This window comes from Bombina bombina, chromosome 4 (genome assembly GCF_027579735.1).
Source record: "Bombina bombina isolate aBomBom1 chromosome 4, aBomBom1.pri, whole genome shotgun sequence".
In the NCBI taxonomy this organism is placed as follows: Eukaryota; Metazoa; Chordata; class Amphibia; order Anura; family Bombinatoridae; genus Bombina; species Bombina bombina.
Window position 1 is genome coordinate 1211885454 of NC_069502.1, and position 144179 is coordinate 1212029632.

A 144179-nucleotide genomic window follows, 5' to 3' on the forward strand; every position below is an offset into this window, starting at 1 on the left:
TTCCAATTTACCTTTATCACCAATTTTGTTTGTTCTCTTGGTATTCTTAGTTGAAAGCTAAACCTAGGAGGTTCATATGCTAATTTCTTAGACCTTGAAGACTGCCTCTAATCTAAATGCATTTTGACCAATAGAGGGCGTTAGTTCATGTGTTTCATAAATAACATTGAGCTGATGCACATGAAAGTACCGACGAGTAAGCACTGATTGGCTAAAATGCAAGTCTGTCAAAAGAACTGAAATAAGGGTTCAGTTTGCAGAAGCGTAGATACAAGGTAATTACAGAGGTAAAAAGTGTATTATTATAACTTTGTTGATTATGCAAAAATGGGGAATGGGTAATAAAGGGACTAGCTCTGGTGTTGACTGTCTCTTTAAACCATTTCTTGGTGCTTTTGGTCATTGTCCTGCTGTAAGACCCATGACCTCTGACGGAGACCCAACTTTCTGACACTGTGCCCCTACATTACACCACAGAATTCTTTGGTAGTCTTCAGATTTCATAATGCCATGCACACAGTCAAGACATCCAGTGCCTGGAGCAGCAAAAACTAAATTTATGCTTACCTGATAAATTGATTTCTTCTATGGTAAGACGAGTCCACGTATTCATCCTTTACTTGTGGGATATTATCCTTCCCTACAGGAAGTGGCAAAGAGCACCACAGCAGAGCTGTCTATATAGCTCCACCCCCCAGTCATTCGACCGAAGGTACAGGAAGAAAAAGGAGAAACTACAAGGTGCAGAGGTGACTGAGTTTAACTCAAAAAAATATAATCTGTCTTAAAATGACAGGGCGGGCCGTGGACTCGTCTTACCATAGAAGAAATCAATTTATCAGGTAAGCATGAATTTAGTTTTCTTCTTTATAGGTAAGACGAGTCCACGGATTGATCCTTTTCTTATGGGATACAATACCAAAGCTACAGGACACAATGAACGGGAGGAACAAGACAGATGGTTAAACAGAAGGTACCACTGCTTGAAGAACTTTTCTCCCAAAAATAGCCTCAGAAGAAGCAAAAGTATCAAATTTGGAAAAGGTATGAAGCGAAGACCAAGTCGCAGCCTTACAAATCTGTTCAACAGAAGCATCATTTTTAAAAGCCCATATGGAAGCCACCGCTCTAGTAGAGTGAGCTGTAATCCTTTCAGGAGGCTGCTGTCCAGCAGTCTTGTTTGCCAAACGGATGATGCTTTTCAGCCAAAAAGAAAGAGAGGTAGCCGTAGCTTTTTGACCTCTTTGGTTGCTTGCAAGTAAAACTTTAAAGCACGAACCACGTCCAAGTTGTGCAACAGACGCTCCTTCTTAGAGGAAGGATTAGGACACAGAGAAGGAACAACAATTTCCTGATTAATATTCTTATTAGTAACAACCTTAGGAAGGAATCCAGGTTTGGTACGGAGAACCACCTTATCAGCATGGAAAACAAGATAAGGCGAGTCGCATTGCAATGCAGATAGTTCAGAAACTCTTCGAGCCGAAGAGATAGCAACTAAAAACAGAACTTTCCAAGATAGAAGCTTAATATCTATCGAATGCATAGGTTCAAACGGAACCCCTTGAAGAACTTTAAGAACTAAATTCAAACTCCATGGCGGAGCAACAGGTTTAAACACAGGTTTGATTCTAACTAAAGCCTGACAGAACGACTGAATGTCTGGAACATCTGCCAGACGTTTGTGCAGTAGAATTGATAAAGCAGATATCTGTCCCTTTAAGGAACTAGCTGATAGCCCCTTCTCCAATCCTTCTTGGAGAAAGGACAAAATCCTAGGAAATCTGATCTTACTCCATGAGTAGCCTTTGGATTCGCACCAATAAAGATATTTACGCCATATCTTATGATAAATTTTCCTGGTGACAGGCTTTCGAGCCTGAATCAAGGTATCTATGACCGACTCAGAGAACCCCCACTTGGATAGGATCAAGCGTTCAATCTCCAAGCAGTCAGTCGCAGAGAAACTAGATTTGGATGCTGGAACGGACCTTGAATCAGAAGGTGCTGTCTCAGTGGCAGAGTCCATGGTGGAAGAGATGACATGTCCACCAGGTCTGCATACCAAGTCCTGCGTGGCCACGCAGGTGCTATCAAAATCACTGAAGCTCTCTCCTGTTTGATTCTGGCAATCAAATGAGGAAGGAGAGGAAATGGTGGAAACACATAAGCCAGGTTGAACGACCAGGGCACTGCTAGAGCATCTATCAGTACTGCCTGAGGATCCCTTGACCTGGAACCGTATCGAGGAATTTTGACATTCTGACGAGACGCCATCAGATCCAATTCTGGTGTGCCCCATTGCTGAATCAATTGTGCAAACACCTCCGGATGGAGTTCCCACTCCCCCGGGTGAAAAGTCTGACGACTTAGAAAATCCGCTTCCTAGTTTTCCACTCCTGGGATATAGATTGCTGATAGATGGCAAGAGTGAGTCTCTGCCCATTGAATTATTTTGGTAACCTCTATCATCGCTAGAGAACTCTTTGTTCCCCCCCTGATGATTGATATATGCTACAGTCGTGATATTGTCCGACTGGAATCTTATGAATCTGCCGACGCCAGCTGAAGCCACGCATGAAGCGCGTTGAATATCGCTCTCAGTTCTAGAATATTTATTGGGAGGAGAGCCTCCTCCTGAGTCCACAATCCCTGTGCTTTCAGGGAGTTCCAGACTGCACCCCAGCCCAATAGGCTGGCGTCCGTCGTCACTATGACCCACGCTGGCCTGCGGAAACACATTCCCTTGGACAGATGATCCTGTGACAACCACCAAAGAAGAGAGTCTCTGGTCTCTTGATCCAGATTTATCTGAGGAGATAAATCTGCATAAACCCCATTCCACTGCTTGAGCATGCAAAGTTGCAGTGGTCTGAGATGCAAGCGAGCAAGCGGAACTATGTCCATTGCCGCTACCATTAAACCGATTACCTCCATACACTGAGCCACTGACGGCCGAGGAATGGAATGAAGAGCTCGGCAGATGGATAAAATCTTTGATTTCCTGATCTCCGTCAGAATTTTTTTTATGTCCACCGAATCTATCAGAGTTCCCAGGAATGGAACTCTTGTGAGAGGGATAAGTGAACTCTTTTTTACGTTCACCTTCCACCCGTGAGATCTTAGAAAAGCCAACACGATGTCCGTGTGAGACTTGGCTAGTTGGTAAGTTGACGCCTGGATTAAGATATCGTCCAGATAAGGCGCCACTGCTATGCCCCGCGGCCTTAGAACCGCCAGAAGGGACCCTAGCACCTTTGTGAAAATTCTGGGAGCCGTGGCCAACCCGAAGGGAAGAGCCACAAACTGGTAATGCTTGTCCAGAAAGGTGAACCTCAGGAACTGGTGATAATCTTTGTGGATAGGAATGTGTAGATACGCATCCTTTAAGTTCACAGTGGTCATATATTGACCCTCCTGGATCATTGGCAAAATAGTCCGAATGGTCTCCATCTTGAAGGATGGGACTCTGAGGAATTTTTTTAGGATCTTGAGATCCAAAATTGGTCTGAAAGTTCCCTCTTTTTTGGGAACCACAAACAGATTGGAGTAGAACCCTTGCCCCTGTTCTGTTTCCGGAACTGGGCAGATCACTCTCATGGAATATAGGTCTTCTACACAGCGTAAGAACGCCTCTCTTTTTGTCGGGTTTACAGACAATTGAGAAAGATGGAATCTCCCCCTTGGGGGAGAATCTTTGAAATCTAGAAGATACCCCTGGGTTACTATTTCTAAAGCCCAGGAGTCCTGAACGTCTCTTGCCCAAGCCTGAGCGAAGAGAGAAAGTCTGCCCCCTACTAGATCCGGTCCCGGATCGGGGGCTACCCCTTCATGCTGTCTTGGTGGCAGCAGCAGGCTTCTTGGCCTGTTTACCCTTGTTCCAAGTCTGGTTAGGTCTCCAGACTGACTTGGATTGAGCAAGATTCCCCTCCTGCTTTGCGGCAGAGGAAGAGGGACCACCTTTGAAGTTTCGAAAGGAACGAAAATTATTTTGTTTGGTCCTCATCTTATTCGTCTTATCCTGAGGAAGGGCATGGCCTTTCCCTCCAGTGATGTCTGAAATGATCTCTTTCAGTTCAGGCCCGAATAGGGTCTTACCCTTGAAAGGGATGGCTAAAAGCTTAGCTTTTGATGACACATCAGTAGACCAGGACTTAAGCCATAACGCTCTGCACGCTAAAATGGCAAAACCTGAATTCTTCGCCGCTAATTTAGCCAATTGAAAAGCGGCATCTGTAATGAAATAATTAGCTAGCTTGAGAGCCCTAATTCTATCCAGGATATCCTCTAATGGAGTCTCAACCTGAAGAGCCTCTTCCAGAGCCTCGAACCAAAAGGACGCTGCAGTAGTTACAGGAACAATGCACGCTATAGGTTGGAGAAGAAAAACTTGATGAACAAATATTTTCTTCAGGAGACACTCTAATTTTTTATCCATAGGATCTTTGAAAGCACAACTGTCCTCAATAGGTATAGTTGTGCGCTTAGCCAGGGTAGAAATGGCTCCCTCCACCTTAGGGACCGTCTGCCAGGAGTCCCGCACGGCGTCTGATATGGGAAACATTTTCTTAAAAGTAGGAGGGGGAGCGAACGGAATACCTGGTCTATCCCACTCCTTAGTAACAATTTCCAAAATCCTCTTAGGGACCGGAAAAACATCAGTGTAGGCAGGAACCTCTAGGAATTTGTCCATTTTACACAATTTCTCTGGAACTACAATAGGGTCACAATCATCCAGAGTCGCTAAAATCTCCCTGAGCAATAAGCGGAGGTGTTCTAGTTTAAATTTAAAAGCTGTCATATCTGAATCTGTCTGAGGGAACATATTTTCAGAAATCTCTCCCTCAGCCAGCAAATCCCTCACTTCAGAACATTGTGAGGGTACATCAGATATAGCTAATAAAGCGTCAGAGGGCTCAGCGTTTGTTCTCACACCAGACCTACTGCGCTTCCCCTGCAACCCCGGCAGCTTAGATATCTTGCAGGGTGAAAGAATTAGACGCACTAGAAGTACTTGGCGTTGTGCGGGTGTTAATGGTTGTGACACTTGGGGAGAATTAGATGGCATAACCTGATTCTCTTCTGACTGAGAATCATCCTGCGACATACTTTTAGTAGCTAAAATATGTTCTTTACAATTTATTGACCTTACAGTGCATGAGGGACACATTCTAAGTGGAGGTTCCACAATGGTTTCTAAACATATTGAACATTGACTTTCCTCAATGTCAGACATGTTGAACAGGCTAGTAATGACTACAAACAAGCATGAAAACACTTTATTTAGTGAAAAAAATAACAATCTTAAAAAACGGTACTGCGCCTTTGAGAAGAAAAAAAAAGCATACACGTTCTGCAAAACAGTCTAAACATGCACCAAATTTTTCAAAATATTGTATGTAGACCCACTATAGGTAGTTAAGATTGCACCACAAAATGTTTTAACAATTAACCCCTTAATTTCCAAACCGGATCGAAAATAGGCCCAGATCCGGAAAAAGACCCCTCAGCACCTTGCCACAGCCCTGCTGTGGCCCTACCTGCCCTCAGGGATCGAAAGTGTGGGGTAAACATCTATGTAATTGGCCCCATAAGCAAGTAATGCCCCTCTTTTAGCTCTAGAATTACTGCTTACCCTTATCCTCCTGGGTATAATGTCAGCCTTTCTGAAATACACAGTCTCTCCAGAAAAAATATAACTGAACATACCTCATTGCTGCATAGCATGAAACCGTTCCTCACACTGAAGTTTCCTGTACTCCTCAGCTTCTGTGGGAACAGCAAATGGACCTTAGTTACAAATGCTAAGATCATCATCCTCCAGGCAGCAGTCTTCATCCATCTGCTGCCTGAGAGTAAATAGTACAAACCGGTACCATTTAAAAATAACAAACTCTTGATTGAAGAAATAAAAAAACTAAATTTATGCTTACCTGATAAATTTATTTCTCTTGTGGTGTATCCAGTCCACGGATTCATCCATTACTTGTGGGATATTCTCCTTCCCAACAGGAAGCTGCAAGAGGATCACCCACAGCAGAGCTGTCTATATAGCTCCTCCCCTAACTGCCACTACCAGTCAGTCGACCGAAGACAAGCAAGAGAAAGGAGAAACTATAGGGTGCAGTGGTGACTGTAGTTTAAAAATAAAAAACACCTGCCTTAAAATGACAGGGCGGGCCATGGACTGGATACACCACAAGAGAAATAAATTAATCAGGTAAGTATAAATTTTGTTTTCTCTTGTAAGGTGTATCCAGTCGACGGATTCATCCATTACTTGTGGGATACCAATACCAAAGCTATAGGACACGGATGAAGGGAGGGACAAGGCAGGCGCTTAAACGGAAGGCACCACTGCCTGTAAGACCTTTCTCCAAAAAATAGCCTCCGAAGAAGCAAAAGTATCAAATTTGTAGAATTTAGAAAAAGTATGAAGCGAAGACCAAGTCGCCGCCTTACAAATCTGTTCAACAGAAGCCTCATTTTTAAAAGCCCATGTGGAAGCCACCGCTCTAGTGGAATGAGCTGTAATTCTTTCAGGAGGCTGCTGGCCAGCAGTCTCATAAGCTAAGCGAATTATACTTCTTAACCAAAAGGAAAGAGAAGTTGCTGAAGTCTTTTGGCCTTTCCTCTGTCCAGAGTAGACAACAAACAATGCAGATGTTTGACGAAAATCTTTAGTAGCTTGTAAATAAAACTTTAAAGCACGAACCACGTCAAGATCGTGTAATAGACGTTCCTTTTTTGAAGAAGGATTAGGACACAGTGACTGAACAACAATCTCCTGATTGATATTCTTATTAGATACCACCTTAGGAAGAAACCCAGGTTTGGTACGCAAAACTACCTTATCTGCATGGAAGATCAGATAAGGGGAATCACACTGCAAGGCAGATAACTCTGAAACTCTTCGAGCCGAAGAGATAGCTACCAAAAACAGAACTTTCCAAGATAAAAGCTTGATATCTATGGAATGCAGAGGTTCAAACGGAACCCCTTGAAGAACTTTAAGAACTAAATTTAAACTCCATGGCGGAGCAACAGGTTTAAACACAGGCTTGATTCTATCTAACGCCTGACAAAATGCCTGAACGTCTGGAACATCCGCCAGACGCTTTTGCAAAAGAATAGACAGAGCAGAAATCTGTCCCCTTAAGGAACTAGCTGACAATCCCTTCTCCAATCCTTCTTGGAGAAAAGATAATATCCTGGGAATCCTGACTTTACTCCATGAGTAACCCTTGGATTCACACCAATGAAGATATTTACACCATATCTTATGATAGATTTTCCTGGTGACAGGCTTTTGAGCCTGAATTAAGGTATCAATGACCGATTCGGAGAAACCACGTTTTGATAAAATCAAGCGTTCAATCTCCAAGCAGTCAGACCCAGAGAAATTAGATTTGGATGGTTGAAAGGACCCTGAAGTAGAAGGTCCTGCCTCAGCGGTAGAGTCCATGGTGGAAGGGATGACATGTCCACCAGATCTGCATACCAAGTCCTGCGTGGCCACGCAGGTGCTATCAAAATCACCGAAACTCTCTCCTGCTTGATCTTGGCAATCAGACGAGGGAGCAGAGGAAACGGTGGAAACACATAAGCCAGGTTGAAAGACCAAGGCGCTGCTAGAGCATCTATCAGTGCTGCCTTGGGATCCCTGGACCTGGACCCATAACAAGGAAGCTTGGCGTTCTGACGAGATGCCATGAGATCCAGTTCTGGTTTGCCCCAAAGTTGAATCAACTGTGCAAACACCTCCGGATGGAGTTCCCACTCCCCCGGATAAAAAGTCTGTCGACTTAGAAAATCCACCTCGCAGTTCTCTACTCCTGGGATATGGATAGCTGATAGATGGCAAGAGTGAACCTCTGCCCATAGAATTATTTTTGAAACCTCCAACATTGCTAGGGAACTCCTTGTTCCCCCTTGATGGTTGATGTAGGCTACAGTCGTGATGTTGTCCGACTGAAATCTGATGAACCTGACCGCAGGTAGCTGAGGCCAAGCCTGAAGAGCATTGAATATTGCTCTTAGTTACAGAATGTTTATTGGAAGGAGTGACTCCTCCTAAATCCACAAGCCCTGAGCCTTCAGGGAGTTCCAGACTGCACCCCAGCCCAGAAGGCTGGCATCTGTCGTTACTATTGTCCAATCTGGCCTGCGGAAGGTCATGCCCTTGGACAGATGGACCCAAGATAACCACCAGAGAAGAGAATCCCTGGTCTCTTGATCCAGATTTAGTAGAGGGGACAAATATGTGTAATCCCCATTCCACTGACTGAGCATGCAGAGTTGCAGCAGTCTGAGATGTAGGCAGGCAAACGGCACTATGTCCATTGCCGCTACCATTAAGCCGATTACTTCCATACACTGAGCCACTGAAGGGCGAGAAGTAGAATAAAGAACATGGCAGGAATTTAGAAGTTTTGACAACCTGGCCTCTGTCAGGTAAATCTTCATTTCTACAGAATCTATCAGAGTTCCTAGGAAGGAAACTCTTGTTAGAGGGGATAGAGAACTTTTTTCTTCGTTCACTTTCCACCCATGCGACCTCAGAAATGCCAGAACAATGTCTATATGGGACCTGGCGATTTGAAAATTCGACGTCTGTATTAGAATGTCGTCTAGGTAAGGGGCTACTGCTATACTCCGCAGCGTTAGGACCGCTAGGAGTGACCCCAGAACCTTCGTAAAGATTCTTGGTGCCGTAGATAACCCAAAGGGAAGAGCCACAAACTGGTAATGCCTGTCTAGGAAGGCAAACCTGAGAAACCGATGATGATCTCTGTGTATCGGAAAGTGCAGATAAGCATCCTTTAAGTCCACGGTAGTCATATATTGACCCTCCTGGATCATAGGTAGGATGGTTCGAATAGTCTCCATCTTGAAGGATGGGACCCTGAGAAATTTGTTTAGGATCTTGAGATCTAAGATTGGTCTGAAGGTTCCCTCTTTCTTGGGAACCACAAACAGATTTGAATAGAAGCCTTGCCCCTGTTCCTCCTTTGGAACTGGGTGGATCACTCCCATAACTAGGAGGTCTTGAACACAATGTAAGAATGCCTCTCTCTTTATCTGGTTTGCAGATAATTGTGAGAGATGAAATCTTCCTTTTGGGGAAGAAGCTTTGAAGTCCAGAAGATATCCCTGGGACACAATTTCCAACGCCCAGGGATCCTGGACATCTCTTGCCCAAGCCTGGGTGAAGAGCGAAAGTCTGCCCCCTACTAGATCTGTTACCGGATCGGGGGCTGATCTTTCATGCTGTCTTAGAGGCAGCAGCAGGTTTTTTGGCCTGCTTTCCTTTGTTCCAAGCCTGGTTAGGTCTCCAGACCGGCTTGGACTGGGCGAAATTTCCCTCTTGTTTTGTATTAGAGGAAGTTGAAGCTGCGCCACTCTTGAAGTTTCGAAAGGCACGAAAATTAGGCTGTTTGGTCCTTAATTTGTTGGACCTATCCTGAGGAAGGGCGTGACCTTTTCCTCCAGTAATATCAGAAACGATCTCCTTCAGTCCAGGCCCGAATAGGGTCTGCCCTTTGAAGGGAATGTTGAGAAGCTTAGACTTTGAAGTAACGTCAGCTGACCAGGATTTAAGCCATAGCGCCCTACGCGCCTGAATAGCAAAACCTGAGTTCTTAGCCGTTAGTTTGTTTAAATGAACAACGGCGTCAGAAACAAATGAATTGGCTAGCTTAAGAGCTTTAAGCTTGTCAAGGATATCATCCAATGGGGTTTCTACCTGTAGAGCCTCTTCTAAATACTCAAACCAGAAGGCTGCAGCAGCAGTGACAGGGGCAATGCATGCAAGGGGCTGGAGAATAAAACCTTGTTGAATAAAAATTTTCTTATGGTAACCCTCTAATTTTTTGTACATTGGGTCTAGAAAAGCACAACTGTCCTCGACAGGGATAGTTGTACGCTTCGCTAGAGTAAAGACTGCTCCCTCCACCTTAGGGACCGTTTGCCACAAGTCCAGTGTAGCGGCATCTATGGGAAACATCTTTTTAAAAACAGGAGGGGGAGAGAACGGTACACCTGGTCTATCCCATTCCTTAGTAATAATTTCTGAAAACCTCTTAGGTATTGGAAAAATATCAGTGTAAACAGGCACTGCGTAGTATTTATCCAATTTACACAATTTCTCTGGGACTACAATGGCGTCACAGTCATCCAGAGTTGCTAAAACCTCCCTGAGCAACATGCGGAGGTGTTCAAGCTTAAATTTAAATGTAGACATAACAGAATCAGGTTGAAGTGTTTTCCCTGAGTCAGAAAAATCACCCACAGATAGAAGCTCTCATTCTTCGGCTTCTGCACATTGTGAGGGTATATCGGACATAGCTACTAAAGCGTCAGAGAGCTCTGTATTTTTTCTAGTCCCAGAGCTGTCTCGCTTTCCTTGTAACCCTGGCAGTTTGGGCAATACTTCTGTAAGAGTATGATTCATAACTGCCGCCATGTCTTGTAAAGTATACGCAATGGGCGCGCTAGATGTACTTGGCGCCTCTTGAGCGGGAGTTAAAGGGTCTGACACGTGGGGAGAGTTAGTCGGCATAACTTCCCCCTTGTCAATTTCCTCTGGTGATAAATCTTTTAAAGCCAGAATATGATCTTTATAACTTATAGTAAGATCAGTGCATTTGGTACACATTCTAAGAGGGGGTTCCACAATGGCTTCTAAACATAATGAACAAGGAGTTTCCTCTATGTCAGACATGTTTAACAGACTAGTAATGAGACCAGCAAGCTTTGAAAACACTTTAATTAATGTGAAAAAGCAGAATATAAAAAACGGTACTGTGCCTTTAAGGGAAAAAAAACAAACACAAAAACTGCAAAACAGTGAAAAAAGCAGTTAACTCTATGACATTTTTACAGTGTATATAATGGACTAAAATAGCATTGTACCCACTTGCAAATGGATGATTAACCCCTCAGGTTAAAAAACTAAGCAAAAAAACAGTAAAAACCGATATAACAGTCACAAGCAAACTGCCACAGCTCTACTGTGGCTCCTACCTTCCCATAAAACGACTTTTTTAGCCACAAAAACCCTTTATAGAGGTCCAATATGTCAGGGGACTCCTTCAGGGAAGCTGGATGTCTCAGGATGTAATAAACAACTGCGCAATTAGAGCGCGAAAATAGGCCCCTCCCACTATGCACTCAAAGTCAGAGGGCCTTAAAAAAACTATTTCTAGGAGTAAAATAACAGCCATGTGGAAAACTAGGCCCCAAATAAAGATTTATCACCTCAGTAAAAAACGTTCCTTATATATATAACGTTTTACATACTAAGCCATAATAGAAAGTAATATGAAAATTACCCTTTACTGCAAGCATGATGCCAGTCGTTATTAAATCACTGCAATCAGGCTTACCTTAACTATATCAGGCACTGTCAGCATTTTCTAGTTCTTATCATCCTCTAGAAAAAAATATATACTGAACATACCTCAGGGCAGTTAATACTGCAGGCCGTTCTCCCAGCTGAAGTTTCCCCATACTCTTCAGTTATGTGTGAGAACAGCAGTGGACCTTAGTTACAACCTGCTAAGATCATCAAAAACCTCAGGCAAATTCTTCTTCTAATTTCTGTCTGAGGTAAAAAAACAGTACAACACTGGCACCGTTTAAAAATAACAAACTTTTGATTGAAGATAAACTACACTAATTCACCACATCTCTCTAGCTACTTCCCTTGTCGAGAGCTGCAAGAGAATGACTGGTAGTGGCAGTTAGGGGAGGAGCTATATAGACAGCTCTGCCGTGGGTTATCCTCTTGCAGCTTCCTGTTGGGAAGGAGAATATCCCACAAGTAATGGATGAATCCGTGGACTGGATACACCACAAGAGAAATAAATTTATCAGGTAAGCATAAATTTAGTTTTTTTATTTCTTCAATCAAGTTTGTTATTTTTAAATGGTACCGGTTTGTACTATTTACTCTCAGGCAGCAGATGGATGAAGACTGCTGCCTGGAGGATGATGATCTTAGCATTTGTAACTAAGGTCCATTTGCTGTTCCCACAGAAGCTGAGGAGTACAAGAAACTTCAGTGTGAGGAACGGTTTCATGCTATGCAGCAATGAGGTATGTTCAGTCATATTTTTTCTGGAGAGACTGTGTATTTCAGAAAGGCTGACATTATAAGTAATGGATTTATAAAGACCCAAGATATAAAAAGATTCAATAGCGAGTCAACTAACTTTATATGGAATAACAAAAGACATATGCTATCTATAACCAAACTATCTCTTGGATCTGAGGAAGGTGGCTTATCTTTCCCAGATATTAAAAAACATAATATTGCTATATTGGCTCGATCAGCATTTGACTGGCTAACAGAAGCTAATTATCTTACACACTTTCAAATTGAAAAATACCTATGTAAACCATATGCATTAAAAGCTCTGCTACATTGCCCAGTGTCTCAGCTGCCAAAGGATATTAAAATTATGACTATAATATGCAATACCATTGAAGCCTGGCAAAAATTAAACAAATTATTTAATATTAATTTTGAGATTACCCCATTACTTCCAATACAAGGTAATCCAAAATTTACTCCTGGGTTATCTAACGAAGTTTATAATGTTTGGGCACAGAAAGGCTTATTGAACGTATATCAATGTTTAAATAACCACCTTCAAATAAGAACGTTTGAGGAACTTGCTAGTGTTTTTTTTTTTGTCAAATAAAAATTTCTATGCCTATCTTCAGATTAGACATTTTATCACTGATAGTAAAATATCAAACGCCGATACTGAAGGATGGGGCAAAATTGAACAATATTTCACTTATTATAAGTCTGGCCACCACAGCATTTCTTTATTATACAAGATTATGCTTGCTAAACAGGGCCAATTGAGTATCAATAGCCTTTCTGAAAAATGGAATTTCCATTTTTCTGACATATCTGTAGACACGCTATATGCAGGCTTTAAATGGGTCAAAAAAGCCACCATCTCTACAACTTGGAAAGAATCACATCTAAAGCTAATGAATAATGCATATCTCACACCTAGGAAAATGTCTAAATGGCATACAAAATATGTCCTTAATAGGGGTAATAATTGCTCCAGATGTAATAATGTAAATGCAGACATAGTCCACTGTTTTTGGGACTGCCCTAAAATTAAGCAGTTTTGGCGTAAAGTCGAGTTTTGGATTAATAAGATGATAGAGAACAGAATAAAATTTACATCCAGATATATCTTTTTTCTTGCCCCTAAAGAAAACAATAGAAACAACAGCAACCTTATCAATACAGCGATCATGGTAGGGCGTAATCTTATCCTTAAAAATTGGAAGAGCAATAAGGCTCCGTCGATCTCGTGCTTTCTAAACTCAATAAACTCAATGCTCTCTCAGATAATTTTTGAACAAATGACCATATCACCTTCACATAAGAAAAAGATCACAGCCTTCTTCTTAACATGGTTAAGAGTCATACTATCTTATCCTCGAGATACACAATTTTCCCTCACTAGCCTGCGCAGAACTTTGAAACCTTAATCTTGTTAGGGGTATTCCCACCTGAATGTTACTGAGTTTTGGAGTAGCTTGGTTAAGAGATGAGATTATAGGGGATGGATAGACCACCTTGAGTGGGGTGACGGGGATTGGGGGGGGGGGGGGCTGGATGCAGAGAGAGCAATGAGACAGAGGGACGGGTGCTTCCTTTTTCTTTTTTTTCTTTTTCTCTTTTCTCTTTTTCTTTCTTTGTGTATGAATGAAATTGCCTTCCCTCTCAATAGGGATAAGGCAAATGACTCTTAAAATCCAAAGGATAACGAGCACGAGAGCAATCTTTCTAGACATAATTAGAATTGTATAAAGTATACGAGAATTTATTTGTTTTCTTGTTTTTTCTCTTGTTATTGCAAGTGTACTTGTTTCCTTTCAATAAAAATGTGATTGAAAAAAAAAACACATAAGTAATGAATGAATCCGTGGACTGGATACACCTTACAAGAGAAACTAATATTTCATCACCTCTTTCACTTTACCCTTCCTAGTACAAGAGTAGGCAAAGAGAATGACTGGGGGTGGAGCTAAGGGAGGAGCTATATAGACAGCTCTGCTGTGGTGCTCTTTGCCACTTCCTGTAGGGAAGGATAATATCCCACAAGTAAAGGATAAATCCATGTGTTACGGTTACCCTTAGTCTCGCTGAGAGATGGACCGCTTAGTAGCCTGGATCCCTATTGCTAAAGAGGGGAGAAACTGCTTTCCATAGTATTCTATATGAGTCTCGCAAATATAGAATAATCTCCCTTAGCTGCAGTACAGCTAGGATACCCTTCTGCCCACAAAAACGAGTCAACGCTGCGATTGAGGGTCAAACAAGAACTCAGGACTGGGATGCCCAGCCTGCTTTTTATTAAGGTTACATGCACACAGGGCAGTCCCAGGGGGAGAGGGGGGGAAGCACAAAATCCCCCATCACACATTTAGATAGAGAGCACTGTCCTTTGACAGGCCACAATAGGATTACAGTACTTAAGATAACAAGTTTACAAGTTCATCTTATCAATTAGCAGTCTGGCTCCAGAGGTGATTAGACAATAGTTTCTAAAAGCTGAAAAAAAAAAAGAGTTAACTCTTTATGAAATGATACTTGTTACGGTTTTCTTGGAGCCCTTCTTAGGCGCTGGCTTGCTGGTTCAGGCATTGCTGCTGGGAAATAAGCTCTTCACAACAAAATAACTAATGCTTCTGTAACAGTGCTCCCTTTCTGTGGAACACTCTGGCAGACACGGTCTGACCCCTTTTCGGGGCAGACTAAGGCTGTCCAGACCGCTGGTTATGCGGGGCTGAGGTCGGTTTGTCTGGACAACCCGTCGGCGTTGCCATTCTGTTTCCCAGGTCTGTAAGTAATGGTGAAATTGAAGGGTTGCAACGATAAGCTCCAACGTAATAGCCTGCCGTTATCTCCAGAGACCCGGTTCAGTCACACCAACGGGTTATGGTCGGTGACCAGAGTGAACTCCTGACCATATAAATAGGGAGTCAATTTCTTTAATGCCCACACCAAAGCCAAACCACTCCTTTTCGACCGCTGCATAGCTGACTTCGCGGGGCAGGAGCTTCCGGCTGATGTAGGCAACTGGATGCTCCCCTCCATCTTCGCCTGCTTGGCTGAGGACGGCTCCCAGCCCGAACATGGAAGCATCTGTATGGACGATAAAACGTTTGTTAAGGGCTGGGGCCGCCAAGACAGGAGCGTTAATTAGAGCATTTTTGAGAGCCTGGAAAGCCGTTTCACAGTGGGGAGACCACAGGACCTGTCGAGGTAAGTTCTTCTTGGTCAAGTCAGTCAGGGGTTTGGCAAGTGTGCTGTAGTCTGGTACGAACCGTCTATAGTACCCTGCCGTGCCCAGGAAGGCTAGGACCTGAGTCTTAGTGATGGGGGTGGGCCAATTGGTGGACAGCTTCTATTTTGGCCGGCTCTGGTCGCTGCTTTCCACACCCCACCCGGTGACCCAGGTACTGTACCTCGGCCATCCCAAAGTGGCATTTTTCTGGCTTCAGAGTCAGGCCAGCAGCCCGGATCTGATCCAGAACCATTCCCACATGAGCTAAGTGGTCCTCCCAGGACTCACTGTGGATCGCTATGTCGTCCAGGTAGGCGCAAGCAAAACTCTGGAAGCCATCCAGGAGCCTATCCACCAAGCGCTGGAATCTAGCTGGGGCATTCTTCATCCCAAACGGCATTACCCTAAACTGATATAAGCCGAATGGAGTGACGAATGCCGACTTGGGGATAGCCTCCGGGGCCAGGGGAATCTGCCAGTAACCTTTGCAGAGGTCAATAGTGGTCAGGTAATTTCCCCTGGCTATACGATCGAGTAGCTCGTCTACCCTGGGCATAGGGTAAGCGTCCGTCACGGTCTTTTCATTGAGCCTCCGATAGTCTACGCAGAACCGGGTGGTCCCATCTTTCTTGGGCACCAAGACAACTGGGGAGGCCCAGGGACTATCGGAGGGCTCAATTACCCTGAGCTGGAGCATCTCATCGATCTCCTTCTTCATTCCTGTCCTAACTGCTTCAGGGATTCGGTACGGAGCCTGGCGCAAGGGAGCTTGTCCCGGAGTATCTACCTGGTGGGTGGTTAAAGTAGTGTACCCTGGCTTCGGGGAGAAGGTGAGGTGTTTGGACTGGAGGAGTTGGTTGAGCTGCTCCCTTTCAGTGGGGCTAAGTCGGTCCCCTATCTGAACCTGCGCCACTATACCTGTGGGGAGGCTCTTTTCTAATAGGTCTGGAATGGGTAAACTGTCGGGGTCTTCCTGAGGGGAACAACATACGGCCGTCACGTTCTCTGGTCGCTCAAAATATTCCTTGAGCATGTTTACATGGAATGTCTTTCTAAGATTGTTGTCGTGGCAGCTAGCTATCACAAAAGTGGTGTCTCCCCTTTTCTCTACGATCTGGTAGGGACCCTGCCAGGACGCCTGCAATTTGTCTGTCTTCACCGGCTTAAGTACTAACACCTTTTGTCCTATGGTGAAGATTCTCTTTCGGGCCCCCCGATCGTACCATACTTTCTGTCTTCTCTGGGCCAACTGGAGATTAGCCCGCACGGATTTGGCTAATTGCTCCATTCGGTCCCTGAGTTCCAGCACGTATGGCACAATTGGGACACCGTCAGCCTCCATCTCTCCCTCCCAGTGCTCCCGGATCAGGTTTAGGGGTCCCCGTACCTTTCTTCCGTAGAGCAACTCGAAGGGAGAGAACCCTGTCGTTTCCTGGGGCACCTCCCGATAAGCAAATAGGAGGTGCGGCAGGAAGCGTTCCCAGTCTCGGTATTCCTGAGTGAACGTCTTGAGCATTTGCTTGAGGGTCCCATTGAACCTCTCACACAGCCCGTTCGTCTGGGGGTGGTATGGGGAGCTCAGGAGGGACTTAATTTTGCAAACCTGCCAGAGTTGTTGGGTCAATTCAGCCGTAAATTGGGTGCCTCTGTCGGATAGGATTTCTTTTGGAAATCCTACCCGGGAGAACACCTGTACTAGTGCATTCGCTACCGTATCCGCTTGTATGTTGGATAGGGCGACAGCCTCTGGGTACCTGGTAGCGTAGTCCACTACGGTAAGAATGTATCGCTTACCGGAGGGACTAGGGGTAGCCAGTGGTCCCACTAGGTCAATAGCAACCCGGCTGAAGGGTTCCTCTACAATGGGCATATTTACTAGCTGGGCTTTAGGGTGATCGCCTCGCCTTCCTACCCGTTGACACACATCGCAGGTGTTACAGTAAGTTCTAACGTCAGCGTGCACCCCTGGCCAAAAGAACGTGTGAGTAATGCGGTGTAGGGTACGGGTAACGGCTAGGTGGCCTGCTAAGGGGATGTCGTGGCCTATTTTGAGGATTTCTTGACGGTATTTGTAGGGCACTACCAGCTGTCGCCTACGCTGTCCCCTTTTCTCTGTCCAGCGGTATAGTTTCCCTTTTTCCCATAAGAATGTTTCGTTATCTGCCCCGCCCCCTCCGGTCTCTGCTCGTTCCCGGGAATTTTGTAAGGTCGGGTCAGTCTTAGACTCTGCCTCGAAAGCATCTGGGGTGTCCCAGGGTATGGGGCCTAACCTGTCAGGCAAGGTCGGGGGTAGGTCTTACCTGTGTCTCCCGCACTGGTGAGAGCTCTCGCTCCGTCCGGGCTTGGGCCCGTGTAGTCACTGGGTCCGCCTCGTTGTTGCATACTGGAGCATAGGCAGAAGTCATGGGGCCCAAATCGTTGCCCAGTAGTACTTCGGCAGGTAAATTATCCATTAGGCCCACGTTCACAGCCCCCTTTCCCGCTCCCCAATCAAGATGCACTTTAGCTGTTGGAATTTTGTACACATCCCCCCCCGCCACTCTAACGGCCACAGTCTGTCCGGATCGCTTGTGCTCTGGCACCAAATGACTCTGTACCAGCGTGATAGTAGCCCCTGTGTCTCGCAATCCCTCGGTAGATCGCCCCTCGAGCCATACCCTCTGCCGATGGTGCTGGCGGTTATCTGAGGCAGCATATACAGGGTCTGCCTCGTGAAGCGGCCCCACATATCGGAATTCAGCACGAGGGGGTGCACGGTAAACCTCTCTGGGTTCGACCCGTGCTGGAGCTCGGTAGTTCATGGGTTCGTGAAGACGGGAGTCATAATGTTCATCGGCCAATTTGGCTGCTTCTTCTAAGGTAGAAGGCCGCCTGTCTCGCAGCCATTCCTTCCCTTGCTGTTCCATGCCATTATAAAAATGTTCTAAGAGAAACAATTGTAAAATTTCCTCCCCAGTCACCGCTTTACTTCCGCTCAGCCAGTGATTTGCCGCTCTCCGCATTCGGTGCGCCCATTCCATATGGGTATCGTTAGGCTTCTTTTCCGTGCCCCGAAACTGTCGGCGATACGTGTCCGGAGTTACAGCGTACCGTCGCAACAGTGTCTCCTTAACTAGCTCATACTGTGTCACTTCCTCAGCACCCAGAGTACGAAAGGCTTCCAGGGCTCGCCCGGATAGTTTCCCAGACAATATCGTGGGCCACTCTCTGTTGGGAATCTGGTGCAGGGCACATTGCCTTTCGAAGTCCGCCAAATATTCATCAATCCCTGTCTCGCTCTCTAGGAAGGGTCGAAATGCCACATAGGGTATCTTGGGCCTCCCAGCATTTTCGACAGGGATGATTACCTGCGGGGCTTCAGCATTGCGGTGTGCGTTCGCTAGGTTGAGTTTGTGGGCTCGAGTCTCTCGTATATCCTCGTCCGCCTCCGCCATCAACTGCTGTACCAATTCCATGGAGGGGTTCGGCCCGTATAATGAGAGCCTTTCCCGAACAATCCTGGTTTTTTCGTCACTAATCGTGGTCGGTGTTTCCGCCATTGTGAAGCTCTGATCCAGTTCGGTCAATTCTGCGATCAGCTCTCTCCTCGGCCGGTTGCTGGCGTACCCCCCTCTGCTTTCAAGTAAATCTTTTAGGGTTGTACGCTTCAATTTTTCGTAAGCGCTCTCCATCCGTTCTGTACCTCTCCTAGGAAATCCAGGAAAATCCCGCCGCTGCCGCCAAATGTTACGGTTACCCTTAGTCTCGCTGAGAGATGGACCGCTTAGTAGCCTGGATCCCTATTGCTAAAGAGGGGAGAAACTGCTTTCCATAGTATTCTATATGAGTCTCGCAAATATAGAATAATCTCCCTTAGCTGCAGTACAGCTAGGATACCCTTCTGCCCACAAAAACGAGTCAACGCTGCGATTGAGGGTCAAACAAGAACTCAGGACTGGGATGCCCAGCCTGCTTTTTATTAAGGTTACATGCACACAGGGCACTCCCAGGGGGAGAGGGGGGGAAGCACAAAATCCCCCATCACACATTTAGATAGAGAGCACTGTCCTTTGACAGGCCACAATAGGATTACAGTACTTAAGATAACAAGTTTACAAGTTCATCTTATCAATTAGCAGTCTTGCTCCAGAGGTGATTAGACAATAGTTTCTAAAAGCTGAAAAAAAAAAGAGTTAACTCTTTATGAAATGATACTTGTTACGGTTTTCTTGGAGCCCTTCTTAGGCGCTGGCTTGCTGGTTCAGGCATTGCTGCTGGGAAATAAGCTCTTCACAACAAAATAACTAATGCTTCTGTAACACCATGGACTCGTCTTACCTATATAGAAGAAACATCAGTAAACCTCCACCATGTTTGACTATAGGGACTGTATTCTTTTCTTTAAATGCCTCATTTATTTGTCTGAAAACAGTAGAATGATGGGCTTTACCAAAAAGCTGTAATTTTGTTTCATCTGTCCACAGCAGATTCTCCCCAAAAGGATTTTGGCTTCCTCAGGTAAGTTTTGGCAAACTCCAACCTGGCTTTTTTATATTTCTGTGTCAGCAGTGGGGTCCTCCTGGGTCTCCTACCATAGCGTCCCTTTACATTCAGATGGCGACGTATAGTGTGAGCTGACACATTTGTACCCTGTGCCTGAAGGTCAGCTTGAGCTTGTCTGGAAGTTGATCGAGGTCCTTTATCCACCATTTGAACAATCCTTTGTTGCAATTTTTGATCATTTTTTCTCTTTTGTCCACGACCAGGGAGATGAGCTACAGTGCCATGGACTGTAAACTTCTTGACAATGTTGTGCACAGTGGACACAGGAACATTAAAGGGACAGTCAAGTCCAAAAAAAACTTTAATGATTCAAATAGGGCATGTAATTTTAAACAACTTTCCAATTAACTTTTATCACCAATTTTGCTTTGTACTCATGGTATTCTTAGTTGAAAGCTAAACCTAGGAGGTTCATAAGCTAAATTTCTTAGACCTTTAAGGCTGCCTCTAATCTGAGGCCATTTTGACAGTTTTTCACCACTAGATGGCATAAGTTTGTGTGTTTCAAATAGATAGATTTACTTCTATTATCTAATTTGTTTTATTATCTTGATATTCTTTGCTGAAAAGCATATCTAGATTGGTTGTTGCCCATAGAAGCCTCGTGTGATTGGCTCACCATGTGCATTGCTTTTTCTTCAACTAAGGATATCTAAAAAATGAAGCAAAATAAATAATAGAAGTAAATTGTAATGTTTAAATTTCTATTCTCTATCTGAATCATGAAAGAAAGATTTTGGGTTTAGTGGCCCTTTAAGTTACCTAGGATTGAGCACTGATTGGCTAAAATGCAAGTCTGTCAAAAGAACTGAAATAAGGGGGCAGTCTGCAAAGGCTTAGATACAAGGTAATCACAGAGGTAAAAGTATATTAATATAACTGTGTTGGTTATGCAAAACTGGGGAATGGGTAATAAAGGGATTATCTATCTTTTTAAACAACAAAAATTCTGGTGTTGACTGTCCCTTTAAGATCTCTGGAGATGGACTTGTAACCTTGAGATTGTCCATGCTTTCCCACAATTTTTGCTCTTAAACCCTCAGACAATTCTTTGTTGCCTTTCTCTTCTCCATGCTCAGCGTGGCACACAGAGACACACAACAGAAAGGTTAAGTCACTTTGTCACCATTTTAACTGGTTGCCGGTGTGATTTCTATATTGTCAGCACCTGTTAATTGATACAGGTGAGTTTAATTACAAAGGACAGGAGCATCACAAACTTGGAATGCAATTATTATTATTATTTCTTACAATTTTGAGAAGGTGCCAATAAATGTGTCAGATTTGGCTTTTTCTCTCCCCACATTTTACCAACAAAAGAAATAAACATGAGAATGCCTAAACATTTGTAATTGCAACAATTTTCTGGGCGAAGTGATGCATTAGCTGACAGAAATGCAGGGGTGCCAATATTTTTGTCCATGACTACATTTGTACCTGTTTTTCCTGTAATTTAACTGAAAACTGTAGTCTTTCCTTACCTGCCAGAGAGCGTGGAGTGCATTCCATGGGATCCAAAACCCTGACCCTCATACATGCTGCAAAGCTATGGGTTACTAAGTGCACAGTCATTGCTGTGACTAATAAAACAAACAACAATCAAGTACATTTTCAAAGGGTATGTTCCAGGACTGCAAAACAATATAACTGTGCTGATAAAATGGAGACGTGCCAAGAGATGTGCGTGTTTTGGAATCAATTTGAGATGAGATAAAGCAATATACAAAGCTGAGTGTGAATACAGAAATCTGCTGTAAACCATAAGCGCTTGATCAGCTGGTGATGCCCCTGCCTATAGTAACACAGCCTGTGTGCACCTCTGAAGCTTGCTTATGCATTGCACTACCCGAGCTGGAGCAGCAGTACTTGTGAGAAAAGGCCAGCATCATTTGTTAGCCTCCAGTCTTAAAGGGACATGCAACCCACATTGTTTCTTTCATGATTCAAATAAACCAGCAATTTGAAACAACTTTCCAGTGTACTTCTATTATCTAATTTGTTGAAAAGAATACCTAGGTAGACTCAGGAGCTGCCGATTGGTGGCTGCACATATATGTTTCATGTTATAGGCTCACCCATGGGCACATCTGTTTCTCCAACAAAAGATAGCAAGAGAATGAAGCCAATTAAATAGAAGTAAATAGTAAAGTTCTTTACAATTAATCATACAATTGTAGGTTTCATGTCCCTTTAAGTTCTGAAATGATGACACTAAAGTGTAAGTACTGGAAGTGCCACAACTCCCATTCCTCTTGTGTGCCTGAGCAAGTGCTGGGGATACAGGGGGATGAGATCTTCCTGCAGTATGGGGTGACAGGTGACAATTACTGATAAGACAGACGTGGCAAGTGCTCCCCCCGTGACCATTAGCTGTTCACAGATGGAAAGATCACGTGTAGGGAATAGGTGAGACATTAACGGGTCACTAAAGTCAAAATTAAACTTTCATTTTTCAGATAGGCTTTCCAATTTACTTCCATTAGCAAATTTTGCACAGTATTTTTAAATGCTCCTACTAAGCATGAACAATAGTCTGATTGGCTGATGGCTGTGACATGATATATGGAGGCCAGCAAATAGAAAGCAAATCTACTTATTTGAAATTCAGAATAAGTCTTATTGCATTGTATTTTTATTATGCAATTCTACTGTATTTAACCCCTTAACGTCAAGGGTCATACAGGGTACGTCTTACACAAACTGGTCTTTAAAGACCAGCTACGTACTCTGTACGACCTAGCTGTTTAAAGCGTCTGGAAGCGATCCTGATCACTTCCAGCCGCTTTCAAGGTATTCCCGTGATGTCTCGATATTGAGGCATCATGGCAATACCTTTTCTGGCACACCTATGCAGAGAGGGCCACTCTGTGGCCCTCTCTGCATCGGCCAGCGATGGTGCCGATCGTTGGTGGGTGGGAGCAGCTGCAGGGAGGAGGGTGGGCGGCCTATCGCTGGGAATCTTCTTCCGGATTAGTCCCCGGTGCGTGCGGGAGCGTGCACGGGAGCGGGGCTGCATGTGCGCCCCGCTATCTAAATCATGATCTCAGTAAACGGTCCGGTTGTGGTGGGAGCGGGTGATGGGGGGTCAAATCTGCGAGAGGGGGGTATTGAGGGGGGGCCAGCTACACTACAGAATTTTTTTTTTTTAAAAACAATGCACAAAATTTGAAAAGTGGGTACTGCCAGTACCCAAAATGGCACCAAATAGTGAGAGGGGGAAGATTAGAGCGCTGTGTGTGTGTGTGTGTGTGTGTGTGTGGGGGGGGGGGGGGTGTCAGGGAGGTTGGGTGCTATGGGGGGATCCTACACAGAAGCATATGTAAATATGCTGGAATTTTTAAAAAAAAAATATTAAAAAAAGATAGCTTTTATTTTAGTACTGGCAGACATTCTGCCAGTACTTAAGATGGCGGGGACAATTGTGGGGTGGGGAGGGAAGAGAACTGTTTGGGAGGGATAAGGGGGTGGGATGTGTCAGGTGGGAGGCTGATCTCTACACTAAAGCTAAAATTAATCATGCAAGCTCCCTACAAGCTACCTAATTAACCCCTTCACTGCTAGCCATAATACACGTGTGATGCGCAGCGGCATTTCGTGGCCTTGTAATTACCAAAAAGCAACTCCAAAGCCATATATGTCTGCTATTTCTGAACAAAGGGGATCCCAGAGAAGCATTTACAACCATGTGTGCCATAAGTGCACAAGCTGTTTGTAAATAATTTCAGTGAGAAACCTAAAATTGTGAAATATTTTTTTTTTTTTTAATTTGATCGCATTTGGCGTTGAAATGGTGGCATGAAATATACCAAGATGGGCCTTGATCAATACTTGAGGTTGTCTACTACACTACACTACACTAAAATTAACCCTAGAAGTTCCCTACATGCTCCCTAATTAACCTCTTCACTGCTGGGCATAATACACGTGTGGTGCGCAGTGGTATTTATTTATCGGCCTTCTAATTACCGAAAGCAACGCCAAAGCCATATATATCTGCTATTTCTGAACAAAGGGGATCCCAGAGAAGCATTTACAACCATATATGCCATAATTGCACAAGTTGTTTGTAAATAATTTCAGTGACAAACCTAAAGTTTGTGAAAAAATTTGTGAAAAAGTGAAAAAAATTTTTATTTGATCGCATTTGGCGGTGAAATCGTGGCATGAAATATACCAAAATGGGCCTAGATTAATACTTTGGGATGTCTTCTAAAAAAAAAAATATATACATGTCAAGGGATATTCAAGAATTCCTGAAAGATATAAGTGTTCCAATATAACTAGCGCTAATTTTGAAAAAAAAACAGAATTTATGCTTACCTGATAAATTACTTTCTCCAACGGTGTGTCCGGTCCACGGCGTCATCCATTACTTGTGGGAAATGTTCTCCCCCACAGGGAAAGGCAAGGAGAGCACACAGCAAGAGCCGTCCACACAGCTCCCCCTCTGGCTCCGCCCCCCAGTCATTCGACCGACGGTTAGGAGAAAAAGGAGAAACTATAGGGTGCCGTGGTGACTGTAGTTTATAAAGAAAAAAAATTTCAACCTGATTAAAAAAACCAGGGCGGGCCGTGGACCGGACACACCGTTGGAGAAAGTAATTTATCAGGTAAGCATAAATTCTGTTTTCTCCAACATTGGTGTGTCCGGTCCACGGCGTCATCCATTACTTGTGGGAACCAATACCAAAGCTTTAGGACACGGATGAAGGGAGGGAGCAAATCAGGTTACCTAAACGGAAGGCACAACGGCTTGCAAAACCTTTCTCCCAAAAACAGCCTCCAAAGAAGCAAAAATATCAAATTTGTAGAATTTGGCAAAAGTGTGCAGAGAAGACCAAGTCGCTGCCTTACATATCTGGTCAACAGAAGCCTCGTTCTTATAGGCCCATGTGGAAGCCACAGCCCTAGTAGAGTGAGCTGTGATACGGTCAGGAGGCTGCCGTCCGGCAGTCTCATAAGCCAAGCGGATAATGCTTTTCAGCCAGAAAGAGAGAGAGGTAGCAGTAGCTTTTTGACCTCTCCTCTTACCAGAGTAAACGACAAACAAGGATGAGGTTTGTCTAAAATCTTTTGTTGCTTCTAAATAGAACTTTAAAGCACGAACAACATCTAAATTGTGTAATAAAACGTTCCTTCTTTGAAACTGGATTCGGACACAAAGAAGGAACAACTATTTCCTGGTTGATGTTCTCGTTGGAAACAACTTTTGGAAAAAAACAGGCTTAGTACGCAAAACAACCTTATCTGAATGGAACACCAGATAGGGTGGATCACACTGCAAAGCAGATAATTCAGAAACTCTTCTAGCAGAAGAAATAGCAACCAAAAACAGAACTTTCCAAGATAGTAACTTAATATCTATGGAATGTAAAGGTTCAAACGGAACCCCTTGAAGAACTGAAAGAACTAAATTTAGACTCCAAGGAGGAGTCATGGGTCTATAAACAGGCTTGATTCTAACCAAAGCCTGAACAAAAGCTTGTACATCTGGCAAAGCTGCCAGTCGTTTGTGCAACAAGACGTATAATGCAGAAATCTGTCCTTTTAGAGAACTAGCCGACAATCCTTTATCCAAACCTTCTTGGAGAAAGGAGAGAATCTTTGGAATTTTAATCTTACTCCAGGAGAATCCTTTGGATTCACACCAACAAAACATAATTTATGTAAGAACTTACCTGATAAATTCATTTCTTTCATATTAGCAAGAGTCCATGAGCTAGTGACGTATGGGATATACATTCCTACCAGGAGGGGCAAAGTTTCCCAAACCTCAAAATGCCTATAAATACACCCCTCACCACACCCACAATTCAGTTTAACGAATAGCCAAGAAGTGGGGTGATAAAAAAGTGCGAAAGCATATAAAATAAGGAATTGGAATAATTGTGCTTTATACAAAAATCATAACCACCACAAAAAAAGGGTGGGCCTCATGGACTCTTGCTAATATGAAAGAAATTAATTTATCAGGTAAGTTCTTACATAAATTATGTTTTCTTTCATGTAATTAGCAAGAGTCCATGAGCTAGTGACGTATGGGATAATGATTACCCAAGATGTGGATCTTTCCACGCAAGAGTCACTAGAGAGGGAGGGATAAAATAAAGACAGCCAATTCCTGCTGAAAATAATCCACACCCAAAATAAAGTTTAATGAAAAACATAAGCAGAAGATTCAAACTGAAAACCGCTGCCTGAAGTACTTTTCTACCAAAAACTGCTTCAGAAGAAGAAAATACATCAAAATGGTAGAATTTAGTAAAAGTATGCAAAGAGGACCAAGTTGCTGCTTTGCAAATCTGATCAATCGAAGCTTCATTCCTAAACGCCCAGGAAGTAGAAACTGACCTAGTAGAATGAGCTGTAATCCTTTGAGGCGGAGTTTTACCCGACTCAACATAGGCAAGATGAATTAAAGATTTCAACCAAGATGCCAAAGAAATGGCAGAAGCTTTCTGGCCTTTTCTAGAACCGGAAAAGATAACAAATAAACTAGAAGTCTTTCGGAAAGACTTAGTAGCTTCAACATAATATTTCAAAGCTCTAACAACATCCAAAGAATGTAACGATTTCTCCTTAGAATTCTTAGGATTAGGACATAATGAAGGAACCACAATTTCTCTACTAATGTTGTTGGAATTCACAACTTTAGGTAAAAATTCAAAAGAAGTTCGCAACACTGCCTTATCCTGATGAAAAATCAGAAAAGGAGACTCACAAGAAAGAGCAGATAATTCAGAAACTCTTCTGGCAGAAGAGATTGCCAAAAGGAACAAACTTTCCAAGAAAGTAATTTAATGTCCAATGAATGCATAGGTTCAAACGGAGGAGCTTGAAGAGCCCCCAGAACCAAATTCAAACTCCAAGGAGGAGAAATTGACTTAATGACAGGTTTTATACGAACCAAAGCTTGTACAAAACAATGAATATCAGGAAGATTAGCAATCTTTCTGTGAAAAAGAACAGAAAGAGCAGAGATTTGTCCTTTCAAAGAACTTGCGGATAAACCTTTATCTAAACCATCCTGAAGAAACTGTAAAATTCTTGGAATTCTAAAAGAATGCCAAGAAAAATGATGAGAAAGACACCAAGAAATATGTCTTCCAGACTCTATAATATATCTCTCTGGATACAGATTTACGAGCCTGTAACATAGTATTAATCACAGAGTCAGAGAAACCTCTTTGACCAAGAATCAAGCGTTCAATCTCCATACCTTTAAATTTAAGGATTTGAGATCCTGATGGAAAAAAGGACCTTGCGACAGAAGGTCTGGTCGTAGCGGAAGAGTCCACGGATGACAAGAGGCCATCCGGACAAGATCCGCATACCAAAACCTGTGAGGCCATGCCGGAGCTACCAGCAGAACAAACGAGCATTCCTTCAGAATCTTGGAGATTACTCTTGGAAGAAGAACTAGAGGCGGAAAGATATAAGCAGGATGATACTTCCAAGGAAGTGATAATGCATCCACTGCTTCCGCCTGAGGATCCCGGGATCTGGACAGATACCTGGGAAGTTTCTTGTTTAGATGAGACACCATCAGATCTATTTCTGGAAGCTCCCACATTTGAACAATCTGAAGAAATACCTCTGGGTGAAGAGACCATTCGCCCGGATGCAACGTTTGGCGACTGAGATAATCCGCTTCCCAATTGTCTATACCTGGGATATGAACCGTAGAGATTAGACAGGAGCTGGATTCCGCCCAAACCAGAATTCGAGATACTTCTTTCATAGCCAGAGGACTGTGAGTCCCTCCTTGATGATTGATGTATGCCACAGTTGTGACATTGTCTGTCTGAAAACAAATGAACGATTCTCTCTTCAGAAGAGGCCAAGACTGAAGAGCTCTGAAAATTGCACGGAGTTCCAAAATATTGATCGGTAATCTCACATCCTGAGATTCCCAAACTCCTTGTGCCGTCAGAGATCCCCACACAGCTCCCCAACCTGTGAGACTTGCATCTGTTGAAATTACAGTCCAGGTCGGAAGCACAAAAGAAGCCCCCTGAATTAAACGATGGTGATCTGTCCACCACGTTAGAGAGTGTCGTACAATCGGTTTTAAAGATATTAATTGAGATATCTTTGTGTAATCCCTGCACCATTGATTCAGCATACAGAGCTGAAGAGGGTCGCATGTGAAAACGAGCAAAGGGGATCGCGTCCGATGCAGCAGTCATAAGACCTAGAATTTCCATGCATAAGGCTACCGAAGGGAATGATTGTGACTGAAGGTTTCGACAAGCTGAAATCAATTTTAGACGTCTCTTGTCTGTTAAAGACAGAGTCATGGACACTGAATCTATCTGGAAACCCAGAAAGCTTACCCTTGTCTGAGGAATCAATTAACTTTTTGGTGAATTGATCCTCCAACCATGATCTTGAAGAAACAACACAAGTCGATTCGTATGAGATTCTGCTAAATGTAAAGACTGAGCAAGTACCAAGATATCGTCCAAATAAGGAAATACCACAATACCCTGTTCTCTGATTACAGACAGAAGGGCACCGAGAACCTTTGTAAAAATTCTTGGAGCTGTAGCTAGGCCAAACGGCAGAGCCACAAACTGGTAATGTTTGTCCAGAAAAGAGAATCTCAGGAACTGATAATGATCTGGATGAATCGGAATATGCAGATAAGCATCCTGTAAATCTATTGTGGACATATAATGCCCTTGTTGAACAAAAGGCAGGATAGTCCTTACAGTTACCATTTTGAATGTTGGTATCCTTACATAACGATTCAATATTTTTAGATCCAGAACTGGTCTGAAGGAATTCTCCTTCTTTGGTACAATGAAGAGATTTGAATAAAACCCCATCCCCTGTTCCAGAACTGGAACTGGCATAATTACAACTCTAGATCTGAAACACAATTCAGAAATGCTTGAGCTTTCACTGGATTTACTGGGACACGGGAAAGAAAAAATCTCTTTGCAGGAGGTCTCATCTTGAAACCAATTCTGTACCCTTCTGAAACAATGTTCTGAATCCAAAGATTGTGAACAGAATTGATCCAAATTTCTTTGAAAAAACGTAACCTGCCCCCTACCAGCTGAGCTGGAATGAGGGCCGCACCTTCATGTGGACTTAGAAGCAGGCTTTGCCTTTCTAGAAGGCTTGGATTTATTCCAGACTGGAGATGGTTTCCAAACTGAAACTGCTCCTGAGGATGAAGGATCAGGCTTTTGTTCCTTGTTGAAACGAAAGGAACAAAAACGATTATTAGCCCTGTTTTTACCCTTAGATTTTTTATCCTGTGGTAAAAAAGTTCCTTTCCCACCAGTAACAGTTGAGATAATAGAATCCAACTGAGAACCAAATAATTTGTTACCCTGGAAAGAAATGGAAAGTAGAGTTGATTTAGAAGCCATATCAGCATTCCAAGTTTTAAGCCATAAAGCTCTTCTAGCTAAAATAGCAAGAGACATAAACCTGACATCAACTCTGATAATATCAAAAATGGCATTACAGATAAAATTATTAGCATGCTGAAGAAGAATAATATGAGAATCATGATCTGTTACTTGTTGCGCTAAAGTCTCCAACCAAAAAGTTGAAGCTGCAGCAACATCAGCCAATGATATAGCAGGTCTAAGAAGATTACCTGAACACAGATAAGCTTTTCTTAGAAAGGATTCAATTTTCCTATCTAAAGGATCCTTAAACGAAGTACCATCTGACGTAGGAATAGTAGTACGTTTAGCAAGGGTAGAAATAGCCCCATCAACTTTAGGGATTTTGTCCCAAAATTCTAATCTGTCAGACGGCACAGGATATAATTGCTTAAAACGTTTAGAAGGAGTAAATGAATTACCCAATTTATCCCATTCTCTGGAAATTACTTCAGAATAGCATTAGGAACAGGAAAAACTTCTGGAATAACCACAGGAGATTTAAATACCTTATCTAAACATTTAGAATTAGTATCAAGAGGACCAGACTCCTCTATTTCTAAAGCAATTAGTACTTCTTTAAGTAAAGAACGAATAAATTCCATTTTAAATAAATATGAAGATTTATCAGCATCAATCTCTGAGACAGAATCCTCTGAACCAGAAGAGTCATCAGAATCAGAATGATGATGTTCATTTACAAATTCATCTGTAGAGAGAGAAGTTTTAAAAGATTTTTTATGTTTACTAGAAGGAGAAATAACAGACATAGCCTTCTTGATGGATTCAGAAACAAAATCTCTTATGTTATCAGGAACATTCTGCACCTTAGATGTTGAAGGAACTGCAACAGGCAATGGTACATTACTAAAGGAAATATCAGCTTTAACAAGTTTGTCATGACAATTAATACAAACAACAGCCGGAGGAATAGATACCAAAAGTTTACAGCAGATACACTTAGCTTTGGTAGTTCCAGCACTAGACAGCGATTTTCCTGAAGTATCTTCTGACTCAGATGCAACGTGAGACATCTTGCAATATGTAAGAGAAAAAACAACATATAAAGCAAAATTGATCAAATTCCTTAAATGACAGTTTCAGGAATGGGAAAAAATGCCAATAAACAAGCTTCTAGAAACCAGAAGCAAAGAAAAAATGAGACTGAAATAATGTGGAGACAAAAGCGACGCCCATATTTTTTAGCGCCAAATAAGACGCCCACATTATTTGGCGCCTAAATGCTTTTTGGCGCCAAAAATGACGCCACATCCGGAACGCCGACATTTTAGGCGCAAAAGGACGTCAAAAATGACGCAACTTCCGGCGACACGTATGACGCCGGAAACAGAAAAGATTTTTTGCGCCAAAAAAAGTCAGCGCCAAGAATGACGCAATAAAATGAAGCATTTTCAGCCCCCGCGAGCCTAACAGCCCACAGGGGAAAAAAGAGTCAAATTTTAAGGTAAGAAAAAAGATTGATTCAAATGCATTATCCCAAATATGAAACTGACTGTCTGAAAATAAGGAATGTTGAACATCCTGAGTCAAGGCAAATAAATGTTTGAATACATATATTTAGAACTTTATAAATAAAGTGCCCAACCATAGCTTAGAGTGTCACAGAAAATAAGATTTACTTACCCCAGGACACTCATCTACATGTTTGTAGAAAAGCCAAACCAGTACTGAAACGAAAATCAGCAGAGGTAATGGTATATAAATAAGAGTATATCGTCGATCTGAAAAGGGAGGTAAGAGATGAATCTCTACGACCGATAACAGAGAACCTATGAAATAGACCCCGTAGAAGGAGATCACTGCATTCAAATAGGCAATACTCTCCTCACATCCCTCTGACATTCACTGCACGCTGAGAGGAAAACCGGGCTCCAACTTGCTGCGGAGCGCATATCAACGTAGAATCTAGCACAAACTTACTTCACCACCTCCATAGGAGGCAAAATTTGTAAAACTGAATTGTGGGTGTGGTGAGGGGTGTATTTATAGGCATTTTGAGGTTTGGGAAACTTTGCCCCTCCTGGTAGGAATGTATATCCCATACGTCACTAGCTCATGGACTCTTGCTAATTACATGAAATAAATATATTTTTTCCATATTTTATGGTAAATCCTTCTAGTCACAGGTTTTCTGGCTTGGACCAGAGTATCAATCACAGAATTTGAAAACCCACGCTTGGATAAAATCAAGCGTTCAATTTCCAAGCAGTCAGCTGCAGAGAAACTAGATTGGGATGTTCGAATGGACCTTGTACTAGAAGGTCCTGTCTCAAAGGTAGCTTCCATGGTGGAGCCGATGACATATTCACCAGGTCTGCATACTAAGTCCTGCGTGGCCACGCAGGAGCTATCAGAATCACCGAGGCCTTCTCCTGTTTGATCCTGGCTATGAGCCTGGGGAGGAGAGGAAACGGTGGAAACACATATGCTAGGTTGAATGACCAAGGCGCCACTAATGCATCCACTAGAGTCGCCTTGGGATCCCTGGATCTGGACCCGTAGCAAGGAATCTTGAAGTTCTGACGGGACGCCATTAGATCCATGTCTGGAATGCCCCATAATTGGGTTAACTGAGCAAAGACCTCCGGGATGGAGTTCCCACTCCACCGGATGGAAAGTCTGACGACTCAAATAGTCCGCCTCCCAGTTGTCTACTCCTGGGATGTGAATAGCAGATAGATGGCAGGAGTGATTCTCTGCCCATTGGATTATCTTGGTTACTTCCTTCATCGCTAGGGAACTCTTTGTTCCCCCCTGATGATTGATGTACGCAACAGTCGTTATGTTGTCCGACTGAAATCTTATGAACCTGGCTTCCGCTAGCTGAGGCCAAGCCAGGAGCGCATTGAATATAGCTCTAGTTCCAAAATGTTTATCGGGAGAAGCGACTCTTCCCGCGACCCATAGGCCCTGAGCTTTCAGAGAGTCCCAGACCGCGCCCCACCCCAAGAGGCTGGCGTCGGTCGTGACGATGACCCACTCCGGTCTGCGGAAACTCATTCCCTGAGACAGGTGATCCTGGGTCAACCACCTGAGAAGTGAGTCCCTGGTTACCTGGTCTACTTGAATTTGGGGAGACAAGTCTGTATAGTCCCCATTCCACTGATTGATCATGCACAGCTGTAATGGTCTTAGATGAATTCGAGCAAAAGGAACCACATCCATTGCTGCGACCATTAGTCCTATTACTTCCATGCATTGAGCTATGGAGGGTTGAGGAATAGAGTGAAGAACTCGACAAGCTTTTAGAAGCTTTGTCTTTGTGACGTCTGTGAGAAAGATCTTCATTTCCACAGAATCTATTATTGTTCCCAGAAAAGGAACCCTTGTGGACGGTGACAGTGAACTTTTTTCTATGTTCACTTTCCACCCGTGAGATCTGAGAAAAGCCAACACAATGTCTGTATGAGCCCTCGCTTTGGAAAGAGACAACGCTTGGATTAGGATGTCGTCTAGATAAGGTGCTACAGCGATGCCCCTCGGTCTTAGGACCGCTAGAAGGGACCCTAGCACCTTTGTGAAAATTTGTCCAGAAAGGCGAACCTCAGGAACTGATGATGAGATTTGTGGATTGGGATATGCAGATACGCATCCTTCAGATCCACGGTAGTCAAAAATTGACCCTGCTGGATTGTTGGTAAGATTGTCCGAATGGTTTCCATCTTGAAGGATGGAACTCTGAGGAACTTGTTTAATATCTTTAAATCCAGAATTGGCCTGAAAGTTCCCTCTTTTTTGGGAACCACAAACAGGTTTGAGTAAAACCCTAGACCTTGTTCCCCAGAGGGGACTGGGTTTATCACTCCCATCTTTGATAGGTCTCTTACACAATGTAAGAATGCCTGTTTCTTTATCTGGTCTGAAGATAAGCGAGACAGGTGGAACCTTCCCTTTGGAGGAAGTCCCTTGAATTCTAACAGGTATCCCTTGGAAACTATCTCTAGTGCCCAGGGATCCAGAACATCTCTTGCCCAAGCCTGAGCGAAGAGAGATAGTCTGCCCCCTACCAGATCCGGTCCCGGATCGGGGGCTACCCCTTCATGCTGTCTTGGTAGCAGCAGCAGGTTTCTTGGTTTGTTTACCCTTGTTCCAGCCTTGCATGGGCTTCCAAGCGGGTTTGGGCTGGGCCGCGTTACCTTCTTGTCTAGCGGCAGTGGAGTTATTAGCCGGTCCGTTCCTGAAATTGCAAAAGGAACGAATATTAGACTTGTTCTTAGCCTTAAAAGGCCTATCCTGTGGGAGGGCATGGCCCTTACCCCCAGTGATGTCTGAAATAATTTCCTTCAATTCCGGCCCAAAAAGGGTCTTACCCTTGAAAGGAATATTCAGTAACTTAGTCTTGGACGACACGTCTGCCGACCATGATTTTAGCCAAAGCGCCCTCCGCGCTACTATAGCAAAACCTGAGTTTTTCGCCGCCAATTTAGCTAACTTTAATGCGTGAATTCTGTCCATGACTTCTTCATAGGAAGTCTCTTTCTGGAGGGACCTTTCTAGTTCTTCTAACCAAAAGGATGCCGCTGAAGTGACAGTAATAACACACGTAGCTGGTTGAAGGATGAACCCTTGCTGAACAAAAATCTTTTTAAGCAATCCTTCCAATTTTTTATCCATAGGATCTTTGAAAGCGCAGCTGTCCTCTATAGGAATAGTTGTGCGCTTCGCTAGTGTTGAAACAGCTCCCTCAACCTTCGGGACCGTTTGCCATGCGTCCCTTCTAGGGTCTACTATGGGAAACATTTTCTTAAATATAGGAGGTGGGGCAAAGGGTACACCTGGCTTCTCCCACTCCTTTTCCACTATGTTCGCTACCCTCTTAGGTATTGGAAAAGCGTCGTCGTGCACTGGGACCTCTAAAAATTTGTCCAATTTGCACAACTTCTCTGGTACTACCATGGAATCACAGTCATCCAGAGTAGCTAATACCTCCTTAAGCAAAGCGCGGAGATGTTCTAGCTTAAACTTAAATGCCACTAGATCAGGTTCTGCCTGTTGAGAAATTTGTCCTGAGTCTGAAATTTCACCCTCAGACAGCCCTTCCCTCACAGCCAATTCCGATTGATGTGAGGGTAAAATAGATAAGGCATCGTCAGCGTCTGATTGTTCATCCCTTTTTATCTGTATTTAAAACTGAACAATCACGCTTTCTCTGAAAAACTGGCAGTTTGGATAAAAGATTTGCTATAGAATTATCCACTACTGCTGATAATTGTTGCATAGAAATAAGCACTGGCGCACTAGGTGTCGCCTGCGCGGGCAAAGCTGGTGTAGACACAGAAGGAGAGGATGTAGAGCTATCCCCACTACCTTCATTAGATAAATCATCTTGGGCAACATTATGAAAAATAACAGAGCTGTCCTGATTTTGTTTGGACGCTATGGCGCAATTATCACAAACACTCGAAGGGGGAACCACATTTGTCTCTATACACACAGAACATAGGTTATCTGATGGAACAGACATGTTAAACAGATTTAGGCAGGCAAACAATGCAATAAAAACGATTTTAAACAAAAACGTTACTGTCTCTTTAAATAATAAAATGACACATTTATTTCTGAATGTTCAAAAAACTATGAAGGCAATATCCGATTTTTCTGAAATTTGGACCCCAGTGTCTTAATGCTTAGAAAGTATTGCACAGCAAATATGGAGACTCTAGCTCTTAAAACAAGCAAACTGGAGCTAATTGTTGGATTTAACCATTTTTACACACCACAATCCCAGCTACAGCCTTGCTGCAGCTTTTTACCTTCCTTAGGGGTCACCATTCACAGAAAAAAGCCTTTTGGAGTCACTTTCTGAACCACAGGACCCTCTCACATGAATCTGCATGCACTGTCTTGAAATTCAACTGCACAGCTGAAGTGCCAAAATGAGGCTTCCTCCCTCAGCACACTAGAGTGAAGGGGCCTTCCTGACTAGATTTAGGTGTCTAAAACAAGCCAGATCAATAAAAAAACGTTCCCAAGTGTATGTGAGCTTATAAAATATTTCAAATGGTATAATATTGTAATAAAAACCAATCGATTTAGCCCCTAACAGTGTCTACCAGCATAAAAAACAAAAAGGGGAAGCCTGTTATCTTTTTTGCTGAGGTGAAAGAAAAATGGCTTACCGTTTCCCCTGAGGGGAAAAATGACTCATCTAGCATTAGCCTGTGTTGTTAGAAGGAGACTAGTCATACCTGAAGCAGATGAGTCTGCAAACTGTTACCCCCAACTGAAGTTCTCTTGTTTCAACAGTCCTGCGTGGTAACAGTAATGGATTTTAGTTACTTGTGCTAAAATCATAGCCCTCTTAAACAGAAATCTTCATCACTTTTCTGTTATAGAGTAAATAGTACAAGCCAGCACTATTTTAAAATAACAAACTCTTGATAGAAGAATAAAAAACTACAACTAACACCACAAACTCCTCGCCATCCCCGTGGTAGATGCTACTTGTTCAGAGCGGCAAGGAGAATGACTGGGGGGCGTAGCCAGAGGGGGAGCTGTGTGGACGGCTCTTGCTGTGTGCTCTCCTTGCCTTTCCCTGTGGGGAAGAACATTTCCCACAAGTAATGGATGACGCCGTGGACCGGACACACCAATGTTGGAGAAAAGTGGTTTGGAAATAGCAAAGTGCTACTTGTACTTATTGCCCTATAACTTGCAAAAAAAGCAAAGATCATGTAAACATTGGGTATTTCTAAACTCAGGACAAAATTTAGAAACTATTTAGCATGGGTGTTTTTTGGTGGTTGTAGATGTGTAACAGATTTTGGGAGTCAAAGTTAGAAAAAGTGTGTTATTTTACATTTTTTCCTCATATTTTATAATTTTTTTATAGTAAATTATAAGATATGATGAAAATAATGGTATCTTTAGAAAGTCCATTTAATGGCGAGAACAATGGTATATAATATGTGTGGGTACAGTAAATGAGTAAGAAGAAAATTACAGCTAAACACAAACACTGCAGAAATGTAAAAATAGCCCTGATCCTTAAGGAAAAGAAATTGAAAAATGGCCTTGGTCCTTAAGGGGTTAAAAGTACTTTAAGTGATGACCTCTGTTCTACCTGTTTAATACAGAAGTGTGTTGAGCTGAAGGGGGGTTTCTAGGACAGAACTAGGACTTCCTGGTCTACAATTGTATCACAGCTTTCATGTAGGTGTTTGTAGAACCTGTTTTAATTTAAAGGGCTCTCCTTGTTTTATTTTACTCATCCAACAGTACAACCACTGGGGCAGAAGGAATTTTGGATAGATTTAGTAAAAGGTTAAAGAGACATGAAACAACTTTTTACTTTTATGATTCAGACAGAGATTACATTTTTTTTAAAAATCCTCTTTACTACTATTTTCACATTTGCTTTGTTCTCTTGATACTCTTGTTTGAAGAGATACCTAGGTCAGTACCGTGCACATACATGGAACACTAAGTAGGAAAAAAAACATAATTTATGTAAGAACTTACCTGATAAATTCATTTCTTTCATATTAGCAAGAGTCCATGAGCTAGTGACGTATGGGATATACATTCCTACCAGGAGGGGCAAAGTTTCCCAAACCTTAAAATGCCTATAAATACACCCCTCACCACACCCACAATTCAGTTTAACGAATAGCCAAGAAGTGGGGTGATAAGAAAAAAGTGCGAAAGCATATAAAATAAGGAATTGGAATAATTGTGCTTTATACAAAAAAATCATAACCACCACAAAAAAGGGCGGGCCTCATGGACTCTTGCTAATATGAAAGAAATGAATTTATCAGGTAAGTTCTTACATAAATTATGTTTTCTTTCATGTAATTAGCAAGAGTCCATGAGCTAGTGACGTATGGGATAATGACTACCCAAGATGTGGATCTTTCCACACAAGAGTCACTAGAGAGGGAGGGATAAAATAAAGACAGCCAATTCCTGCTGAAAATAATCCACACCCAAAATAAAGTTTAATGAAAAACATAAGCAGAAGATTCAAACTGAAACCGCTGCCTGAAGTACTTTTCTACCAAAAACTGCTTCAGAAGAAGAAAATACAACAAAATGGTAGAATTTGTTAAAAGTATGCAAAGAGGACCAAGTTGCCGCTTTGCAAATCTGATCAACCGAAGCTTCATTCCTAAACGCCCAGGAAGTAGAAACTGAACTAGTAGAATGAGCTGTAATCCTATGAGGCGGAGTCTTACCCGACTCAACATAGGCAAGATGAATTAAAGATTTCAACCAAGATGCCAAAGAAATGGCAGAAGTTTTCTGGCCTTTCTAAAACCGGAAAAGATAACAAATAAACTAGAAGTCTTTCGGAAAGACTTAGTAGCTTCAACATAATATTTCAAAGCTCTAATAACATCCAAAGAATGCAACGATTTCTCCTTAGAATTCTTAGGATTAGGACATAATGAAGGAACCACAATGTCTCTACTAATGTTGTTGGAATTCACAACTTAGGTAAAAATTCAAAAGAAGTTCGCAACACCGCCTTATCCTGATGAAAAATCAGAAAAGGAGACTCACAAGAAAGAGCAGATAATTCAAAAACTCTTCTGGCAGAAGAGATGGCCAAAAGGAACAAAACTTTCCAAGAAAGTAATTTAATATCCAATGAATGCATAGGTTCAAATGGAGGAGCTTGAAGAGCCCCCAGAACCAAATTCAAACTCCAAGGAGGAGAAATTGACTTAATGACAGGCTTTATACGAACCAAAGCTTGTACAAAACAATGAATATCAGGAAGAATAGCAATCTTTCTGTGAAAAAGAACAGAAAGAGCAGAGATTTGACCTTTCAAGGAACTTGCGGACAAACCCTTATCTAAACCATCCTGAAGAAACTGGAATATTCTCGGTATTCTAAAAGAATGCCACGAAAAAAGATGAGAAAGACACCAAGAAATACAAGTCTTCCAGACTCTATAATATATCTCTCTGGATACAGATTTACGAGCCTGTAACATAGTATTAATCACAGAGTCAGAGAAACCTCTTTGACCAAGAATCAAGCGTTCAATCTCCATACCTTTAAATTTAAGGATTTCAGATCCTGATGGAAAAAAGGACCTTGAGACACAAGGTCTGGTCTTAACGGAAGAGTCCACGGTTGGCAAGAGGCCATCCGGACAAGATCCGCATACCAAAACCTGTGAGGCCATGCCGGAGCTACCAGCAGAACAAACAAGCATTCCTTCAGAATCTTGGAGATTACTCTTGGAAGAAGAACTAGAGGCGGAAAGATATAGGCAGGATGATACTTCCAAGGAAGAGATAATGCATCCACTGCCTCCGCCTGAGGATCCCGGGATCTGGACAGATACCTGGGAAGTTTCTTGTTTAGATGAGAAGCCATCAGATCTATTTCTGGAAGTTCCCACATTTGAACAATCTGAAGAAATACCTCTGGGTGAAGAGACCATTCGCCCGGATGCAACGTTTGGCGACTGAGATAATCCGCTTTCCAATTGTCCATACCTGGGATATGAACCGCAGAGATTAGACAGGAGCTGGATTCCGCCCAAACCAAAATTCGAGATACTTCTTTCATAGCCAGAGGACTGTGAATCCCTCCTTGATGATTGATGTATGCCACAGTTGTGACATTGTCTATCTGAAAACAAATGAACAACTCTCTCTTCAGAAGAGGCCAAAACTGAAGAGCTCTGAAAATTGCACGGAGTTCCAAAATATTGATCGGAAATCTCACCTCCTGAGATTCCCAAACCCCTTGTGCCGTCAGATACCCCCACACAGCTCCCCAACCTGTAAGACTTGCATCTGTTGAGATTATAGTCCAGGTCGGACGAACAAAGAAGCCCCTTGAACTAAACGATGGTGATCTGTCCACCATGTCAGAGAGTGTCGTAAAATCGGTTTAAAGATATTAATAGAGATATCTTTGAGTAATCCCTGCACCATTGGTTCAGCATACAGAGCTGAAGAGGTCGCATGTGAAAACGAGCAAAGGAGATCGCATCTGATGCGGCAGTCCTAAGACCCAACATTTCCATGCATAAGGCTACCAAAGGGAATGATTGTGACTGAAGGTTTTGACAAGCTGATATCAATGATAAACTTCTCCTGACTGACAAGGACAGAGTCATAGACACTGAATTTATCTAGAACCCAAAAAAGGTTACCCTTGTCTGAGGAATCAATGAACTGATTGGTAAATTGATCCTCCAACCATGAACTTGAAGAAACAACACAAGTCGATTCGTATGAGATTCTTCGAAAATGAGAAGACTGAGCAAGTACCAAGATATCGTCCAAATAAGGAAATACCAAAACCCTATTCTCTGATTACAGAAAGAAGGGCACCGAGAACCTTTGAAAAAAATTCTTGGAACTGAGGCTAGGCCAAACGGTAGAGCCACAAAACTGGTAATGCTTGTCTAAAAAGAGAATCTCAGACACTAAAAGTGATCTGGATGAATCGGAATATGCAGATACACATCCTGTAAATCTATTGTAGACATATAATGCCCTTGCTAAACAAAAGGCAGGATAGTCCTACAGTAACCATCTTGAATGTTGGTATCCTAACATAACGATTCAATAATGATAGATCCGGAACTGGTCTGAAGGAATTGACCTTCTTTGGTACAATGAAGAGATAAAATAAAACCCCAGCCCCTGTTCCAGAACTGGAACTGGCATAAATACTCCAGCCAACTCTAGATCTGAAACACATTTCAGAAATGCTGAGCCTTTGCTGTGTTAACTGGGACACGGGAAAGAAAAGAATCTCTTAGCAGGAGGCCTTAACTTGAAGCCAATTCTGTACCTTTCTGAAACCAGAGATTAAAAACGGAATTGATCCAAATTTCTTTGAAGAAAACGTAATCTGCCCCATACCAGCTGAGCTGGAATAAGGGCCGCACCTTCATAGGTACTTAGGAGCTGGCTATAGGTTTCTATAAGGCTTGGATATATTCCAAACTGAAAATAGTTTCCAAACTGATACCGCTCCTGAGGATGAAGGATCAGGCTTTTGTTCCTTGTTGTGAGGAAAAGGAACGAAAATGATTATTTACCCTGGAAAGAAAGGGAAAGCAAAGTTGACTTAGAATACATGTCAGCATTCCAAGTTTAATCCATAAAGCTTTTCTAGCTAAAATAGCTAGAGACATATACCTGACATCAACTCTAATGATATCAAAAGATGGTATCACCAATAAAATTATTAGCATATTATAGAATAATAATAATGCTATAAAATTATGATCTGTTACTTGTTGCGCTAAAGCTTCTAACCAAAAAGTTGAAGCTGCAGCAACATCCGCTAAAAATATAGCAGGTCTAAGAAGATTACCTGAACATAAGGAAGCTTTTCTTAGAAAGGATTCAATTTTCCTATCTAAAGGATCCTTAAATTAAGTACTATCTGCCGTAGGAATAGTAGTACATTAGCAGGAGTAGAGACAGCCCCATAACCTTAGGGATTTTTGTCCCAAAAAACTCTAATCTGTCAGATGGCACAGGATATAATTTGCTTAAACGTCTAGAAGGAGTAAATAAATTACCCAAATTATTCCATTCCCTGGAAATTACTTCAGAAATAGCATCAGGGAGATAAAACACTTCTGGAATAACTACAGGAGATTTAAAAACCTTATTTAAATGTTTACATTTAGTATCAAGAGGACCAGAATCCTCTATTTCTAATGCAAATAACACTTCTTTAAGTAAAGAACGAATAAATTCCATCTTGAACAAATACAAAGATTTATCAGCATCAACCTCTGAGACAGAAACTTCTGAACCAGAAGAACCATTATCAGTATCAGAATGATGATGTTCATTTAAAAATTCATCTGAAAAAAGAGAAGTTTTAAAAGACTTTTATGCATACTAGAAGGAGAAATAACAGACATAGCCTTCTTAATGGATTTAAAAATAAAATCTCTTATGTTATCAGGAACACTCTGAAAATTAGATGTTGACGGAACAGCAACAGGTAATGTAACAGTACTAAAGGAAATTTTATCTGCATTAATAAGTTTGACATGACATGCAATACAAATAACAGCTGGAGAAACAGATACCAAAAGTTTATAGCAGATACACTTAGCTTGGTAGCTCCAGCACTGTGCAGTGATTTTCCTGTAGTATCTTCTGACTCAGTTGCAACGTGGAACATCTTGCAATATGTAAAAGAAAAAACAACATATAAAGCAAAATTGATCAAATTCCTTAAATGACAGTTTCAGGAATGGGAAAAAAATGCCAGTGAACAAGCTTCTAGCAACCAGAAGCAATAAATAATGAGACTTAAATAATGTGGAGACAAAAATGACGCCCATCTTTTTTAGCGCCAAAAAAGACGCCCACATTATTTGGCGCCTAAATGCTTTTGGCGCCAAAAATGACGCCACATCCGGAACGCCGACATTTTTGACGCAAAAAAAATGTCAAAAAATGACGCAACTTCCGGCGACACGTATGACGCCGGAAACAGAAAAAAATTTTTGCGCCAAAAAAGTCCGCGCCAAGAATGACGCAATAAAATGAAGCATTTTCTGCCCCCGCGAGCCTAACAGCCCACAGGGAAAAAGTCAAATTTTTTAAGGTAAGAAAAAATGATTGAAACAAATGCATTTATCCCAAATATGAAACTGACTGTCTGAAAAATAAGGAAAGTTGAACATTCTGAGTCAAGGCAAATAAATGTTTGAATACATATATTTAGAACTTTATAAATAAAGTGCCCAACCATAGCTTAGAGTGTCACAGAAAATAAGATTTACTTACCCCAGGACACTCATCTACATGTTTGTAGAAAGCCAAACCAGTACTGAAACGAGAATCAGCAGAGGTAATGGTATATATAAGAGTATATCGTCGATCTGAAAAGGGAGGTAAGAGATGAATCTCTACGACCGATAACAGAGAACCTATGAAATAGACCCCGTAGAAGGAGATCACTGCATTCAAATAGGCAATACTCTCCTCACATCCCTCTGACATTCACTGCACGCTGAGAGGAAAACCGGGCTCCAACTTGCTGCGGAGCGCATATCAACGTAGAATCTAGCACAAACTTACTTCACCACCTCCATCGGAGGCAAAGTTTGTAAAACTGAATTGTGGGTGTGGTGAGGGGTGTATTTATAGGCATTTTAAGGTTTGGGAAACTTTGCCCCTCCTGGTAGGAATGTATATCCCATACGTCACTAGCTCATGGACTCTTGCTAATTACATGAAAGAAAGTGTTGCCATCAAGTGCCCTTGCAAATGGATAACATTCTTGCAAAACTACTGCAATATAGTTCCCCAGACATGTGCACGCTCCTGAGCTTACAACCCTGATTTCCATTAAAAAAAGATATCAAGAGAACAAAGACAATTTGAAAATAGAAGTAAATTACAAAGTTGTTAAATACTGTATGCGCTACCTGAATCATGAAAAACGTTTTGGGTTTCAGGTAATCCCAGAAAAGACTGTAGGTGCTGGCGATACCAGTGTCAGACCTGAGGTTTAATACAGATCAGGTGAAATCCCTATAATACCCACAGATCTCATATGACCTAAGGAAGCACCAGCTGTCAACTAATATCACTGTTATAACTAAATGCCAAACCACAGTCTTCCCCAAAGCCACACTATGTAAATGTGTCCAAAAAGACACTGCCAGAAGCACAAAGGGCACATCGGAGGTGGCGGGTACTTTGATGAGGCATTTAATAAGTGACTCTCACATCGGGTCAACCACAAGGAAGTCGTGTCCACGGGATCAGGAGTCGTATAACATGGATTTGCCCCAGGAAACTAATAAACAGGTTTCTATCCTAAAAACAACCCACAATGCACTAGGAATGTTAGAAGACAAACACAGTAAACTGAAAAAGGAGAAGCATTTAATGGAAAAGCTCTGATGACATTTTAATATAGATATGTAACATATCCACATCTTAGGCTAATACTCTGCAATGCTAAACAAAAAGTCATAAATTACAAAGAAGTGAGCTCTGAAGAATCATCAGTGCCCCCTGCAGGCACCCGTGCCCAGGTCAGTGCTTTAGGTAAAGTGGTCTCCTCCCAAGTTGAACATTGTTCTTAAGGATGGGATCTCCTACTGGCATCCGTACTTTGCACCACTTTAGTCCCTTCTTCAGTATGGGCTTCACCGAGGACACTGACCATCGGGTTAGGTATCTACAAGAAAAGAACACAGAATAAAGACTTTAAAAACAAAATTTATGCTTACCTGATAAATTATTTTCTTTCGGAATGATGGTCCATAGTCCTCCATAAAATATGTGATATATTTACTGCCACTAGGAGGAGGTGAAGAACCCATACAAGAGTTTAAAATTCCTCCTACCTCTATTCAGTAGAACATATAGCTGAGCAGAGAAAAGGAAACACATAGGTAGGAAAGACAAAGCAGAGTCTGTAGAGGTGTCTAGAATGGTCACTCAAAAGTTCTCTTGGAAAAAGAACAAACCGAGGAAACAGGTAAGCTAGATTAAATTGCCATGGACATACCAAGGAGTCAATCATGTGAGCCTTTGGATATCTTAATCTTGGCACAATACCTTGGAAGATTGTAAATTAAATGGGAGACCTTCAAATCTATGTCCGGTAGACCCCATTTGATTATTAATTGATCAAAGATGTCCTGGATGGGTGACTGACTGCTGAGATAATCCAATTCCAATTGTTCACTACACGAATGTGAGCTACTGACAGGGAACATTAATTCCTCTCTGCCCAGGACAGAAATCCTGTCACCTGCATAGCCATGAGATTGTGGGTACCCCCTTGATGATTTATGAAGGCCACCACCATGATATTGTCCGGCAACAAATAAACCCTTTATGTTTTAAGAGGAGGCAGGACTGAAAAACCTGAAGAATCGCCAAGTGTTCCAGAATGTTGATTGGTAACCTCGCCTCCAGAGGGGACCAAACTCCTTGCACTTTTCTAGAATTTCAGACCACACCCCAGCCTCAAAGACGGTCATCCATCATCACAATAGCCCAAAATGGGCATAGAAAAGACACCTTAAGAGTCAAAGAAGGACCTTGAATCCACCAAGAGAGAGATGTCTGACGGTTAAGTCCAGAGCAATCTGCCGTTTCAGATAATTCTTTGACCACTGATTGTGCTTAGACAGTTGAAGGGATCTAAAGTGGAAGTGGGCAAAGGAAACAATGTCCGAAGCCACAACCATAAGACCCACTACCTCCATGCATAGAGCTACTGATGGAAATGAAGCCTGTTGTAGGAACAGGCAGGCCTTCTGAAGCTTTATTCTACGTGGCTACATTAGGAATAGATGTATTAGGACAAAATCTAAGACGACTCCTAGAAAGGACAACCTTGTAGCTGGAGAGTTCTTTGGAACATTAATTCTCCAACCGTAGTCTTGGAGAAAATATTGTAACCTTTGTGTAAGAGCAATAGCTAGAGGCAGGGAAAAAGCCTGCACTAGGATAACATCCAGATAAGGGGCTGTTTAGGTCCCATAAGCTCTGAGCACCACCAACAATGCTCCTAGCACCTTTATAAAGATTGAGGAGCATTATTCAGACCTAATGGAAGGATGACAACTGGTAGTGTTTGTCTAGGAATGCAAACCTTAGTAATTGATGGTGAGCCTTGTGGGTAGAGATGTGCAGGTATGCATCCTTAAAGGGACATTAAACCCACATTTTTTCTTTCATGATTTAGAAAAAGCATACAATTTTAAACAACTTTCTAATGTACTTCTATTATCTAATTTGCTTCATTCTCTTGATATACTTGGCTGAAAAGCATATCTAGATAGGCTCAGTAGCTGTTGATTGGTTGCTGCAGATAGATGCCTTGTGTGATTGGCTCACCCATGTGCATTGCTATTTCTTTAACAAAGGATATCTAAAGAATGAAGCTAACTAGATAATAGAAGTACATTGGAATGTTGTTTAAAATTGTATTATCTATCTGAACAATGAAAGAAATTTTTGGGGTTTAGTGTCCCTTTAAGGTCTATAATTAGACATGAATTGACACTGTTGGATTAAGGGTAAAAGTGTGCTAATTGTTTCCATCTTGAAGAAAGGTAGCTTTAGGATTTTGTTTAGGGTTTTCAAGTCTAAGATGGTCTGAAAGTCCTTTCCTTCTTAGGAGTAAAAACCTTGACCTAGTTCTGAGCCAGGTACAGAGACAAAAATTCCATGTCCTCCAGGTCCTGGATCACATTAGAAAAAGAGGCAGCTACCTTCCCAGAATTTCTGGATAACTCAAGTAGCCAACTTAGCTAACCCCTAAGCCATCATGGTAAATTTCCCAAAAGGAGATCCAGGTCTGCTGGTCAATTAGTAGGACTCCGGATTTCTTGAAGGACAAAGGAATAAATCCGGACTATTTATTTCCTGATGAATTCTGAAATACATAAACTTATGCATAAAGTAATACAAAGTTTATAAATCTGCACATGAAATAAGTATCAGCATGTACTATACATCTGCCTATACTAAACAATACCGTACATAGTTAGCATGTAATCTGGCCTGACCCCATAGACAAGCACTACATATAGATAAACAGATACTTGTAAATCAATGTCCAGAATAAGCAGAGACTGCATATACTTAAACTTTTACAGTGAGCACACTATGTACATTGCTGATGAAAAATATTCATGATCAATGTTCAGTATCTGCATAAAAAAGACCTACGTGCATAGAAATAAACTACAAATTTAGGGCCAGATTATAAATTGAGCACAAAATATCGCTATTCGCTAAAAGCGATATTTGCAATCCACTTTGTAATACCAGCGCATGCAAATGTTAAATGGAAGCATTGCACTCACAAGAGCGCGCTACCATAGGCTCCAATGGGAGCCTCGTTCTCATGCCGTGAGACACTGCATGAGAACTAGTGCAGCGAAGGGGGTAAGTTGTGCATTGATGGGCAGCAAATGTAAATATGTATATGCTTACATACGTATATTTGTTGTGTATATACATTACACATTTTAACACAAATATATATGTATATAAGCATATACATATATATTTACTGGGAACACACAGTTCCCTTAGACCCCAATGTAAAGGCAATTTTCAGTACTGTTTTGTTTTTTTCTAACACCCCACAGCTGCCGACTTAAGCGCCCAAAAGCTGCTAAGATAATTTAGCGCTCCACTTGTAATCTAGCCCATAATAGGTAGAAAAGAGATATTAACAGATATTCCAATACAACTGCATTTAGAATTAATCATGCAGAGTAATATGAATGAAAGGTATGTACATACAGAAGCATATAGTATAATATTGCGCACACTAAAATAGTATAGAAAGGGCTCAAAAAAAGTCCTAAGCTACTAGCCAGGACAAAATGTCACTCGCCCCTTCCAATCCCACACCACACCCACTTCTTCACTCCCTCTATGCATGTTTAGCCATTATGAATCTCTCCCTTCTTACTCAATCTCTCTTTTTTCCTCGTATCCCATATCTTCTCTTTACACTCTTTCCCCTCTCTCATATCTCTTCACTTTTTTCTCTCCACTCTCTCTCAGAAGTAACAGTCTAAGCACTAATGGAGTCCATACAGTCCTAGAGGAATAACATATCATAGCCCTTTCATGGATATATAATAGTTTTAGCACATAGCCCAAAATGTGTGTTTGTCAGTGCTGCAAAAGTAGTGTACATTCTGAAAATACAATGTGCCAACTTTGCTACTTACAATACGCCACCAGACTTCAGACTCAACATTCACTAACTAACTTGCACTTGCCAAAGGCTAGTGGAGGTTTTAAGCCCTGGTATAGAACATATGTCTACAAATCTACATAGACAAAGTTATGCGTATTATGTGCGCTGCTACTCATGCAAGTTTACATAGATTTGCAAATAATAATGTACATAAAAGTACATGACGTACACTACTGCAATGAACATTCCAAAGAGCATAGAACGTACAACAGTATAGAGAAAGCAGACATAAAAACAACAACTGTTTACATCCACTTGAAATGCAGTAATTGCTTCATGGACCTATATATAGGTATTGAGATCACAATATATAATAATGGGACCATATGTCGATATGTTCAGTATAATACATATTTGCACATATTATAGTAAGTTGTATACACTGTAGACTACATAAGAACCTGCCTGAGGTGTACAACTGCCTAAAGGTCTTTGGAAAAAAAAACTGCATATAGGACGTTATTAATCATGAACACTTAGGAATAAGAGATTACCCCTCTGATAACTAGGATACATAAAGCATATAGAACCTTATACGCAGAGAGTTTAACAAGAGTATGAAACTCAATAGTAGCTGCTAAATATTCTGCCATAGGCTTGTGCAAGCTATTTTTAAACTCAGGGGAAAAGTCAGTAGTAGCCCCCTGAGTAACATACACAGGAAAAAAATTCCTTAGAGGAAATAGAAGGTTCCAGCTGATTTGTACACAATTGACAAAGAGTTGGTTGACCTGGCACCCTGGAACAAATTTGCCAAATAAACAAAATAATGTACAGAGAGGGTTATCACTAGATCACTCCTCTAAAAAGTGTTGACCTTGATATTAGTGGGGACAGATTCAGTTTGTTCCATAGTGTGTAATAGCAGAGTATGCAGATACACCAAACATACACATACACAAGATCCCTCTACACTAAGCCCAATAACCCCTCTGACACCTTTATTGAAACTGTAGTGAAAGCACACTAAATGCCTCAAGCTCCAGACTGTACCCCAAGTAACCCCCCTAGCAGCTCCTTTATGAGTGCTATTAATGGCCTCAATCTTACCTGGCGGTGTCCCTGATAAGGATAGAACAAACCAAGACCTGAAAAAAAATAAAAAGACTAAGTCCCCTGGCTATGCTGTGTCAGAGTACCTATGTGCTATGGTAAGTCACTTACCTGACATAGTACTCCTTCACCGGCTTACCAGGCATGTAGCTGCAGCAGTATCCAATAGAGAGCCCATCCAATGCAGGTACCAGTACCGCAAAAGATATCTGTAGGAAATACCTGTATCCCACAGGGGGAGGCTAAGGGCAAGTCCCTGTGATGCCTGAGGGTAGATATGGCTGAAATCTCATAGGGAGATACTGTGCACATAACAGGGTATTCATATGTCCCTGTATCATTCAGCTGCTGTGAAGTCTCTCTTCTATCTTATTTGTGAATGATAAGTCCCAGGAATTAAGGGTCTCACATTGGTCTGAGCTCCAAAATATAAATCTATAAGCAAGTAGCTGGAACACCTCTATTCTCAACCACTATGAGGCCAAGAATAGAACTGAATATAGATGGGAGGTGAGAGGGATTTTAAGCTCTTGTATGGGTTCTTGACCTCTTACTAGTGGCGGGAAATATATCCTATATGTTATGGGGGGCTATGGACAATCATCATTTTATATTTTTTCTGAAACTTATATTGCAGAGAAGAATAGGAAAGCGAAGGGGAATAACTAATTTGAACCTTCCAGCCAAGATCATTGCTGCTGATAAAGGAAAAACTCTGTGCAGAATGGTATTTTGCTATTATACTTTGTATGGGTGAAATATATATACTAAAACTGGTACAATCGTTACAATAGGCTTTCAAGGATTTCCTCCAACTACACAAAGCACAAATGGCTTGAAGCAAGTGGCTTCTATGTGCTTTTCTACTGGATATTATGTTTGCTAAAAGAGAAAACATTTCTCTATAAAGGGGTACTAAAGTGATGACTAATTTGTTTCTTCATCTCTAGCTGTTTCTCTATACGGTACCTAATGAACTTGCAGGCAGTAACTGAAATAAAACCATATTATCAGACTGGAAGCCCTGAACCTGGTGTTCCACCATGCAGACGCGAAGCACAGATACCGGCGTCCCACCCTGCTGATGGAGGGGCGCAGATACTGGTGCCCCTCTCTGCTGACGTGGGGGCTCAGATACCGGCACCCCACCCTGCTGATGCAGGGCGCAAATACCGGTGCCCCACCCTGCAGATGCGAGATGCAGATACGGTGCTCCTTGCTGCTAACGCATTGTGCAGAAACCGGTGCCCCATCTTGCTGAAAGATACAGGCATCCGCACTGATCACACCAAGTGAGGATACTTGTGACATACTGCTCACACCAGACATATATACTGGCACCCCCACCACTTACATTAGTTATAGGTACTGGGACACACACACAGGGCATTTACACTGGGAGTCTACCAGGCACAAAGGGAGTTGGGTCTCACCTGTTCAGATGGAACTTTGGCTTTGGGACATGTCCCTCGGGCAGCCGGGGCCTGTGATTTGGTAGGAGACCTGGGGATAGATAACACGGTCAGTCTCAAATTACAAACAAAAGATCTGTCTGCACAAAACAGTAAATATTCATGTTTCTGTGCTAAGCACGCAGTGGACCAATGAAACAAGATGCTTGGCTACAACATTTTTTAACTTTTCTGTGCACTTCTAATGTATTTTCTAAACGTCAGATACATCTTTTTCACAAAACATATTTAGTAACATTTAAAGGGACATGAAGCCCAAAATTTTCCTTTCAAGATTCAAACAGAGCATAAAATTTGAATCAACTTTCCAGTTTACCTCTTATCAAAATGTGTTGTATTCTTCTTTGTAGTAGGAGCAGCAATGCACTGTTGGGAGCTAGCTGAACATATCCAGTGAGCCAAGAGGCATAGGCTAATAGGCAGCTAGATTCCAACAGCGTATTGTTGCTCCTGAGACTTGTAGTAGACGTGCTGTCACCTTTAGATGAATACGGATTTGTATAAATGTATGCAGATGTGTCAGAAACACAAATAACCAAATTAAACAGTGAACGAAACAAAGAACAAACGTGACAAATCAGTTTGTTTGTTCTGCACCATGATAAATGGGCAGGAAAGTGAGGAGAGGTGGAACAAGCCAATATTATTTGGCTAATCATCTCCTTTTGCAATGATGTACAGGGGATCTGACCATTCATGTGTACAACAGCCCCTGTCCATTCCTGCCCTAGTATTACCAATGACTGATGTTAGGGACAGCTAGACAGGCACTAAATGATGATTGTTTTAGTCATATAGGCTTGTCCAATCGAGTCTCTTAACCTAGCATGAGGTGGGAGACTAGGGGAAGCTCAGCCATTTTCAATTACTTTGATTTGAGCTTTTGGAAAGTGCAATTGTGTGTGACTTCTGTACGTCTGTGAGCTAGTCATTGGTTTAAGTACACCCAGGAATAGCTACTGTGTTGTTCCAGTGCTTGGTAGTACTATTCACTTGTGAGAGATAGGAGACAGTGTACGGTTTTTGTTTTTTAATATTTTTCCTTCTTCAGAGTCTGTATTGTGTGCTGCTGGGTGTGCAGATCAGATTCAGAAGAAGAATTAATTTTTTTCTTACTGCAGAGCATTAACTACATTGTAATATTTATATTCTTATTCTCTGCCAACAGCAGGGATTTGTTCATTTTTTTTGTTTTAACCCCAAATGTGAGAACCCGCTTTAACGTGTACTTTTTATAGCTTGGGATCCTGCCTGTGCTCTGTAGGTTTGGTCTAGCATAGCATTCCTTCCATTTTGTTATACAAATAGTTTTTTAGAGGCTTATTGCTATTTGAAGTATTTTTTATTGCAGTTGGGGGTATAACTGATATTGAGTGGGCTCCTGACTTGCTCTAGGATAGGCAACGCTTTGTCCACTACATTTTTAGTGGTCTTAGTGCACATATTTATTCATAATTACATTAAGAAAAAAAACAAACAAAAAAAAAAAACAGAATTTATGCTTACCTGATAAATTACTTTCTCCAACGGTGTGTCCGGTCCACGGCGTCATCCATAACTTGTGGGAATATTCTCTTCCCCAACAGGAAATGGCAAAGAGCACAGCAAAAGCTGTCCATATAGCCCCTCCCAGGCTCCGCCCCCCCAGTCATTAGACCGACGGTTAGGAGAAAAAAATGAGAAACTATAGGGTGCCGTGGTGACTGTAGTGTATAGAGAAAGAAATTTTTCAAACCTGATTAAAAAACCAGGGCGGGCCGTGGACCGGACACACCGTTGGAGAAAGTAATTTATCAGGTAAGCATAAATTCTGTTTTCTCCAACATTGGTGTGTCCGGTCCACAGCGTCATCCATAACTTGTGGGAACCAATACCAAAGCTTTAAGACACGGATGAAGGGAGGGAGCAAATCAGGTTACCTAAACAGAAGGCACCACGGCTTGCAAAACCTTTCTCCCAAAAATAGCCTCCGAAGAAGCATAAGTATCAAATTTGTAGAATTTGGCAAAAGTGTGCAGAGAAGACCAAGTCGCTGCCTTACATATCTGATCAACAGAAGCCTCGTTCTTGAAGGCCCATGTGGAAGCCACAGCCCTAGTAGAGTGAGCTGTGATTCGTTCAGGAGGCTGCCGTCCGGCAGTCTCATAAGCCAATCGGATGATGCTTTTCAGCCAGAAAGAAAGAGAGGTAGCAGTAGCTTTTTGTCCTCTCCTCTTACCAGAATAAACGACAAACAAAGAAGAAGTTTGTCTGAAATCCTTTGTTGCTTCTAAATAGAACTTTAAAGCACGGACTACATCTAAATTGTGTAACAAACGTTCCTTCTTTGAAACTGGATTCGGACACAAAGAAGGAACAACTATTTCCTGGTTAATATTCTTGTTGGAAACAACCTTTGGAAGAAAACCAGGCTTGGTACACAACACAACCTTATCTGAATGGAACACCAGATAGGGTGGATCACACTGCAAAGCAGATAATTCAGAAACTCTTCTAGCAGAAAAAATAGCAACCAAAAACAGAACCTTCCAAGATAGTAACTTGATATCTATGGAATGTAAGGGTTCAAAAGGAACCCCTTGAAGAACTGAAATAACTAAATTTAGACTCCAGGGAGGAGTCAAAGGTCTGTAAACAGGCTTGATTCTGACCAAAGCCTGTACAAAAGCTTGTACATCTGGCACAGCTGCCAGTCGTTTGTGTAATAAGACAGATAAAGCAGAAATCTGTCCTTTTAGAGAACTCGCTGACAATCCCTTATCCAAACCTTCTTGGAGAAAGGAGAGGATCTTAGGAATTTTAATCCTACTCCAGGAGACTCCCTTGGATTCACACCAACAGATATATCTTTTCCATATTTTATGGTAAATCTTTCTAGTCACAGGTTTTCTGGCTTGGACCAGAGTATCTATCACTGAATCAGAAAACCCACGCTTGGATAAAATCAATCGTTCAATTTCCAAGCAGTCAGCTGCAGAGAAACTAGATTTGGATGTTCGAATGGACCTTGTACTAGAAGATCCTGTCTCAAAGGTAGCTTCCATGGTGGAGCCGATGACATATTCACCAGGTCTGCATACCAAGTCCTGCGCGGCCATGCAGGAGCTATCAGAATCACCGAGGCCTTCTCCTGTTTGATCCTGGCTACAAGCTTGGGAAGGAGAGGGAACGGTGGAAACGCATAAGCCAGGTTGAACGACCAAGGCGCCACTAATGCATCCACTAGAGTCGCCTTGGGATCCCTGGATCTGGACCCGTAGCAAGGAACCTTGAAGTTCTGACGAGACGCCATCAGATCCATGTCTGGAATGCCCCATAATTGAGTCAACTGGGCAAATACCTCCGGGTGGAGTTCCCACTCCCCCGGATGGAAAGTCTGACGACTCAGATAATCCGCCTCCCAGTTGTCTACTCCTGGGATGTGGATTGCAGATAGGTGGCAGGAGTGATCCTCCGCCCATTTGATGATTTTGGATACTTCTCTCATCGCCAAGGAACTCCTTGTTCCCCCCTGATGGTTGATGTAAGCTACAGTCGTCATGTTGTCTGACTGGAATCTTATGAATCCGGCCTTCGCTAGTTGAGGCCAAGCCCGGAGAGCATTGAATATCGCTCTCAGTTCCAGGATGTTGATCGGGAGAAGAGACTCTTCCCGAGACCATAAACCCTGAGCTTTCAGGGAATCCCAGACCGCGCCCTAGCCTAATAGACTGGCGTCGGTCGTGACAATGACCCACTCTGGTCTGCGGAAACTCATTCCCTGAGACAGGTGATCCTGGGACAACCACCAACGGAGTGAGTCTCTGGTCATCTGGTCTACTTGAATCTTTGGAGACAAGTCTGTATAGTCCCCATTGCACTGCTTGAGCATGCACAGTTGTAATGGTCTTAGATGAATTAGAGCAAAAGGAACCATGTCCATTGCTGCAACCATCAACCCTACTACTTCCATGCACTGAGCTATGGAAGGCTGCAGAATAGAGTGAATAACTTGACAAGCGTTTAGAAGCTTTGACTTTCTGACTTCTGTCAGGAAGATCTTCATTTCTAAAGAATCTATTATTGTTCCCAAAAAGGGACCTCTTGTTGACGGAGACAGGGAACTCTTTTCTACGTTCACCTTCCACCCGTGAGATCTGAGAAAGGCTAGAACAATGTCTGTATGAGCCTTTGCTTTGGAAAGAGACGCTTGGATTAGAATGTCCTCCAGATAAGGTGCCACTGCAATACCCCTTGGTCTTAGAACCGCTAGAAGGGACCCGAGCACCTTTGTGAAAATTCTTGGAGCAGTGGCTAGCCCGAATGGAAGAGCCACGAACTGATAATGTTTGTCCAGAAAGGCGAACCTTAGGAACTGATGATCTTTGTGGATAGGAATATTTTAGATACGCATCCTTTAAATCCACGGTAGTCATAAATTGACCCTCCTGGATTGTAGGTAAAATTGTTCGAATGGTTTCCATTTTGAACGATGGAACTCTGAGAAATTTGTTTAGAATTTTTAAATCCAGAATTGGTCTGAAAGTTCCCTCTTTTTTGGGAACTACAAACAGATTTGTGTAAAACCCCTGACCTTGTTCCACAGTTGGAACTGGGTGTATCACTCCCATCTTTACTTCTACACAATGTAAGAATGCCTGTCTCTTTATTTGGTTTGAAGATAAGTGAGACATGTGGAACCTTCCCCTTGGGGGTAGTTCCTTGAATTCTAGAAGATAACCCTGAGAGACTATTTCTAGTGCCCAGGGATCCTGAACATCTCTTGCCCAAGCCTGAGCAAAGAGAGAGAGTCTGCCCCCTACTAGATCCGGTCCCGGATCGGGGGCTACCCCTTCATGCTGTTTTGGTAGCAGCAGCAGGCTTCTTGGCCTGTTTACCCTTGTTCCAGCCTTGCATTGGTTTCCAAGCTGGTTTAGTCTGGGAAGTGTTACCCTCTTGCTAGAGGCTGCAGAGTTGGAAGCCGGTCCGTTCCTGAAATTGCGAAAGGAACGAAAATTGGACTTATTCTTAGCCTTGAAAGGTCTATCTTGTGGGAGGGCATGGCCCTTTCCCCCAGTGATGTCTGAAATAATCTCTTTCAATTCTGGCCCAAAAAGGGTCTTACCTTTGAAAGGGATATTAAGCAATTTTGTCTTGGAAGATACATCCGCCGACCAAGACTTTAGCCAGAGCGCTCTGCGCGCCACAATTGCAAACCCTGAATTTTTCGCCGCTAACCTTGCTAACTGTAAAGCGGCGTCTAAAATAAAGGAATTATCTAACTTAAGTGCGTGAATTCTGTCCATGACTTCCTCATACGGAGTCTCCCTACTGAGCGACTTTTCCAGTTCCTCGAACCAGAACCACGCCGCTGTAGTAACAGGAATAATGCACGAAATATTTTGAAGGAGGTATCCTTGCTGTACAAAAATCTTTTTAAGCAAACCCTCCAATTTTTTATCCATAGGATCTTTGAAAGCACAATTGTCCTCAATGGGAATGGTCGTGCGCTTGGCTAGTGTAGAAACCGCCCCCTCGACCTTAGGGACTGTTTGCCATAAGTCCTTCCTGAGGTCGACCATAGGGAACAATTTCTTAAATATAGGAGGAGGGACAAAAGGTATGCCTGGCTTCTCCCACTCCTTATTCACTATGTCCGCCACCCGTTTAGGTATCGGAAAGGCATCAGGGTGCACCGGGACCTCTAGGAACTTGTCCATCTTGCACAATTTTTCTGGGATGACCAGATTGTCACAATCATCCAGAGTAGATAGCACCTCCTTAAGTAATGCGCGGAGATGCTCTAATTTAAATTTAAAATGTCACAACATCAGGTTCTGCCTGCTGAGAAATTCTTCCTGTATCAGAAATTTCTCCATCTGACAAACCCTCCCTCACTGCCACTTCAGACTGGTGTGAGGGTATGACAGAAAAATTATCATCAGCGCCCTCCTGCTCTACAGTGTTTAAAACAGAGCAATCGCGCTTTCTCTGAAATGCTGGCATTTTGGATAAAATATTAGCTATGGAGTTATCCATTACTGCCGTCAATTGTTGCATAGTAACAAGCATTGGCGCGCTAGAAGCACTAGGGGTCGCCTGCGTGGGCATAACTGGTATAGACACAGAAGGAGATGATGTAGAACTATCTCTACTTCCTTCATCTGAGGAATCATCCTGAGCAACCTTACTATTTGTGACAATACTGTCCTTACTATGTTTGGACGCTATGGCACAATTATAACATATATTTGAAGGGGGAACCACATTGGCTTCCATACATACAGAACATGATCTATCTGAAGGTACAGACATGTTAAACAGGCTTAAACTGGTTAATAAAGCACAAAAACCGTTTAAAACAAAACCGTTACTGTCTCTTTAAGTGTTAAACAGGGCACACTTTATTACTGAATATGTGAAAAACTATGAAGGAATTATCCAATCTTTACCAAAATTTCACCACAGTGTCTTAATGCATTCAAAGTATTGCACCCCAATTTTCAAGCTGTTAACCCTTAAAATGTGGAAACCGGAGCCGTTTGCAATTTTAACCCCACTACAGTCCCAGCCACAGCCTTTGTTGCGACTTCACCAATCCCAGGGGGGTATACGATACCAATTCAAGCCTTCTAGGAACGTTTTCAGTGGATACCAGACCCTCACACATGCAGCTGCATGCACTGTACTCAAAAGTAACTGCGCAATAATGGCGCGAAAATGAGGCTCTGCCTACTATAGTGAAAGGCCCTTCCTGACTGGGAAGGTGTCTAAACTAGTGCCTGGCGATAAAAACGTTCCCCAAACAATAAAAGTGTGACAATTACTTCAAACTTTCAAAAATAACCTAAATAAACAATCGATTTAGCCCTTAAGAGTGTCCACCAGTTAATAGCCCATAATAAGCTCTTTATTCTTTCTAAGTCTAAGAAAATGGCTTACCGATCCCCATGAGGGAAAAATGACAGCCTTCCAGCATTACACAGTCTTGTTAGAAAATGGCTAGTCATACCTTGAGCAGAAAAGTCTGCAAACTGTTCCCCCCAACTGAAGTTCTCTCAGCTCAACAGTCCTGCGTGGGAACAGCAATTGATTTTAGTTACTGCTGCTAAAATCATACTCCTCTTTTAAACAGAACTCTTCATCTCTTTCTGTTTCAGAGTAAATAGTACATACCAGCACTATTTTAAAATAACAAACTCTTGATAGAAGAATAAAAAACTACAACTAAACACCACATACTCTTCACCATCTCCGTGGAGATGCTACTTGTTCAGAGCGGCAAAGAGAATGACTGGGGGGGGGCGGAGCCTGGGAGGGGCTTTATGGACAGCTTTTGCTGTGCTCTTTGCCATTTCCTGTTGGGGAAGAGAATATGGATGACGCCGTGGACCGGACACACCAATGTTGGAGAAAATACAATACAATAAATCTTCAGAGAAAGCCAAGCAGTAAACAACTAGATTTTCTGTAATAAATAATCATCAGTTACACAAAATCAGTCACTTCACATAGAAATTAAAAAGAAAAAAAATATCTGAAAAATATAAAAAGGGACACAAGTAAAAAGTAAACTTTCATGATTCAGATAGAGCAGCAAATTTTAACCAACTTTCAATGTAATTCTATTAACAAAAGGTGCACAATCTTTTTATATTTACACTTTTTGAGTAACAAGCTCCTACTGAGCATGTGCAAGATTCACAGAATGTACGTATATTCATTTGTGATTGGCTGATGGCTGTCACATGGAACAGGGGGAGTGGAAATATACATCAATTTGTAAAAAAAAAAAATCTACTACTTGTGAAGTTCAGACTTAGCGCTATTGCATTGTCTTTTTATCATGCATTTGTTGATTATGCAAATCTACTGTGTGTACTGGTCCTTTAAAAGGGATCCTCTAAACAAAGGAGTGTCTGAGCGTGAGGCCGAGGGTATGTTTTGTGCTGCCACCACTACCAGTAATAAGTAGTCTGTGTGTCTGCGGGCTGGCACTGTTGCCTCTGCCTCACTGTCTGCGTTTATACTTTATTAATACGTCACCAACAAACAAAGTCAACATTAAAAAACAAAACTGCTGCGTTTTGTAAGACCAGTATTTTACAGACTGCCCAAAACATGTTACAAAACAGGCCCCAGCAAAGGAGACAAGAAACGTTCTAGAGGGGGACGTCCCAGGTAGCGATACCCTGTGAATCTGACTAGCAAAATGTTAGGTTGACTATTTGCTTGAGGATATATAAGATGAACCTTAACATCTGTTTAAAACCCACAGGGTGCTCATGTAGTAATGAAACACATCAGCATGTATATCCTTTATGTCCTGGTTATTGCAGGTTATCAGGTTTCTGTAATGCGCTACAGCTGCACAGAGTGCACTAATGGATTTATTGCATGCTAGATTCATAAATATTTATGTTAGCGCAGGGTCTTACGTTTACAGTCGAATGATAAATACACATAATGTGCAGCACGGCCAGTATCTGGCTTAGAAGAAGAAAAAGACACAGAAATCTGGCTGGGAATTCAGAAGTCATTAGATAATTCCCTGCAGACAGGCCATATAAAACTATTAACTAAAGAGTATAATAAACACGGCAGTGACATGTTTAAGGCTTAGTGATGGGAATGATACCAGGTTCCTTTTGATTACAAGAGCGCATCTACATGAAAGAGATTCCTTCTGGATCATATAATGAGGATAAACAAAGTATCAGCTACAGTGTGTGCTAAAGCAAAACAAACAGCTTAAAGCGACATGAAACGCAAACATTTCCTTAAAGGGACAGTCAACACCAGATTTTTTGTTGTTTAAAAAGATAGATAATCCCTTTATTACCATTCCCCAGTTTCCCATAACCAACACAGTTATATTAATTTACTTTTTACTGCTGTGACTATCTTGTATCTAAGCATCTTCTGACCGCCCCTAATCACATGACTTAGTTCTTATCTATTGACTTGCATTTTAGCCAATTAGTGCAGTGTCTGCCATTAGCCACGGGCATGATCACAATGTTATCTATATGGCCTACATGAGCTTGCTCTCTCCTGCTGTGAAAAGCAAATACAAAAGCATGTGATTAGAGGCGGCCTTCAAGGGCTTAGAAATTATCGTATGAGCCTTCCTAGAAAACCAACAGAACAAAGCAAAATTGTTGATAAAAGTAAATTGGAAAGTTGTTTAAAATTATATGCCCTATTTGAAAAATAAGTTTTTTTGGACTTGACTGTCCCTTTAAGGTAGAACGTACAATTTAAAAAACAATTTTCCATTTTACTTCTGTTATCAAATGTGCTTTGTTTTTTTGGTCTCCTTTGTTGAAAAGGATATCCAAGTAGGCTCAGGAGCTGGGAGCTAGCTGCCAATTGGTGGCTAAACATATATGCCTCGTCATTGAGTTAGATGTGTTCAGCTAGCTCCCAGTTTCTGCACCTTCAATAAAGGATACCAAGAGAATGAAGCAAAATTGTTAATAGAAGTAAATTGGAAAGATTTTTTTTTTAAATCACATGCTCAGAGAGGAAAGAAAAATTTTGGGATATGAAAGCAATGAAACTTTTACGATTCAAATAGACAATGGAATAATAATAAAAAAAAGCTGCCTGTGAGCTGGTCTAATGGGGGCGCCTACAGGGCACTTACCGGCTCTGTGCGCCATCTTCACACACACGGTCACCTTTCCATGCTCCTCCATACACAGACCTGTGACCCTCCGAGGCAACATCCCACCATCTGAGCGGATAAACTGACTGAGGAGCAGGACATCCTGCAGAGAGAGGACAATAAATGACACTAGTGAGAGAAGCCTCTTCTATTCCTGTTATTAGATGGAGACAAGCTGAGCAGACCATGCACTTTAGTGAATAAGCTCCACAGATCCTCATATTACACCTTTACAGAAACTCCAGACGTTGCTCTGGAATTGCACAAACTCACACTACAGTGCTTTACTAGACAAACCAGCATCAATTAGGGATATACAACCTCTGCCACTGGATTCAGAAATATTAGTTTCCAATAAATAGCATTTCTTGTTTGTCGCTATGTGACTTCCCTCTGTGCAGATAAACACTGCAGCATAATAATGCATAAAACTAATCAGTACTGGGTACAGCGAATGTTACATAAAACAAATCAGTACTGGGTACAGAGAATGTTACATAAAACTAATCTGTACTGGGTACAGCGAATGATACATAAAACTAATCAGTACTGGGTACAGCGAATGATACATAAAACTAATCAGTACTGGGTACAGCGAATGTTACATAAAACTAATCTGTACTGGGTACAGCGAATGATACATAAAACAAATCTGTACTGGGTACAGCGAATGATACATAAAACTAATCAGTACTGGGTACAGCGAATGATACATAAAACTAATCAGTACTGGGTACAGCGAATGTTACATAAAACTAATCTGTACTGGGTACAGCGAATGTTACATAAAACTAATCTGTACTGGGTACAGCGAATGATACATAAAACAAATCTGTACTGGGTACAGAGAATGATACATAAAACTAATCAGTACTGGGTACAGCGAATGTTACATAAAACTAATCAGTACTGGGTACAGAGAATGATACATAAAACTAATCAGTACTGGGTACAACGAATGTTACATAAAACTAATCAGTACTGGGTACAGCGAATGTTACATAAAACAAATCAGTACTGGGTACAGCGAATGTTACATAAAACTAATCAGTACTGGGTACAGAGAATGTTACATAAAACTAATCAGTACTGGGTACAGCGAATGTTACATAAAACAAATCAGTACTGGGTACAGAGAATGATACATAAAACTAATCAGTACTGGGTACAGAGAATGATACATAAAACTAATCAGTACTGGGTACAGAGAATGATACATAAAACTAATCAGTACTGGGTACAGAGAATGATACATAAAACAAATCAGTACTGGGTACAGCGAATGATACATAAAACTAATCAGTACTGGGTACAGAGAATGATACATAAAACAAGTCAGTACTGGGTACAGCGAATGTTACATAAAACTAATCAGTACTGGGTACAGAGAATGATACATAAAACTAATCAGTACTGGGTACAACGAATGTTACATAAAACTAATCAGTACTGGGTACAGCGAATGTTACATAAAACTAATCAGTACTGGGTACAGATAATGTTACATAAAACTAATCAGTACTGGGTACAGAGAATGTTACATAAAACAAATCAGTACTGGGTACAGCGAATGATACATAAAACAAGTCAGTACTGGGTACAGAGAATGATGCATAAAACTAATCAGTACTGGGTACAACGAATGTTACATAAAACTAATCAGTACTGGGTACAGATAATGTTACATAAAACTAATCAGTACTGGGTACAGAGAATGTTACATAAAACAAATCAGTACTGGGTACAGCGAATGACACATAAACCAAGTCAGTACTGGGTACAGTGAATGATACATAAAACAAGTCAGTACTGGGTACAGTGAATTATACATAAAACAAGTCAGTACTGGGTACTGCGGGTCTCCTAACAAACAGGACTTGTCCCGCATCCTTATGTGGGGGGAAATATTTACAAATATTGAGCTGGAAATGGATAAATGATTGTTCTATTTTCATATAGTGTCCTGAAGATCTGTGTTTAGTCCGGTGTCAGACAGCTGCTGAGTAGTGACGACTACTCTCCCTATATCACATTGGTCAGTCAATGGCACTGGCTCTGAAAAACTCCACTAGAATTATAAATGACATTATAAGACTCTAGAACACGGAGACAGGACGATCTAGAACCTAGTTTGGAGGAATAGATTAGATCAGTACAAAGTGTGAGCCTGATACCATGATCTGCTTTCAGCATTACAGAAAAACTAACTGGTGATAAAATAAACTGTATTTCTGAAACAAAACTGTATATTTTCCACTACTAAAAATAAAAAATGTTTGTTAGTACACACAGAAGTCTCAATATTTCGTACGAGCGCCATTTGTAACAACTGCTATAACTGGCGTTTGTGCAGAATGGTACAGTCCCATTAAAGCTCTCCTTTAGGGTGTCCCAGAGTGTTTACAGGTGTCAGTGTGATTTCAATATTAAAGGAACGTTGTACAGTCATTTTTTCCTCTAATTGAAAGCTTTCCCAATGATCTGTTTCACATGCTGGAGTGTATCAAATTGTTTATAAATTGTTCCTTTCCCAGAGGCAGAACTTTTCTTCACTTTCTGCGATGAGATTTTTTAGTGAACATTTTTCTGCAGGTCATTTTTAAATAAAATAAAATGTTAAATTAGACAGTTACACTAAGGCACCAGTCCAACTGCAATGTGTTGTTTAACTGAAAAATAAAGCAATTTTTAATGCTTTATAATATAACTAGTACTAAAGCCTGTGTACACGGGCAATTTTTTACAGTACAGTGGTCCCACCCCATGCTCTCTCCCCCTCTCTTTTGCTCTCTCTTCCCCCCCTCTCTTTTGCTTTCTCTCCCCCTCTCGTTTGCGCTCTCTCTCCTCTCGTTTGCTCTCTCTCTCCCCCCTCTTTGGCTCTCTCTTTCCTCTTTGGATCCCCCCCTTTGGATCTCTCTCCCCCCTCCCTTTGGATCTCTCTCCCCCCTCCCTTTGGATCTCTCTCCCCCCTCCCTTTGGATCTCTCTCCCCCCTCCCTTTGCATCTCTCTCCCCCCTCCCTTTGGATCTCTCTCCCCCCTCCCTTTGGATCTCTCTCCCCCCTCCCTTTGGATCTCTCTCCCCCCTCCCTTTGGATCTCTCTCCCCCCTCCCTTTGGCTCTCTCTCCCCCCTCCCTTTGGCTCTCTCTCCCCCCTCCCTTTGGCTCTCTCTCCCCCCTCTTTGGCTCTCTCTCCCCCCTCTTTGGCTCTCTCTCCCCCCTCTTTGGCTCTCTCTCCCCCCTCTTTGGCTCTCTCTTTCCCCTCTTTGGCTCTCTCTTTCCCCTCTTTGGCTCTCTCTTTCCCCTCTTTGGCTCTCTCTTTCCCCTCTTTGGCTCTCTCTTTCCCCTCTTTGGCTCTCTCTTTCCCCTCTTTGGCTCTCTCTCCCCCCTCTTTGGCTCTCTCTTTCCCCTCTTTGGCTCTCTCTTTCCCCTCTTTGGCTCTCTCTTTCCCCTCTTTGGCTCTCTCTTTCCCCTCTTTGGCTCTCTCTCCCCCCTCTTTGGCTCTCTCTCCCCCCTCTTTGGCTCTCTCTCCCCCCCTCTTTGGCTCTCTCTCCCCCCTCTTTGGCTCTCTCTCCCCCCTCTTTGGCTCTCTCTCCCCCCTCTCCCCCCTCTTTGGCTCTCTTTCCCCCCTCTTTGGCTCTCTTTCCTCTTTGGCTCCCCCCCTTTGGATCTCTCTCCCCCCTCCCTTTGGCTCTCTCTCCCCCCTCTTTGGCTCGCTTTCCTCTTTGGCTCTCTTTCCTCTTTGGCTCTCTTTCCTCTTTGGCTCTCTTTCCTCTTTGGCTCTCTTTCCTCTTTGGCTCTCTTTCCTCTTTGGCTCTCCCCCCCCCCTTTGGATCTCTCTCCCCCCTCTTTGGCTCTCTCTCCTCTTTGGCTCTCTCCCCCCCCTTTGGCTCTCTCCCCCCCCCTTGGCTCTCTCCCCCCCCCTTGGCTCTCTCCCCCCCCCCTTTGGCTCTCTCCCCTCCCCTTTGGCTCTCTCCCCCCCCCCTCTTTGGCTCTCTCCCCCCCCCTCTTTGGCTCTCTCTCCCCCCCTCTTTGGCTCTCTCTCCCCCCCCTCTTTGGCTCTCCCCCCCCCCCCTTTGACTCTCTCTCCCCCTCTTTGGCACTTCTCCCCCCCTCTCCTGCTCCCTCTCTGGCTCTGTCTTAATTGAAAGCCTTTGTGTCTCTGGCCACGCCCCATCGCGGCACCCCGCCTGGCCACGCCCCATCGCGGCGACACCCGCCCGGTCAGGCCCCTCGGCGTGTGCCGGCCACGCCCCTTGTGACGCCCAGCCACGCCCCTCACGACACCCGGCCACGCCCCCATCGCAACGCTCCTGTCGGCCAAGCTCCCTGACACTCCGCTTCAGCCTTGCTCTGTGCTGAGTGCCAGGATCCAAACGGCCAGGTATGTTTGTCACGTGCAGTCTCTACTGCGCATGACTGCATCTGACTTTGGCTCTCTTTCCTCTTTGGCTCTCTTTCATCTTTGGCTCTCTTTGCTCTTTGGCTCCCCCCCTTTGGCTCTCCCCCCCCCCTTTGGATCTCTCTCCCCCCTCCCTTTGGCTCTCTCTCCCCCCTCTTTGGCTCTCTCTCCCCCCTCTTTGGCTCTCTCTCCCCCCTCTTTGGCTCTCTCTCCCCCCCTCTTTGGCTCTCTCTCCCCCCTCTTTGGCTCTCTCTCCCCCCTCTTTGGCTCTCTCTCCCCCCTCTTTGGCTCTCTTTCCTCTTTGGCTCTCTTTCCTCTTTGGCTCTCTTTCCTCTTTGGCTCTCTTTCCTCTTTGGCTCTCTTTCCTCTTTGGCTCTCTTTCCTCTTTGGCTCTCTTTCCTCTTTGGCTCTCTTTCCTCTTTGGCTCTCTTTCCTCTTTGGCTCTCCCCCCCCCCCTTTGGATCTCTCTCCCCCCTCTTTGGCTCTCTCTCCTCTTTGGCTCTCTCCCCCCCTTTGGCTCTCTCCCCCCCCCCCTTGGCTCTCTCCCCCCCCCCCTTGGCTCTCTCCCCTCCCCTTTGGCTCTCTCCCCCCCCCCCTCTTTGGCTCTCTCTCCCCCCTCTTTGGCTCTCCCCCCCCCCCCTTTGACTCTCTCTCCCCCTCTTTGGCACTTCTCCCCCCCTCTCCTGCTCCCTCTCTGGCTCTGTCTTAATTGAAAGCCTTTGTGTCTCTGGCCACGCCCCATCGCGGCACCCCGTCTGGCCACGCCCCATCGCGGCGACACCCGCCCGGTCAGGCCCCTCGGCGTGTGCCGGCCACGCCCCTTGTGACGCCCAGCCACGCCCCTCACGACACCCGGCCACGCCCCCATCGCAACGCTCCTGTCGGCCAAGCTCCCTGACACTCCGCTTCAGCCTTGCTCTGTGCTGAGTGCCAGGATCCAAACGGCCAGGTATGTTTGTCACGTGCAGTCTCTACTGCGCATGACTGCATCTGACAAACATACTTGGCCATTTATTATATAGGATTGACGTGCAAATTAGCTGCATACAAAAAAAAAAAGAAATTTGAAATGTCTCTTAAATAAATCAGTTTCCTTTTCTCTTGGTTTAACATAGAAATGTAGTAATAAAAAAGATGCAATGCTCATACTAACGTCTTACATTCAGAATAAACAGATTTGCAGACTGGAAAAGGCTAGGGGGCGGGTCAACAATCTCTGAGAGCCAGTCAACAAGCAATGTGCTGCTTCTTTGCAGTGCTACTGCATATTTGACTGCTAACTTAAAACGGCACTTTGCTCTGGATGCAGTGTTAAGAAAAACTTACACACTGCAACCAGAGCACAGCTGTTTGAAGAGAACAGTCTAATGTGGAGCAGCACTACAAAGTTCAAGCGCCAACAGTTCCTGCATGTGTCCTGTTCTTTCTGCAGACATGCTGCATTTTCTGCGATGACATCTCAGATCACTGTATGTTCTGCCTTGGGGGTTCCTTTATCTTCATTTTGCTTTTGACTGTTGAAACCCCCACCTATACTAAAAATATGTATACTTTAGTATGCTCTGTACAAAAGCTATGTAAACAAAAGGCAGCAAGTGGGAGGTGAAAGAATGTTCCTTTCAATTGTTCTTGTCAAGTATTGGCCATTGTGTATAGAGAGATAGATAAAATTAGGAGGTCTGCCATTTCTGCAAGCCCAGCTCATTTATATGGGTATGCTCTTGATAACAATTGATTGAGGCTTCAATCAGTAAAGCTGTTATTTCATAGACAAAAATAAACACAAGTGGGCCATTTCTCAAGCAGCTACTATAACAATGATTGGGAAAACAAACTAACAGTACGATGTCCCTTTAAACTAAACAATCAGATAAAAGCAGTTGGTGCGTACCCTACGACATATTATGGGACATGATTGGAAGTGTGTAGGTGCTGGAAGGGCCAGGATATGAGGTGGTTGCTGGATGGAGGCGGCATTGGTCACACAGTGATATCTGGGAGATGACTCAGGACACAGTGTGCGGCATTTAACAATATAACAAGATAAAACGTGCAAGGAACAAAAGGAAAGTCAGGTGGTAATGGAAACCAGAGTGGGATAGGAAACCATTGTTAGATATACAGTATGAAGTGCTGCAAATAAATGTCTGATACAGCTGCCAACAGAGGCAATAAAACAACTGCTCACAACAGAATCCGTCCCAGCTGAAGACACTGATTAACCCATTGCTTGCTGGTTTATATCAGACAGAGAAATACCACATAACGTTTAGTTTCAGTACAGATTGCTCACTGGCCAATGACTAGCACAGATAGCCTGATCTATAACCCTCACCCTGCTGTGTCACACTTGTTGTTCTGCCCATGTAATGTAAGAAAGTGATTTTGCATCTGAAATAGCTGGTTGTGCTCATTTAAGCCCCACCCTCAGCCATAATTAGCATTTCAATACCTAACAAAGATAACATTAGCAGGTTGGCTTTACTTACAAGCTCAGCCCATTGTTGTGGGCACGTCTAGGAGAAAAGGCAATGGTTTTAATTAACAAAAACAACTATTGCGAGTACAAAAACAAACATGAATGAACAATTTTCCATACCTTTAATACTCTACTGTACAGTAGGTATAACAAGTAATTCAGAACATGTTAAGGGTAAACAAATTTTGTTGTGAAGTGTCCCTTTAAACACTTGAAAGGGACAATGTACTCCAGCAAGCAGCAGATAAAAGTTAATTTATTCAAATCATCTCCAGGAACAGCCTATCAAATGCTGGGCTCACTCTTCCCCACATGGAGATCCATATTTGCCCCTGACTCTAGTTTACATAGCCTTTCTATAGCCAGAATGGTTATATTGAACTTTTCAGTATAGGTGGTAGTTTCAACAGGAAAAAATATTTCAAATAACAAAATTAAAAGGTAAATGAGTTATTTGTAAACGATGTAAAACACCTGTTAGAGGTGCTTGAGGCCAGGTGTATGAGACACACAAGGTGAAACTGTAGGTCTATTATAGCAGCAGCAGTGTACTCTGGGTGAGAGCTGTGCAGTACTATATACATTTTACATAAGCTAAAGCACATGATATTAATATAAAATATTTCATTGTATGTAGTAAAACATTTTTGCAATGTACTTGTATATTTTTTGTTCCCTTTTCCTGTAATTTAATTCTGGATATTGTGGGCTTCCCATATTCCATTTATAAGACGAGGTACAGACACAGATGTAATTCACAGTCATTGGCTGCTCACTCTAGTTAGTCATTGATAACTGTCGCTATCTGGCCTTAGCGGCGACCACTGCTTTATAGATATTAGAATGTTACCTTTATTTTTCAATACTTAAAAATCCAAATGTCATTTTAAAACATACATCTATATTATTCACAAGCTAATATTTGCTCTGAATACATCAGTCTACCAATGATTTATTTAGTGTGTAACATCCCTTTAATTGCATCATTTAACATAAATGCCAACGTGTGCATCAACTAGTAAAAATAGCTAATTGCAGCTTAATATTGGCTTAAATTTTAGCCAGGTGGTCAGTAAAATTAGACTGTTGGTGTGCCCATATAAAAGGCCTTGGGGAGAGCACTGAGCTGACAGAGACAGACAGGTGTGATAACGATCTTGTATAAAGTGTGTGCCACAATAAGGACATAAAAGGAAATCTGTGGAGATGCTGGTGAATATATCCGAGGCAGGAAACCCAACCCCAGGTGCCAGAGAGCCTACAGTTTTACTCCTGCTTCATAACGCTTTGTTTTATATAAAATATTTGTATTTAGGACTTAGTCAAGGGCATCTGTACGCACCCCTTCTGTACGCACCCCTTCTGTACGCACCCCATGGTTGGCGTCTCAATTTAAAGTCTTTCAAGCCCTGCTCTGAGTCAGATGCCACACAATAGCACCTATAAACCAGCAGCAGGAAGACGTCTTACAGCGTGTGCCCCCCATGCCCGGCTCACCGTGTAGTTATACTTGTGCTTCAGGTTCCAGCGGCAGATGGGGCACTGACCCTCTGGGTTTGGGGGACTAAGAGAGGCTTTGTCTTCAATAATTTGTCCTTCAAGCTGAAACACAAGAGAAATAAGATATTTATTTACTGAAAAGAACAATAACCCCAGTATAGACTATTACACTATAACTAACAAGCTAACAGAGGTATAAATTAGAAACCAGCTGGTGTTACCTGGACAGGAGTTTGGTTCTTACTTAATGACTATACGCAGAGAGTAATAAGTAACTCATAATCATATCACCCATCCATTTCAATATCTGATACCAACACATGAAAACCCTGAGTTAGTAACACTCCTGTGTAGTTACAGGGATCCTTGTTGTGAATGTGACCACAGCAATCCTGCGAGTCAAGGATGGTGCAGGCAGCATTAAAGGGACAGTCTAACTGAAAATTGTTATTGTTCAAAAAGATAGATAATCCCTTTATTACCCATTCCCCAGCTTTGCATAACCAACACAGTGATATTTATACACATATTACTTCTGTGATTACCTTGTATCTAAGCTTCTGCAGACTGTTCCCTTATCTCAGCACTTTTGACAGACATACAGTTTAGCCAATCAGTGCTGACTCCTGAATAACTCCACAAGAGTGAGCACAATGGTATCTATATGACACACATGAAGTAGCACTTTCTTACTGTGAAAAACTGTCAAAATGCATTGAAATTAGGTGGTTTTCAAGGGTTTAGAAATCAGTTTGAGCCTACCTTGGTTTAGCTATCGGAAAGAAAAAAAAACACAATACTAAGAGAACAAAGCAATTTTGATGATAAATGTAAATTGGAAAAATGTTTAAAATTGCATGCCCTATCTGAATCATGAAAGTTTAATTTTGACTAGACTGTCCCTTTAACGCCGCTAAACCTCTTGTTATTGTTCATGTGCATTGCAGAACCTGGTTTATGTTGGATGTTGCAAATTCCCTCTCTCTCTTTTTTTTTTTTTTTAAATAAACACTGGGTAACATTTCATTACAGCCCATACATTATTCTTGCCTGGCCTTTTATAATGCATTTGTTCTCATTGTGTTATGTTAATATGGAAATAGATTAAAAACAAAGAAAAGCTTATTTGTCCCATTGATCATTATAGTTGGAGTCGAGGGATCCTAAATTTACTTGTCACCTTATAGGCCAATAGAAGAATGTTAAGCGTGATTTAAGCGTGATTTGCGCATATTTATGTGTCAGTGTGTGTATTATGTATCCATATGTGAGTCAAACCGAGTGTGTAACAGTGACACTAACAAGTATGTGCCTCTCTGCATTGGGGTCTGAGCTTCCCAACTGACCTACAGTAACGTCGCACTGCCCCTCTAATATGTATGAGACATATCCTATAACAACTACTTGTCATAGTGTAAGTACCCCTATTGCCTGTGTTGGGTAAGTGCTTTGTCTAATTATATACCAGGACAAAAACCTATCACCACCACGTCTCACCTCGAGCGTCATATGGGCCCATGGCCAGGAGCCTTGCAGTGCTATTGCAATATAATATAATATAATTCGATCACACTGGGAGCCCAAGGAAACTCTTGCACCATAACACAAAAACTCTGGGATGGATAGAACTAGATATGCAGACAATTTCACATTTGCAGTCGTAAACTATTCCTTAATGAGGAAAATCTCCCATACAGTGCGGCAAGTGCCAAGGAACGAAAGCTGGTGTTTGCTGGGCAAAGAGCCCTTAATAAGCAGAGCTGCATTCATGGCAGGCTTATTAAAACAAAGTTAGATTTGATGCCAGTCATATAATTATTATGGCGCCAACCTCTCAGTACAAAGTAACTTTACAGATAGCTTTAACTCTTTCACAACAGATCGAGAACATGGGTGTCCAATGCCAGTTGTCAAACAGGAGACAAACAGGCTGCTGAAATCCTGGCATATGTCTGCAGACTGGTCAGTATATAGACATAGCTAATCAATACTAAATCTGTAACATTGTTCATTTGGGACAGAGGAGGATAGCTAGGCTGTATTTTGTCATGTGATTGGAGGGCTGGTACAATGCATACATCAGTAAAAGGTGCTTGTGTCAGTAGGCAAAAGGAACCTTTGTGATGCCACAGATCATAAAGGGAGATTATTATTAACAGTCTGACAAGTGCACATGGAGCACTAGACGCTCAGTATGGCTTGTCCTGTGCTATATGTTACGGTTACCCTTAGTCTCGCTGAGAGATGGACCGCTTAGTAGCCTGGATCCCTATTGCTAAAGAGGGGAGAAGCTGCTTTCCATAGTATTCTATATGAGTCTCGCAAATATAGAATAATCTCCCTTAGCTGCAGTACAGCTAGGATACCCTTCTGCCCACAAAAACGAGTCAACGCTGCGATTGAGGGTCAAACAAGAACTCAGGACTGGGATGCCCAGCCTGCTTTTTATTAAGGTTACATGCACACAGGGCACTCCCAGGGGGAGAGGGGGGGAAGCACAAAATCCCCCATCACACATTTAGATAGAGAGCACTGTCCTTTGACAGGCCACAATAGGATTACAGTACTTAAGATAACAAGTTTACAAGTTCATCTTATCAATTAGCAGTCTGGCTCCAGAGGTGATTAGACAATGGGATTTGTTATCACTAAACTTAGAGCTGAGGCCAGCAAACGTGTAATTAGACAATAGTTTCTAAAAGCTGAAAAAAAAGAGTTAACTCTTTATGAAATGATACTTGTTACGGTTTTCTTGGAGCCCTTCTTAGGCGCTGGCTTGCTGGTTCAGGCATTGCTGCTGGGAAATAAGCTCTTCACAACAAAATAACTAATGCTTCTGTAACAGTGCTCCCTTTCTGTGGAACACTCTGGCAGACACGGTCTGACCCCTTTTCGGGGCAGACTAAGGCTGTCCAGACCGCTGGTTATGCGGGGCTGAGGTCGGTTTGTCTGGACAACCCGTCGGCGTTGCCATTCTGTTTCCCAGGTCTGTAAGTAATGGTGAAATTGAAGGTTTGCAACGATAAGCTCCAACGTAATAGCCTGCCGTTATCTCCAGAGACCCGGTTCAGCCACACCAACGGGTTATGGTCGGTGACCAGAGTGAACTCCTGACCATATAAATAGGGAGTCAATTTCTTTAATGCCCACACCAAAGCCAAACACTCCTTTTCGACCGCTGCATAGCTGACTTCGCGGGGCAGGAGCTTCCGGCTGATGTAGGCAACTGGATGCTCCCCTCCATCTTCGCCTACTTGGCTGAGGACGGCTCCCAGCCCGAACATGGAAGCATCTGTATGGACGATAAAACGTTTGTTAAGGGCTGGGGCCGCCAAGACAGGAGCGTTAATTAGAGCATTTTTGAGAGCCTGGAAAGCCGTTTCACAGTGGGGAGACCACAGGACCTGTCGAGGTAAGTTCTTCTTGGTCAAGTCAGTCAGGGGTTTGGCAAGTGTGCTGTAGTCTGGTACGAACCGTCTATAGTACCCTGCCGTGCCCAGGAAGGCTAGGACCTGAGTCTTAGTGATGGGGGTGGGCCAATTGGCGACAGCTTCTATTTTGGCCGGCTCTGGTCGCTGCTTTCCACACCCCACCCGGTGACCCAGGTACTGTACCTCGGCCATCCCAAAGTGGCATTTTTCTGGCTTCAGAGTCAGGCCAGCAGCCCGGATCTGATCCAGAACCATTCCCACATGAGCTAAGTGGTCCTCCCAGGACTCACTGTGGATCGCTATGTCGTCCAGGTAGGCGCAAGCAAAACTCTGGAAGCCATCCAGGAGCCTATCCACCAAGCGCTGGAATGTAGCTGGGGCATTCTTCATCCCAAACGGCATTACCCTAAACTGATATAAGCCGAATGGGGTGACGAATGCCGACTTGGGGATAGCCTCCGGGGCCAGGGGAATCTGCCAGTAACCTTTGCAGAGGTCAATAGTGGTCAGGTAATTTCCCCTGGCTATACGATCGAGTAGCTCGTCTACCCTGGGCATAGGGTAAGCGTCCGTCACGGTATTTTCATTGAGCCTCCGATAGTCTACGCAGAACCGGGTGGTCCCATCTTTCTTGGGCACCAAGACAACTGGGGAGGCCCAGGGACTATCGGAGGGCTCAATTACCCTGAGCTGGAGCATCTCATCGATCTCCTTCTTCATTCCTGTCCTAACTGCTTCGGGGATTCGGTACGGAGCCTGGCGCAAGGGAGCTTGTCCCGGAGTATCTACCTGGTGGGTGGTTAAAGTAGTGTACCCTGGCTTCGGGGAGAAGGTGAGGTGTTTGGACTGGAGGAGTTGGTTGAGCTGCTCCCTTTCAGTGGGGCTAAGTCGGTCCCCTATCTGAACCTGCGCCACTATACCTGTGGGGAGGCTCTTTTCTAATAGGTCTGGAATGGGTAAACTGTCGGGGTCTTCCTGAGGGGAACAACATACGGCCGTCACGTTCTCTGGTCGCTCAAAATATTCCTTGAGCATGTTTACATGGAATGTCTTTCTAAGATTGTTGTCGTGGCAGCTAGCTATCACATAAGTGGTGTCTCCCCTTTTCTCTACGATCTGGTAGGGACCCTGCCAGGACGCCTGCAATTTGTCTGTCTTCACCGGCTTAAGTACTAACACCTTTTGTCCTATGGTGAAGATTCTCTTTCGGGCCCCCCGATCGTACCATACTTTCTGTCTTCTCTGGGCCAACTGGAGATTAGCCCGCACGGATTTGGCTAATTGCTCCATTCGGTCCCTGAGTTCCAGCACATATGGCACAATGGGGACACCGTCAGCCTCCATCTCTCCCTCCCAGTGCTCCAGGATCAGGTTTAGGGGTCCCCGTACCTTTCTTCCGTAGAGCAACTCGAAGGGAGAGAACCCTGTCGTTTCCTGGGGCACCTCCCGATAAGCAAATAGGAGGTGCGGCAGGAAGCGTTCCCAGTCTCGGTATTCCTGAGTGAACGTCTTGAGCATTTGCTTGAGGGTCCCATTGAACCTCTCACACAGCCCGTTCGTCTGGGGGTGGTATGGGGAGCTCAGGAGGGACTTAATTTTGCAAACCTGCCAGAGTTGTTGGGTCAATTCAGCCGTAAATTGGGTGCCTCGGTCGGATAGGATTTCTTTTGGAAATCCTACCCGGGAGAACACCTGTACTAGTGCATTCGCTACCGTATCCGCTTGTATGTTGGATAGGGTGACAGCCTCTGGGTACCTGGTAGCGTAGTCCACTACGGTAAGAATGTATCGCTTACCGGAGGGACTAGGGGTAGCCAGTGGTCCCACTAGGTCAATAGCAACCCGGCTGAAGGGTTCCTCTACAATGGGCATATTTACTAGCTGGGCTTTAGGGTGATCGCCTCGCCTTCCTACTCGTTGACACACATCGCAGGTGTTACAGTAAGTTCTAACGTCAGCGTGCACCCCTGGCCAAAAGAACGTGTGAGTAATGCGGTGTAGGGTACGGGTAACGGCTAGGTGGCCTGCTAAGGGGATGTCGTGGCCTATTTTGAGGATTTCTTGACGGTATTTGTGGGGCACTACCAGCTGTCGCCTACGCTGTCCCCTTTTCTCTGTCCAGCGGTATAGTTTCCCTTTTTCCCAGAAGAATGTTTCGTTATCTGCCCCGCCCCCTCCGGTCTCTGCTCGTTCCCGGTACTTTTGTAAGGTCGGGTCAGTCTTAGACTCTGCCTCGAAAGCATCTGGGGTGTCCCAGGGTATGGGGCCTAACCTGTCAGGCAAGGTCGGGGTAGGTCTTACCTGTGTCTCCCGCACTGGTGAGAGCTCTCGCTCCGTCCGGGCTTGGGCCCGTGTAGTCACTGGGTCCGCCTCGTTGTTGCATACTGGAGCATAGGCAGAAGTCATGGGGCCCAAATCGTTGCCCAGTAGTACTTCGGCAGGTAAATTATCCATTAGGCCCACGTTCACAGCCCCCTTTCCCGCTCCCCAATCAAGATGCACTTTAGCTGTTGGAATTTTGTACACATCCCCCCCCGCCACTCTAACGGCCACAGTCTGTCCGGATCGCTTGTGCTCTGGCACCAAATGACTCTGTACCAGCGTGATAGTAGCCCCTGTGTCTCGCAATCCCTCGGTAGATCGCCCCTCGAGCCATACCCTCTGCCGATGGTGCTGGCGGTTATCTGAGGCAGCATATACAGGGTCTGCCTCGTGAAGCGGCCCCACATATCCCTCCATAGGGGCCTCTTGGTTAACACAGAGGGCCCGGGCCAGACGATAGGACCCAGAGGGGTAATTGTAATTCCTGGGTGTCTGGTGCGTATTAAGGGGGCAGCTAGCCATGAAATGCCCTGGTTGCTTGCATCGGTGGCAAGTCGGTCTGGGACGCTCAGAGCTGTTATTGGGTGGTCCTGAGTGTCGGATGGGCCCTGTGGGCACCGGGGCTCGGAATTCAGCACGAGGGGGTGCACGGTAAACCTCTCTGGGTTCGACCCGTGCTGGAGCTCGGTAGTTCATGGGTTCGTGAAGACGGGAGTCATAATGTTCATCGGCCAATTTGGCTGCTTCTTCTAAGGTAGAAGGCCGCCTGTCTCGCAGCCATTCCTTCCCTTGCTGTTCCATGCCATTATAAAAATGTTCTAAGAGAAACAATTGTAAAATTTCCTCCCCAGTCACCGCTTTACTTCCGCTCAGCCAGTGATTTGCCGCTCTCCGCATTCGGTGCGCCCATTCCATATGGGTATCGTTAGGCTTCTTTTCCGTGCCCCGAAACTGTCGGCGATACGTGTCCGGAGTTACAGCGTACCGTCGCAACAGTGTCTCCTTAACTAGCTCATACTGTGTCACTTCCTCAGCACCCAGAGTACGAAAGGCTTCCAGGGCTCGCCCGGATAGTTTCCCAGACAATATCGTGGGCCACTCTCTGTTGGGAATCTGGTGCAGGGCACATTGCCTTTCGAAGTCCGCCAAATATTCATCAATCCCTGTCTCGCTCTCTAGGAAGGGTCGAAATGCCGCATAGGGTATCTTGGGCCTCCCAGCATTTTCGACAGGGATGATTACCTGCGGGGCTTCAGCATTGCGGTGTGCGTTCTCTAGGTTGAGTTTGTGGGCTCGAATCTCTCGTATATCCTCGTCCGCCTCCGCCATCAACTGCTGTACCAATTCCATGGAGGGGTTCGGCCCGTATAATGAGAGCCTTTCCCGAACAATCCTGGTTTTTTCGTCACTAATCGTGGTCGGTGTTTCCGCCATTGTGAAGCTCTGATCCAGTTCGGTCAATTCTGCGATCAGCTCTCTCCTCGGCCGGTTGCTGGCGTACCCCCCTCTGCTTTCAAGTAAATCATTTAGGGTTGTACGCTTCAATTTTTCGTAAGCGCTCTCCATCCGTTCTGTACCTCTCCTAGGAAATCCAGGAAAATCCCGCCGCTGCCGCCAAATGTTACGGTTACCCTTAGTCTCGCTGAGAGATGGACCGCTTAGTAGCCTGGATCCCTATTGCTAAAGAGGGGAGAAGCTGCTTTCCATAGTATTCTATATGAGTCTCGCAAATATAGAATAATCTCCCTTAGCTGCAGTACAGCTAGGATACCCTTCTGCCCACAAAAACGAGTCAACGCTGCGATTGAGGGTCAAACAAGAACTCAGGACTGGGATGCCCAGCCTGCTTTTTATTAAGGTTACATGCACACAGGGCACTCCCAGGGTGAGAGGGGGGGAAGCACAAAATCCCCCATCACACATTTAGATAGAGAGCACTGTCCTTTGACAGGCCACAATAGGATTACAGTACTTAAGATAACAAGTTTACAAGTTCATCTTATCAATTAGCAGTCTGGCTCCAGAGGTGATTAGACAATGGGATTTGTTATCACTAAACTTAGAGCTGAGGCCAGCAAACGTGTAATTAGACAATAGTTTCTAAAAGCTGAAAAAAAAGAGTTAACTCTTTATGAAATGATACTTGTTACGGTTTTCTTGGAGCCCTTCTTAGGCGCTGGCTTGCTGGTTCAGGCATTGCTGCTGGGAAATAAGCTCTTCACAACAAAATAACTAATGCTTCTGTAACACTATATAATTACTAACAGCCTCCAGCACAGACAGACAAGCACCCCCCTGATTGCCCGATTAGCTGCAATCATTACTGCTGCAGTGAAGCTTTTTGTCTGTGTCAATATAGAAGTTATACGTTACTGATATAAAATCAATATCTGTACAACGATCACTTGATACATAGATAACAAAATGTCACATTATTTATGTAGAACACACAAACTCTAGGAGCTGCATCTGCCTGGCTCCAGGGATTTACAAAGTTCTAGCTTTCATGCATTTCTTTCAGGACAGTTTTTAAATCAATGCCACCGAATTAAAATGTTGCAATATGTCATAATCTTGTATTTAATGTGTTTTTTACATAGGAAAAACAACATAATAAAACAATTGAGCCGTCTCACCAGCCAATGGCTCAGCCTTTATTACAAGTTTCTTTCGTGTTGTGCTGGAGGGTCATAAATACAGTGCTCCTCAGCTCCATGTGATCACATATCGTGACATAGAACACGTGTCACTGCCTGGGCTGACCTTGTGTGACGCACCTGCAAACACATATTACATGTGCTCAGCTGAGGTGAGACCCGCTGGTGTAGTGTACAGAACTGCAGCAGGCAGTGTGACAAGCATCCAGCAAGCTCTCAGGTACTCTCATCAGGGCATTTCTCTGGACCTGGCTTCAACCAAAACTACACCGACCAACAAGCACAGGAAGGCACCCGGTCTCCAACTCTCCCAAAGGACCTCAGCAAAAAGGAAACGGCAAACTCGATATCCAAAAACAGCAGCCAGACAATCCGGTCTTTATTTGACATCAGACACGTGAATACAGGCTATATGTCAAACATGTGAATACAGGCTATATGTCAAACGTGTGAATACAGGCTATATGTCAAACACGTGAATACAGGCTATATGTCAAACATGTGAATACAGGCTATATGTCAAACGTGTGAATACAGGCTATATGTCAAACATGTGAATACAGGCTATATGTCAAACATGTGAATACAGGCTATATGTCAAACATGTGAATACAGGCTATATGTCAAACATGTGAATACAGGCTATATGTCAAACGTGTGAATACAGGCTATATGTCAAACATGTGAATACAGGCTATATGTCAAACATGTGAATACAGGCTATATGTCAAACATGTGAATACAGGCTATATGTCAAACGTGTGAATACAGGCTATATGTCAAACGTGTGAATACAGGCTATATGTCAAACGTGTGAATACAGGCTATATGTCAAACATGTGAATACAGGCTATATGTCAAACGTGTGAATACAGGCTATATGTCAAACGTGTGAATACAGGCTATATGTCAAACGTGTGAATACAGGCTATATGTCAAACATGTGAATACAGGCTATATGTCAAACGTGTGAATACAGGCTATATGTCAAACGTGTGAATACAGGCTATATGTCAAACATGTGAATACAGGCTATATGTCAAACGTGTGAATACAGGCTATATGTCAAACATGTGAATACAGGCTATATGTCAAACATGTGAATACAGGCTATATGTCAAACGTGTGAATACAGGCTATATGTCAAACATGTGAATACAGGCTATATGTCAAACGTGTGAATACAGGCTATATGTCAAACGTGTGAATACAGGCTATATGTCAAACATGTTTCGTATGAAAATACTGAATTAACTTTATCAATGACAACCTGCTAAATAATGTCTAAATGGCAATGTGACGAAACCAATCTCGCCACTGTACATTGGAGGGCCTGTTATGGAACATTCTTTGGGCTGGAGGTACATGGGCTTAAGGATACCCAGAGACTGCATGAAAATATGGAATTTTATATGCTGGACACCCCATGTACTTTCATAACTCTGTCTTATGTCTATGTCACCCTGTATCCATAAATACAGGATGGGTACAGGGTGTGAGTACACCTTTTGGGAGCAATTGTGACTCTATAAGCCAAGTGGGCATAAAAGACTTTATAGCTAATAAGAACTGTTCCCATATTCTCTAATAAGATGTATTCTATGTATGTTTCAGATCTGATTGTGTCTCAGGAGTCTGTCTGGGTAAACTGATTGTGTCCTTGTGTGATTATGTTAACTAGACTGCCCAACATCAGATTGTCTGAGTAAACGTTCTTCCCTAGTTAATTAACTTAATATGTTAATCTGTTTTACCTGTGAATAGACAATTGTTAGAGGTTTGATGCATTGTTCATATGTTTGCTTTACTGTTAAACCAATGCCCTCTGTAACCTGAAGCCAGGGTGTATAAATCTGTGTGCTGCCTTCAAATAAAGTAGTTATTCTTTTTTAAACCTGAAATGTGGAGCTTGGTCTCATGTTTGCAGGGAAACTGGCTGGGTTGTGAATTGCTGATTCCCTATGCAGGACATTGTTCATCTGGTATTAACCCTTGGTACACTGTTGGTACCGTAACATTGGTGGCAGCGACGGAATGAACCTTATCGCCCAGAAGAGCAACTACACAAGCCAGTAACCTCAGGAAGAGGGGGATTATTACAATACTGACTAAGATGGAAAAGAGAAAAGTAAATTTTGCAGCTTTTAAAAACTTCCTGGAAACAGAAGGAGAGATTGATGGGTACCTTGCGGATTTTGAGAGGCAATGTGCACTACACAAGGTACCCGCAGAGGACTGGGTCACGATATTATCTGGAAAATTATCCGGCCGGGCCAGAGAGGCTTTTCGGGCCATTCCAGATGAGGAAGTCAGGGATTATAATACTGTAAAAGAGGCTCTGCTCTCCAGGTATGCGGTTACACCGGAGGCATACCGGAGACGGTTCAGAGACACTGTTAAATTAGCTGGAGATTCCTACCTTGAGTGGGCATGTAAGGTGCACCGCACAGCAGCTCACTGGATAGCGGGGTGCCAAGCCATATCTGGGGAAGAGGTGCTGCAGCTATTCCTGTTGGAACATTGCTTCGACAAATTACCCGCAGGAGTTCGAGAGTGGGTTCGGGACCGTAAACCCTTCACCCTGCAGGAAGCGGCTCGCTTGGCAGATGAGTATACGGATGCCCGCAAACTGGACACTGCTACCACTAAGCCCCCTGCTAGAGTGGAGTACAGACCCCCAGTCACCCCAGCAGCTGCCAGTTACCAAACCCCGGCGCACCACTATACCACACGGCCTCCGGCCACGAACTACCCTCAGAGAGCCCTGCGGTGCTACTCACAACCTATTCGGTGCTTTAGATGTAAGCAACTAGGGCACAAAAGACCAGAGTGTCCCCTAAACGCAGCGAACCAAGCGCAGTCCTGGAGAAGACCCGCCGGCGGAATCCCACGTAATCCTCAGCCTGCGGCCCGCTACGTAGAGGCGCAAGAATGCTGGAGCATCCTACATGAGGCAGACCTTGTGCAAGCTGCCCACCGGAATAACCGGCAACTGGTTAAAGTGAATGGGAAGAAGGTCAGTGGTCTACGGGATACTGGTGCTACCATGACCTTGCTTCAAAAGAACTTGGTGTCTGAGAAACAGTACACTGGAGACACTGTGGCTGTGAGGGTAGCAGGGGGCGATGTGTTCAGCCTACCTGTTGCCAGGGTACATTTGGATTGGGGAGTGGGCGCTAGACCTGTGAATGTGGGGGTCAAGAAGGACTTACCTGCTGATGTTCTTCTTGGAAATGACTTGGCCCCCCTTGTTTCTGCCTACGCTCCTATGGGTCCCGCTGATGTTAACTCTGTGACTACCCGTGCCCAGATCCGTGCAGCAGAGACTGACCCACCTGCTGCTAAGCCCCAGGACGCTGAGCTCAGTAAATCTCTATCCGCTATTGATATGTGGAGGTCCCGTTACAATGCGCTGATGAAGGAGAAGAGGAGCGCAGAGGAAAAAGCACGTTTAGAACAGGAATCTCTGCTAGACAAGCTGCACCGACAGACTGCAGAAAACACCAGCTTGAGAGTGGAACATGAAACATTAAAGAAAAACTTAGTGACACTGGAGGAGAAGCTGACGCTGGCTCATAGTGAGGTGCTGCAACTCAAGGGCACCCTATGTCAGTATGAAGGGATTGTGGATACCTATAAAGAGCAGGTACAGAAAACTCGTAAAGAAGCTGATGGGATTTTGAAGGACTGTTTGGCCCTGGTCTGGGCACTGAGGAATTTGAACCCTTGTTTGTATGGACAGGAATTCTCTCTCATAACGGGAATACAGATGGATTGTCCCAGCAAACTGACATGCCTACCAGGCGCTCTGGTGGTATATGGCACAGTACATACCCTGGACAGCCGAGCATGACAAACCAGAGGGAGAGGAGTTTGATGGTCCTGTCCCCCAGCAACACGGCTGTTTAGCCAAAGGGGAGACGATTGGTCTCCCCCTCCAGCAGCACAGCTATGTATCCAAAGGGGAGACAGTCGGTCTCCCCCTCCAGCAACCAGGCTCCCACCAGGCTACTTCCATGGTAGTGCTGGCACCCGGGCAGAGTACAGCTGGTCTCTGCCCACCTCGCAACCCACCAATTCAGCGTACCAGTCCCCCACACAGCTGTGGTGAGGCACCTGGACATGGACAAGTTTTCCCCGTACTCAGGTGTAGTAACCATTTATTGTGGGTGGGCTGTACTACTAATTGTGTTTTATGGGTGGGTTGCTGGACTAACCAGGGCACTGACCGGCAGGAGGTCAGATACCCTGTTAGTCTGTTTGGAAAAGGGGAGAGATGTGACGAAACCAATCTCGCCACTGTACATTGGAGGGCCTGTTATGGAACATTCTTTGGGCTGGAGGTACATGGGCTTAAGGATACCCAGAGACTGCATGAAAATATGGAATTTTATATGCTGGACACCCCATGTACTTTCATAACTCTGTCTTATGTCTATGTCACCCTGTATCCATAAATACAGGATGGGTACAGGGTGTGAGTACACCTTTTGGGAGCAATTGTGACTCTATAAGCCAAGTGGGCATAAAAGACTTTATAGCTAATAAGAACTGTTCCCATATTCTCTAATAAGATGTATTCTATGTATGTTTCAGATCTGATTGTGTCTCAGGAGTCTGTCTGGGTAAACTGATTGTGTCCTTGTGTGATTATGTTAACTAGACTGCCCAACATCAGATTGTCTGAGTAAACGTTCTTCCCTAGTTAATTAACTTAATATGTTAATCTGTTTTACCTGTGAATAGACAATTGTTAGAGGTTTGATGCATTGTTCATATGTTTGCTTTACTGTTAAACCAATGCCCTCTGTAACCTGAAGCCAGGGTGTATAAATCTGTGTGCTGCCTTCAAATAAAGTAGTTATTCTTTTTTAAACCTGAAATGTGGAGCTTGGTCTCATGTTTGCAGGGAAACTGGCTGGGTTGTGAATTGCTGATTCCCTATGCAGGACATTGTTCATCTGGTATTAACCCTTGGTACACTGTTGGTACCGTAACAGGCAAGATTTAAATACACCTGTAAAGCAACACCATATTTTCTCACAGCCAATCATATTAAGGGACATTTTAGCAGAATTAAAAAATACCTGTGTTCTGCTCATTATAGGTTTTGGCCTTACGTGACACAAATCCACAGCCTGTTTGCACAATCTGTCTAAGTACATCATCAGCCTCTAATATGGGCAAAGAATCACGTATGATTTTACAAATTTTGCTGTAGGTAGTAATGAATTTGGGTTTGTTCTGCATAGAATTAAACTCTCTTTTGTTAACAAATAATTAATCCCTATCTTGAGGGTCAACCAATTTCTTGGCCCTATCTAGGTTATTCTTATCATAACCTCTTTGTATGAATCTTTCAGTTAATCACAGTATGATATTTTGAATGTCAGCATATATTTTTATAGTTATCTTGTTGCAAGCAATGTTTAAACTATGCACATTCCCTTCTCTACATTTATACCTCTATAATGAGCAGAACACAGGTGTTTTTTAATTCTGCTAAAAGGTCCCTTAATATGATTGGCTATGAGAAAATAGGGTGTTGCTTTACAGGTGTATTTAAATCTAGCCATTTAGACATTATTTAGCAGGTTGTCATTGATAAAATTAATTCAGTATTTTCATACGAAACATGTTTGATGTCAAATAAAGACAGTTTTGCTTTTACCGGATCGTCTGGCTGCTGTTTTTGGATATCGAGTTTGCTGTTTCCTTTTTGCTGAGGTTCTTTGGGAGAGTTGGAGACCGGGTGCCTTCCTGTGCTTGTTGGTCGGTGTGTTTTTGCTGTGGAGCGTTGGATGGAGCGCTCGTGAGTGGCACTGGTGGATGACGTCATCAGCGGAGGACTAGTGATCAGAGAGCAGAGGGATACAAGCGTGCTGCAGTATACGGCGTGAAGATGGCTGATCAGACTGGTATTCTGAGCACTGCCTGTTCTGTGGTTTTGTTGTTAAACCAAAACTATCAAGGATAGAATATGAGGTCATGTGAGGCTCAGATACATGTTATGCCATATTAAACAGCGGTATACGTATGCCTTTTACACTACAATCAAAATCTCTCAGTCCAGAGCACACTGTAGGCTCATGAATGTCAGCGGTTAAATATTTAATTTGTAAACCATACACTTAGAATACCATGCCAAACGGAGTGTGTGTCTGTATATTATGGGAGATCTTATAGATAACAAGCTAAAGATGGGTGCACAATGCAGGGCAGTGACTTCTAAGGCTAATAAGATATTAGCATGTATTAAAAGAGGCATTGATGCAAGGGAGGAAAGTATAATTCTGTCACTATATAAATCCCTAGTAAGACCTCACCTTGATAATGGAGTGCAGTTCTGGGGACCAAAAAAAAAAAGACATTGCAGACTTAGAAAAAGTTCAGAGAAGGGCCACAAAGCTAATAAGGAGAAGGGAGCATTTAAGCTATGAGGAGAGATTAGCCAGACTGGGTCTGTTTTCTCTAGAAAAAAGGCGCTTGAGAGGTGACATGATTACTTTATATAAATATATTCAAGGCCCATATACAGAGATGGCAGAGGCTCTGTTTATTCCAAGGAAACTTTTGTGACAAGAGGTCACATATTAAGGCCGGAGGAAAGGAGATTTAATCTACTGCAACATAAAAGTTTTTTTACAGTCAGAGCAATCAAATTTTGGAACTCATTACCTGAGGAGGAAGTAAATGCCAATACCTTAGATACATTTAAAAATGGGCCTATCCTATTCCGTCCGAAAATGGGCCTATCCTATTCCGTCCGAAAATGGGCCTATCCTATTCCGTCCGAAAATGGGCCTATCCTATTTCGTCCGAAAATGGGCCTATCCTATTTCGTCCGAAAATGGAGCAAAATGGCAGAAAATTGCATGCTATATCTGTGCCACACTTACTGGCCGCCACTAACCACATCCAACCACACCTAAAATTGAAGCCGGTACAGCTAGAGGCTTTCTAGGCCATTTGGTTAGTAAACTACATTTCCCACAATGCCACTTATGCACAAACAGCACAGCCTCCTCCCTATCTAGAATGGTTCTTTTTGAAGAATCTGCAGTGCACTTCCTGAAAGGCTCCGGTATTCTGTTGATTTAATGCTGTTAGTGTGGAGGAAGAGTTGCTCCGGTTCAGCTCTGTTAGAGAGGTTTGGTTTACAGCAGCCTAAAATGGAGCAACCCCCCTCTCTACCTCCCTGCACTACAAAGCTGTAAATCAAACCTCCACTGTCTCTAAGGGAGCCAGGGGCGGAAGTACAGGGGGGCCAGAGGTCGCAACTGCGACCGGGCCCCCGAGGGTGGGGGCCCAGCTTAACCCCCCCCCCCAATAAAAAACGTTGACCTGCCACTGCCTGCACGTGAGTGAGACGTGATGCTTCACTAGTGTCTGTCTCTGACTACAGGGGTTAGTGTTTCTGTTTTACCAATTGGTGTTTATGTGTGTGTGTGTGTATGTGTGTGGAACCAGCAAATTACAGACCTTGTTACTACAGCATTCATGTGCGGGGGTAAACAGTGTCACTATACAGTACCACTATATACAGTACCGGGGGGGCTGGATCATGTCACTGACTACTGTGGTCACTCTATAAAGTACTGGGGCGGGTAGGGTCAGGCCAACCATCTCACCGGCAGATAACAGACTGTGTCACTAACTCACTATATACAGTACTGGTGGGTTAAACAGTGTCACTATATAGAGAAATAGGGGTCAGACCATCTCAGACTGTGGGCACAGGGTACCTCCTTTTGAGGACATGTAATCTGATTCACATTTTTTTTTCTGTGTTAAATGTTAAAAAAAATAAAAAAGATATGCATCAAATTCACCCATTTTTGTGGGGGGTGGGTGAGGGGGCCCTTCTTAGATTCTTGCACCTGGGCCCTGTGGTTTCTAGAGAGCTGAACCGGAGCAACTCCTCCACACTAACAGCAGGTACACATGGTGCCTATAGCTGCTAAGCAGCAGCAGTTAACCCTGTGGCAACAAAAACAGCAATACTCTGTAGTCCTCAAACAAAGTCCCATTGGCAGGATAACAACATACGTGGAAACCTTCCTGACTTTATTTTAGTCAGCTGACATGGGAACTGGAGTTGCAAGATATTACTAACGCTGCCTTTAAGGATCCACTATTTGTTATGTTTTGTTAGCGTGCACAAGTATTTATCTATTAGAACTGTCAGTCATATCAATACCTTACACAGAGAGCTGTCATTCACATGTGATTGACAACTCTCTGTATGAAGCACTTATGTTACCGTCTTCTCTCTGTATAAACACTACTATTAGTTACAGCTCTCTGTATAAGCCTCTTCTGTGAATGACAGCTCTCTGTACAATGCACTGTTGCTTATGACAGCTTTCTCTTTTACAAAGGGCACTCATGTGACTGACAGCTCTTCTATAATAATAATGCACTTCTATTACTAAAAACATCTCACGCTTCTGTTACTGGCTGCTCCCTGTATAAGGCGCTTCTGTTACTGGCTGCTCCCTGTATAAGGCGCTTCTGTTACTGGCAGCTCCCTGTATAAGGCGCTTCTGTTACTGGCAGCTCCCTGTATAAGGCGCTTCTGTTACTGGCAGCTCCCTGTATAAGGCGCTTCTGTTACTGGCTGCTCCCTGTATAAGGCGCTTCTGTTACTGGCTGCTCCCTGTATAAGGCGCTTCTGTTACTGGCTGCTCCCTGTATAAGGCGCTTCTGTTACTGGCAGCTCCCTGTATAAGGCGCTTCTGTTACTGGCAGCTCCCTGTATAAGGCGCTTCTGTTACTGGCAGCTCCCTGTATAAGGCGCTTCTGTTACTGGCAGCTCCCTGTATAAGGCGCTTCTGTTACTGGCTGCTCCCTGTATAAGGCGCTTCTGTTACTGGCAGCTCCCTGTATAAGGCGCTTCTGTTACTGGCTGCTCCCTGTATAAGGCGCTTCTGTTACTGGCTGCTCCCTGTATAAGGCGCTTCTGTTACTGGCTGCTCCCTGTATAAGGCGCTTCTGTTACTGGCTGCTCCCTGTATAAGGCGCTTCTGTTACTGGCTGCTCCCTGTATAAGGCGCTTCTGTTACTGGCTGCTCCCTGTATAAGGCGCTTCTGTCACTGGCTGCTCCCTGTATAAGGCGCTTCTGTCACTGGCTGCTCCCTGTATAAGGCGCTTCTGTTACTGGCTGCTCCCTGTATAAGGCGCTTCTGTTACTGGCTGCTCCCTGTATAAGGCGCTTCTGTTACTGGCTGCTCCCTGTATAAGGCGCTTCTGTTACTGGCTGCTCCCTGTATAAGGCGCTTCTGTTACTGGCTGCTCCCTGTATAAGGCGCTTCTGTTACTGGCTGCTCCCTGTATAAGGCGCTTCTGTTACTGGCTGCTCCCTGTATAAGGCGCTTCTGTTACTGGCTGCTCCCTGTATAAGGCGCTTCTGTTACTGGCTGCTCCCTGTATAAGGCGCTTCTGTTACTGGCTGCTCCCTGTATAAGGCGCTTCTGTTACTGGCTGCTCCCTGTATAAGGCGCTTCTGTTACTGGCTGCTCCCTGTATAAGGCGCTTCTGTTACTGGCAGCTCCCTGTATAAGGCGCTTCTGTTACTGGCAGCTCCCTGTATAAGGCGCTTCTGTTACTGGCAGCTCCCTGTATAAGGCGCTTCTGTTACTGGCAGCTCCCTGTATAAGGCGCTTCTGTTACTGGCTGCTCCCTGTATAAGGCGCTTCTGTTACTGGCTGCTCCCTGTATAAGGCGCTTCTGTTACTGGCTGCTCCCTGTATAAGGCGCTTCTGTTACTGGCTGCTCCCTGTATAAGGCGCTTCTGTTACTGGCTGCTCCCTGTATAAGGCGCTTCTGTTACTGGCTGCTCCCTGTATAAGGCGCTTCTGTTACTGGCTGCTCCCTGTATAAGGCGCTTCTGTTACTGGCTGCTCCCTGTATAAGGCGCTTCTGTTACTGGCTGCTCCCTGTATAAGGCGCTTCTGTTACTGGCTGCTCCCTGTATAAGGCGCTTCTGTTACTGGCTGCTCCCTGTATAAGGCGCTTCTGTTACTGGCAGCTCCCTGTATAAAGCGCTTCTGTTACTGGCAGCTCCCTGTATAAGGCGCTTCTGTTACTGGCTGCTCCCTGTATAAGGCGCTTCTGTTACTGGCAGCTCCCTGTATAAGGCGCTTCTGTTACTGGCTGCTCCCTGTATAAGGCTCTTCTGTTACTGGCTGCTCCCTGTATAAGGCTCTTCTGTTACTGGCTGCTCCCTGTATAAGGCGCTTCTGTTACTGGCAGCTCCCTGTATAAGGCGCTTCTGTTACTGGCTGCTCCCTGTATAAGGCGCTTCTGTTACTGGCTGCTCCCTGTATAAGGCGCTTCTGTTACTGGCAGCTCCCTGTATAAGGCGCTTCTGTTACTGGCTGCTCCCTGTATAAGGCGCTTCTGTTACTGGCTGCTCCCTGTATAAGGCGCTTCTGTTACTGGCTGCTCCCTGTATAAGGCGCTTCTGTTACTGGCTGCTCCCTGTATAAGGCGCTTCTGTTACTGGCTGCTCCCTGTATAAGGCGCTTCTGTTACTGGCTGCTCCCTGTATAAGGCGCTTCTGTTACTGGCAGCTCCCTGTATAAGGCGCTTCTGTTACTGGCTGCTCCCTGTATAAGGCACTTCTGTTACTGGCTGCTCCCTGTACAATCAGACTTTTTCTCCAAGAATGAACTCTTGTAATTAACATTAAACAGGTATGAAGCCTTCTGCTCATAGCTGTGTGCTACACGGTCAGAGCAGACTGGAAGTATAATCTGTGCAGTGCCCCATAGCACTAGACCACCCACACAGCACAGAGACACTGAGAATCATGACAATTTACCCGCAGTACACACACAAATTCACAGCTGCTCTGGTAGGAGAGAATGTTTTAGCAATAAGGAAAATACACAGAAAAATAAATGCTGGTATTACTTTGTTTTAGTACGAGAAGCATCTGCTTAGCATGTGAGTCACTAGCAAGTAATTGGTCGTTTCCTCACTATGCTCTAATGTTAATGATATGAAGGCCGTTTCCTTGTAAAGCATGGAACAGTCAACAGGAGATGCAGACAAAGAATCCATTTCCTATTTGACGGTAAATTTTGAGCACATTTCGAACTTCAAATGTGTCTGGCGGAGTGTGGCTAAGCTTTGATGGGTTTTAATGTGAAACGTTCCTGTCTTCCTATACAAGACGGGGGGGGGGGGGGCAACAGGATTTCTGTGGTATCTGTTTAGACTACTGTTAATTGCCCCAGTATGGAGGGACATCAAGATCTCCGCTTGCAGCAGAAGAGAATTAGATGTTAATCAATGGTCAGAATTCTCACGACACTTTACGGCTTCTCATGCATCTCTCAAATTCAAACCACTTCTAATTCCCAAGATAATTAAAGGGATATGAAAGCTAAAAAAACATACAAAGTTAAACAACTTTACAATTCACTTCTATTATCAAGTTTGGCTAATTTCTTAGGTATTCTTTGTTGAAGAAGCAGCACTACAGGAAGCTGAACACCTTGAGTGAACCAATGACAAGATGCGTACATGTCCCATTACCAATCAGCAGCTATCTCCCAGCTCCTGAGCCTACATAGGTATGCTTTTCAACAAATGATGCCAAAAGATCAAAGCTAATTTGATAATAGAAGTCAAATGGAAAGTTGTAAAAAATTGCTGCTCAGTTAGGTCTTATGTTCCTTTAAATGATCACAACAGTTTTAAACGCATTTATTGCACAGTGACACCATACATAAATCGTAGGGATGATCTGACATAGAAAGAGATGTTTAACTAAAAGTCAATAAAGAATTGAACACAAGGATACTTAGGTAGCACTCCTAAGGCTCTGTGTATGTTTAGTATAGGAGAACTTGGTAGGTCACATAAGTTAAACAATATAAATCTTTATTAGAACATATTTAAAAAGTGTTAGCAGTAATAAATAATAGTTCAATATCTGACTATTATGGGGTTAGTGCTGGTAGTTGAATTAATGCAGACTCTAATTGGATATGTTAATTATCCCTAGTGTGGTAGCAAAATAATAGGAATTGCCAATCGGAGGATGACATAAATGTGACAGCTAATATATTATATACAAGTTCTATCAATATTACACTGAAGGTACTGTTACTTCCAAAACTCCATTATTGTTATAGAGCTCAGAGAGTATCAGTATCACTTGAATAAAGTTATAATATCAATATTGAGGTAAATTGTTCTTTAGTGTCGTTTGTTGAACAATATATTAAAATGTATTGTTATCTGATTGGTATATTTACTGATAATAGCTAACAACTAGTATGATAGTAGGCTATGATATAGCTAATGGATCCAAGATTTATTAGCAGATATTATGTATTTCAGCATGTTTGGTGCACACTTAAAGGGACACTCAATCAAAACTAAACTTGCATTATTCAGATAGAGCATGCCATTTTAAACAACTTTCCAATTTACTTCCATTAACAAAATGTGCACAGTCTTTTTATATTTACATTTTTTGAGTCACCATCTCCTACTGAGCATGTACAAGAATAAGTGTGTATGCATTTGTGAATGGCTGTCACATGGTACAGGGGGAGTGGAAAAGACATAACATTTTAAAAATTGTCAGAAAAAAAATCTACTAATTTGAAGTTCAGAGTAAGTGCTATTGCATTGTCTTGTTATCTTGCATTTATTGATTATGCAAATCTACTGTGTTGACTGGTCCTTTAAATTGTTTGCATATTTTCCCTATTATCTCTGAATCTTTGAATATATTATAGGGTATGGTACTAAAAATAATGTCGTTTACGGGGGGGTGTATTGAATTAACTTTGAAATTTGCCAGAAAATATACATTCAAATTAACCCCTTAACGACACGCGTCGTACAGGGTACGTCTTGCACAAACTGGTCTTTAAAGACCAGCGACGTACCCTGTACGACATTGGGGTTGAAAGCGGCTGGAAGCGATCCTGATCGCTTCCAGCCGCTTTCCGGTTATTGTAGTGATGCCTCGATATCGAGGCATCACTGCAATAAAATTTTTCCCCATCCGATGCAGAGAGAGCCACTCTGTGGCCCTCTCTGCACCGGACATCGATGCCGCGATCGTTGGTGGGTGGGAGCAGACATGGGAGGCGGGTGGGCGGCGATCGATTGCTTACCGGTGGGCGGGATCGTGGGCGGCATTGCTGGGGGGCGCGCACGGACGCCCGCGCGTGCACAGGGGAGGCGGGCGGGCGCGTGCACGGGGAGGGAGCGGGTGGGAACCGTTACACTATGGAACAGTGTGGTTGTATTTAGAGGTAGAGAGGGGGAATAAATATGTTAATTGAAGTGATCTGGGAGGGGGTGGGGGTTTAGTCTTGGGGGGGGGGGGGGCTACACTACAGAAAAGTGGGGAAAATATAAAAAATATACATTTTTGTAAACTGGGTACTGGCAGACAGCCAGTACCCAAGATGGCTCCCAAAAATGTAGGGGGAGGGTTAGAGAGCTGTTTGGGGGGGGGGGGGATCAGGGAGGTTTGGGGCTAAGAGGGATCCTACACAGCAGCATATGTAAATATGCTCCAAAAAAAAACCAAAAAAAAAAACCTTTTATTTTAGTACTGGCAGACTTTCTGCCAGTACTTAAGATGGCGGGGACAATTGTGGGGTGGGGGAGGGAAGAGAGCTGTTTGGGAGGGATCAGGGGGTCTGATGTGTAAGGTGGGAGGCTGATCTCTACACTAAAGCTAAAATTAACCCTGCAAGCTCCCTACAAGATCCCTAATTAACCCCTTCACTGCTAGCCATAATACACGTGTGATGCGCAGCAGCATTTAGCGGCATTCTAATTACCAGAAAGCAAAGCCAAAGCCATATATGTCTGCTATTTCTGAACAAAGGGGATACCAGAGAAGCATTTACAACCATTTGTGCCATAATTGCACAAGCTGTTTGTAAATAATTTCAGTGAGAAACCTAAAATTGCGAAAAAAATACGTTTTTTTTTAATTTGATCGCATTTGGCGGTGAAATGGTGGCATTAAATATACCAAAATGGGCCTAGATCAATACTTTGGGTTGTCTACTACACTACACTAAAGCTAAAATTAACTCTACAAGCTCCCTACATGCTCCCTAATTAACACCTTCACTGCTGGGCATTAAACACATGTGGTGCACAGTGGCATTTAGCAGCCTTCTAATTACCAAAAAGCAACGCCAAAGCCATATAAGTCTGCTATTTCTGAACAAAGGGGATGCCAGACAAGCATTTACAAACATTTATGCCATAATTGCACAAGTTGTTTGTAAATAATTTCTGTGAGAAACCTAAAGTTTGTGAAAAAATTTGTGAAAAATTGAAAAAAGATTTTTATTTGATCGCATTTGGCGGTGAAATGGTGGCATGAAATATACCAAAATGGGCCTAGATCAATACTTTGGGATGTCTTCTAAAAAAAAATATATACATGTCAAGGGATATTTAGGTATTCCTGACAGATATCAGGGTTCCAATGTAACTAGCGCTCATTTTGAAAAAAAGTGGTTTTGAAATAGCAAAGTGCTACTTGTACTTATTGCCCTATAACTTGCAAATAAAGCAAAGAAGATGTAAACATTGGGTATTTCTAAACTCAGGACAAATTTTAGAAACTATTTAGCATGGGTGTTTTTTGGTGGTTGTAGATATGTAACAGATTTTGGGGGTCAAATTTAGAAAAAGTGTGTTTTTTTCCATTTTTTCCTCATATTTTTAATAGTAAATTATAAAATATGATAAAAATAATGGTATTTTTAGAAAGTCCATTTAGTGGCGAGAAAAACGGTATATAATATGTGTGGGTACAGTAAATGAGTAAGAGGAAAATTACAGCTAAACACAAACACCGCAGAAATGTAAAAATAGCCCTGGTCCTTAAGGGAAAGAAATTGAAAAATGGCCTTGGTCCTTAAGGGGTTAAGTGATATACATCATACATCGTCTTTTATTGTGTATTTGACAATTATTCTAATTTACTGTATTTAGTAATCCTGCCCATATTTCCTATAAAGTTGAGGTAGCGCATAGGCTAGCCTTACGAGTACACTAGGCATTAATTAGTACGTAGGATAGCCTTAAAGTGAAGGTAAAGTTACCTTGACGCTGATCCACAATCAAATTCTATGTTACAAATAAATAGGAGTTTCATTCATGATTTTTTTAAATATTTATTATAAATACAGTTATCTTGGTTTTAGTTCCCCTTTTTCAGCTTCGCAAAATCAACCCGTTTTTTTTTTTTTTTTTTTTTTTTAATATCCTGGTCACGTTTTTCGATCAGCCAGTTGAAAATCTGGCCGATAGGCGGCCGTGACCACACGTCATCCGCCTACTTGATGCTATGCTCATGCGCTACAGTCTTCATTTCTGAGTAGAAGCGCGTTCCCCTTTTTTTTAATCTGTTTCGCCGACTATCGCATGCGCATTAGTGATTGATAGTCAATTTGCGCATGCGCATTTTGAATGTAACACGCTTCTGATCTTACGTATAGAGCGGGTGGGACCGCTCTATACGTCACAGCACCTAGTATCCGGAAATAGAGGTTGGGAGGAGATATCTTAGACGCGGTAGGGAAATATATAGATATAAATACATTAAAAATATAAAAATATATATTAAATAAAGTTAGCGATTAGCTTATTATATGGTCAAATAAATCATTCATATACTCGAATTTAATAAACTTTACCTTCACTTTAAGCTTATCCCAGGCATTAATTAGTAACTATAATAGCCTTAAGCTTATCCCAGGCATTAATTAGTAACTATAATAGCCTTAAGCTTATCCCAGGCATTAATTAGTAACTATAATAGCCTTATGCATATCCCAGGCATTAATTAGTAACTATAATAGCCATATACATATCCCAGGCATTAATTAGTAACTATAATAGCCTTATGCATATCCCAGGCATTAAATAGTACGTAGGATATCCATATGCATATCCCAGGCATTAAATAGTACGTAGGATATCCATATGCATATCCCAGGCATTAAATAGTACGTAGGATATCCATATGCATATCCCAGGCATTAAATAGTACGTAGGATATCCATATGCATATCCCAGGCATTAAATAGTACGTAGGATATCCATATGCATATCCCAGGCATTAAATAGTACGTAGGATATCCATATGCATATCCCAGGCATTAAATAGTACGTAGGATATCCATATGCATATCCCAGGCATTAAATAGTACGTAGGATATCCATATGCATATCCCAGGCATTAAATAGTGCGTAGGATATCCATATGCATATCCCAGGCATTAAATAGTACGTAGGATATCCATATGCATATCCCAGGCATTAAATAGTACGTAGGATATCCATATGCACATCCCAGGCATTAAATAGTACGTAGGATATCCATATGCACATCCCAGGCATTAAATAGTACGTAGGATATCCATATGCACATCCCAGGCATTAAATAGTACGTAGGATATCCATATGCATATCCCAGGCATTAAATAGTACGTAGGATATCCATATGCATATCCCAGGCATTAAATAGTACGTAGGATATCCATATGCATATCACAGGCATTAAATAGTATGTAGGATAGCATTATGCTTATCCCAGGCATTAATTAGTACGAAGGATAGCCTTATACTTATCCCAGGCATTAATGAGTAGGAAGAATAGCCTTTTGTTTATCCCAGGAATCAATTAGTAGGAAGAATAGCCTTATGCTTATCCCAGGCATTAATGAGTAGGAAGAATAGCCTTATGCTTATCCCAGGCATTAATTAGTAGGAAGAATAGCCTTATGCTTATCCCAGGAATTAATTAGTAGGAAGAATAGCCTTATGCTTATCCCAGGCATTAATTAGTAGGAAGAATAGCCTTATGCTTATCCCAGGCATTAATTAGTACATAGGATAGCATTATGCTTATCTCAGGCATTAAATTAGTATGTAGGATAAACTTATGGTTATCCCAGGCATTACTCAGTACATAGAATAGCCTTATGCTTATCTCAGACATTAATTAGTAGGAAGAATAGCCTTATGCTTATTCCAGGCATTAATTAGTAGGAAGAATAGCCATATGCTTATCCCAGGCATTAATTAGAATGTAGAATAGCCTTATGCTTATCTCAGGCATTAATTAGTAGGAAGATTAGCCTTATACTTATCCCAGGCATTAATTAGTAGGAAGAATAGCCTTATGCTTATCCCAGGCATTAATTAGTACATAGGATAGCATTATGCTTATCCCAGGCATTAATTAGTACGTAGGATAGCATTATGCTTATCCCAGGCATTAAATTAGTATGTAGGATAAACTTATGGTTATCCCAGGCATTACTCAGTACATAGAATAGCCTTATGCTTATCTCAGACATTAATTAGTAGGAAGAATAGCCTTATGCTTATTCCAGGCATTAAATTAGTAGGAAGAATAGCCATATGCTTATCCCAGGCATTAATTAGTATCAATAATAGCCTTGTGCTTATCCCAGATATTAATTAGTACGTAGGATAGCCTTATGGTTATCCTAGGCATTACTCAGTACATAGGATAGCCTTATGCTTATCCCAGGCATTAATTAGTTGAAAGAATAGCCTTATGCTGATCCCAGGCATTAATTAGTTGGAAGAATAGCCTTATGCTTATCCCAGGCATTAATGAGTAGGAAGAATAGCCTTATGCTTATCCCAGGCATTAGTCGGAAGAATAGCCTTATGCTTATCCCATGCATTAATGAGTAGGAAGAATAGCCTTATGCTTATCCAAAGCATTAATGAATAGGAAGAATAGCCTTATGCTTATCCAAAGCATTAATGAATAGGAAGAATAGCCTTATGCTTATCCAAAGCATTAATGAATAGAAAGAATAGCCTTATGCTTATCCAAAGCATTAATGAATAGGAAGAATAGCCTTATGCTTATCCAAAGCATTAATGAATAGGAAGAATAGCCTTATGCTTAGCCCAGACTTGGCTTTTTTTTTTTTAACAGTGTTCTGCTCACTTTACTTGCTAATTAACTTTTTTTCTTTAAATGTATTTATTTTTGTTTTGTCCACTCCCCTATTCAGATGAGAACAATGTGTCATCATCCTGGGGTGTCCCCCTTCCGATCCAGATCCTGGGGACCCCCTGCACTGCAGAAAGGAAAGGAGGCTGCAGTGGGCTTTGCAATCTTGTATCTCAGTCCCCAAGCTACTTACAGGGACAAGTGACAAGAGGGGGTCTGCCCTTTCAAATGAGCGGTTACATCCCTTGTAAGTTGTAGGCGATTGCCATAAAAAAAAAGCACTTTAAACAGAGAGGGGGGCTCTAACAGAGCAAATACCCCCCCTCCTGTTTGTGGTAGACTTGATAAGTGATCCCTTATTTGAAAGAGGGGAGTCTGCTAACGACATCAGTGATCACCTGACAGAACCATAGACATATGGAACTACATGTGGGTTGGGTATGCGCTAAATCGTCTCCCACAATACATAGCCAAATGTGAGACTCATTATATAAAACCAACAATCCTGCTCTTTAAATGAGTGGTCCTGTGCCCACTACGCTGCCAGATGATTGTCATAGCAATGACAAATACCGTGCAACATTGGTTCTAGTTTAGGGGTTTCAGCAATTTTTAAGAGGCCTTTATTACCCTTTCACCATAGAAATATACCACAAGACCCCTCATTTGAAAAAGTAAGGTGTTTCATGTCCTAATAGCTATGAAGTAATCATCATAAAAACAATGACAACCTGGCAGTAGCCACTAGCCTAATGTTTTGTGTTGTTGATGTTAGGGCTTATAGATCCATGTTTCTCTGAACTAATAAAAATATCCAAATAAATGGGAGAACTGTAGAATGTAAAATATGTGATATTTTGTAACATTCTATATAGGATGACCTTTGGGACAACTAATATCTTTCACCATGCACAATGAGTTGAAATAGGTAGGTACATTAATAAATTGTCAACTGGCTTAACCCACCACTCGGGAAAAACAGAATATTGTACGTTTAGATATTTTATACACTCATTTTCTGCATAAATTGCAAGATGGTGCCAAAAATAACACATTTTGGGCTAGATTACAGTTACGCGCCCACAAACGGGCAAATTTGCAGGTTTGCGGGCGGGCGATAATTAACCAGCCATTACATTTTTATAAATGTGCTCTGAATGTCCCCAAAATGCAGTGCAGTGTATTTTATTAAAAAATAAAGCATTTTTATATCTTAATAAAATAAACTGCACTAGGAAGTATTTTGAGGGTAAAGTTGGTGGGATTGGGGAGTTAAAAAAAAAAAAAAACGACACTGAAAAGTGCCTTTACATTACGGTCTATGGGAACTATGTGTTGCCAGTAAATATATATGTATATGAATGTAATAAATTAATACAATATATATATATATCTCTCAACTACATATTGTACCGCACCTCCACCTCAAAAAATCACAGGTACTTCCAGTAGTAAAATATAAAAAATTATTTCTTTATTACAGCTTGTTTAAAAAAACATAGAAGCTATAAAAACAGTGGGAAAAGGATCCAAAAGTGCAGGTTAGGACCGATAGCCAAACCTTTTTTTTCGGGCTCCCCCCGGCCCTTGTTCACTGGCATGAATCAGAGCACAAACCTGCAAGTATTTAAAGCACTAATGTGTTGCAAACATCTGAATGTAATTCATTGATGTTAGCAAATTTTTGTCTAAGGCTTCAAGTTCACATTTATTAGATAGCCAAACTTGTATAGCAGTGTGCCTATTGAAATCTTAAGTCTTAAACATTAGTTGTAAATGCATTTATTTCTAACTTAATAAATTAAATATCCTTTATTAATGTAATTCAATAGAAAAGATTTACATCCAGTATGGAGTTAAGCCCCCCTGGATGTTACATTGCAATTTGAAGATCCACAAAATATAAATGTTGATGTGTATATGCAAATATATGTGTATATAAGCATATACTGTACATATATATTTATGTATTAGTATATACTAATATTAACACAAATATAAATGTATATAAGCATATACTGTACATATATATTTATGTATTAGTATATACTAATATTAACACAAATATATGTGTATATAATCATATACTGTACATATATATTTATGTATTAGTATATACTAATATTAACACAAATATAAATGTATATAAGCATATACTGTACATATATATTTATGTATTAGTATATACAAATATTAACACAAATATAAATGTATATAAGCATATACTGTACATATATATTTATGTATTAGTATATACAAATATTAACACAAATATAAATGTATATAAGCATATACTGTACATATATATTTATGTATTAGTATATACTAATATTAACACAAATATAAATGTATATAAGCATATACTGTACATATATATTTATGTATTAGTATATACTAATATTAACACAAATATAAATGTATATAAGCATATACTGTACATATATATTTATGTATTAGTATATACTAATATTAACACAAATATAAATGTATATAAGCATATACTGTACATATATATTTATGTATTAGTATATACTAATATTAACACAAATATAAATGTATATAAGCATATACTGTACATATATATTTATGTATTAGTATATACAAATATTAACACAAATATAAATGTATATAAGCATATACTGTACATATATATTTATGTATTAGTATATACAAATATTAACACAAATATAAATGTATATAAGCATATACTGTACATATATATTTATGTATTAGTATATACTAATATTAACACAAATATAAATGTATATAAGCATATACTGTACATATATATTTATGTATTAGTATATACTAATATTAACACAAATATAAATGTATATAAGCATATACTGTACATATATATTTATGTATTAGTATATACTAATATTAACACAAATATAAATGTATATAAGCATATACTGTACATATATATTTATGTATTAGTATATACTAATATTAACACAAATATAAATGTATATAAGCATATACTGTACATATATATTTACAATTTGCTGCCATCGCTGCGCTACTTACCCCCTTCACTGTGCTTTGGTTCCGTGCCGTGTATGACGGCATCAGAACAAGGCTCCTATTGGAGCCTATGGAAGCTCGCTCTCGTGAGCACAATGTTTTCCAGCTTGCATTTGCATTGCTGACAACTTGTAATACCAGCGCACATAAGCATGCGCTGGTATTAGAGCAAATATTTGGCACTCCACTTGTAATCTGGCCCTTTATCTTCTGATTTTCAGATACTATAGATTATGGTGTTATGGAAAGGTGAACGGATGCTAAATTTGGAAGAACAAAGTTTGGGTTTTTAATAATGACTCGTGCTGCTATTTACGTCATAGAAAAGGACACAAAAATGTCATTTGCTTGCACTTAAAGTGAAGGTAACGCTTGAGATTGAGCAATACAACCTAGCGTCTCCATATAACCCTAATCTAGTCGCTAAGTTTTTTTTACATTACTTAAATAGTTTCTAATAAAAATGATATCTAAAAATCCCTACCGCTTAGAGAACGACTCCTCCCATGCCCTACTTCCGCCTTAAGCGGTCCCTGTGTCTTTCAATTGCGAGTTCATGCTGCAGTCTCTAACTGCGCATGCGCCAATAGGCGATGCTGCGAACCACTGCGTATGCGGCTAATGGGTGATCATTGTTTCCAAATGAGTACGGAAGCGCGCGTGTTTTCGCATCTTCTGATAATTTCAATAGCGCATGTGCTTACTACTAAAGGGGCGGATGACGTGAAACGACATCTGCCTAATGGCCGGCATTTCAAATGGATTACTCAAAAACGTGACCCACCGGTAAAAAACAAACAAACTGAAATACGGGTTGAATTTGTGGACGTTCAGGAATTCATTTTGAAAGATAATAAATTGATTAATGCAGACTAATATAAGAATTGATGAATGAAAAGCAGGTATAATTTGTGTGGGTACCTCAAGTTAAAAAGTGTGTGTGTAATCGGAATAAGGGCCAAGCAACTAAAAAATAGCCCCACCACAGCTCCTGTGTATTACGCCGTTTATAAGCATAGTATTGAGGTTAGTCACTGCATGCCTCTAGCGATGGGTGCCGCCATGATTAAATCTAGCTGTCATTTCTTTCCAGTATAATGTATAAAGTACTTTTTATTTGTCGGATACTGCACCAATTTGACAGACTCCAGGCTAAATACAGAATTATGTAGATTTAAAAGGGCCAGTCAACCCCCCGTAGATTTTCATAATCAACAAATGCAAGATAACAAGGCAATGCAATAGCAGTTAGTCTGAACTTCACACGAGTAGTAGATTTTTTTGTGTGACAATTTTAAAAGTTATGTCTATTTCCACTCCACCTGTACCATGTGACAGCCATCAGCCATTCACAAATGCATACACACTTATTCTTGCACATGCTCAGTAGGAGCTGGTGACTCAAAAAGTTTAAATATAACATTTAGTTAATGGAAGTAAATTGGAAAGTTGTTTAAAATGGCTTGCTCTATCTGAATCATGACGTTTAATTTTGATTGAGTGTCCCTTTAAAACTATTTTACTAAAGTTGGTTTATATTTACATTACATATTAAATATTATTTGAAGATACAGTATTTGGTAAAGGTGGAGTTTAGCGTCCAAAATTATGTAACCATGTAAAAAGGGGGCCCATGTATAGGTTCCCCCAAGGCGGTTGCGGTGCCCAGGGCAGGTATTGGAACAAAAACATGGTTACATAGTCCCGCCACATTTCCTTATAACGTGCTTACATAGTCTCTTCTCCCTCCCTTATACCATGGTTACATATTCCCTTCTCCCTCCATTATACCATGGTTACATATGCCCTTCTCCCTCCCTTATACCATGGTTACATAATCCCTTCTCCCTCCCTTATACCATGGTTACATATTCCCTTCTCCCTCCCTTATACCATGGTTACATATTCCCTTCTCCTTCCCTTATACCATGGTTACATATTCCCTTCTCCTTCCCTTATACCATGGTTACATAGTCCCTTCTCCCTCCCTTATACCATGGTTACATAGTCCCTTCTCCCTCCCTTATACCATGGTTACATATTCCCTTCTCCTTCCCTTATACCATGGTTACATATTCCCTTCTCCTTCCCTTATACCATGGTTACATATGCCCTTCTCCCTCCCTTATACCATGGTTACATAGTCCCTTCTCCCTCCCTTATACCATGGTTACATAGTCCCTTCTCCCTCCCTTATACCATGGTTACATATTCCCTTCTCCTTCCCTTATACCATGGTTACATAGTCCCTTCTCCCTCCCTTATACCATGGTTACATAGTCCCTTCTCCCTCCCTTATACCATGGTTACATAGTCCCTTCTCCCTCCCTTATACCATGGTTACATAGTCCCTTCTCCCTCCCTTATACCATGGTTACATATTCCCTTCTCCTTCCCTTATACCATGGTTACATAGTCCCTTCTCCCTCCCTTATACCTTGGTTACATATTCCCTTCTCCTTCCCTTATACCATGGTTACATAGTCCCTTCTCCCTCCCTTATACCTTGGTTACATATTCCCTTCTCCCTCCCTTATACCATGGTTACATATTCCCTTCTCCTTCCCTTATACCATGGTTACATAGTCCCTTCTCCCTCCCTTATACCATGGTTACATAGTCCCTTCTCCCTCCCTTATACCATGGTTACATAGTCCCTTCTCCCTCCCTTATACCATGGTTACATAGTCCATTCTCCCTCCCTTATACCTTGGTTACATAGTCCCTTCTCCTTCCCTTATACCATGGTTACATATTCCCTTCTCCCTCCCTTATACCATGGTTACATAGTCCCTTCTCCTTCCTTTATAACATGGTTACATATTCCCTTCTCCCTCCCTTATACCATGGTTACATATTCCCTTCTACCTCCCTTATACCATGGTTACATATTCCCTTCTCCCTCCCTTATACCATGGTTACATATTCCCTTCTACCTCCCTTATACCATGGTTACATATTCCCTTCTACCTCCCTTATACCATGGTTACATATTCCCTTCTCCCTCCCTTATACCATGGTTACATATTCCCTTCTCCCTCCCTTATACCATGGTTACATATTCTCTTCTCCCTCCCTTATACCATGGTTACATATTCCCTTCCCGTTTTGTGTGGTGACGTCACGCGCAATAACGTGATGACGTCACCGCACAACTTTATTTATACTTAACAATGTTAAGTATAGGAGCAGGGGACATGCTGCTTAGAAGCCTGTATCTCAGGCATCTAAGCAGCTACAGACCCCCAAGACCCACCATTGGAAAGGTAACCCTTCCAACAGTGTAAGTCTTGGGGGTCTGAAAAAAAAAAAAAGTTAAAAAAAAATTGTTTTTTAAAAAAATAATAAAAAAACATTAAAAAAAATCTTAGCACCCAGGTGGGAAAGTGCTTAGCACTCAAAGGGTTCTTAGAGCTGTAAATGCACCCTGCTGACTTCTTAATGCTAACCCTAGTACATATATTTTCCTAATGGGCTTTAGCTGATAACTAATGCTATACAATTTACTTTAAACTAACTTAATGACCGAAACTATCCTTGTATGCAGAATAGAGCGAGGACTGGCTCCTCCAAATGAGGCAAGTGATGAGTGGAGTTTGGATATTTAAAAACCAATAGCAGCAAATGATTTGTTAATTTGTTTAAAAAAATGTTAAGACTTGATTAATGTTATTAACTCTCTCCTCTACCCACCTGCTCCACCACCCCCATCTGTCTTTAGTGCTCAAGACCTGGCAGACTACTTTTTAAACAAAACACGTACTATCCGAAGCAACATCCCAACACCAACCTGCAATATTCCAACAACAGGCCCAATTACTCCCTCTGCCACCCTCTGTATCTTCCATCCAGCCACTGAGAATTAAGTTTCTTCCTTACTATCTTCGGAAGAACGAAGTGAGGCAGCTGCTCTGTAAGGAGTGAGCGAATGAAGGGCTTCCAGAAAAAAAGGTAAAAGAAAAATCCTTTATTAGTACATTTTAAAAGTGCAGGCAGTACAGGGCAAACAAACTCCCTGACTAGTTTCGTGCTCTGTTGAGCACTTAATCATAGGGTGAGTTTGTTAGGTGTTCATAGCCCATTTAAAGGCACAGAACACCTGTATGCAATTACAAGTTAAAAGCTGCAAAAATTGTTAAAAGTAAATCAACACTCTACAAACACTATAAATTGTTGGTATAAGATGTAAACAAGTGTATTAACAATTAAATTCCCTAAAAAAATATATATTCCAACCCTATGCATTTATTTAAGGCCAAATTGGTCAGACTATTAGAACAAATACTTTCGATTGGACTCCTCACAAGGGAACAGTTGGAAGGTTTGATTCCTGAGAATCCACGGATTCCGATTTTCCATTACTTACCAAAGACACACAAAAGCCTGACCCAACCTCCGGGACGACCTATTGTCTCGGGGATTGGGTCATTGCTTGAACCGACTTCAGAATGGATAGACTCTATCTTGCAACCCCTGGTGAGGGGTCTTAAAAGTTATTTACGGGACTCTGCACATCTCCTACAATTGCTAAAAAACCTTAAATGGGAAAAAGAGTTTAAGTGGGTAGTGGTGGACGCCACTGCACTTTACTCTAGTATACCCCATCATTTGGGGATACGGGCCATTAGGTACTTTTTTGACAAACATACAAGATTCACTGAGGAAGTGAAGCTTGTATTGTGTGAAGTCATTGAGTTTCTATTGAAACATAATTTTTTCATGTTTGACAGAGAATTCCACATACAGGTTTGTGGAACTGCAATGGGGGCTAAATTTGCCCCTTCTTTCGCAAACCTGTATGTGGGTCTATGGGAAGATCTCTATTTGTACACTGAGGACAATCCTTTCAAAGAAAACATAGTTTTCTATATGCGTTTTATTGATGACTTGATATTTATAGTCAAGGAACCTTTTGTGTACAATGACTTCCTCGATTATGTTTGTCAGAATGAGTTTAACCTTAGGTTTGTGGGGGATGTGTATGAGACAGATGTGAATTTCTTGGATCTTGCTTTGCATGGCAATACTGTAACTGGCAAGGTGATTAGTGACACGTATCGTAAGTTGACAGCTGGGAATACAATCCTGCATGCTGGATCATGTCACCCACCGCACTTGATATGGTCTATTCCCAGGGGTCAACTTATGAGATTACGGAGAAACACTAATTCAGATAGTCTTTTTGACAAACAAGCGAAATCCCTTATGGAACGTTTAAAAACTAGGGGCTATGATGGAAGTCTTTTGGAACAAGCCTACCATGAGGTGAGACAAAAAACCCAACAGGAATTAATTAGAGGGACTAGAAAACAAGACACTATGAAACATGATACTGTAGTGTTCTCAACCGAATACTCGAAACAATACTATCAGGTATGTTCTATCTTAAGGAAGAATCTACACCTATTGGACAATGACGATGTCTTGAGACCAATTATTGGTTCATGCAAATTTGTGCCCAAAAGGGCACCTACTTTGTCATCCAAGTTGTCTCCTAGTCTAATTTGTTCCAAAAACACGGACAGGAGTGATTGGATTAGGAGGAAAGGAACCTATAAATGTGGCCATGGTTCCTGTATAACTTGTGGTTTTGTGCAGGTTGGGAATGGATTTAGAAGTAGTCAGACGGGGGAGGAATTTAAACACAAATTCTACGCTAATTGTAGAACCACCTTTGTGGTTTATCTCCTAGAATGTAAATATTGTAACCTGCAATACACAGGGCAAACCAGTAGGGAACTGAGATCCAGAGTTAGGGAACATGTTAGGGACACCAAGGAATATGTCAAAGAATCAGCGATAGCTAGACATTTTAATTTGGTACATATGACGAATGTTTTTGACATGAGAGTCCAGGTAATAGACCGTGTCATGTTTCCACCTAGGGGTGGTGATAGGAATAAACTTTTGCTGAAACAAGAATTGTATTGGATATACAAGTTGAGAACTATCACCCCACTAGGTTTAAACCGTGAATGGGACATGAGTTATTTTGTAGAATAATTTAATTTAATTTGATATATTGTTTTATTGTCATACCTTATTATTGTGTTGATTAATCTATCTCCTATATGGACCATTATGTTTATGTCTATGTTTATACTTACTTTTATCTATCCCCTAAATGGGCTCCATGTATCTATCCCCTATATGGGTTTTTTTTTTTTTTTTTGTTTTTTTTGTTTTGTTTAGACTATACATGGATTTTGTATTGTATTGTATTTCATGTCTGGCATAGATATATATTCATCAGCATGTACTTTTGCCCCTTAGGGTTCTGATTGATACTGATCCAAACTAATGTGTGTTTGTTTATAAGTAAATACAGATTAGTTGTGTAAACACGTTTATTTTCTAACATGTTTCACAACAAATTTAATATATGTAATAGGTCTATGATAATAATAACAATAATTATTTTGATTGGAGCACTAGTTGTACTCCAATATAAAATGGTGTGTTTTTCAACAAAGGTTGTACTATATATGTCTCTCTTTTGGATCCCACTTGTAATACTTTATCCATTCATTTATTTATTTATTTATTATTTTTTTGCTAGTTTGTTTGCTATTTCATTTATTTATTCCATCAGTCACTTATTATATATTTTTTTAGGGAATTTAATTGTTAATACACTTGTTTACATCTTATACCAACAATTTATAGTGTTTGTAGAATGTTGATTTACTTTTAACAATTTTTGCAGCTTTTAACTTGTAATTGCATACAGGTGTTCTGTGCCTTTAAATGGGCTATGAACACCTAACAAACTCACCCTATGATTAAGTGCTCAACAGAGCACGAAACTAGTCAGGGAGTTTGTTTGCCCTGTACTGCCTGCACTTTTAAAATGTACTAATAAAGGATTTTTCTTTTACCTTTTTTTCTGGAAGCCCTTCATTCGCTCACTCCTTACAGAGCAGCTGCCTCACTTCGTTCTTCTGTGTGCTCACACGGCTCCACCGGCCGTTTCTGGCAGCTTGCTCCCCTGTAGCCTGTGTATGTTGGTTTGCCCCGCCAACCCCCCGGATCTCACTGACGCTTCCGCGTCTGCAGCGGCCTCAGCTTTGGAAAGTCCTTACTATCTTCCTCACACCTCACTACCTGCCCACTCAACCCTATCCCTTCCAATCTAATACCCTCACTATCTTCCACCCTCACTCCTGCTCTTACCCACATCTTCAACCTCTCTCTCTACCGGCTCATTCCCATCTTCTTTCAAACACGTAAAAGTCACTCCCATACTCAAAAAAACCCTCCCTAGACCCTAATTCTCCTGAAAGCTACCGCCCCATATCACTGCTTCCACTAACATCAAAACTCCTTGAGAAACTAGTTTACAATCGCCTAACCCACTTCCTGTCCGCCAACTCCTTGCTTGACCCACTGCAATCCGGATTCCGCCCAAAACACTCAGAGACTGCCCTTACCAAGGTTACAAACTATCTTCTCTCTGCTAAAAATATTGGCCACTACCCTATACTCATATTACTTGACCTCTCAGCTGCCTTCGACACAGTTGACCACCCCCTCCTCCTACAGACCCTTAGCTCTTTTGGCCTCTGTGACACTGCTCTTTCCTGGATTCACTCCTATCTTTCTCACATGTCTTTTTCTGTGTCATTTGCTGGCGACTCCTCTCCTATGCCTCTGTCTGTTGGAGTACCTCAAGGATCTGTTCTGGGTCCTCTACTCTTCTCCATCTATACTTCTTTGTTGGGTAAACTTATCAACAGTTATGGCTTCAAATATCACCTCTATGCTGATGACACCCAGATCTTCCTCTCCACCCCTGTTCTCTCTCCCTCTGTCCTTTCTCATGTCAGCGACTGCTTATCTGGAATGTCTTCCTGGATGGCCTCTCATCACCTAAAGATGAACATGTCCAAGACTGAGCTCCTTTTTATCCCCCCCTCAAGCTCTACGCCGACTTCTGACTCTTCTATACCATTGACGGCATCACCATTTCCCCATCGCCCCAAGTCCACTGCCTCTGAGTCACACTTGACTCAAATCTATCCTTCGTCCCCCAAATCCAATCGCTTTCTACATCCTGCCACAACCATCTACGCAATATTTTCAAAATTCGCTCTTTTCTGAGCGCTGACACCTCAAAGCAAATAATCCACTCCCTTATTATCTCCCGACTTGACTACTGCAATAACCTACTCGCTGGCCTTCCTCTTTCTCGCCTCTCCCCCCTTCAATTCATCCTAAATGCCTCTGCCAGGCTGATCCACCTTTCCCTTCAATCTGTATCTGTTGCACCTCTCTGCGAGTCCCTTCATTGGCTCCCTATACACAGCAGAATTGAATTCAAAATTCTCACTCTTACATACAAAGCGCTCACCAACTCCGCTCCCCTCTACCTATCCTCTCTAATAAACAAGTATACTCCAGCCCCTCCACTAAGATCCAACAATGACCTGCTCCTTGCATCCGCAATTATCGCCTCTTCTCATGCTAGACTGCAGGACTTCTGTCGTGCAGCACCTACCTCTGGAACACTCTCCCTCGTGCTGTCAGGCTTTGCCCTAATCTTTCTTCCTTTAAAAATTCCCTGAAGACTTTTCTGTTCAGGGAAGCCTACCACCCAACTCAAATTAATTTCAATTACCTAACATTTCCCTCATCTAACTCTATATTAACATCCTTCTCACTCTTGCAGTCCTCACCTCCTGTTTCTCAACCTCCTACCCTTCTAGATTGTAAGTTCCCATGGGAATAGGGCCCTCAATCCCTCCTGCATGTGTTTGTAAAGTTTGTCCTGTATCTTACAAGTCTTGTATTGTTTTATTTAAATGAATTGTATCCATGGACAGCGCTGCAGAATATGTTGGCGCTTCATAAACAAAGTATAATAATAATAATAATTCTAATGAAACATAAACATGTCTTCTAATTACAAGGTGTTAACTGTTCATTTTATTCATATATACCTGGGATATGTGCAAGGTCAGTGCTTAACAAAATGTGTCCAAATTCTAGAAACCAAACCAAAACTTTAGGAGGCAAAAATGTGTGTCTGAGTGTGTAATATAAGTAGCGATAGCTATTTACTGTTATAAAATGTTATTACTTACTGCAATACTGTGATAGATACAGAACCACAATCACTGGATTTATAAACAGTTTATTACAGTATAGTGATGTTTCAAAGGACAATCTCCCCTTCCACAGATCTTCATCATAAACACAAGCACCTGCAATGATACTTACCACTGTCGTCTTTCCATCTTTCACTTCAATCACTGGGGACAAAAATAAAAAAAAAAGAACAGAGAAATTAGACACTTACTTTGTCACATCACAAACACTTTTCTTATTACAGAAAAAAATAAAAGGAAACAAAATATTTTTTGTTTATTTAAACCTCATTGTTTTAGGGTTCCAAAGTCAGTTATCCAAAGTGGTTCCATGCTTTGTCATTTTGTTGGAAGAAGGTAGCAATGAATGAAGGGCAGCCAAGAGCATAGGGGAGGGAAGTGGAAGAGATGGCCAAGACAAGATCACAGGAGGGGCAAAAGGCAGAGAGGTGCTCAGGGCATGACAAAGGCAGAGAAAAGATAAAACAGGCAAACAGCTCAGCGAAGGGCAAAGAGATCAGTGAGGTGTGGTTAGGAAAAGCAAGGGGCTCAGCAGGGAGGGGGGGGAAGAAAGAGCAAGGGGCAAGGGGCTAAGAAAGGAGCAAGGGGCTGAGCAGGGAGGGGGGGGAGAAAGGAGCAAGGGGCTCAGCGGGGATGGGGGGGAAGAAAAACCAAGGGGCTAAGCGGGGATGGGGGGGGAAGAAAGAGCAAGGGGCTCAGCAGGGATGGGGGGGAAGAAAAGGAGCAAGGGGCTCAGCGGGGAGGGGGAGGGAAGAAAGAGCAAGGGGCTCAGCGGGGATGGGGGGGAAGAAAAACCAAGGGGCTAAGCGGGGATGGGGGGGGGAAGAAAGAGCAAGGGGCTCAGCAGGGATGGGGGGGAAGAAAAGGAGCAAGGGGCTCAGCGGGGAGGGGGGAAAGAAAAGGAGCAAGGGGCTGAGCGGGGAGGGGGGAAGAAAAGGAGCAAGGGGCTCAGCGGGGAGGGGGAGAAAGAAAAGGAGCAAGGGGCTGAGCGGGGAGGGGGAGAAAGAAAAGGAGCAAGGGGCTGAGCGGGGAGGGGGGGGAAAGAAAGAGCAAGGGGCTGAGCGGGGAGGGGGGGGGAGAAAGGAGCAAGGGGCTCAGCGGGGAGGGGGGGGAAAGAAAGAACAAGGGGCTCAGCAGGGAGGGGGGGGAAGAAAGAGCAAGGGGCTCAGCAGGGAGGGGGGGGGGAAGAAAGAGCAAGGGGCTCAGCAGGGAGGGGGGGAAGGAAGAGCAAGGGGCTCAGCAGGGAGGGGGGGGGGAGGAAGAGCAAGGGGCTCAGCAGGGAGGGGGGGGGAGGAAGAGCAAGGGGCTCAGCAGGGAGGGGGGGAAGGAAGAGCAAGGGGCTCAGCAGGGAGGGAGAAAGAGCAATGGGCTCAGCAGGGAGGGGGGGAAGGAAGAGCAAGGGGCTCAGCAGGGAGGGAGAAAGAGCAATGGGCTCAGCAGGGGGGGGAGATAGAGCAAGAGGCTCAGCAGGGGGGGGGAGATAGAGCAAGAGGCTCAGCAGGGGGGGGGAGATAGAGCAAGAGGCTCAGCAGGGGGGGGGGAGATAGAGCAAGAGGCTCAGCAGGGGGGGGGGGAGATAGAGCAAGAGGCTCAGCAGGGGGGGGGGGAGATAGAGCAAGAGGCTCAGCAGGGGGGGGGGGAGATAGAGCAAGAGGCTCAGCAGGGGGGGGGGGAGATAGAGCAAGAGGCTCAGCAGGGGGGGGGGGAGATAGAGCAAGAGGCTCAGCAGGGGGGGGGAGATAGAGCAAGAGGCTCAGCAGGGGGGGGGGAGATAGAGCAAGAGGCTCAGCAGGGGGGGGGGAGATAGAGCAAGAGGCTCAGCAGGGGGGGGGGGAGATAGAGCAAGAGGCTCAGCAGGGGGGGGGGGGGGAGAGAGCAAGAGGCTCAGCAGGGGGGGGGGGAGATAGAGCAAGAGGCTCAGCAGGGGGGGGGGGAGATAGAGCAAGAGGCTCAGCAGGGGGGGGGGGAGATAGAGCAAGAGGCTCAGCAGGGGGGGGGGGGAGATAGAGCAAGAGGCTCAGCAGGGGGGGGGAGATAGAGCAAGAGGCTCAGCAGGGGGGGGGGGAGATAGAGCAAGAGGCTCAGCAGGGGGGGGGGAGATAGAGCAAGAGGCTCAGCAGGGGGGGGGGAGATAGAGCAAGAGGCTCAGCAGGGGGGGGGGAGATAGAGCAAGAGGCTCAGCAGGGGGGGGGAGATAGAGCAAGAGGCTCAGCAGGGGGGGGGAGATAGAGCAAGAGGCTCAGCAGGGGGGGGGGAGATAGAGCAAGAGGCTCAGCAGGGGGGGGGGGAGATAGAGCAAGAGGCTCAGCAGGGGGGGGGGAGATAGAGCAAGAGGCTCAGCAGGGGGGGGGGAGATAGAGCAAGAGGCTCAGCAGGGGGGGGGAGATAGAGCAAGAGGCTCAGCAGGGGGGGGAGATAGAGCAAGAGGCTCAGCAGGGGGGGGGAGATAGAGCAAGAGGCTCAGCAGGGGGGGGGAGATAGAGCAAGAGGCTCAGCAGGGGGGGGGAGATAGAGCAAGAGGCTCAGCAGGGGGGGGAGATAGAGCAAGAGGCTCAGCAGGGGGGGGGAGATAGAGCAAGAGGCTCAGCAGGGGGGGGGAGATAGAGCAAGAGGCTCAGCAGGGGGGGGGAGATAGAGCAAGAGGCTCAGCAGGGGGGGGGAGATAGAGCAAGAGGCTCAGCAGGGGGGGGGAGATAGAGCAAGAGGCTCAGCAGGGGGGGGGGAGATAGAGCAAGAGGCTCAGCAGGGGGGGGGGAGATAGAGCAAGAGGCTCAGCAGGGGGGGGGGGAGATAGAGCAAGAGGCTCAGCAGGGGGGGGGGAGATAGAGCAAGAGGCTCAGCAGGGGGGGGGGAGATAGAGCAAGAGGCTCAGCAGGGGGGGGGAGATAGAGCAAGAGGCTCAGCAGGGGGGGGGGAGATAGAGCAAGAGGCTCAGCAGGGGGGGGGAGATAGAGCAAGAGGCTCAGCAGGGGGGGGGAGATAGAGCAAGAGGCTCAGCAGGGGGGGGGGAGATAGAGCAAGAGGCTCAGCAGGGGGGGGGAGATAGAGCAAGAGGCTCAGCAGGGGGGGGGAGATAGAGCAAGAGGCTCAGCAGGGGGGGGAGATAGAGCAAGAGGCACAGCAGGGGGGGGGAGATAGAGCAAGAGGCACAGCAGGGGGGGGAGATAGAGCAAGAGGCTCAGCAGGGGGGGGAGATAGAGCAAGAGGCTCAGCAGGGGGGGGGAGATAGAGCAAGAGGCTCAGCAGGGGGGGGAGATAGAGCAAGAGGCTCAGCAGGGGGGGGAGATAGAGCAAGAGGCTCAGCAGGGGGGGGGAGATAGAGCAAGAGGCTCAGCAGGGGGGGGAGATAGAGCAAGAGGCTCAGCAGGGGGGGGGAGATAGAGCAAGAGGCTCAGCAGGGGGGGGGAGATAGAGCAAGAGGCTCAGCAGGGGGGGGAGATAGAGCAAGAGGCTCAGCAGGGGGGGGGAGATAGAGCAAGAGGCTCAGCAGGGGGGGGGAGATAGAGCAAGAGGCTCAGCAGGGGGGGGGGGATAGAGCAAGAGGCTCAGCAGGGGGGGGGAGATAGAGCAAGAGGCTCAGCAGGGGGGGGAGATAGAGCAAGAGGCTCAGCAGGGGGGGGGAGATAGAGCAAGAGGCTCAGCAGGGGGGGGGAGATAGAGCAAGAGGCTCAGCAGGGGGGGGGAGATAGAGCAAGAGGCTCAGCAGGGGGGGGAGATAGAGCAAGAGGCTCAGCAGGGGGGGGAGATAGAGCAAGAGGCTCAGCAGGGGGGGGGAGATAGAGCAAGAGGCTCAGCAGGGGGGGGAGATAGAGCAAGAGGCTCAGCAGGGGGGGGGAGATAGAGCAAGAGGCTCAGCAGGGGGGGGGAGATAGAGCAAGAGGCTCAGCAGGGGGGGGGAGATAGAGCAAGAGGCTCAGCAGGGGGGGGGAGATAGAGCAAGAGGCTCAGCAGGGGGGGGAGATAGAGCAAGAGGCTCAGCAGGGGGGGGAGATAGAGCAAGAGGCTCAGCAGGGGGGGGGAGATAGAGCAAGAGGCTCAGCAGGGGGGGGAGATAGAGCAAGAGGCTCAGCAGGGGGGGGAGATAGAGCAAGAGGCTCAGCAGGGGGGGGAGATAGAGCAAGAGGCTCAGCAGGGGGGGGAGATAGAGCAAGAGGCTCAGCAGGGGGGGGGAGATAGAGCAAGAGGCTCAGCAGGGGGGGGGAGATAGAGCAAGAGGCTCAGCAGGGGGGGGAGATAGAGCAAGAGGCTCAGCAGGGGGGGGAGATAGAGCAAGAGGCTCAGCAGGGGGGGGAGATAGAGCAAGAGGCTCAGCAGGGGGGGGAGATAGAGCAAGAGGCTCAGCAGGGGGGGGAGATAGAGCAAGAGGCTCAGCAGGGGGGGGAGATAGAGCAAGAGGCTCAGCAGGGGGGGGAGATAGAGCAAGAGGCTCAGCAGGGGGGGGAGATAGAGCAAGAGGCTCAGCAGGGGGGGGAGATAGAGCAAGAGGCTCAGCAGGGGGGGGAGATAGAGCAAGAGGCTCAGCAGGGGGGGGAGATAGAGCAAGAGGCTCAGCAGGGGGGGGAGATAGAGCAAGAGGCTCAGCAGGGGGGGGAGATAGAGCAAGAGGCTCAGCAGGGGGGGGAGATAGAGCAAGAGGCTCAGCAGGGGGGGGAGATAGAGCAAGAGGCTCAGCAGGGGGGGGAGATAGAGCAAGAGGCTCAGCAGGGGGGGGAGATAGAGCAAGAGGCTCAGCAGGGGGGGGAGATAGAGCAAGAGGCTCAGCAGGGGGGGGAGATAGAGCAAGAGGCTCAGCAGGGGGGGGAGATAGAGCAAGAGGCTCAGCAGGGGGGGGAGATAGAGCAAGAGGCTCAGCAGGGGGGGGAGATAGAGCAAGAGGCTCAGCAGGGGGGGGAGATAGAGCAAGAGGCTCAGCAGGGGGGGGAGATAGAGCAAGAGGCTCAGCAGGGGGGGGAGATAGAGCAAGAGGCTCAGCAGGGGGGGGAGATAGAGCAAGAGGCTCAGCAGGGGGGGGAGATAGAGCAAGAGGCTCAGCAGGGGGGGGAGATAGAGCAAGAGGCTCAGCAGGGGGGGGAGATAGAGCAAGAGGCTCAGCAGGGGGGGGAGATAGAGCAAGAGGCTCAGCAGGGGGGGGAGATAGAGCAAGAGGCTCAGCAGGGGGGGGAGATAGAGCAAGAGGCTCAGCAGGGGGGGGAGATAGAGCAAGAGGCTCAGCAGGGGGGGGAGATAGAGCAAGAGGCTCAGCAGGGGGGGGAGATAGAGCAAGAGGCTCAGCAGGGGGGGGAGATAGAGCAAGAGGCTCAGCAGGGGGGGGAGATAGAGCAAGAGGCTCAGCAGGGGGGGGAGATAGAGCAAGAGGCTCAGCAGGGGGGGGAGATAGAGCAAGAGGCTCAGCAGGGGGGGGGGAGATAGAGCAAGAGGCTCAGCAGGGGGGGGGAGATAGAGCAAGAGGCTCAGCAGGGGGGGGGAAGAAAGAGCAAGAGGCTCAGCAGGGGGGGGGGAGATAGAGCAAGAGGCTCAGCAGGGGGGGGGGAGATAGAGCAAGAGGCTCAGCAGGGGGGGGAGATAGAGCAAGAGGCTCAGCAGGGGGGGGGAGATAGAGCAAGAGGCTCAGCAGGGGGGGGAGATAGAGCAAGAGGCTCAGCAGGGGGGGGAGATAGAGCAAGAGGCTCAGCAGGGGGGGGAGATAGAGCAAGAGGCTCAGCAGGGGGGGGAGATAGAGCAAGAGGCTCAGCAGGGGGGGGAGATAGAGCAAGAGGCTCAGCAGGGGGGGGAGATAGAGCAAGAGGCTCAGCAGGGGGGGGAGATAGAGCAAGAGGCTCAGCAGGGGGGGGAGATAGAGCAAGAGGCTCAGCAGGGGGGGGAGATAGAGCAAGAGGCTCAGCAGGGGGGGGAGATAGAGCAAGAGGCTCAGCAGGGGGGGGAGATAGAGCAAGAGGCTCAGCAGGGGGGGGAGATAGAGCAAGAGGCTCAGCAGGGGGGGGAGATAGAGCAAGAGGCTCAGCAGGGGGGGGAGATAGAGCAAGAGGCTCAGCAGGGGGGGGAGATAGAGCAAGAGGCTCAGCAGGGGGGGGAGATAGAGCAAGAGGCTCAGCAGGGGGGGGAGATAGAGCAAGAGGCTCAGCAGGGGGGGGAGATAGAGCAAGAGGCTCAGCAGGGGGGGGGAGATAGAGCAAGAGGCTCAGCAGGGGGGGGAGATAGAGCAAGAGGCTCAGCAGGGGGGGGAGATAGAGCAAGAGGCTCAGCAGGGAGGGGGGGAAGAAAGAGCAAGGGGCTCAGCAGGGGGGGGAAGAAAGAGCAAGGGGCTCAGCAGGGGGGGAAGAAAGAGCAAGGGGCTCAGCAGGGAGGGGGGGAAGAAAGAGCAAGGGGCTCAGCAGGGAGGGGGGAAGAAAGAGCAAGCGGCTCAGCGGGGAGGGGGGAAGAAAGAGCAAGGGGCTCAGCGGGGAGGGGGGGAAGAAAGAGCAAGGGGCTCAGCGGGGAGGGGGGGAAGAAAGAGCAAGGGGCTCAGCAGGGGGGGAGGAAGAGCAAGGGGCTCAGCGGGGAGGGGGGAAGAAAGAGCAAGGGGCTCAGCAGGGGGGGAGGAAGAGCAAGGGGCTCAGCAGGGGGGGAGGAAGAGCAAGGGGCTCAGCAGGGGGGGGGGGGAAAGAAGAGCAAGGGGCTCAGCAGGGGGGGGGGGAAAGGAAGAGCAAGGGGCTCGGCAGGGAGGGGGGGAAAGGAAGAGCAAGGGGCTCGGCAGGGAGGGGGGGAAAGGAAGAGCAAGGGGTTCGGCAGGGAGGGGGGGAAGGAAGAGCAAGGGGCTCGGCAGGGAGGGGGGGAAAGGAAGAGCAAGGGGCTCGGCAGGGAAAGGAAGAGCAAGGGGCTCGGCAGGGAGGGGGGGAAAGGAAGAGCAAGGGGCTCGGCAGGGAGGGGGGGAAAGGAAGAGCAAATGGCTCGGCAGGGAGGGGGGGAAAGGAAGAGCAAATGGCTCGGCAGGGAGGGGGGGGAAAGGAAGAGCAAATGGCTCGGCAGGGAGGGGGGGAAAGGAAGGGCAAGGGGCTCGGCAGGGAGGGGGGGGAAAGGAAGAGCAAGGGGCTCGGCAGGGAGGGGGGGGAAAGGAAGAGCAAGGGGCTCGGCAGGGATGGGGGGGAAAGGAAGAGCAAGGGGCTCGGCAGGGAGGGGGGGAAAGGAAGAGCAAGGGGCTCGGCAGGGAGGGGGGGAAAGGAAGAGCAAGGGGCTCGGCAGGGAGGGGGGGAAAGGAAGAGCAAGGGGCTCGGCAGGGAGGGGGGGAAAGGAAGAGCAAGGGGCTCGGCAGGCAGGGGGGAAGAAAGAGCCAGGGGCTCGGCAGGGAGGGGTGAAGAAAGAGCAAGGGGCTTGGCAGGGAGGGGGAAGAAAGCAAGGGGCTCACCAGGAAGGGGGAGAAAGAGCAAGGGGTTCAGCAGGGAGGGGGAGGAAGAGCAAGGGCCTCAGCGGGGAGGAAGAGCAAGAGCTCAGCAGTGAGGGGGAAAGGAAGAGCAAGGGGCTCAGCAGGGAAGGGGGGAAGGAAGAGAAAGGGGCTCAGCAAGCAGGGGGGAAAGGAAGAGCAAGGGGCTCAGCAGGGAGGGGGGAAAGGAAGAGCAAGGGGCTCAGCAGGGAAGGAAGAGAAAGGGGCTCAGCAGGGAGGGGGGGAAAGGAAGAGCAAGGGGCTCAGCAGGGAGGGGGGGAGGAAGCGCAAGGGGCTCAGCAGGGAGGGGGGGGAGGAAGAGCAAGGGGCTCAGCAGGGAGGGGGGGGGGAAGAGCAAGGGGCTCAGCAGGGAGGGGGGGGAGCAAGGGGCTCAGCAGGGAGGGGGCAAGAGGCTAAGGCAGATTGTGGAAGCAGCGAGGAACTCAAAGAGAGGGTGCACAATTAATATTTAAATGCCATAACAACATACGAGATGACCTATCAAGGCAAATACACCCCCTGCTGACAGCTTATATTCTGGCAATGTCACATAACTCTCACGGCGCATTTACTGTCTTTACAATTGCCCTCTAAACTCACACTCCCGCAGTCCTCTGCTCTGAATCCCAACTGGGCCCCATAGACCCCGGGGCAGCGCACCAAGCCCAGCTCTGAGCAGCCGGTAAACAGGCGACAGTAGCAGGCTGGGCGCCGCCATCTTGACCTTGACGTCACTATCACTTCCGCTTCTGGCGGAAACATACAGTATCTGTTCCCATGGCTACAGGAAACGTCTCCGGACATGTTTGTTTTGGGCAAAGCTCTTGCAACATGCAGCACTTGTCGCGTTTACAAGTAAGGGACGTAAATAGCGTCAAGAAATTTGTGGCAAGAAATAACGTGTTTTGTTAAATATATTACATTCAATGATGTAGTCTGAAAGGGAAATTCATTTGTATATACCGGTATACATATTATATTATCATTTATATATATACATATATTATCATTTGTATATATACATATTATATTATCATTTGTATATATACATATTATAATTTGTATATATACATATTATATTATTCATTTGGATACATATAATATCATTTAGATATTGACATATATTATCATCTGGAGATATACATATTATATTATCATTTGGATATGTACATATAATATTATCATTTGGATATATACATATATTATCATTTGGATATATACATATATTATCATTTGGATATATACATATATTATCATTTGGATATGTACATATAATATTATCATTTGGATACATATTATATTATCATTTAGATATATACATATTATATTATCATTTAGATATATACATATTATATTATCATTTGGATATGTACATATAATATTATCATTTGGATACATATTATATTATCATTTAGATATATGCATATAATATTATCATTTGGATACATATTATATTATCATTTAGATATATACATATTATATTATCATTTAGATATATACATATTATATTATCATTTAGATATATACATATTATATTATCATTTGGATATGTACATATAATATTATCATTTGGATACATATTATATTATCATTTAGATATATGCATATTATATTATCATTTAGATATATACATATTATATTATCATTTGGATATGTACATATAATAATATCATTTGGATACATATTATATTATCATTTAGATATATACATATTATATTATCATTTGGATATGTACATATAATAATATCATTTGGATACATATTATATTATCATTTAGATATATACATATTATATTATCATTTAGATATATACATATTATATTATCATTTGGATATGTACATATAATATTATCATTTGGATACATATTATATTATCATTTAGATATATACATATAATATTATCATTTGGATACATATTATATTATCATTTACATATATACATATAATATTATTATTTGGGCGCTGCAGAAGGCTACATATAAAATGAACATTTTTATAACAGTTAAAAAACCTGCCACTTTATCAGTAAGTTCTGAAACTACTTACAAACCATATTATCTCTATTGATTGTGGCCACCAGTAAGGACCAGCAGTAAATTACTTTGTGCACAGCTCTAAGCAATCACCTATCTGAATTAACCCCTTCAAGCTAGTACAATAGTGTAAAGTGTATATTAGTAAAAATAAAATCACATGATTTATTTATAAAATATTTTACCAGGGACTTCCGGTAGGCGGGCTCACCAGGCAGTCGCATCTCAACAGAGCTCCGTAAACTGAAGTTACGGTTTAGCCTAACAAACCTCTAATACCTGCCTAGCCCCACACTTTCAAACATTGTCGGGTAGCAAGAAGCTTCGCCGACCTGTATCACCAGTGTGCAGATCGCTACATCGGATCTAGCGACCGGGAGACCTGGAAAAGATAAAGCGCCACACTTACGCGCACCGCCATATTGGCTTTACCCCCATCATACTGGGATCACTCCGGGACACAGAGTATTAACTACGCCTGCAGGCTTACCCTCATACTGCTCAGGTAATCACGAGCTAGACCTTTAAAGGGGACTTATACTATAAATCAGCCTCAGTGGTAGAGCAGGAGACACTCCATACATAGAAGTGAACTTTGATCAGTGGGGAGAGTTTTCAGGGGGGAGGCCTGGAAGAAAGGCTTACACAACCTCCACGGAGCTATCCAAAGAGAGTGGGGGATAATTAAAAAGAGCTGGGAAACTAACACAAGAGTGAACATATCAGAGAAAAAAGGAAAATAGACGCAGAGACTTTTAATGTTTTAAACCTGCACCGCAACACACTCAGAGTGGCTTGAGATAACGGCACCCACGTGGCAGACGCTTATTGCTGGGGGCAGAGAAATTCACACGCCACTGTTCCCCTACACCAAGAGCAGACAAATCGCCACCAAGGCGACAATCCACATTTTATTGGGAGCGCTGAAGGTGGAGGATAAAGGAAAACTTATATTAAAGGGACATTAAATCCTGCCTTTAGGGGGGAATTAAAAGATATTACAGTCTTAAGAGTAAATAACCTTCCTCTCCTACTTCTTAACAGCTTGATCTCTCCCCACCTCTTCAGAAAAGAAAAGAGAAAGAACAAAGCCGTTTAATCAGCTAACTGTCCCCATAGCCTCCACAACGCAACGCACAACGCAGTGTGCAACTAAACACGCACAGAGACACACCAAAGTGTTAATAAAACCCTAAATTTCGATGAAAGTTGATAAATTTTTTCACAAACTCTCCACGCCTGCAGTCACAGACATGTCACACAGGACAAAGAACGCCGAAAATAAAAAACAGCTAAAACACCCTGCAGAGATCCATGCAGAAATGTCAGATACATTGGATCAGGGGGCACCCACAGGACTAGATCATAATGCTTTGCTGCAGGAATTAAAGTCATTCTTCCTCCCCAAAATGGACTCCCTGCAAACGGGAGTTGATACACTTACATGCGAGGTACGTCAATTTGCCTCCAGAATAAATGCAGCTGAAACTCGCATCTCAGATGTAGAAGACAGACAAGTGACAGCGGATGCAACAATTAAACAACTAGTAAAGAAATCACAACTGCTTCAGGAGCGTGTTGATGACTTGGAGAACAGGAGTAGGCGCAACAACCTACGGCTAGTTGGGGTCCCAGAACGCATCAAAGGTAAAGACCTCTTAGAATTTACGGCGTTAACCTTTCCTAAGCTCCTTGGCATCCACCCTGATATATTGCCAATAGATGTAGAGAGAGCGCACCGCATAGGCCCGGAGAGAGGCCTTGATCAAGCCAAAGACAAACCCAGACAGGTTATATTTAAATGCCTAAATTTCCAGGAGAAAATCAAAATCCTAAGGGCCTATAGGGCCCGCAAAGAAATTCTTTATGAAGATTCAAAACTTCTTCTATTTCAAGATTACTCCATGGAGGTAACCAAGCAGAGAAAAGAGTTTGCTCCACTGTGCTCTCAGCTTCACGAGCAAGGGAGACAGGTAGCCTTACTGTTCCCGGCTAAACTGAGATTGCAAACATCGCATGGAGTCAAATTCTTCCACTCACCACAAGCTCTGAAGAGTTATTTAGCTACAGAACAGGGTCAACACTCAGAAGGAAGATGACATCACAGCTTACTACTACTCTCCCTGCTCTAGGAGCAGTTGACAGCTTTACGAAAATCACTAAAGTTTTCTTTTGAATGGCTACACAGGACTGGTTAAGTCATGGTTGCTGGGAAGATGGAGGCCTTTGGGCCACGAAGGTGGACTGGTATAGAGGGGGATTATCCCAGACCCCCAGGGTAAAGTTGTTCCACTTTGTAATGTATCACAGTTATATGTTATGTTTTTCACCGATCATATTTTTAATAATTATTGGTTGCAATGTTTTCAATTGTTCTCTAAGAACATGGCAGCTATATTTAACTGTTGTTGTGAAGAGCAAAATGACTACTACAAGCTGGGTTAATATGTTTACATTAATGTTTAGATATGCCATTTTATGTTTTTTATGCAATTCTGAATGCTTACTGACAGGAAACCACATACACAGAGACCTTTCTCACTTAGGCGGGGGGAACCAACTGGAAAACACAATTTTAAAGCTGACTAAGAAGGACACACAGAGGGGTTGGGGGAAGCGGGGGAGATACCGGCCGGGGAATCTAGACATCCTTGGTCGGCAGAGATGGGGAAATCTTAAGCATCCCAACATCACTAATATCCTAGGCTACACAGTTTTTAAACAGACACAGACCCTCTGTATAACTAACGGAAACAAACTTTCACCTACCTATTCTGGCAGGGAAACAGCTATGAGACAGATACTGAAAGGAAAGATGACACCAAGGAAAGCAAAGCACATAGCAAGCGGAGGGACAACACATCTACACCTCTTAATGGCTCAGTTGAAGGGAAGCTTGAACATATCATTACAGCTAAAACTCCAGGGCTTACATAGATTCCCCAGCTCTGTCAAAGCTACAGTCAGTATAACATACAGGAAAGACAGTCCAACACTGAAAGTCACCACATGGTTCAGACAGAGAAGAGTTTTTGCATCACTCAATCAAATGTGGTATAGCGATGTTTGTATTATGAGATGTTCTGTCAACCTGTTTTTCACACTGTTTGATAAGAGTTTGAACCCTCCGACCTTCCTTTTTTTTTTTTTCCCTAATTCTTCGTGCACACTGCATACTACACACTTGCACGTATGCCACTTAGAATAGTAACATGGAACGTGGGAGGCCTCAACACACCAATTAAACGCAAGGCAGTCCTTAACCACCTTAGGAAAATAAACACCGATGTCGCAATGCTTCAAGAGACACATTTACTAGACATAGAGCACCAAAAATTACAAAGGGAATGGATAGGACACGTGGTCTTTTTGTCGCACACTAGGGCCAGTAGAGGATTAGCTATAGCATTTGGGAAAAGGGTGAAGGTCGATATTAAACACACCTATTTAGATTCTAGCGATAGATACATGATAGTGGAAGCGACAGTAGACTCTATAGACTATGTATTCTGTAACTTATATGCACCCAACCACAGAGATTTAGGATTTTGGAAAGAACTAATCAAAAATCTAGCACCGTATATAGGATCCAAGCTGATAGTGGGGGGGGATTTTAATATCTCCCCTACACACACTCTGGACAGGCAATGGTTAGAGACTCTTAGAGTTAGAGATCCCCAAAAAAACTATAAAGCAAAATATGAATCGAAAATATTTAAAATGTTTGAATCAGATATCAATACCTGTGATATTTGGAGATTGTACAACCCGGAAGGTAAGGAATATACATGTCTTTCGAAAGCCAAACACACCCTATCACGAATAGATATACTGTTAGTTGACAATAAGTTAGCTGAACAGGTGCAAGACTGCAAAATACATGAGATATTAATTTCAGACCATGCGCCAGTAGAGCTGACACTGGGTTCTACAGAACGCTACACAAACAGAAATACACTCCGGTTTCCCACATACCTAACAAAATCTGAAACTTTCATTAAATTCCTACAACATTCATGGACAGACTATGTGACAGATAATGCCGCTCACATAGATAATGTAAAACTATTCTGGGAGGCAGCCAAGACAGTATTGGCAGGGAATATCATCTCATATGCTGCACAAGTAAAATATAAAACCCAACACAGACACAGAACATTACAAAAGCAGCTAGGACAGACTTATCACTCATACCTCCAGTCTAACTCGAAAATACAGTATGACCAATATATAGCCGCAAAAAATGAACTAGAATCCTTCATAAAACAACAAGCCGCATCAGGATTATTGAAAACCGCGGGTAAATTCTACAGGTTTGGGGGACGGGCGGGCAAATTATTGGCTACGTTGACTAAGGTGCAAACAGCGAAAGTTAAAATTGCAGCTCTACGCTGGAAAGATAAATCACACACTAAGTCTGAAGACATAGTGCGATGCTTTGAACAATACTACTCACAGTTATATACTAAACAAACCCCGACACCGGGCGACAAATTGGCTCAATTCTGGGCCTCGATAAGACTACCACAGATTACTTCAGACCAATTAGATAAAATGAATGCCCCGATTACGCAAGACGAATTGTCTAGCACCATAAGAGACCTACCTGGGGGCAAAGCACCTGGCCCGGATGGGCTGCCCCCCGAGTTTTATAAAGTTTTACATCCACAGGTGTCTATTACACTTACTAAGTTATTTAACTCGTTCCTTCTCACAGACGCGCGCCCCTCTAACAATTTCACGGCAGCCCACATCACGCTTATACCCAAGCCCGGCAAGCATCATTCATTGCCAGAATCTTATAGACCCATCTCGCTCTTGAATGTGGACTATAAGCTGTTCACAAAAATCATGGCAAACAGGCTTAAGACCATACTGCCAGATCTGATCCACCCGGACCAGACGGGCTTCATATATAAACGCACATCGGTGGTAAATCTCCGCAGAGTGCTACAGGTTATAGACCATTACTGGAGATCGGGGAGATGCGATGCTGAGGAGACCCGCCCGGAGGCCTTCCTGCTGTCCCTGGACGCAGAGAAGGCCTTCGACAGAGTGGAGTGGCCCCATCTGATAGACACATTACACAGATTTGGGTTTGAGGGCCCGTTTTTGGATGCGCTTGGGAAAATTTATGACTCGCCGGTAGCTAGGATCCTTGTTAATGGTCTCTTTTCCAGCGACTTCCAATTACAAAGGGGCACCAGACAGGGGTGTCCCCTGTCCCCACTGATATTTAATCTGGCGTTAGAACCACTAGCCATAAGGCTCAGACAGGTTTTTCCAGGTATCGTGATTAAAGACATCCCTCTTCATATAGCACTATACGCGGATGACATGTTACTGTTCGTGGAATCCCCCCAAACTCACGTCCCCATCATACTCCAAATAATAAAGGAATTTGGAGGCTTCTCTGGGTATAAGATTAATACCTCGAAGTCCGAGATATTGTGGCTTTGCAGACACCCACTCTCAAAGCATAGCTTCCCGTTTGTGGAGGCGACTGAAGGCTTAACATATTTAGGCATACACCTACATAGAGACCCCTCGCAAATTTACAGATTAAATATCACGGAAAAATGCGTTCAGTTATCCTCTCAGCTATCCAACTGGCTCAACTTCCCATTGGGACTGTCGGGCCGGGTCAATTTAGTCAAAATGACAATATTACCCAAAATACTTTACCCAATGCTCATGTTACCATTTCTATTGACTCAAACGGATTTACGGGTACTTACCAGGGCAATATCTCAATTTATATGGAAAAAGGGCAAACCGAGAATAGCGTTGGAAAAACTTCAGCTCCCATACTCGGCAGGGGGGCTAGGCCTCCCGAACTTAAAACTATATAACTGGGCAGCTCTGGCTAGACTAGTATTGGATTGGCAAATGGGCACAGGTCACTTCGGAGATGACAAGCTTGAGGAGGCAGTGGTCGCGCCAACTTCGTTGGCGTACCTTCCATATGGAAGTGGACAGACACTCCCAGAGGAAATTCTTGCTAACATAACATACAAAGACCCATTAAGGGCTTGGCACAAGATACATAAATATTTGAAGATTGACTCTCCCCCCCCCAAATTCATCCCCATAGTGGGGAACCCAGACTTCCCGGCTGGACTGGATCAGGAACCCTTCCGAGATTGGAAAAAAGCTGGCCTAAAGGTAATTGGGGATGTATTAGACCCCCTACAACACACAGTGCGATCATTTCAGGAACTAAAAACCAAGTTTCAACTTTAGAATAGGCACTTTTATGCTTATTTGCAGCTTAGGCATTATGTGGGTTCATTACAAACCTCCAATGCTGAGTTTTGGGGATCACCGCCTTTTGCAATTACGCAGACATTATTCCGAGTGGGATTATTTTCACTCTCTCATATATACACACGCCTCTTACAGCAGAAAGAACCTCTGATCTTGGCAAATATGATGTCAAGGTACAGAGACAACTGCTTACTGGACTTGACAGTACAAGACATAAAAGAAAGCTTAGAACACACCAGGCAAGCTACACTAGCGATATCGCAAAGGGAAACGCAGATTAGAATCTTACACATGGATTATATCACACCACACAGACTCTCAAAGTGGGATCGGCGGATCCCTAACCGCTGCATTAAGTGCGGGTTAGCAGCGCCATCATTTCACCACTATTTCTATGCCTGCCCACAGATTAGGAGATTCTGGAGCCAATGTCAATATTGGCTAAAGAGCTCATATCAGATAGAGATAACACTTGCTGAAGCGGAAATATTTCTGTTAAAATGGGATGATACTCATAAGAAGTCACACAGGTTCCTTTCACTATGCACACTACTGGCTAGACAATGTATCCTCAAAAGATGGATCAACAGCCAAGCCCCGACAATAGCACAACTAAAACATCTACTACTCAAACAGCTTTTCGTCGAGCAGTGTGACGTTAGGTTAGATACAACACGTAGACTGCGCCCCTTTCTTCAGAAGTGGAAAATACACATAGACACATTAGATCCACTCATACAGAATCAGATTTTGAAACCTTTTGCCCATTTGGAGACAATGTTACAAATGAATCTAAGAGAGGGGAGGCAAAACACGGTGGGTGACGACTCTCTAGAGGTAATGCTGTTCTGAATCAGAATTTTTTTTTTTTCTCTCCCCCCCCACCCTCTCTTCCTCCCTCACCCCAGGTTCCTGGCTCTCCCCCGCCCCCCCCTTGCCGCACCAGGTTTGTGATCAACTATCAAAGTTAATGGTTAATTGTTAAATGTTAGCGTGTTAAATGTGGATAGTTATTAAGGGCTCGGAGCATTTGGAAAGGTGTTATGTGGAACGAAGCACATAACCAAATATGGACACTGGAGATATAGACTTTGGCCCTTTCCATAAGCTCCGTTAGTTTCTAGGTTTGAATAAATAAAAAAATTCCAACAGTGTGGTACCAGAGAGTAATGATGCTAGAGCATTTTTATGAGGCGCTGGAAACAGGTGCTGATCTTACTATATTACGTACATTGTATACTGTTGTATTTATATATCTGTATAAACATGTATTGCCGCATTATGCAATTTTTATCAGCTCTATGTTACTCTACGTTATGACACCCTGCGTGGTGTACTTTTGATTTCTTCTCACTGTACCACTTGTTGACCAAAAAAAAAAAAAAAAAAAAAAATATTTTACCAGGAAGAATACAGTGAGATTTCCCTTGTTTTCAAGTATGTCCTGGGTCCACAAAACATTGCATTGATTGCATTGATACAACAGGGTACAATAAAATACAAAAACAATAATAATACACAATATATGCAAAATTTAAAGTGAAGGTAAAGTTAACTGTTTGACGATCTGGAATTACATTCTTTGTCCCTAATAAATATGACTTTCATTCATCATGTTTTTTAAGATTATCGGTAAATGAAGTTATCGCCTTAATCAATCTACTTTTAAAAGTGAAGGTAAACTTTGATGAATGAAAGCCCGTTTTATAAAAATACTATTAAAAACAGGGGCACTTTTATTCATCAAAGTTTAGAAAGCAGCCGTTTTGATTAAAAACTTACCTTTGTTTTTTTCACAGCCAGAGCAGCTTCCCCCACCCAGAGATCCTCTCTTCACACGTCAGCAATGACTAATCCGGCTTCCTCCAATCACGACTTTCCCCCCAGAGGAGTCATTGCCTGAGGCCATGCCGTGACTGGAGGAAGCCGGATTAGTCATTGCTGACCTGTGAAGAGAGGATCTCCGGGTGGGGGAAGCTGCTTTGGCTGTGAAAAAAACAAAGGTAAGTTTTTAATCAAAATGGCTGCCTTCTAAACTTTGATGAATGAAAGTGCCCCTGTTTTTAATAGTATTTTTAAAAAATGGGCTTTCATTCATCAAAGTTTACTTTAAGCTTAGCCAATTCAACCCGTTTTTTTTTTTTTTTTTTTTTACTTGATCACGTTCTGAAAACACATTGGAAACTGAGATTTCAGAGTATCGCATGCGCAGCAGCTGGAGAATTCACCGATTTGCGCATGCAAATTAGTGGCGATCATCATGAATGCGCTTTAGAGATCCGTATTGAGCGGATGGGACCATTCTATACATCACAGCAAAGAAAATCAGAAAGTAGAGGTTGGGAGGGGTTTTCATGGAAACGGTAGGCAAATATATATATGTATAAACTATCAAAATCTATAAAGAATATTAAAATAAACTTAGTGATTAGCTTCTTCTAATATTAATTGATGCATTGATGTCTTCAAATTAATAAAACTTTACCTTCACTTTAACATAAAACAGATAGGAAATATAAAATCAACCATGACAGGTGTATTCTGTTTTGAGATATGTAGAGAGGGATCTCTTAAAAGATATTAGGCTTGAGGAAGGTTTGAAAGTGGGCGGGAGGTTGTTCCATAATTGTGGTGCTCTGTAGGAAAAGGAGGATCAAGTTGCTTTCTTTTTGTATTGAGGCAAACTAAATAATGTGCTGGTTCTGGATAGGAGGTTATAGGAGGTGGGAACAGCCAGGGAGAGCATTCTGCTCAGGTAGGGTGTGAGCTTCCCAGAAAAGCTCTTAAACACAAGGCTGGAAAGAAGGAGGGTGCGTCTGGATTCCAACGTCAGCCAGTTTAGTTCTTTTAGCATGTCACAATGGTGGGTCCTGTAGTTACATTGTAGCACAAAGTGGCAGAACGAGTTATACAATGTATTAAGTTTATCAAGGTGAGTTTGCGGTTCAGGTGCGTATACTACATCTCCATAATCCATGATTGGCATCAGAATTTGCTGTACATTCTTTTCCTTTACTCTGGAGCTGAGGCAGGATTTGTTTCTGTACATGGCACCTAGTTTTAGATAAAGTTTAGATGCAAGTTTTTCTATGTGGAGGCCAGAAAATAGATTGGGGTCTAACAACATACCCAAGTATTTGAAAGAGTGGACTGCGTTCAGTGTGCAAATTGATTTTGTTTTGATGCATATATGGTCATTTTGTAGTTTGTGTAATTTAGGTCCCGTTCCAAAGATCATTGTGACAGTTTTGTAAAATAGAAGAATAGGGGGCGCCTTGTGTAGAATCACCAAATCAAAAAAGCTAAAGTTTATGCACTCAAGCCAAATTGGTACTCACATTTAAAATAAGCACCCCAATGTGCTAATGGAAGCAGACTGACATAATATGTCCCCGTCAGGTGTGTCTGTAATGGAGAGTCAAGATAACAAAGGAAACCCCATGTGCAGATCAACCAAATAGATGGAACAATGGAGATAATTATGCCAAATGGGTACTCACAATGTCCAATAGCACACCTATGTGCTGGTAGATGCAGACTGATAATTTTAGGTTCGGGCGTATCAGCTCACCCACTCCAGGTGTTGCCAACGATATGGTCCAAAAACAGGATAAATGCACAAACAGCCCAATATTGGGCAATTAGAGGTGAGGTAAAAACCACTATACTTGTGTTATAATAAAAAAACATTTTTATTAAAAAAACTGAAAACAAAAATTGAAATTAAAAATTAAAATATTAAAAGAATATAATTACAAGTAGTGGTCAAAGGAATAATCCCCTCTAATGCAACGCGTTTCTCGGCAATAAAGGGCCGTTTCCTCAGGCATGTCTGAAACATTAAAGACCTCTTGTTTCAATGTTAAATTGTGCTTGTCCCACACTTCCTAGTGCAACACCAATTTTATAGCCTCTCTTTTTTGTTTTGAATGCTGCTAATTAATACCTTTATGCCATTAGGACGTTCCATACAGTCTAAACAGTCCTTCCTTATATGGAGTCCTGCAGCTTCCCCCTCTGACGACATCAAGAATCAGCCGGCAGCGCATGCCTATCAGTGTAGGCAGTGACTCCCCCATGAACCGATCCCTGCCTTGAAATCATGTGATCACACCATACATACTACAAATGTGGATCAGGCCCCACTAAATCAACAAAGACCCATTATAGAGAAGTTAAATTATAGACCTGTACCTATCAATGCCATTAAGAAACACCTTAATAATCTAAAAATGAAAAACCAGTCTGGACCTGATCAAATCCCAGCAATGCTGTTGAAGCTCAGTGCACAGGCAATTGCTAAACCTGTCACAACCCTAATTAACGAATCCTTGGGGTCTGGATACATACCCAAACTTTGGAAGACTGCAAGAGTAGTGCCTATTAATAAAAGTGGGGAGATAACCTTGGTTTCAAACTATCACCCAATATCATTGCTCCCAGTATTGTCAAAAATCTTAGAAAAATGTGTCCATACGCAATTATGTGAGTATTACCAACAATCTAACTATCTGACCCCTTTTCAATCAGGTTTTCGCCCGAATCACTCCACTACAACTGCCCTCCTAAAAGTTTGCAACGACATCCAAACTGACTTGGAACAAGGAACCCTAGCTGGAGCTATTTTCCATGATTTTGCAAAGGCCTTTGACACAGTAGACCACGACATACTACTGCTCAAACTAAAAAACTCAGGTATTGGTTTCGATCATATGTATCGGATCGATCACAATATGTCTCCATTTCTGACAGCGACTCTCTCCCTCTCCCAGTCACGTGTGGTGTTCCCCAAGGTTCCATTCTCAGCCCCCTACTATTCACATTATTTATAAAGGATCTAACAAATGTCTGCAAATCCTCAGCTGTACACATGTACGCAGATGACACGGTAATATATGCAAACAATTCCGATCTGCCACAGCTTGAGCAGTGCTCCATGACCAGTTTGCAGAGGTAGAACAGTGGATCTCAAAAAACAAACTCTTCCTAAACACTGATAAAACTGTCACAAAAATATCAACGATAAAAGAGCGCGCATACGCTATATATACACTTTACCACTTCAAAAAACAACATACACAGCTCATTCAATATATGGCACTTGTACCTATTAACATACAATTATATCAAAGTCCCATGTTGAAAGTCACTATGATAGTGCAAAAAATCAGATATTTCCTCAGTGTGAATGATGGCTGCACTCCTCTTTACAGAAGATACTGGAAAAACTGTAAAATAGAAGAAAGAGAGAGGCGCCTCATGTGTAGAATCACCAAATCAAAAAAGCCAAAGCTTATGCACTCGAGCCAAATTGGTACTCACATTTAAAATAAGCACCCCAATGTGCTAATTAAAGCAGACTGACATAATATGGTGTGTGTGGGTGTGTGAGAGAGAGAGTTGTGTGTGAGAGAGAGAGAGTTGTGTGTGTGAGAGAGAGTTGTGTGTGTGAGAGAAAGAGTTGTGTGTGAGAGAGAGAGTTGTGTGTGAGAAAGAGAGTTGTGTGTGTGAGAGAGAGTTGTGTGTGTGAGAGAGAGAGAGTTGTGTGTGAGAGAGTTGTGTGTGAGTTAGAGAGTTGTGTGAGAGAGAGAGTTGTGTGTAAGAGAGTTGTGTGTGAGAGAGAGTTGTGTGTGAGAGAGAGAGTTGTGTGTGAGAGAGAGAGTTGTGTGTGAGAGAGAGTTGTGTGTGTGAGAGAGAGAGTTGTGTGTGAGAGAGTTGTGTGTGAGAAAGTTGTGTGTGAGAAAGAGAGTTGTATGTGTGAGAGAGAGTTGTGTGTGAGAGAGTTGTGTGTGAGAGAGAGAATTGTGTGTTACAGAGAGAGTTGTGTGTGAGAGAGAGAGTTGTGTGTGAGAGAGAGAGTTGTGTGTGAGAGAGAGAGTTGTGTGTGTGAGAGAGAGTTGTGTGTGAGAGAGAGAGTTGTATGTGAGAGAGAGAGTTGTGTGTGTGTGAGAGAGAGAGAGTTGTGTGTGAGAGAGTTGTGTGTGAGAGAGTTGTGTGTGAGAGAGTTGTGTGTGAGAGAGAGAGTTGTGTGTGAGAGAGAGAGTTGTGTGTGTGTGAGAGAGAGTTGTGTGTGTGAGAAAGAGAGTTGTGTTTGTGAGAGAGACTTGTGTGTGTGTGAGAGAGAGTTGTGCGTGAGAAAGAGAGTTGTGTGTGTGAGAGAGAGAGTTGTGTTTGAGAAAGAGAGTTGTGTGTGAGAGAGAGAGTTGTGTGTGAGAGAGAGAGTTGTGTGTGAGAGAGAGTTGTGTGTGTGAGAGAAAGAGTTGTGTGTGTGAGAGAGAGAGTTGTGTGTGAGAGAGTTGTGTGTGAGAAAGAGAGTTGTATGTGTGAGAGAGAGTTGTGTGTGAGAGAGTTGTGTGTGAGAGAGAGAGTTGTGTGTGTGAGAGAGAGTTTTGTGTGAGAGAGAGAGTTGTGTGTGAGAGAGTTGTGTGTGAGAGAGAGTTGTGTGTGTGAGAGAGAGTTGTGTGTGAGAGAGAGAGTTGTGTGTGAGAAAGAGAGTTGTGTGTGAGAGAGACTTGTGTGTATGAGAGAGTTGTGTGTGAGAAAGAGAGTTGTGTGTGAGAGAGAGAGAGTTGTGTGTGTGAGAGAGAGTTGTGTGTGAGAGAGAGAGAGTTGTGTGTGAGAGAGAGAGAGTTGTGTGTGAGAGAGAGAGTTGTGTGTGAGTGAGAGAGTTGTGTGTGTGAGAGAGAGTTTTGTGTGTGTGAGAGAGAGTTGTGTGTGTGAGAGAGAGATTTGTGTGTGAGAGAGAGAGTTGTGTGTGTGAGAGAGAGAGTTGTGTGTGTGAGAGAGAGAGTTGTGTGTGTGAGAGAGAGTTGTGTGTGTGTGAGAGAGAGTTGTGTGTGTGTGAGAGAGAGTTGTTTGTGTGAGAGAGTTGTGTGTGTGAGAGAGAGTATTGTGTGAGAGAGAGAGAGAGTTGTGTGTGAGAGAGAGAGAGTTGTGTGTGAGGGAGAGAGTTGTGTGTGTGAGAGAGAGAGTTGTGTGTGTGAGAGAGAGAGTTGTGTGTGTGAGAGAGAGAGAGTTGTGTGTGTGTGAGAGAGAGTTGTGTGTGTGAGAGAGTTGTGTGTGTGAGAGAGAGTATTGTGTGAGAGAGAAAGAGTTGTATGTGAGAGAGAGAGTTGTGTGTGAGAGAGAGAGTTGTGTGTGTGAGAGAGAGAGTTGTGTGTGTGAGAGAGAGAGTTGTGTGTGTGAGAGAGAGAGTTGTGTGTGTGTGAGAGAGAGTTGTGTGTGAGAGAGAGTTGTGTGTGTGAGAGAGAGAGTTGTGTGTGTGAGAGAGTTGTGTGTGGGAGAGAGAGAGTTGTGTGTGAGGGAGAGAGTTGTGTGTGTGAGAGAGAGAGTTGTGTGTGTGAGAGAGAGAATTGTGTGTGAGAGAGAGAGTTGTGTGTGAGAGAGAGAGTTGTGTGTGTGAGAGAGAGAGTTGTGTGTGTGAGAGAGTTGTGTGTGTGAGAGAGAGAGTTGTGTGTGTGAGAGAGTTGTGTGTGTGTGAGAGAGAGTTGTGTGTGAGAGAGAGAGAGTTGTGTTTGAGAGAGAGAGTTGTGTGTGAGAGAGAGAGTTGTGTGTGAGAGAGAGAGTTGTGTGTGTGAGAGATTTGTGTGTGTGAGAGAGTTGTGTGTGAGAGAGTTGTGTGTGTAAGAGTGAGAGTTGTGTGTGAGAGAGAGAGTTGTGTGTGAGAGTTGTGTGAGAGAGTTGTGTGTGTGAGAGAGAGAGTTGTGTGTGTGAGAGAGAGAGTTGTGTGTGAGAGAGAGAGTTGTGTGTGTGTGAGAGAGTTGTGTGTGTGAGAGAGAGTTGTGTGTGTGAGAGAGAGAGTTGTGTGTGTGAGAGAGTTGTGTGTGTGAGAGAGAGAGTTGTGTGTGTGAGAGAGTTGTGTGTGTGAGAGAGAGAGTTGTGTGTGTGTGAGAGAGTTGTGTGTGTGTGAGAGAGAGAGTTGTGTGTGTGAGAGAGTTGTGTGTGTGAGAGAGTTGTGTGTGTGTGAGAGAGTTGTGTGTGTGAGAGAGAGAGTTGTGTGTGTGAGAGAGAGAGTTGTGTGTGTGAGAGAGAGAGTTGTGTGTGTGAGAGAGTTGTGTGTGTGAGAGAGAGTTGTGTGTGTGAGAGAGAGAGTTGTGTGTGTGAGAGAGAGAGTTGTGTGTGTACACATGGGTATACATTGTGGCAGGGATATTGGTTATTCACTTCTTGGCTTTTTTTCAACTTCAAGGTAAGAGATAAGAGAACCCAGGCGCCTACCCTAAGGAGGCTAGGTATAAGGATCTACAGATCTTTTTTTCAACTTCAGAAATGTGAAATCCAATGATTGTGTTAAAATGATGCTGAGTTGAAATGCTTTTTAGATGCAAATTATGTTTTGTAGTATTATGATTTTGGTGACATCAGATTTTACATTTTCTATTAATACACTCATGAAATTTGCTGCAAGGTTAAATCCAGATCATTATAAATTAATCTATAACGTATGCCATTGCTTAGTTATGATTTAATAATATTCTTGTTACTGGTCACAGATTTGTCATTAGTTAAACACTCATAATTATGCTCTTTTATCACTGGTATCTAGTGTGTCTGTGTGTGACATATTTATGTAAAATGATAAAGCCTTTAAAAAGATGATAAATATTTTTTTCCTTTTTTTTTGTCATATCATAAAGTCCATTAGTGTAAAACCAGCTCTTAGTGCGAGCCAGCTGCATGCAGGGCTAAAGAATTGAATATTTCCACAGTGTGCGGTCTTTCTATTTACTTTATATTAAACCATGTGTTGATACGAGTTTCAAAATAAACTAATTCCTAGCTCAGCTGCCAGTCTCTCTCCAAAGGCCAAAATTGCAAAAATACTGTATATCCAGGCTAGAAAATGAAACCCAAAATCAGACTTACTCTTCCAAAAATCTAAAATAACACATTCCCGTTGTGAAATATTTTTGTGCACAATTCAGTTATTTCATCTCATAATTCTGGTTCATTAAATCTATCACACACATTCCTTGTCTGTTTCTATGTCTGCAGCACATAAAAATTCAAGTACAAATAAATAAACATAAAAGTTATTTAAAGGGAAATAAAGTGTAATCGTTTTTTTCCCCATTAATTATGCACAGAAAAAAAATATTTGCAGTGCACGTCCATTGTTTAATTTGCCTGGTTTTCCTTCTACAGATTAGCTGAAGTGGATTTTACAGGACTCAGAACCCTCTCCCTTCAATATGCAGCACAGTGATTGCTTAGCCAGTGTAGGAGTTAATTTATACCGGTCCTTAGTTGGCTGTGGCAAAGTTAAAGGGACAATAAAGCAAGATTAAACTTTAATGACTCAGATAGAGCATACAATTTTAAGCAATTTTCCAATTTACTTCTGTTTTCAAATTTGCTTTGTTCTCCTGGTATCTTTTGTTGAAGAGTAAAACTTGGTAGGCCATAGCGAAAGCAAATTTTGACTTTAATAGAACAAAAATATTGATAAGGCTTTTCCAGGCCTCTAGGGTGCAAAATAATGCAGATTTTGTTAAAAATTGATAGCTTAAAGGGACATTATACACTCATTTTTTCTTTGCATAAATGTTTTGTAGATAATCTATTTATATAGCCCATAAAGTTTTTTTTTTAATTAATGTATAGTTTTGCTTATTTTTAAATAACATTGCTCTGATTTTCAGACTCCTAACCAAGCCCCAAAGTTTTATGTGAATACGCTGGACTACCTACTCCAGCTTGCTCCTGTTTGTGTAAAGGGTCTTTTCATATGCAAAAGAAGGGGGAGGGGGGGAGGGTCTTATTTCCCACTTGCAGTGGGCTTTCCAACTGCCTTTTCAACAGAGCCAAACTGAAAGCTTCTAAGTAAGTTTTTAAACAGTTTTATACTGGATTTTTATATCAGTATCTGTGCATATTATTCTTTATAGTAGTGTCTATTACATGCAGTTATATGAAAATGAGTGTATACTGTCCCTTTAAATGTTTTAAAAACATTTGTTGTGATAGCTGTGCAGTGCAGTGCAGTGATTAATATATACTATACATAGGTATAAATACTTTAAGGTTTCTTTAATCTTTTTGCCGATGTAAACAGATTCACACATAAACTAACTATGCAGAAATATGTTGCAGAAAGAAAATTAAAAGATTCGACCCTACAACCAATCTTAACAGACACGATGGATACTAGAAACCATCCCAATATCCCTGTATATGAAACTGACACCCTGGTAGAACATTTAAGTGAGGAATTTATACAGACTAATTTAAAAAAATAAATATAATTTTAATCCACAAATATCTAACAATACATATATATAGAAATATTCAAAGAACTATTGATAGAGGAACTAGAATCTATTCCCAAAGACATAAAAAATAGAAATCTATTCCCTAATGAAATGAAAGCTTTGGAAACTTTGAAGAATGACACACAGCTAGTAATTCACCAAGCTGACAAGGGAGGTGGGATCGTCCTTCAAAATTATTGTGAATATATCAAAGAAGCAGAGAGACAAGATCAATCATACTATGTTCTCCTGAAGTGGGATCGTCCTTCAAAATTATTGTGAATATATCAAAGAAGCAGAGAGACAAGATCAATCATACTATGTTCTCCTGAAGGATGACCCCACCCCGAAATACTTGTAAACCCTGACTGGTCTAGTCAAATTTGCTTTCCAAGAAGGGATAGTCTCTAAAAAAGAAAAATAATTCTTAATTTCCAAGGAACCTAGCTATCCCTTCTGCCCAAGAGCCACAAGGATATTTCTAATCCTCTGGGCAGACCGATAATAGCATAGGTAGCTTGATAGATAACGCTTCTGCGTATATTGATTATTTTCTCCAGAAATATATTGTGGGTCTAGAATCGTATATCAGGGATTCCTCTGACCTTCTAAAAAAGTTGAACTGTATTCAGATAAACAAGGATCTCCTCTGGATAACCTTTGATGTACAAGCTTTGTATTCTAATATCCCCCATGATTTGGTTATTGATGCCATTTCTGTTTATTTGGAAGGTGACTGGTATAGTCCTCCAATTCAGAAACAGTTTATTTTGCAACTAATTTTATTTATTCTTAAGCATAATTATTTTTTATTCCAAGACGACTTTTACCTACAGGTGAAAGGGACTGCCATGGGTACCAAGTTCGCCCCAAGTTTCGCAAACCTTTTCATGGGTTGCTTTGAACATCCATATATTTATCAATCTAAGTTCAGGGTGAACCTGGTATTCTATGGCAGATACATAGATGACCTTATATGACTATGGAATGGTTCTAGGGAGGTAGCAGGAGAATTTGTGGACCACCTAAATTCAAACGATAGAGGGCTCATTTTCACTAGCTGAATTCATCACAAATCTGTGGTGTTCTTTGTTTTATGTTTACACTTTAATGATATAGGAGGAATAGATTGTTCCACTCATTTCAAAACAGTGGACTGTAATAGCTACCTAGATTTCTTCAGTAACCATTACCACCCAAGGAAAAAGAATGTCCCTTACGAGCAATTTAAAAGAATTAGGAGGAAACAGAAATAGCAGACATAGGAGGCTTCCGGTGGGAGGAGCGAGTACACTGTGTGTGCATGCGGCTGGTCTACACTTCCCACACAGATGGACGATAACGCCAGGAATCGTCGACCCACCAGCTTCCTTGGCTGTGACTGTATTGCCTGGCCTGGATAACTGGATGTCCTGCATGATAGGACCTGGTGATCGGAAGCAGCTTGAGAGGCAGTAGGCCGGTTAGCCATGCTTAGTATGTTCCGACGCTATTTGTCATAACTCCAAGCCCGGAGTGTACACAGCAACGTGGTGGCGGATTGAACGGTGGATGCCGTTGATGCAGGAGATCGATCCGATTACACCTTTTGCCCAGGCTGTAAAACCCTGTATGGGAGAAAAGAAATAAAGTGTGGCTGAAGAAATCAAAGTAATGGTCCTGGTCTGAGCAGCTGGAAGAACCGCTGAGAGCCTGATGACGTAAGTCCCTGTGTACACAGGGTGAAGGTAAGGTGGCGGTATGCCCAGTGGAGAGATCGGGAGTTCCTTAATGGCTGAAAAGTTCAGTAAAACCTGGGTTTAAAAAGGGGGAAACAAAGGATAACTGGCAAGTAATATCTATGGGTGGGTTTTAGAGTAGGGGTGTGCGGGTGGTGGGTTGTAATGTTGGGGGGGGGGGTATTGTATTTTTTTTTTTACAGGTAAAAGAGCTGATTACTTTGGGGCAATGCCCCGCAAAAGGCCCTTTTAAGGGCTATTTGTAATTTAGTATAGGGTAGGGAATTTTATTATTTTGGCAGGCTTTTTTATTTTATTAGGGGGATTAGATTAGGTGTAATTAGTTTAAAAAATTGTAATTTCTTTTTTATTTTCTGTAATTTAGTGTTTTTTTTCCCGTTATTTAGTTTATTTAATTTAATTGTAATTAGTTTAATTTAATTTAGTTAATTCATTTATTTATAGAGTAGTGTTAGGTGTAATTGTAACTTAGGTTAGGATTTATTTTACAGGTAATTTTTTATTTATTTTAGCTATGTAGTTATTAAATAGTTAATAACTATTTAATAACTATTCTACCTAGTTAAAATAAATATAAAGTTGCCTGTAAAATAAAAATAAATCCTAAAATAGCTATAATGTAATTATTAGTTATATTGTATCTATATTAGGGTTTATTTTATAGGTAAGTATTTAGTTTTAAATAGGATTAATTTATTTAATTATAGTAATTTTATTTATATTTATTTAAATTATATTTAAGTTAGGGGGTGTTAGGGTTAGAATTAGGTTTAGGGGTTAATACATTTAGTTATAGTGGCGGCGATGTTGGGGGCAGCAGAATAGGGATTAATAATTGTAGGTAGGTGGCGGCGACATTGGGGGCGGCAGATTAGGGGTTAATAAATATAATGTAGGTGTCGGCGATGTTGGGGGCAGCAGATTAGGGGTTCATAGGTATAACGTAGGTGGCGGCGGTGGCGGGAGCGGCAGATTAGTGGTTAATAAGTGTAAGATTAGGGGTGTTTAGACTCGGGGTTCATGTTAGGGTGTTAGGTGTAGACATATTTTTTGTTTTCCCATAGGAATCAATGGGGCTGCGTTAGAAGCTGGACGCTGCTTTTTTGCAGGTGTTAGGTTTTTTTTCAGCCATCTCAGTCCCATTGTTTCCTATGAGGAAATCGTGCACGAGCACGTTTTGTCAGCTTACCGCTACCGTAAGCAACGCTGGTATTACAGTGAGATGTGGCGCTAAATTTGCTCAACGCTCCCTTTTCTGAGGCTAATGCAGCCATTCAGAAAACTTGTAATACCAGCGTTGTTTAAAGTGAGCGCTGGAAAAAAAGGCTCATTAGCAACACAAGTCTTTGCCAACAAAACTCGTAATCTAGCAGTATGTGTTTAATGTTTGTGATGTGGGAAGGGTTTGGTGTTTTTTTTTGTGTTCCCTGATCTGTTAGGTGATCAGGACAATAACCAGTTTTTTCTATGGTCTTATATTGAGTTAAATTAAAATTAATAAGGTAAATATTTTATCCTGGAATGTGGGGGGGATTATCTGCTCCATTAAAAGGAAGATGATTTTGAAACATCTAAAACGATTTAACCCACAAATTGCGTTTTTGCAAGAGACCCACCTAAAGCCCGAAGAGGTGCAAAAATTAAAGACTAAATGGGTGGGGAATATGATATATTTTCCATTCTGTGGAAGAAAAAGGGGTGTGGCAATCCTATTTCATAAGAATTTTCAATGTGATATTCTGACTCAAGATATAGACCCACAAGGAAGGTATATTATATTAGAGGTTGTGATACAAGAGGTCAAAATGATTTTTGTGCAATGTTTATGGCCCTAATAAATCAGATAAAGAATTTTGGGATAGACTGAAAATTAAGATAATGAGGTATAATAACAACAGAAGTATTATTGGTGGAGATTTTAATATAGCACCTAGACCACAATTGGATAGATTTAAATGCTTGAATAAATATGAGCAAGGGAAAAATAGAATACTATCTAACTTTATGACCAACCTGAATGTTTATGATATATGGCGGATACACCATCCTGATATAAAAGCTTATTCATGCGAATCTAAATCATTTGGTACATTTTCACGTATAGATCATTGTCTTGTATCTAAGTAGCTTTTTAACCAAGTTTTAAATATAGATATTAAAGATATCGCCATCTCGGATCATGCGGGGGTCGCGCTTCAAATTAAATGTGGACAGAATGGCGGGCCAAATTTTAGTAGACTCTTCTTTCCTACCTACTTAATGAATAATATACATTTTAATAATTGGCTGATAAGCAAATGGAATGAATATTATTATAGTAGTAGAGAGTATGTTAATAAACCGGAGGTTTATGAGAAGCTTTTAAGGCATTCATAGGGGTTGAGATAAGGGCATATCTTTGTAAATGGAAAAAGAAATGTGCAGCTAGAGAGCTACAATTAACTAATCAAGTTAGAAATAGCTATGAGTTCTATATTTCTAACCCTTCTAAATACAGTTGGGGTAAATACACTGAAAAAAAACAGGAAAGGGACATATTCTTTAAACAACAATCTATACAAGAGGAGTTGAAGCTGAGTGCAAAGTTTCGGGGAAACTATGGAAAATCAGCTAGATATTTGTCGGCTTTGATAAAGAATAGACAAAGTAACAAACTGATTAATAAAATTAGGATAGAAGGTAGGGTGGTCATTAATCACAATGAAATTAGAGACCTCTTTTATAAGCATTTTAAGAAGATCTATAAGAGGGAAGAGGTCGACATACAAAATAAGAAAAGTTTTTGGAGTAGATATAGGGTGCCTAAAATTTTGGATCATCATTTAGAGGAATTACACACAAATCAAATTATCTAAAGCAAATAAGGCACCCTGCCCAGACCAACTCCCAAATGAATTGTATAAAATCTTAAAAGAGAATATTTCGGTCACCTGGTTTCCCAGCGCATAGGATGAACGGTGTCTAACAAGGAGCTGCATCGGAACGCTGTCACGGATAAGCTGTGCATTGCTACTGCCAGGACTTTGGGACTGCTGCTTCCAGATGTTTTCCTTTGGGGTGAGTGAAAATAATGCTACACTTTGCTGCCAAACACTATTCTGCCTGTTATAATAGCGGCTACTGGTGCATATGTTACAGGTCGTTACTGCTGCTTTTTATTCCCTCACACTATACCTGTGCATGGTGCAGGAGTGTGTGGAAGTATCTGTAAGCATTGAATAGGTGTTAATGGTCTCTGTTAGCTTTGTTCATGGACTGAACTCTAATAAGTCTCACCCTCATAGTGATTTGAATGTCTGGTAAGATATCAGACTTGTGGGTTTTCTTCAATTTATTATAGTTCTGCAAATCCCTTGCACATCTATTGCTCAATCACTTTTTTAAGTTCATCTCTCTGATTAATATTTCGAATACTCTCGTGAAACTTTTTAATGCATATTTTACAGAGAATAAAAAGCCCTCAAAATATTTTGCAGCTTCCACTATTATTTTAATACCTAAAAAAGATAAAGACCCAGAAAACGTTTAATCTTTTAGACCAATATCATTACTTAATAGTGACTACAAAATTCTCATGTGTATTTTAGCAAACAGACTAAAAAAATCATCTGGGGGAAATAATACATGAGGACCAAGTAGGGTTTATGATGGGTAGAAATGTAGCTAAAATCACTCGTAGAGTTTTAACAGTGCTTGAATATTTTTGGACCCAAAAAGCCAATAAAGTTAACCTAGCATTGGTAGCGGTGGATGCGGAAAAGGCTTTTGATCTCATCAATTGGGACCATTTATTTACGACACTATCCCAATTTGGGTTTAAAGGGAATTTTGTAAACCTAATACAAATAATTTATCATGATCCAATATCTAAAAGATATTATTTTAGAAAAAGGTACTAGACAGGGGTGCCCGTTATCTCTCCTTTTATTTAACATAGCAATATAACCTTTTGCAATTTGTCTACGTAAGGAATTGGTGGGGATTAAGATTGGACAAGTGACTTCGGTACTCACACTTTATGCGGATGACTAATTATTATTCTTAAGTGATACGGATAAGTCAATACAGCAATTTTTAAGGCTGGCCCTACAATTTGGGTCCTTTTTATGATTTAAAATGAATGCAGATAAATCAGAAATTTTATGGATTAGTGAAAATAAGGGTTCTGGGCATGCCGGCCACTTTAGAAAAGTGGAATCGATAAATTATTTGGGTATCAAAATACATAAAGACCCATCGGCTTGGTATGGATTAAATTTTACTGTCACGCTCAGCTGCTGGGAAGCTCTGCAGTCCTCTCTGTGTGCTTGATTGACAGGTGTCTGAGCCACCCCTTCCTGATGATGTCACAACCAGGCTTTTTATTCTGGGCTTCCTGTTTCTCCAGTGCCCGTTTGTTTGTTAACTTTGTGGCTTCTGATAGGATTTCGCTGAGGAATCTCTCTAACTGCTGCTTTTCTGTTGCCAATCTCTTCAAGGATTTACTATGCTGGATTAACCTTCAACCTCCTGATTACCTGTCTCCAAACAATGCAAGTACTGTTTGTTTTGTGAAACTTTCAAACTTCCTGTTTTCCTGCTGCAAAACCTGCATATTCAGACTACTCTGTGTATGGCCAAACTATTCAAATACTGTTATTTCTGTGAAACCTTCAATCTGCATGTTTACCTGTTTCCAAACTCTGCAAATACAATTATTCAGTGTAAACCTTCAAACTGCTTGATATCCTGTTGCCAATCTCAACAAGTACTGATTAATCAGTGTTAACCTTCAAACTACCAGCTTACCTGTTGCTATCTCTGCAAGTTCTGACAACACAGTGTTAACCTTCAAACTACCTGATTACATGTTGTTAATCCTGCAAGTTCTGACTACACAGTGTTTACTCTCAAACTGCCTGATTACCTGTTGCATACTCTGCAAAGACTATCTACACAGTGTTAACTCTCAAATTGCCTGATTACCTGTTGCATACTCTGCAAAGACTGTCTACTCAGTGTTAACCCTCAAACTGCCTGATTACCTGTTGCATACTCTGCAAAGACTGTCTACACAGTGTTAACCTTCAGACTGCCTGATAACAAATGACTTACTCCTGCATTATTAACTGTTTCCTGTTTTACCCTTCTTCTGTCTGAGTATAAGTAGACTATCCCTGCTCTCCTGATTCTGTGGAAGACATTTCCTGAAACCAGTTCCTTATTCAGAAGTCTATCTGGCTGATATCATGAATTATTTTGGCACAGGCTAACCCAGCTCCATATCGTGAGTACTTTGTTTTTTGGAGGTTGTCGTAGGGTCACTTCCTGGATTAAACTCAGAGTGCAAGGGTGTTGTTTAAGTTCGCCCTAGCATTTGGGTCTTCTTCTGGACATTTCCTAACCTGACAGTACAAACGGGCCCTAATATGGACCCTGACGAGTTATCCAGGGCTGTGGCTCTACAAGGGCAACTTCTAGGAAATCATTCTGCTCATTTGCAATCTTTGGATTCCAAGCTTGACCAGATTACTGCTCTGCTACATAACCTCTCCGCTCCTTCTCAAGCGACGGTGACTCCTGCTGCCACTGCTACTAGCACCAATGCTGTCTTTAATCCACCTCAAACTGTTGGACAGAATATACCACGAATCGCAATTCCAGATAAATATGACGGTAATCCTGAAGAATGCCGTGGATTCCTTAATCAGTGTTGTTTACACTTCAGAAACAATCCTCAAGTTTTTTCCAATTCTACTTCCAAAATCACCTTTATTATTTCTCTCTTGAAGGGTAAGGCTCTAGCCTGGGTGTCCCCTCTTTTAGAGAAGAATGATCCGTTACTACAGGATGTGGAATTATTTGTGTCCAATTTTTTTTCTGTTTTTGACAAGCCTGGGAGGTCTGCAGCTGCTGAGGCAGGATTGTTGGATCTGAGACAGGGATCCCTTTCGGTAGCTCAATATGCTATTGAATTCAGGACTTTAGCCGCAGAAACTGATTGGAACCATGGAGCCTTACGGGCAGCCTTTCGCAAAGGACTTTGCGAACGCCTTAAGGATGAACTTGTATTTCGGGAACTCCCCGATTCATTGGAGGGTCTTATCAATTTATGTATTACTCTTGACGCCCGGCATTCTGAACGTCTTCAGGAGAGAGATAGGAATCGGAGATCCTTTGTTAAATCTTCTTTTCGTCCTCCTATTCGAACCTCAAGTCTTTCTAATAATAATTCCCAATCTCCTGAGTCTGTGGAACCCATGGAAGTAGGAGCTATTAAATTGTCAGAAGCTGAACGCCATAGAAGGCGTACTCTTGGGTTATGTCTGTATTGTGGTACCAAAGGACATTTACTGAAGGACTGTCCTATCCGGCCAGTAAAAGCCAAGGCTTAACTTTTGATAGAGGGACAGAGTTAAGCCAGAATCCAATGTCTTCCCTCAATTCTAAACTTTTTGTTCCTGTAACTATCTCTTTTGGAAACACCAAGTTTCAAGCTCAAGCTCTCATCGATTCTGGAGCTGCTGGAGTATTCATTGATTCAAACTTTGCTGACTCTCTCAGGATTCCTCTTCAAGCCAAGAAACAGTTAATTAAGGTAACTACTGTCAGTGGACAGCCTCTAGGTACTGGTATCATACAACATTCTACCATTCCTCTTCTTTTGACTGTGGGCATACTTCATTCTGAAATTATTCGTTTTGATGTCATCTCTTCTCCCCACATACCATTGATTCTGGGGTTACCTTGGTTGCAGCTTCATGATCCAGTTTTCTCATGGTCTAAAGGAGAACTTATTTCCTGGGGAACTACCTGTTTCAAACATTGCCTGCAAAATCCCTCTAAACCATCCTGTCCTGTCGTAGCTATGGTGGAAGTTCCTGAATCATTGCCCAATTACTATCATGCCTTTTGTGATGTGTTTTCTAAAAAAGAGGCTGAGACGTTACCTCCACACCGGATATCTGACTGTCCTATTGAATTGTATTCAGGGGCTCCTCTACCTAAGGGAAGGACCTATCCCCTCTCTCGTCAAGAAAATGTCTCTCTAGAGGAATACATAAAGGACAACTTAGCCAGAGGATTCATTCGTCCTTCCTCTTCACCTGTGGGTGCAGGTTTTTTCTTCATTGGGATAAAAGATGGAGGTCTTCGTCCCTGTATTGATTATCGAGCCTTGAATCAGATTACTGTCAAAAACAGCTATCCTCTGCCACTCATTTCTGAGTTATTGGATCGTCTTCAAGGTGCTTCTATTTTTTCCAAGTTAGATCTCCGTGGGGCCTACAATCTTGTCAGAATCCGTAAAGGAGACGAATGGAAGATGGCATTTAACACTAGATTTGGTCACTACGAGTATCTAGTAATGCCATTTGGATTGTGCAATGCACCAGCAGTATTTCAGCACTTTGTTAACGAAATCTTCAGAGATTATCTAAATCAATTTGTTATCATTTACCTTGATGACATTCTAATCTATTCGAAAACATTACAGGAACATGTACATCATGTAAGACTGGTTCTTCAGAGGTTAGGAGACAATTCCCTGTTCGCTAAATTGGAGAAATGCTCTTTTCATCAGAGTTCCATCCCCTTTTTGGGGTATATCATTTCTGAATCAGGTTTTGAGATGGATCCTGCTAAACTGTCGGCTATCAAGGACTGGCCCAGACCAACTACTCTCAAATCCCTGCAGAGGTTTCTTGGCTTTGCCAATTACTATAGAAAGTTTATAAAGAACTTTGCTGACATCACGTCTCCACTCACTTCTCTTACTAAGAAAGGGCAAAATTGTAAGAACTGGTCCTCTTCGGCAGTACAGGCTTTTGAAACGCTAAAATCAGCATTTTCTTCTGCACCTCTTCTCAGTCATCCAATTCCTGGTTTCCAGTTTATTTTGGAGGTTGACGCTTCCTCTATAGCAGCTGGAGCTGTTCTCTCCCAACGTGATCCGACTACCAGCAAGATACATCCTGTGGCGTTCTTTTCGAAAAAATTCAATCCTGCCGAGTTAAATTATGATGTGGGCAATAAGGAGCTTTTGGCTATAAAATTAGCTTTGGATGAATGGAGGCATTGGTTAGAGGGTACCAGTCAACCTTTTTTCATTCTGACAGATCACAAGAATCTTTTATACCTCCAAACAGCTACACGTCTCAATCCTCGTCAGGCTCGGTGGGCCTTGTTCTTCTCCAGGTTTAATTTTGTACTTTCCTATGTTCCTGGTTCAAAAAATTCCAAGGCAGATGCTTTATCTAGGCAGTTCCAATCTTCTGAACCTTCTCCATTGGATTCAGAACCTATACTACGTCCAGTCAAAGTTTTGGCTCAAGTATCCTCTTTTCCAGTACAGGCTTTACATGCTGCTCAAGTCCGGTTACCATCTTCTTGCAAACTACCATCTGGTATCCTGTATGTACCCAAAGGATTACGTCTTAAGCTTCTACATTGGGCTCATGACAACATTTCAGCAGGTCATCCGGGAATAACCAATACATTGTGGAAACTGAAGCAGCATGTTTGGTGGTCCACTATGAGGAGGGATGTTAAGGATTATATTGCTGCTTGTAGTTCTTGTGCTTCGAACAAACAATCTTCTCATCGACCGTTTGGTCTATTACACCCTCTTCCTATTCCTCATTACCCTTGGTCTCACTTATCCATGGACTTTGTTACAGATCTTCCTGTTTCTGCTGGAAATACGACCATTTGGGTAGTGGTGGATCGGTTCGCCAAGTCTGCTCACTTCATACCTCTTCCAGGCTTGCCTTCAGCTCAAAGACTTTCTGAACTCTTTGTTCTACATATATCTCGTTTACATGGTTTTCCCACTGACATAGTCTCAGATCGTGGAGTCCAATTTGTTTCCAAATTTTGGAGGTCTTTTTGTAAACACTTCGGAATCAACATATCACTTTCTACTGCACACCATCCTCAATCCAACGGACAGACTGAGCGTGTAAATCAAGCCTTGGAATCTTTTCTAAGACATTATGTAGACCATCACCACTCCAACTGGTCTCAGTTATTGCCTTTGGCGGAATTAGCTCACAAATCACGTTTTAACGCCTCATTACAGACCTCTCCCTTTAAGGCAGCTTATGGATTTGAACCTAGAACCTTTCCTATGATTACCAGTTCTACTGAGGTCCCTGGAGCAGATCGTATAGTGAAAAATCTCAGTAATCACTGGCAACTCATTCGTCAAAATCTACTCTCTTCTTCCTTAAGACATAAGAAATATGCTGATCGCAGAAGGTGCAAGGCTCCTTTACTTCGTACTGGAGACAGAGTATTTTTATCCACCAGATTCATACGTCTAAAACAACCTTGTACCAAGTTGGGTCCTAAGTACATTGGACATTTTCGAATTGTTTCCAGAGTTTGTTCTTCTGCATACCGCCTGGACTTACCCAAGACTCTCAAGATCCATCCAGTGTTTCATGTCTCCCTACTCAAGCCAGTCATCTACAATCGGTATTCTATCAAGAGTAAACCACCTCCTCCACTTTCCGTAGAGGGAACTTCTGAGTTTGAAGTCAGCCAGATTCTCGATTCCAAGCTACGGGGCAATCGGCTGTACTACCTGGTCCATTGGAAGGGTTATCCTATCTCTGAACGATCTTGGGAACCGGCCTCTCATGTTCATGCTCCAGCTCTTGTCAAGTCTTTTCACAAGAAATACCCTGCCAGGCCTGGTCGGGTCCCCCGGAGGGGTCCTTGAGGAGGGGGCACTGTCACGCTCAGTTGCTGGGAAGCTCTGCAGTCCTCTCTGTGTGCTTGATTGACAGGTGTCTGAGCCACCCCTTCCTGATGATGTCACAACCAGGCTTTTTATTCTGGGCTTCCTGTTTCTCCAGTGCCCGTTTGTTTGTTAACTTTGTGGCTTCTGATAGGATTTCGCTGAGGAATCTCTCTAACTGCTGCTTTTCTGTTGCCAATCTCTTCAAGGATTTACTATGCTGGATTAACCTTCAACCTCCTGATTACCTGTCTCCAAACAATGCAAGTACTGTTTGTTTTGTGAAACTTTCAAACTTCCTGTTTTCCTGCTGCAAAACCTGCATATTCAGACTACTCTGTGTATGGCCAAACTATTCAAATACTGTTATTTCTGTGAAACCTTCAATCTGCATGTTTACCTGTTTCCAAACTCTGCAAATACAATTATTCAGTGTAAACCTTCAAACTGCTTGATATCCTGTTGCCAATCTCAACAAGTACTGATTAATCAGTGTTAACCTTCAAACTACCAGCTTACCTGTTGCTATCTCTGCAAGTTCTGACAACACAGTGTTAACCTTCAAACTACCTGATTACATGTTGTTAATTCTGCAAGTTCTGACTACACAGTGTTTACTCTCAAACTGCCTGATTACCTGTTGCATACTCTGCAAAAACTGTCTACACAGTGTTAACTCTCAAAC

The 144179-nt window shown here is 43.0% G+C and overlaps 1 protein-coding gene across 1 annotated transcript; it reads right to left on the reverse strand.

Annotated features, from left to right (window-relative positions):
- Positions 1-43112: 43112 nt before the first annotated feature.
- MRPS18A (mitochondrial ribosomal protein S18A) lies at positions 43113-114220 on the reverse strand. The gene is made up of 6 exons (XM_053712716.1): positions 114086-114220; positions 106202-106233; positions 67541-67645; positions 59144-59267; positions 49477-49546; positions 43113-43432 (listed from the first exon to the last, which is right to left on the reverse strand). The coding sequence occupies exons 1-6, from the start codon at positions 114201-114203 to the stop codon at positions 43288-43290; spliced, it is 594 nt and encodes a 197-aa protein (XP_053568691.1). The 5' UTR covers positions 114204-114220; the 3' UTR covers positions 43113-43287.
- Between the last annotated feature and the right edge of the window lie 29959 nt (positions 114221-144179).

Coding starts and splice junctions, on each gene's coding strand:
- MRPS18A (XM_053712716.1), bottom strand. CDS start 114,203: ATGGCGGCGCCCAGCCTGCTACTGTCGCCTGTTTACCGGCTGCTCAGA. Junction 49,547..59,143: donor GAAGATGGCGCACAGAGCCG/GTAAGTGCCCTG, acceptor ATCTATCCCCAG/GTCTCCTACCAAATCACAGG. Junction 43,433..49,476: donor CCAAAGTTCCATCTGAACAG/GTGAGACCCAAC, acceptor CTTTTCTTGTAG/ATACCTAACCCGATGGTCAG.